Below are 136,826 nucleotides of genomic sequence, written 5' to 3' on the forward strand. Positions count from 1 at the left end.
TGCGTTGCGGCCTGGGGTGTTCCCTGGTCCGGGGTTCAGGTTCTGGCTCGTGTTCCAAGGATGCTGGCTGTGATGGGGCTGTTTGGTCTGGCGCAACCGGCTCGCTCAGTCGTGGTTCTGGTTCCGGTGTCCTTTCAGCCTCACGGGTCCTCTCTGTATTTACTGATTCTGCCTCTCCTGCTGGCCCCTGCTGCTCTATGGGCCTCACTGCCCCACTGTTCCCTTGGGACTCCTCTGACCTGTCCTCCTCCTCCTGGTTTTCTCCCGGGAATCGTCGGCGTATCTGGTCGCAGTGGCGGCGCCAGCATTGCCCCCCATCTGTTAGCACCTCGTACGACACGGGGCCAGTGACCCTGGTGACTGTGGCGGGTACCCATGCAGGGCCTGCCCCAAAATTCTTTGCGTACACTGGGTCCTGGGCCTCGAAGGTCCGGGGGTTCCTGCCTTCCCCCACCACTACCTCATCCTGAGCTCTATCGGGGTGAAGGCGGTCCAATCTGATTGCAAGGCGCCGACCCATTAGTAGTTCAGCGGGGCTCCTGCCAGTTGTTGAGCTGGGGGTGCTGTGCTGTGCTAGAAGGAATGTGGCAAGGCGGTACTCCCAATCCCCTTGCGTCATGCGGCGAAGGGTTTCCTTGGTGGTCCGCACCATGCGTTCTGCTTGGCCATTGGTGGCAGGGTGGAATGGCGCCGAACGGATGTGGCGGATGGCGTTCTGCGCTGTGAAGGTTTGGAATTCTCCTGACGTAAATGCAGTCCCGTTGTCTGAGACGAGAGTGTCAGGGAGCCCGTGGGTAGCAAACAGCCTGCGTAGTACCCGGATGGCTGCGGACGTAGAAGTGGACGGTACCAGTGCGACTTCCAGCCATTTGGTGTAGGAGTCCACCACTATGAAGAATGTTTTCCCCTGAAAGGGGCCAGCGAAGTCCACATGCAGTCGTGACCATGGTGCTCGGGCGGACTCCCAGGACTGGACTGGGGCCCTTGGGGGATCTGGGCGGGATTCTTGGCAGGCCTGGCAGTGTTTGACCCAGGCCTCTATCTCTCCGTCAATCCCCGGCCACCACACATAACTCCTGGCAAGGGCCTTCATTCTTACTACCCCAGGGTGTGTCTCGTGTAGGGCTGTGAGGACCCTTTTTCGGAGGGGCTGGGGAACAACGACCCTGCTTCCCCATAACAGGCACCCCTTGTGGGCCGACAGTTCATGTTTGCGGGTTGTGTAGCCGGCGAATTCTGGCCCGGGGCTGCTGCTGGGCCATCCCCTCCACACCCAGTCCAGGACCCGGGAGATGACCCTATCTTTCTTGGAATGGTGTGCAACTTCTTGTGCCTGAATGGGGCGGTCAGGAAGCAGCTCCAGGCTCATAACCTCTTGTGCAGGTGCTGGGTCAGGGCCTGTTTCCGGTAGTGGCAGCCTGCTGAGGGCGTCCGCATGGCCCATCGCCTTCCCAGGGCGGTGAATCAGTGCATACTGGTAGCTGGTAAGGAAAATTGACCACCTGAGGACGCGAGGAGACAGCACTTGGGGGGTCTGCTTTTCGGGGGCAAACAAGCCAAGCAACGGTTTGTGGTCAGTCACCACGGTGAAGGGCCGCCCGTACAAGAAATCATGGAATTTTTTAACTCCCTTCACGATTGCCAGACCCTCCTTGTCAATTTGTGAGTAGTTCCGCTCAGTTGCGTTGAGTGTCTGGGAAAAGTATGCCACCGGTACCTCTCTTCCATCTGGGAGTTGGTGTCCCAGGACAGCGCCAATGCCATAGGGTGAGGCGTCGCATGCTAGCACCACCGGCAGCCTCTCGTCGAAGTGTGCCAAGACCGAGTTTGAGACAAGCAAGTCCTTGACTGCCTGGAATGCGGCCTCCTGGCGCTGGCCCCACACCCAAGGGGCCCGCTTGTCCAGGAGTCTGTGTAGGGGCTCCGCTATCGCCGCCTTGTGGGGAAGGAAGGAATGGTAAAAGTTCAATAGTCCCAAGAAGGCCTGAAGTTCAGTCTTGTTCTTGGGCGCTGGGGCATCACAAATGGCCCGTACCTTGTCCCCAGTCGGGTGGACCCCTTCTGCGTCCACCATAAATCCCAGAAAGTCCACCTGGGGCACTCCTAGTAGACATTTTTCCCGCTTCACCTTGAGACCTGCTGTCTGGAAACGGTGCAGAACGGTGCGGAGGCGGTCCTCAAACTCCTCTGGTGTGGGCCCGGCAATCAACACATCATCGAAGAAGGGGGTGACGCCAGGAATCCCTTTAAGGAGAGAGTCCATTAGATTCTGGAATATGCCTGGTGCCACACTGACACCGAATTGCAGCCGCTTTACCCTGAATGCTCCTCTGTGCGTCACAATCGTCTGTGCCTCTGCTGTGGCCTCATCTACTGGCAGCTGTTGATATGCTTGGGCCAAGTCCAGCTTGCCAAAAATTTTCGACCCAGCCAGGGTGGCAAGGACATGGCTGACCACTGGCACTGGGTATGCATGGGCCGTGAGGGCCTTGTTTATAGTACATTTGTAGTCTGCGCAGATGCGGACTGAACCATTAGGCTTGACAGGTGTGACGATTGGGGTTTCCCAGGGGGCATTAGGCACCGGTTCCAGCACTCCTTGCTCCATGAGCCGGTCCAATTCCTCATCTATACGGGGTTTCAGGGCGAACGGGACCCGGCGGGCCTTGAGCCTGACCGGTCGTACTGCGGGGTCAAGCTGTAGAGCAATGGGGGGGCCCGTATACTGTCCCAATTTCCCATCGAAAACCCCCGGAAATTCCTTGCATATGGCGTCCACGTCCACTTGTAAGCTAGTGTGGTTCACCCCGGTGACAGCTAGCCCCAGTGGTCCAAACCATGACAATCCCAGTAGGCTAATGTAGGGGCCCTTGACCACAAGTAAGTCCAGTTGCCGCGTCCGCCCTCGGTATTGCACCCTGAAGGTCCCCACCCCCATTGTGGGGACCTTACGTTTCTGGAAGTCCCGGAGGGTGAATGGGGCCGGCCTGAGTTTGGGACCCCCAGTAGGACACAGTTTCCTTAAGGTCCTTGCCGAGATTATGGATAGAGTTGAACCCGTGTCAAGCTCCATGCGGCATGGGGCCCCCTCTATCTGTACCTCTACATAAATTTTTTCTACGTTGGGGTGGGGCAACTGGTATACCTGGAAGTCCGTGAGCTCCGTCGAGTTGCCTTGGTGCGTTGGGCCCCGGGACCTGGGGTTCTTGGATTGGTCATCTGATGCCTGGCATCGGGTGGGCCGAGCCCGACACACCCGGGCGATGTGTCCCACTTTTCTGCACTGCCTGCACTCTGCGTTGCGGAAACGGCAGGTCCTCCTCTCGTGACTTTCTCCACAGCTTGCGCAGTTCCCTCCTTCTCGTCGAGGCAGCTGTGGTATGTGGGCTGCTTGAGTGCGCTGCTGTACTCGGTGCACCTCCTCCCTGTCAGATCCTGAGTCGTCGGTGAGGTCTTCGTGGTGGACCCTCGGTTGGGATGGCTGGCTCGGCCGTGCCTCTTGCGTCGACCTCTCGGCAGCTTCCGTTGCCAGGGCCTCCTCCAGAGCGACCTGGAACGTTAGGTTCTTCTTAGCGTAGAGGCGTCGTTGCAGCTTCTCATCCCTCAGGCCACCGACGAGGCGGTCACGAAGCATGTTCTCCAGCTCTGAGAAGTTGCAGAACCGGGCGGCTTGGCGGAGAGAGGTCACAAACCCAGTTATGGTTTCCCCAGGGGCTTGCCGCTTTGCATAGAAGGCATTTCGACGAGCTACCACTGAGGGCTGTGGCGAAAAGTGCCCCTTCAGCTGTTCCATTATTGTTTTGTATGGAACAGTAGCAACGTCTTCAGGCGCAAGGAGAGCCCGGGCGATTTCAAATGTCTCCTCTCCGCAAACGCTGAAGAATATTGCCCTCTTCTTGGCGTCTTCTTCATCGGTGACCCCTTTGGCTTCTAGGAGGAAGGTGAAACGGGAGGCGTACGCTTCCCAGTCTCCGGATGCTGGGTTGAACGGCGAGAAGCTGTTGTCGGTTGCCATTCTGAGTTCCTTGTGTCCCGGAGCTGAAGCCTGGATACACGGTGCGAGGCAGCGGTGCGGCAGGTGGCGGTGCTGCGGTGCTGTGTGTGGCAGTCAGCTCAGCGGGATCCCATCCTCGTCGCCAGTGAAATATACTCAGAGTCGCAAAGTGATTTCATGCTCTTTATTCAGCTCATAGTGGTGAGGAGGAATGAATGTCCCCTCAAAGTATCTGCTTTATATACATTATTTACACAATGGGCTGCACATGATTGGCTAATTCCGGAATTCTACTGTAAGCCAATCAGGTTGTGGATTCACTTCAATCTGGAGCATGACTGGGTGGTTCCTGCCAACCAATCATACTGCTGCATTGTTCTAGGACCAATCAGACTGCTGCATTCTGAATCCTATTGTTCTAGGACCAATCAGACTGCTGCCTTTTGGATCCTATTGTTCTAGGACCAATCAGACTGCTGCAGTTTGGATCCTATTTGACTCAGTACATAACAGGTACCTTTACCTTTTTACCTGCCCCCCTACCCTCCTTTGGCTACACCATGTACCTTTTGGGGGCTAGCCAGGGTTTCCCAAACTTGGGTCCCCAGCTGTTGTTGGACTACAAGTCCCACCATCCCTGATCGCTGGTCCTGTTAGCTAGGGAAGATGGGAGTTGTAGTCCATCAACAGCTGGAGACCCAGGTTTGGGAAACCCTGGCTAGGCTATCTATGCCTTGGCCCGCTGCATTCCCGCCGCAGCAGACAGGTGCGGATTCAGGCAGCAACACCATCCCGTCTTCGCAGCGGCGCAACTTCAAAGCTCTGCTCCCCCCTCCCTTCCTCGGAGAGGGCGGGGCGCCAGATGCGCCGCCGCTCCTCGCCTTCCCCGCTATCTGCGGAAGGAAGCGCGAGCCCTTCGCCTCGTCCGGCGGCTCGTCCTCCTGAGCCCGCGCGGAGACTCACCGGCCCCGATCCCGCCTCGCGCTCCACGCGGCCTTCCCCTCCTCCCCCGGCGGCGGCGGCGGCGAGCGGCGCGTCCTTCGGCAGGAGTTCGTTATTCTCGTCGTCTCCAGGGCGACGGCTGCGTCGAGGAAGCGTGGGCTGCACTGCAACACACACACACAGACAGAGAGAGAGAGAGCCTGAGGGTCTTTGGCCCTTTCCTGTGCTTGCATCTTGCCAAACACTGATGCCTTTCCCTCTATTAACATATAAACACTAGATTCTGTTATTTTGATGGAATAGTTCCCCCCCCCACGGTTAACCCCCCTTCTAGTTGCTTCTTCCGACAGAAAGTGTGTGCATGCAGACGCGCTTGCACACGCAAACTGCACACATGCCATGCACATTATTTGCTCTTCCGTGAGAGCTGAGTGAAAGCCAGACCCAGTAGGATGGGAACGGATCCTCCTGAATTTGCATGCCTTAATAACCGTGCTGTTAGAAGCCACGAGGAAGAAAGTGGAGTAGATATAATTGTCACTGCTATTAGACAGCATTCAGATATTGTTAGGGCATGTCGCATTATCTGCATTTGCAGTTTAGAGGCTGCAAGGGTAATTTAGCTCTTAACACTTCTTGTTATCGCTTATCTGTGCGACGCTCCAGAAAGGAGAAAGCATTGCCTTTTGCGTTGCTGTGTTTTGGAGCGCACGGCAAGGTTGCCGACGTGTAGACAGAAATATACTTTGACAGAAACAGTGCCTTGAAGGCTAAATGGCACTGTGGGTTAGTGCATAAGCTTTTCATGTTGAGAAACCTATAGCAGGCATCCACACAATTATTTTTGGGGTCACAAACAACCTGTTTAAATGTATGTCGAAACCAACACGTTTTGAAGATTTTAGATAGCCCCCTAGCCTGCCCACCCCAATCAAATTTAAGTCCTATGTTGGTTTAGTAAGACTACATAGCAAATACCACAGAGCCACAATTTCCAAGTATCAGAAAAACATAAATCCAAGGCAAGGAATCTTCATAATTTTTGCATAGGATGAGTACAAATTGATCAATAAATCACAAGGCACTTCTGTGGATGTAGAGGTGACCTATGATTTGATGGTGGTTTTAAGGGAATGCCTTGTAAAAATTGTGAGACACCATAAAGATTGGGTGGCCTCAGAGTCTGGTTTTTGCATCATGGCAGAACTGAGAAACACTGGGTCCCTAATGTTTGTGGTTTAGTCAATGGAGACAAACATACTCTGTGATTTGATACTGGCTGAGGACCTGTGAAAAAATTATTCCATTTCAAAAGGATCCAACTTACTGACTCTTTTGTGTACATGTGCTTCCTCGCTCTTACACCCCATTTCTGTGGCACCCCACTTTCTCTCCCTGCCTTCCCAAATGGGCCCTCTTTCCTTCTTCCCCATCCATAACTCTGCTCCAGATGGGCCCACACCTTCTACAATGCAAATTGGTAAAACTACAGAGCTCCAGGGCTAGATGTGTAGCTTTTTGTTCAACTAACCCAGACGACCAGAAGCCTAGCACTCCAACACAATTGCCCTATTGCACTGTGGGCTGACTGTAGAAGCTGTTCATCTAGACCAGCGGTTCTCAACCTGTGGGTCCCCAGACGTTGTTGGACTACAACTCCCATCATCCCTGAGCTCTGGCCTTGCTAGCTAGGGATGATGGGAGTTGTAGTCCAACAACATCTGGGGACCTACAGGTTGAGAAAGGCTGATGTAGACCCAAACCACTGCAAGAAGGGATTACTTGAACCTCTCATCCACCATGCAGTATGGGAGAGTTTGGGGTGGTGGCTACTGGGATGAGACTTACCTGCCCTTAAACTGTTAGGGGCTCTCCCCAATCTGCACCTTAAAAGTCCTTGGGAAGGCAGGAATTCATTTGGATCACTGATTTTCTTCCAGTACTAATTAATCTCTCCCACCACAGATTCTTCTGGATTTAGCAGTCAGAGATTTGGAGTGGGTGAGGAATTAGGGTCCCACTGACATATATACTCCCTAATCTCCATCAGATTTGGTAAACTGCTGTCAGAGGCTCAAGCAAACCAATTTCCTCCCATACCTTTTCTGCTTTTCCTCTCTTTCAACAAAAATGATGTTGGGCTGCCTTCAGTATTCTAGGTCTCCTTCAGGCCACTGGGGATACTTAGTTGAACATCCTTGTTGAGCTGAGCTTCACATCCCCTTTTATTTTTAGATCAGAGACTAATATTTTTCTGCATACCAGCAGAGTCCCCCGAGTACCCAGAATCTACTAAATTGTCTGAAAGTGGGCCTAGTTTCACTGCTGTACTGATAGGCCTGGGAACACCAAGTTCATTGTAGACATAATTAACTATAATAACCGAAGCAAGGATGTTAAAGAATATACCTGTCTATGTGTTCTTTTGCAATTTTTACCTGCCATCATATCTGGTTTTTCTTTGGTTTTTAAATATTCTAATTTCCACTCCTATTTTTTTACTATGTCTAAAGAGAAGAAAATGTCCGCTGCATATCTGTGATATTGTATGCAGTCCTAAGAAATTGATGTCAAGGGCAGTTGCAGAGACAAGAAAGCAGGAAATAAGAAACATTGCTTAATGTAACGCTAACTTTTACTTTTTTCTTTAAAAGGGGGGGGGGTAGGTTTGAGAACTCTTTGACTGTGACACTCCTCCCTGAAAAAAGTCAACTCAAGAAACAGAAGCAAACTTAATGTTTTAATAAGTAAAAAAGAAAAGAAAAAAAGACTATATAATTTTCAGTGCCACCTGAGCACTCTAATTACTTTGGCCATCTCATTATAATAAAGGGGTCTATCATTAAGATTTTTCTGAAAGCATTGTGTGGTTGGAGTTGTGGGCTAGACAAAGGAACCTTGCATGTCTTCTCACAAGTTCTATTGAGTTCAATGCGGCTTACTCCCATGTAAGTGGGTATATGTCAGATCACGCTCATACCTAGTTGTTGCATGGACAAAGGACTTTAGTTGTAAAGAACTCTCTTGATGGTTCTGTGGTATCTTGATATCCATCTTTTTGCAATGATTCCAGGGTTGATAACTTTTTTTCCAGGAAGAAGCACTGTGCTTTTATACAGTTTTATAATGTTATACAAATAAGTATACAGTACCAAGTTTTCTCATGCCATTTGTATATCACAAAAATAGCATAATAAATGTGGGGAAATATCTACAACACATGTTTCATCATTAGTGGACAATGCATAAATTCTTGGTTTATGAATTGGTTTAAGCAATTAGAAAGAAGAAGAAAAAAAGAAAAAAGGATGGGAATGGGGGACTGGTGAGTGGGTTGGGGTCAGGTGGTTATGCTTCTATTATTCTACTTAGTGTGTGAGAGGGGTTGTGTGAGTGTTACTTCTATGGGTTCTCTTACTATTCACTTGTTGTTTTTCCTTGGTGGTGAGAGGGGTTAGGTGTGGCTTAGGGTGCAGTTGGTTGTCTTTGGTTGTCTTTGTTTTTGTGTGTGAGTGTGTATTTTTGAATCAGGTTAGCCAGATTGATTCATATGCTGTTGGGGGATTCTTGTTGTTGTCTTGTTGGGCTGAACCAAACCGGGGAACCAAACCGGGAACCAAAGGGGAACCAAACCAGGGTGAAGGCGTCTTCTTCTATTTGTCCCCATGTCAGTGTGTTTTTGAGTTGTGTGGGGGGCAGAATTCAACAGGTACTGTTTGAAGATTGCTACACCCCCATGCAGCTCCTCAAGCTACAGAGAGACTCTGTTGGGGGAAAGATGGCAATTCTGTGTAATTTCCATTAATAACAAGCAAACAATATAGGATATGGGTTCCCAAGCTGTGGTCTGTGGATGATCAGTGCTTCATCTGGGTGATCCAAGGTGTGTTTGTAAAAATACCATAATCATGAAGCAATTGGCTCCGTATATCACAATTGCTACAAAGGCAGTAAACTCATTATGTGATCTGCAAAGACCCTCAAAAGTTTTCAAGTGGTCTGTGGGGGGAAAGTTCAGGAACTACTGACATAGAATAAGATATAAGCAAAATACTGTGATGTAACAACCATTTTCATTAGTGTAGTCATCATTCATCAAAGCCAATAGGGCTGCCCTCATGTAGTGATCACTGAAGCAGTATTTAAAATTACTTGAAGGTTCCTGCTTCACTAAAGTTTTTCATAAGAATTCACAGATAGACAGCATGATTTTTTGTCTTGAGACCTAAGCAATAAAATTCAACTATCAGCACAATAATTCTGTAAACCTGTAATGGCCAATTTGTAGAGTCTTAAAAGGAATGTAATAAATGACTAAGTACAATAAGCCTTATGGTTTCTAAAAAGAATGCTTGTGCTGCTGTACAAAAATGATAAGGAGCAATTTTAATCAGAAAGCAGCTATGATATTCGCATTTAACACAGCAAACTGTGGTTCATAGGTACACACTCATGATGCTTCTTACTGTTATGCTTCCAACTCCCAGCTTCATTACATGTAGTTATAAAAGCATAATATACATGAGGCAAATACCATGTTTTCTGCTATATGCATGTTACAGGAACATACCAAAGCTGGGGTTGGTCACAACACCTTGCTGTATCCACAAGCAGTGGATATCCACAAGCAGTGAACATACATTTGCCATCACATAGCATGTCTTCAGATATGATGAAATCTGCTCTTATATAAACTTCTTTCTCTCAAAAGAAAGAATGTTGATGTCTCAGATTGTGAAATACAGATGTCTAACTGAGGCAGGCCTAGACAGGAAACCTACATACCGTATTTTCCCGTGTATATTTTTTCCTAAATTTTTGAAGTTTAAAATAAGGGATCATCTTATACATGGAGGTGTCTTATACATGGAAAAATATGGTAAATCCTCTCTCCAGCAGTGCTTGCCCATAACAGCTACTCTATCGTACTCCACAGCATTTCTGGTCAATATCTCTTAATTATTATTAATGTAAGAGAATAAACTGTCAATAAAGAATAATGAGCCTTACAAACAAGATTTATGCTAAACTGCAGAGGGAAATGACCTTTTTGTTCTTCCTAATACTTAATAATAATATACACTTATCTTCAAAGGTTATTATATTTTCCATAGTATGATTCAAGAAATTAAACAAATATATATAGATAGAATTCTATTATATGTATAGAATTCTATTGCATTTTGTGCTTCACAGCCCTCCCCTACTCTACAAATATATAGCAAATATCAAAAAAGAAATGAAACTAATTTAGCTTTGGAACTCCCCAGAGTGCCTTATGGGTAGGGATGGGGGATGCATCAGCTCAGGTGGAGAGGACAAGGTAATTTGGAGCGAGGAAACAGCTGGTGGAGGAAAAGTTAATAATATAATCACTCTGCACTGTTTCTTTGCTATAAAATGTCCCATCCACACTCCCCCAGAAGGAGCTGTATGCAGTTTGGGGATACGTCTGGATCCATTGCCATCATTTGAGATGCAGGCGGCCTTGGTGGCATGGAGTGTCTTCCAACAGCTATGTCTGGTGCCACATGGTTCTGTGTTGGGTGTTCAACGTCTTTATAAATGACTTGAATAAAGGAATTGATATGAAGCTCATCAGATTTGTAGACAGGTAGCTAATGCTGCAAAAGACAGGATTTAAGATGGTCTTAACAGATTGGAGAACTAACAAAATGAATTTCAATGGGGCAAATGTAAAGCACTTAGGCAGGGAGAAGATGGGGGGCACCTGGATTGCCAGTAATACATGTGAAAAGGATCTAGGGGGTCTTAGAAAACCACAAGCTTAACATGGGTCAACAGTGTGATGCATCACATAAGGCTAATGCTATCCTAGGCTGCATCAAAGCAAATTACAGTGTTAACAATATTATTATTGAATTTGATATTCTGGAACTACATATGAAGTTAGGATAGACATATTGGACAAGCATCTAATGTGACCTTTCAAACTTTTTAAGAGTTCTTTTTCAGACAGAGATTGCTATAATGGTGCATAATAAGCACCCAATGAGAATGGTACATGACCCTTCTCAAAAATGGTGGTGGGGTCAATTCTTCTCAGGGAATCTTTTCAGAAGGTCCTTATTCTAGCAGTTCAAGCCCTACTGCTTGTTAATAGGGCTTCTTGTGTTTGGCAGAGAACAAGTGAGGGATTGTAAAGCAATTTGGAGGTTAGTAGGGGCAAATCTCTGAAGAACAAATGTCTAGAACACACACACACACCCAGAGGCAAAATTACATAAAGTGGTATCATTTAATCATAAACAGAGTGAGATAGAAAGGGATCAGGGCTGGGTGCTTTTGTGATGGGGAACTTGTTGACCACCAGACCTTGTTGGATTCCAACACCCATCATTTCTGACCATTGCGTATGATGTCTGTGGCTGATAGGAATAGTAGTTCAGCAACATCTGGAGGGTCAAAGGTTCCCCATCCCTCTTTTAGACAAAATACGTTTGTCACTTCTCTGATTTTAATCTTGTAGATTATGTCATTTCTTTAGAAATGTCAAATCAGCACATGGAACTTGCAATTCTGTTAGGCAGATACAGATCAAAAGGTAGAATGCTAAAGAAAAGAAACGTCAGCTATAATTAATACATAAATTACTCTGTGACAGTGTCACCTTTTATTTCGGAGCAACAAGAATATATTAGACGATATTAATAATGTCTTCAGAAGAATAGCATGTCAGCTGCACCCCCACATTCCCAAATCAGGAGACTGTTTGGCTTTGAAATGAAATACATGCTTCTCTGAAAAAGAGCTTTTCACAGTTTGAGCCAACAGATTCTGAAACATACTGAAGCAATTAAAGAGGGAGAAAATATACTGTGAGAATAAGATTCCGGAAAGCTATTAAAATCTAGCCTTTGGTTAAAAAAGAAAGAAAGGGCAAAGTCTTTATTTTCTATATGAAATATTAATCTGAGAATGGGAAATCGCCAGTGTAACAAATTGAGTAATGTTTGCAGTGCTAAAAGTAAACTGAGATTCTGAATTTTAAACATAAAAGTGCCAAAATTTTATTGTGTATATGATTGTGGATCACATTTCATCTATTGTGTTTTAGTACAAATTACAAAATAAAGGGGGGAAATTCATGTGAAAATGAATTGTTGCATTGCTTCCACACGAGCCTAACTTGCAGCTCAGCCCAACTGTGCTGCATTGACTTCAGCAGCTTTGTAGTGCCATGGTAAGTATAGGTGGAGCTGCGCAACATGTGTCAAAAGTTGTGCGAATTCCATCACTCATTCACAACAGTTTGGCCATGCAAAGTAGCTCTTACTTCCATCTAATGTTTTAGGGATTAGCATTTGAAAGAATAAAGGTAAAGGTAAAGGTACCCCTGCCCGTACGGGCCAGTCTTGACAGACTCTGGGGTTGTGCGCCCATCTCACTTAAGAGGCCAGGGGCCAGCGGTGTCCGGAGACACTTCCGGGTCACGTGGCCAGCGTGACATCGCTGCTCTGGCCAGAGCCAGAGCCAGAGCCAGAGCCGCACACGGAAACGCCGTTTACCTTCCCGCTGGTAAGCGGTCCCTATTTATCTACTTGCACCCGGAGGTGCTTTCGAACTGCTAGGTTGGCAGGCGCTGGGACCGAGCAGCGGGAGCGCACCCCGCCGCAGGGATTCGAACCGCCGACCTTTCGATCGGCAAGCCCTAGGCGCTGAGGCTTTAACCCACAGCGCCACCTGCGTCCCTTTCATTTGAAAGAATACTGGTATGCAAAGGACCCTTGCACTCATTTTGTTTTACATGCAGTATGGCATGGCAATAATTTACTATCTTAAGTTGATAACATTATATTAATAATTTATAATCTTAAGATAGCACACTATAAATATCTTAGATATTTATAAATATCTAAGAGAGAGATTTTAGTTCTATTTTCTCCATAAGATACTCAATTTTGCATCCTCTTTCCTTGATACAGATAGACATTTGGTCTTAATGAATTCAGAGCAGACATGAACCATGAAGTAGATTATTTTTTACTGTCCATTTTTAATAATTATGTCTGATACACTTTACTTATCATAAAAGATAGCATAATTGAGGGATAACAAAATAATTTTAATAATTCCAACTTGCCCAATGAGTTGGCATAGCCTGGAGGCTATAAAAGCAATATTATCTTTTTAAATAGGCATTAAAATTCTTTTATTCCCCAAAACAGCCTTTCTAACAGGTTTTTATTCTAATTAGTGAGTCTAACCTAATAGCCAGTTGTTTGAATAATTGACCTATAAAGCCTACAGCCCACAAACCTTTATTACTTGTTATATACTCTCTTACAATATACCTTATAGTTTTGTCTTCCTGTCCTTGCTATAACCCCTAAGACCCTAGAAAAGGAACCATAGAATACAAAAACATATTTTTACTGGCTGATCTAAATTGTTACCATCAAAATTGTTTTAATAATGTAAGTTTAATTGTTCCAAGCGAAAGACTAACTTTATACAAATATACAATTAAATGTTTGTATTTATATTTTCTTTGTGAAGCAGGTAATACACTAAACATGTATCATTTGAAGTGTAATTAAACAATGGGGTTAACTGTACAAATATACAAAAATGATACTGTGTCTTCACAGGTACAAGAAGTATGCTTTCAAATGTAAGTCACATGAATTATATTGAGCAACTGTTGAGGACTAAGGCATTGGTTCCCAACCCTGCCCCCTCCCACTCACCAGTCCACTTGAAAATTGCTGAGTCTTGGTGGATCACATAGTGGTTTTTTTTGCTTGTTATAGCAATTGTAATGTGTAGTGCTAGGTCAGGGGTAGGCAACCTAAAGCCCATGGGCTGGATATGGCCTAATCGCCTTCTCAATCCGGCCCACGGATGGTCCGGGAATCAGCGTGTTTTTACATGAGCAGAATGTATGCTTTTACTTAAAATGCATCTCTGGGTTATTTGTGGGGCATAGGAATTCATTCATTTCCATGGTCTGAGGGACGGTGGAGCGGCCCACAGCTGAAAAAGGTTGCTGACCCCTGTGCTAGGTGCTGTATGGTTTTTAATTGTATTTTTATTGCTTCTTTTATTTCTTATATTGTATTTTACTGTACTGCAATTTGATTTCCTTAGACTTCGTTAAAATTCAAATTGTAGCTGTTTTTCACGAGACACATTGCGAACCACCTGGATGAAGCTTGCCATGAACCCTAGTTTGGAAACTCCTGGCCATACCAAGGAAGACTTGCAGAACGTTGGGGGTAATAGTCACATTTCTTATTTACATCAGCAGACATGCTGCTTCTGTTTTCTAACTTTCTGTCTGATATCTGAAGTAGCCCAGTGGGGGCCCATTAGCCAAACAGGCCAATAATAATAATAATAATAACATGCTTACACGACCAAATTAATAAAGATTTTTAGTTCATTAACTAGGTTGCCTTAATTAATATTTAGAAGACCAATTAAAGATTGAGTGCTATCAAACCTCATTATGGGTTCTTTTTAATAAATTTTGACCCCAGAGGTCTTGCTCTTGTCTGCTTCTTCATTCTTGAAGGACTGTATCCATATGGTACTAAAACTGTTTCACACTGGTGGGTGCCATATCCTCAACTCTCCCCATCTTTTCACATAAGAAAAGTCAAAGCAGGCACAAAATATACCGTATTTTTGCTCTATAAGACTCACCTTTTCCCTCCGAAAAAGTAAGGGGAAATGTGTGTGCATCTTATGGAGCGAATGCAGGCTGCACAGCTATCCCAGAAGCCAGAACAGCAAGAGGGATTGCTGCTTTCACTGCACAGCAATCCCTCTTGCTGTTCTGGCTTCTGAGATTCAGAATATTTTTTTTTCTTGTTTTCCTCCTCCAAAAACTAGGTGCGTCTTGTGGTCTGGTGAGTCTTATAGAGTGAAAAATACGGTAATTTCTTCTGCTAGCCTGTTGAAGGATGAAACAACTTCCAATAGGAGCACAAAATCAAAGGAACTTTGGTCAAGTGGTCGCAATGAAAAGGTACAGGGATATCCAATTGCCCACCCCTTATTAGAATAGGGTTGAAAGCATTGATCAGTTAATTGGTGAGATTAATGCTATGATTGGAATTTTAAATACAAACTCCAATCATAGCATTAATCTCACTGATTAACTGATCAATGCTTTCAGACCTAGCATAATCAACTTTTTCAAAAGCTAACAATCAGTCCTTGCGGTCCATTCCTTTGAAATTACTATGCCCCCACAGCATTTGGCTGTGATCCTAAAAGCATTTACTCATAATTACAGCACACTTCCTCAGCACCTTTGTCTGTCACAGATTTCATCAGAATTTACCTAATGCCACACAGCTCAATTTTCATATCTGCTTAATGTTTACCTACCTAGTCTTCAAGGCAATGTATAAAAACAAATTGCAAAATTATCTAGCATTAAAATGTTTATGTAAAAGTTGCTGCCATAAATATAGCTATATAGAAATAACATTTTTTGTGCAATTGTATAGGTTTGGATGTGCTGCAATTCCACTGTTTACCAATTACCCTTGCATTGGGCTGTTGACTAGGCACCTTTAGAAAAGACCTGGTTTCTAAGGAAAAGCAGTGGGAAGCAACCACTAAATGGTGACTGGAATGGCACTGGAACCGCCTCTGAAAAGTGAGTAACACAGCACTGCCTTGACACATGAGAATGCCCACTGAAATGTGTTCATCATAGGAGGGCACTGAGCTCTTTCAATGCAATACTGTACTGGGATGTATCAAGGCTTACTAAAAATAGGGGCAGGCAAGGGAGAGGAATAGAGATAAGCACAGTAAGGAAGAGTGAATGCCAAAAGAAAAAGGCTGGTTCCGTGCAAATGAGGTACATACAGTAACTGGCTTTTCCCTCCACTTTAGCTCCAAGGGAAATGGTTGTGAGCTTACTCCTCCCACAAACACACCAAGCGACTCTAGGGCCTTAGGGGGTGGAAGCTGTGGCAGAGCATCTGCTTTGCGTGCAGAAGGTTCGATCCCTGCCATTTCCAGGAGAAAGCCCAGAGAGCCACTGCCAGGCAATATTGAGCAGAATGGACCACTGGTCTGACTCAGTAGAAGGCAATAGCTTCCTATGTTCCTAGCGTAGCTGGGGGCGGGGTGGGGTAGGCACCGAGGCCTCTCCGGGTCTGCGTACGCGTGTCCCATGCCAATGTGGCCAGCAGCCCCTTGCAGCTGGAACCTGCTCCTTGCTCCATCCGTTTCTGCTCACCTGTCCCCGCCCTCTGGACGGGGTTCTCCGAGGGACCGCAGAATCGTGGCGGCTACAAGGGGGGGGGGGAAAGGACCCCCCCCCCGAGAGCTGCCCCAAGCGCCGCGCCACCACGAGAGAGCCAAGAGTGCCCAGGTGAGCAGGCAGAGGCAGCGGCCACTCCTCGCAACCGTTTCCCGGGCTACGACTTCCCGAGCCCCACTGCCTCCGCCTCCTTGCCTGCGCTCGCTTTGTGGGCGGCCCGCCGGCAGCTGGGACTGCCAGGCAGGGGGCGACGAGGACCGAGGGAAAACAACCCGATCCCGGCTGGGAGCCGGGAGAGCTCCGTTTCTTTCTGACTACAAATCCCGGGATGCAAGATGCTGCCTTTATGAACAAAAGGAAAGGAAAACGGAGCAAGAGCAGCCGCGTTGCACCTCGGGACATGTAGTCTTGTTGCCCACTCTATGTGCAAAGCGAAAGAGGGCGGGGGGGGGGAGAGCTTGAAAGGGAAAGCGGCGGAGGGGATTGGGAGTGGGTCGAAGCGAGGGTCTCCGGCAGCTCTCGCGAGATCTCGGACAGCCCTTTCTTCCCTGTGCGCGTCTCGTGCGCTTTGCTCGCGAGCGCGGCGGCCTCGGCTGGGATGTTTTGTGCAGTCGCCATTCCCTGGCGTGACGTCATAGTGCATTGTTGTGACTTGAGTAGCGGAGCATCCCTCAAGCTGTCAGCTGTGTCGCCGCCGCCGCCGCCGCTGCGGGAGCGCGAGCGCGAGCCCGAGCCTGCCCAGCCCCCCGCCCGCTCGCCGTCCCCGCGCCCCTCCCTCGGGGGTTCTCGGACTCCACGTCACCGCCTCGTTGTCTGTGCGGGACCCTCGGGCTCCCCCGCCCCCCCCCCGCACGTTCCGTCCCGCCCCCGCCCCCCCTAGAACCATCTCAATGAGATGCAAACATGAAAGACAAGAGGAAGAAGAAGGACCGCACCTGGGCCGAGGCTGCCCGCCTGGTAGGTGCGACCGGAGCTTTGTGCATGCGGGGCCGGCCCGTCCGGCTGCTGTTCCTGCGGGCGAGCCGGGGAGGCGCCTGGCGCAGCCAGCCAGCCAGCCAGCCGGCCCCCCCCTTCCCGCCCCGAGCGCCTGCACATTGTTGCCGTCGGCAGGGGATGCTGCGCTGCGCCGGGGCAGGCGAGCGAGCGAGAGGCAGCCCCTCCGGAGGCGCGGGACGAGACGGGAAGCGGAGGCTGCGTTCTCGTGGAACAATGTTCCGTGCAGAAGAAGTCTCTGCGGAGCGGCTGCGCTCGGGGAGCTACTTTGTTCGTGGACTGCCTGACTGCATGCCACGTCCCGTAGTGAGTTAGCCCGCCGCCAGCCTGGAGGGAAGACCCTCCTCCGTCCGGTGCAGGAAGGCCGTGCGGCGAAGGGCCACAGGCGGGCGGGCGGGCGGGGAAGGGGAGCTACGAAACACGCACATTGCCGGGCTCCGAGTTTCTGAATAGAGACGTCGAGCTTTCTCCGCCTGCCCCCTCCTCCCCACCTCACTTGGTCAAGCCATAAGCACTCCTGGTTATTGATGTAATGTAACCCCACACGGATCTGGGAAATGGGGGAAGGAGGAGAATTTCTTCCTCACCTGGACAGTAACTAGAGCGAGGGGCAGTGTCTCCCAGCCCGTTATAACTCCTCCATAGTGCTTTCATTCATTATCGTCGGGATTCGTCTCTCTCTGTGTGTGTGTCTGTGTGTAGTTGACAACCTGGAATAGATGTACTCTACTTCATTCTTAATAATGGGTACGAAAGCTGTTTTAGTGATCATTTAATTTGTATGTATGTGCAAACAAAAAACGATATTTTTCGTGGGGCAACTCCCTTTGTACAGCACGTGTGTAACAGAGTAGTGTTTGTGTGTGTGTATGATGGGCAGAATTTACTTCCATAGCATGTATATGTATAACAAGCAGTGTTTACTCCTGTGTGTGTGTGTGTGTGTGTGTGTGACTTTGGTTAGAGAAATTTCTCCATGTATAGGAAAGTGAGAGGAGAATTGAGAGTCCTGTATGCACTTTTTCACTCCATAGAAAGAGATAGTATGCTGCTGGCCAAAATGTTCCAAGAATCTGCCTCCTCACGTTGTGTATTAGTGAATTTAAATATCAAATTATTGTACCTACATTTTGGCATGCTTGTGTTAAATGTGAGGGGTTTGCTTGTGCACCGTATAGTTTCCCATCCACCCTTCTTAGAAAATACCTGATTATACTATTCCTCAAAAGCCTGCTGTGTTTCTAAGGACACCAGTATTCATTGGCAAAATAAATATTTCTATTCCTTCCCACCCATTTCTGTGTCCATTGTACTGTTTTAGTACACATTTTTAAAAAATTCCTTTTCAAGCTTTGAATTGTCTGTGTTTTGTAATCTTGCACATTAAGACTGCACTTACCTGGAAGTAAGTCTCATTGGACTTGAAAGAGCTTACCTCCGAGTTGACATGTATAGGATTGCATTGTAAATTGGCTCTGCAACATTGCTGCATGCAGTAAGATGTGTGTTGCTGTACAGTATTGTGTATGTATTTTGTGAAGTTTCACACTCTGTTCAGTGCAGCAATGTAAATGTATGTGTGTGGACTGCTTGAAGGACTGGCTGCTGGCTATATGGCTTGACTTTTGAATCTATTTTGCTGCCTTCTATTTGATACTTAATTGGTAAATGTGTCTGTGACTATGTTCATTTTTTGTTGCTGTTTCATGTCCGCTGCAAAGCACATTCTTTTCAAAAAGGTGGTTTTCTACTGTGTTTGGTGGGACTATAAGGCACTGCCACTGTAGTTTGATCTTCTGCACATAACTCATATAAAGACAACAAAGTCTTGTGACACCTTAAAAGCTAACAAATTTATTATAGGCTTTCATGGACTCAGGTCTGCTTTGTCAAATACACAAGCAGTTATCCTGAACTGCTGGTGTGCGTAGTATCGCTCTCAGTGTGAAAAAGCGAACAATGAGATCAGAAGGAAATTAAATTTAAAATTGTAACTTATGCTAAAATTACTTATGCTCTTGACAGTGACCATTCTACAAGGCAGTGTTGGTGATAACACAAACACCCTAGCATTGGTTAACTAATTAGCAGATGTAGCCTGATAGGAATCCCTGATCTTGATTTGAGCCAAAAGTGATACTATTGAACCTTTTGATAAATTAAGTCAATGGTTTCACACTGCAGCCTCAGTTTTGAAGTTTCTTTGTTTGGGAGTAGCCACTTGGAGGTCAGTGGCAGAGTATCCTTGGAGACTGAAAGGTTCCTTTATTGGCTTTTGAATATTACCATATCTGAGCTCAGATTTGTGTCCACTTATTCTTTTGTGCAGAATCTGTAAATGTAACACTTTAGCAACTAGTGTTAATTCAGTGTATACATCAGGATATAAACTTGAGTTTTTGTATCAATCACAGTAAGTGTGTAGAATAATTGTAGCACACCATTTGTTGTAACAGTGAAATACAGTAATATATGATGCCATAAAACATAGGAAAACAGGAAACACTATGCTCAACTCAAAATGGTTAGAGTGCAGTCATACGCTCACCTACCTGGGAGTTAGCCCTGTTGAACGCAGTGAGATTTGCTTCCAAGATGGATAGGGTGGATTGTACCATGTGTTTTCCCACTATGATACTATGGATCCTTTCTCCAATGAGTGAATATGCAGTGTTCGCTAACTGTCATCTTTAGACTAGGTGAAGCAGCCCCCAGATACGGACTTTTGAAACCCCATAACAGAGATGGGAAACATGTGGTCCTTCTCCAGAGTTTGCTGGTCTACAACCATTATTCCTGACTATTGGCTGTGGTGGCTGGGGCTGATGGGGGTTGTAGTTCAGCAGCCTCCTGAGGGCTGCAGGTTCCCCATCCCTGCACTATAACATTTTATCAGTATTTGGTATCTGAAGAAGTGTGCATGCACACGAAAGCTTATACCAAGAACAAACTTAGTTGGTCTCTAAGGTGCTACTGGACAATTTTTATTTATTTTTTATATATTCCGATCTTATCAGTAGAATTGATACCAATTTCATATCCTTTGCTTGCAAAATGCATGCAAAATTGTTTGTGTGCCACATTGCTTTCTGCTTCTGATACCCAATATTCTCCAGAGGGCTGCCTCCCAAAATGTTGCATTATGAGATCTCATCCAATCTATGAATTCCATGGAAGCCTGACTATTACTGGGTTCATCAGGGATTTTTATAGCTGAAAGGGAGTTGCATTGTAAGGCTAGAGGTGTTGCTATAACTTAGTGGTACAGCATGCCCTTGGCATGTATGAAGCTGTCTTTTAATTCCAACAAACTCTAGCTAGGGGATTGTGAGTAGAAGAAAGGGGATGAACTTATATCAGAAGTACAGGGGCAGCCTGGAACATTTTATGGCTTTAGGCACCTCATACAACACTGCTGCCCCCTGCCATGCTGCCCTGCCCCCTCCTCCTCCACAGGCTTGCCGTGCCACCACATCACCCCTGGCACTGCCTCCTCTGTGGGTGCCCCCTTGCCAGGGGCAGTGGTAGAGCCCACCCATGGCACAGGAGAAGGCAGAGCAGCAGCAAACAGTGCGCCCTTCCGGCCAGATCTGCTGCCTGAGTCCATCACCTCACCTTTCCTCTGGCCCTGCAGAAGTATATCTGCTAGTCAGGTTTGAAATTTGGGTCTAAATGCATTGCCTGCAACAAAATACCTAGTGATCTTCTATTCCCAGGTTAGTTTGAATGTACAGAACAACAAATAATGTGGTGTGGACTTCTAAACAGCAGTGTGTTACATGGAATTTAACAATCTGATCTCCTATTTGACTCAAAGGCAAGATCCTTAATATACAATGCTTTAGATAGAACACATATCGCTTCCATTGGCTCTGGTATAGTACAGTAATTGAATTAGAGTTTAATCTGAGATCTCTCAAAGCATGGTGACGCCACAAAGTGTTCACTGGTAAGTATTTCACCAGTTTGTTATTCTGCTCTCTTGGGATTCATCAATATTTTATTTCTTTTTTTTTAAAATAATATTTATTAAAATTTTTCCAGAATAAAAAGGAAAGATAGCAAGAAAGAAAGAAAAAACAAATATGATTTACACTTGGTTTCAGTGGCATCTTTCCCGGACTTCCCCCCCTCCCCCTCTTGTATTCCATTTCCCTTAAATTGATTCCACAGATTCTTACCCCAAATTTTAAAACCTTATTTGTAATTTTAAATAACCCATTTATTCCAAATTAATTTATCTTATTTATCTTAATGAACCATTTCTCCTTATATTTTATATAATTCCCTAAGATCGACCCCATTTCCCTTCCACGAATTCCCCTATTTTCAAACAACAAACATGAAAAAAGAAAAGAAAGAAATAATATATAATTTTACAGCCTTTGGATTCCAAATCTCCGCCCCCCCCCCCATTCCCCGGTTCCAATCCCCAAAGTTCATCCATTGTCTACTGCTAGCCTGGTGTATCCACGTCTATATCTCAACTCCACTTTGCCGTCTTTTGATAGCTTTTAATTTCAGAAAGTCCAATCTCGAAAAAACTCTCAGAAAAAGTCATTGTTCTTCCATCCAGACCTCTATGTTTAAGAGTCTAACTTAAATTCTATTTCTTGGTCCTTTTAAAGTCTGGATGTTCCAAATACTCCGGCTTCAAATTTGGTCCAGCTCTTATTCCTCAGGTTGCTTTTTCCTGTTCTGCTGCAGAAACCTTCTAATTCAGAAACTTCTTGTTCTCCACAGAGGCTTTTGTTATTCAGGAACATAACTTGCGTCAAGTCCCTTCCTTTCTTCAATAGATAAATCCATTGTCTCCTTTAGTATAGAAACCTCTGTAGACAAAATAATGCTTCGTTTTTGCAGCTTTCCCAAGAGATAACAGATCCTGCTCAAATTCATAGTATTTTTCCACTTGCTGCTACTGTTGCAATGTCCCAGCCTCCCTCTAGAGGGAATATGGTAACTTAATTTCTTTCAAAATCAGACCCAAAAGTCAAATAACTTGTTGCCTTTATTTCCAATAATTTATGTCCAAATTGTAACAAATCTAACCAGCAAAGCCATCGTAACAAAGTTCTCTTTTATTTTCCTGCTTTGACAGCTACTTTGACAGCTGTCAGAGTTTCTGTGTCTCTTCACCAGTCTCTCATAGCGGATCGTTCCCAGTTCCCGGGGGGGTTGCATTTTAGTTCCCACAAATCAGTCTTCTCCTCCAGCACAATTATTGTAATTTCCCTTCGTGAAGTTCTCTCGATCTTAGTTGTCAAATCCTTGCGTTGAGCCATCTACAACAGGGGGGGGGGCGGACTTCCTTTTTGCACTCCCCCCGCTCGCTCCAAATTCAAAGATCAAATTTCCCTTTTAAGTCCAATCAATTTACTCACGGGTTGTTCCTTTTAGTCCAAATCCGAAATTTTCAAAGAAGAAGTCGTTGCTCTTCGCCGAATGGCATGCGGCTTCGCTGGGCAGGGGAAGCATTGGACTCACAGCACCACACACCCCCCCGTCACCCGCTCCGCAGCCTTTAAAAAGGCTCCTTCGCGGGTCGGGGGGGGCGCAAACGGTGCCCGCCGAGTCACCAAGTCCATGGGCATCTCCGCCCATGGTTTTTGAGGGTCCCCGCGTCGCCGGCACGGCAGGACCCGATCCCTACCCAGCCGACTCCCTCCGGAGCTCGGAGGGAGTCCGCCATTTGGCGATGGCGCCGACCCGGAAGTCCTCATCAATATTTTATTTCTGGCCTTACTGAATCAATTTCAGTGACAAGCAAACAGTTGAGACCTAATATGTTCTCAAGCAATGACTCCTGTGATAGCTTGATCAATGTTCACACTACAGAATTCCATGAGTACTGAGTTACCAAATGCTTAATCTGTCATGGGCAGGGCAGAGTAACACAAATATTTAAACCATTCGTTGTAGCAATGTCATCCCGCAGTATAAAGCCACCGTATACTATTAGAGTGTAAAAGGATGTAGAGTACTCAGAAATGGTAGTTAAGGTTGTCAGTGCAGGTATAACTGCCTTTTGAAGTGTGGCTATGCATATACATTTTAATACATATTTTAATATGCAGGATTTTTCTGCAGGATCTCTTATGCAAATTGGACAACTGTTGAACATTAATTCTGTTTGTAGCCTGATGTCTTGTTTGCACTACACCACCCATTGACTAATAAATGTTTCCCTTTTATTCTCTTTCCCATTGTGCTATTTGAAATAGTATCAGTGCATTGCAGATAAAAATAGGTTTAGGTTTACAGCTTTATTTGAATTATTAGTTCCATTTTGTGTATACCAGAACTGAGGCTAAAATTATAGGCCTTGTACAAGAACACAAGCCAGTCCTTAGAAGACTTCTGTATCTTTAGGAGGCACTCATATATTTACTTGGGGTGGGGCTGTAGCTCAGTGGGCACAGCTCCTGCTTTGCATGCAGGAAACTTGGTTTAAACACTGGCAGTTCTAGGTAGGTTTAGGAAAGATGTCTGTCTGAAATCCTGGAGAGCCACTGTCAGTCCATAGACAATACTGACCCAGATTGGTGAATGTTCTGACTTGATATAAGGCAGGCAGGCATGTTCTTTCTACTTGTTCGACAAATGTGTTTGATTGCTGGCTAGAATAATAACACATAACCCTAATGTTTATTCTTATTAGCTTCACCTTTAACTCCTAAGGCATGAAAGAATCAGAGCTCAACAGGATGACAAAAGGGGGAGGAAATCCAACACGTAAACTAATATTTATGAAAGGTCCCAATGTGTTTCAAGCCTCAGTTCTTCTAGGGGACAAAAACCTTTTAATATATTCTGTAAATACATACACCAGATATGTATACTAAGTGCAGCAGGCCTTACTTTTTGTACAAAGACAGTTTTGCTCTCTGGTTGTACTCAAAAAGGAGAAGCAGAGGTGGTCTGTTTTTAAACAAAGTGTTCTTCCTTGGGTTTGGGGGTGTTAGTTTTTTGTTTTTTTGTACAATATGAATCTCTGGATCATGTAGAGAAACTTTTAAAATTATTTCCCTGAACATCTGAGGCTAAAGGTCCTTAGGATATTCTCATAACCTTTAGTTTGAAGTATTCTGTATGGCATTCTGATTCTCTATTGTCCCTTCCTCATATGTTAATTCATCAAGTGGTGCTCGGCTCCACTTTATTCTTTCAGGCAAACATCCTTCAATTTGTATTGTTGAATGCTTTGGAAACAGACTGTACATCCCAAACATATTATTGTACACCCTATATTTCTAAGGATTATGAAGCATCTGTCATTGGTGATCTAGTGTGTGACTCAGAATGCTCAGTTGCCAAAAGTACTAAACAGCTCAAAGTCCAATTTCTGTGAGGGAATGGAAGGTTGTGCATTTGACTGGCATTAAGAGTGAGACAATTGGCCTCTGCTGGTTGATTGTCTTACCTACTCATGTTCTTCTAACATACCACCAACTATGCTATTGAAAGAGACAGCTGAATGAGCGAACAGGCAGAGAGAATACTGGCACAGGTCATGTGCTCTAGTACGTATTATGCATGCACTACTCATCAACATGATGCATGCCAGTACTGCTTCTGTTCAATTGTACCATTTGTTTGAATAGTCAGAGAACAGGTGTCAGGTAGAGTGGTGAGTGAGATCAGTGGCAGCTGTAGGGGTTTTTTGTTTTGTTTGGAAAGGGGGTCTACCTAGTGAGTAACCCTTGTATAAGCTAGACATTCTGACGGGGGTAATGTTCATGTTAAGATAATCAGCTTTTAATAAAGCTGCTGAGCAAGCATACTAGTTTTCCATTCCATACAATATTTTATGGGCAATCTATAGTGTTTTAAAAGGTTAACCTGTATATGCTGACTCAGGCAATCAGTTTGAATACATAACTAAAACTTGACTATGTGCAATTTGCTGAACTGTGTCCATGAAATAGCATTTAAAATATAAAATAGATGGGTGCCTTAAGCTGTCTGTGTTTGCATAGGATGGTTAAGGGGGGAGAGGCCATATTGGTGCAAGGAGAATGTCAGCCACATGGCACTCATGCACAATCTATATTGATTGAACGATTCAGAGAATTATGGGTTGTGTGCTGACCAAATAGGCTGCTTGAAGGAAGGAGTAGCTCTACACATCATCATGTCTTTCCTTGTGGATTGCTTTATGCTCTTTTGGCATTTTGCTAAGGCACCAGACTAGAATTGTGTGGGCAAACATACTGTGTGGTTACACCCTAATTGGTTGACTTTCCCTAGGGCAGTAGATTTTAACAGATTTACAATCCATTGTTCTCTTTAATTCTCAGTGTGGCTTGCAGTTCTGAAAAGTGACAATAAGACCAAACACTGAGCAATAAAGAAAAGTTATACTAAAAGCAGCAGTAGGAGCAAAATATAAGTAAGCAGGTTTTAGCAAAGGCCCCATACAGCAAAAATGCTTCTAACCTGGTGCCAAACAATAAGAATGTAGGTGCCTGCAGTGGCAGACTTGCGGCTCTCAAATTTCAGTGGTGCCCTGTGCAGCTTTAAATCCCCCCCAACCCTACTCTTGTGATCTGTTTGACATCATTGTTGCGGTGCCCCCCTGTGGTGCCCAGTGCAGCTAAACTACCCTAAAACCACCTCTGGTGCCTGGTAAATAATCACTGGGAAGGGTGTTCCAAGGTCTGGCACCATTACATAAATGGTTTTGCTTTTAGCTGCTTTGTTGTTTAGCCGTGTCCGACTCTTCATGACCCCATGGACCAGAGCACACCAGGCACTCCTGTCTTCCACTGCCTCCCGCAGCTTGGTCAAACTCATGTTTGTAGCTTCAAGAACACTGTCCAACCATCTCGTCCTCTGTTGTCCCCTTCTCCTTGTGCCCTCAATTTTTCCCAACATCAGGGTCTTTTCCAGGGAGTCTTCTCTTCTCATGAGGTGGCCAAAGTATTGGACCCTCAGCTTCCAGTGAATACTCAGGGCTGATTTCCTTAAGAATGGATAGGTTTGATCTTCTTGCATTCCATGGGACTCTCAAGAGTCTCCTCCAGCACCATAATTCAAAAGCATCCATTCTTCGGCAATCAGCCTTCTTTATGGTCCAGCTCTCACTTCCATACATCACTACTGGGAAAACCATAGCTTTAACTTTTTCTTGCTTTTCTCCCAAGAAGCAGGCGTCTTTTAATTTCGTGACTGCTGTCACCATCTGCAGTGATCATGGAGCCCAAGAAAGTAAAATCTCTCACTGCCTCCATTTCTTCCCTTTCTATTTGCCAGGAGGTGATGGGACCTGTAGCCATGATCTTAGTTTTTTTGATGTTGAGCTTCAGACACTCATTAAAAGGTTCTTTAATTCCTCCTCACTTTCTGCCATCAAAGTTGTTTCATCAGCATATCTGAGGTTGTTGATATTTCTTCCGGTAATCTTAATTCCGGTTTGAGATTCATCCAGTCCAGCTTTTCACATGATGAATTCTCCATATAAGTTAAATAAGCAGGGAGGCAATATACAGCCTGGTTGTAATCCTTTCCCAATTTTGAACCAATCAGTTATTCTGTATTCAGTTCTAACTGTAGCTTCTTGTCCCACATAGAGATTTCTCAGGAGACAGATGAGGTGATCAGGCACTCCCATTTCTTTAAGAACTTGCCATAGTTTGCTGTGGTCGACACAGTCAAATTCTTTTGCATAGACAATGAAGCAGAAGTAGATGTTTTTCTGGAACTCTCTAGCTTTCTCCATAATCCAGCAATGTTTGCAATTTGGTCTCTGGTTCCTATGCCCCTTCGATATCCAGCTTGCACTTCTGGGAGTTCTCGGTCCACATACTGCTTAAGCCTGCCTTGTAGAATTTTAAGCATAACCTTGCTAGCGTGTGAAATGTGTGCAATAGTGCGGTAGTTGGAGCACTCTTTGGCGCTGCCATTCTTTGCGATTGGGATGTAGACTGATCTTCTCCAATCCTCTGGCCACTGCTGAGTTTTCCAAACTTGCTGGCATTTTGAGTGTAGCACCTTAACAGCACCATCTTTTAAAATTTTAAATAGTTCAGCTGGAATATCATCACTTCCACTGGCCTTGTTATTAGCAGTGCTTTCTAAGGCCCATTTGACTTCACTCTCCAGGATGTCTGGCTCAAGTTCGGCAACCACACTACCTGGGGTGTACGGGACATCCATATCTTTCTGGTATAATTCCTCTGTGTATTCTTGCCACCTCTTCGTGATATCTTCTGCTTCCGTTAGGTCCTTACCACTTTTGTCCTTTATTATGGTAATCTTTGTACGAAATGTTCCTTTCATATCTCCAATTTTCTTGAACAAATCTCTGGTTTTTCCCATTCTATTGTTTTCCTCTATTTCTTTGCATTGCTCATTTAAGAAGGCTGCAGAGATGGGTGGGGGGCATCAATATGAAGGTTTCCAGTAGTAGTGGAAGGGCATGTTTATGCAGGAGATGACAGTTCAGACACCGAGGACCCAGACTGTTAAACGCTCTATAGGTCAAAACCTGCACTACTAATATTCTCCAGTAAGTGAAAAAGAAACAATGCTTGCATGTAAACACCACACTAGTATGTATTTGAGCTCCTCAGCTTAGGATCAGTTTAGTACCTTCTGGAGTTGCTTATGTTGGTTTCTGAGTACATGGTGACAGCAGCAATTACTGTCAAGACATCAGCATTTGAAGTTATTGGTGTCCAAACATTTTGTTGTCTCATCTTCCCAAGTATCTTTCAGCATCTTTGATATTTGTTTGTTTCACAGATTTTTGTTCTGCCTCTTCAACACAGGGGTTCCCCAGGTGGTTAAAAATCAGGATTGCCATAAAAGATTAAAATGGTGAATAAAAATGGTTAAGAACAACGAAGGAACAAAAACAGCAGAATATGGTGACAACAAATCAATGTCATAGGAAGTAGAAAGCCTAAGGAAGTCATAGTGTTATTGACAGTGTATCCATCAAATGAAGAATATCAGTTATGGGAAATTCCATGTCGTATGTCTATGGGGTTTTTTTACCCTCCCCCCCAAAGCACTTTTTCAAAAAATAAAATAAAAGCTCATTGCAAATTAATTCCACATCACACTGTAATGCAGCCATTTTAAAACAGACATATGCAGTCCCAGCTGCTCAGTGACATGGGTCAGGGTATACCTAGATTGCAATAACTGCTTCTTTCCCGATTCACATGGGGCATGTGTGAAGAGGAAAAGGCATGGATAACCTAATCAAAGATCTGGAATGAATCTGGATTCAAAGTAGCATGTTGAAGATGATCATGAAGAATTACAGTTTGAGTTAAAATTAGGTTGAGGGTTGTATTTTTATTTGTTTTTGCTATGAGTGGATTAGCAATTTAGGAAGAAAAGAGGGGAAATGGGTTGGGGGACGTCCAGTGAACTTATCTATCCCTACAAGGTAGAGCAATAAAGATCTACAAAGCATGAATGGCTGTATGCATGCATGTGCTTCCACCTCTGCCTACCACACTTTATTTGTACACCTTGAGATCTATCCTTGCACTGTGCTCAGTTGTGGCAAATCTTGGTGCACATACTAACAGTAGTATCTCCTTCAGTAGACCATGAGCAACGTTCCGTGCAACACAGCAGAAAGCATGTGATTTTCATTCATGAATAAATTACAGTAACCTGTAACTTAAAGATACCCATTATGGTTGATAAGCAGTAAAAAAAAAAAAAAAGCACTAATTGCAAGACAGAGAGACAGAGACCAGCACAGTTAACATATCTAGCTTTTTAAAACCCAAATGCAATTTCCTCCCTTCTCTGTTTTGCTGAGATAGTACAGTTGAACTAAATCATATAGTAGTGAGGGAATATTTCACGCTGTGTCTTCATATTTGAAGGCCACAAACGACACCAAAAATCAGTATCATAACTTATGTATAGCTAGAGCTTTGACTTTAATCCCTTTGACTTTTATCTCAAGTGTTGACTCTTGCTACTATAAATAGAATTTAAACTATTGTAAAAGAGTTTCATGCTGTTATAAAATAGGGATTTGATTTGACTTTGTTTAACTACACTAAGGACTTCTTTGTGGCTGGCTTAACACAGACCTTCCATTATTTCCATATTTGTTCTAAGTTAATTCTCTTTTAGACATGTAGAAATGCTGCTGCTTTAGGAGGTTTTGATGGCCTTTCTCTTTGATCCGTAATCAAGGCAGCTTTGAAGAGCTGTACTCTATTTTATTATTGTATTTTTTGCCTCAGGGTTTCCTCAGATTTGTTTTGTAAGGCCATCTTTGTACTTGTTTGGCATGGTAGTATGTGTGTTATTTCTTTACAATGCATAGCTGAAGAAAGACAGAAATTCCTGTTTTATAATAATTGAGTTTGGTTTGTGATGCTTTGTAGATATTTAATCTGAAATGTGACATGTAAGTAGCAGGCCCATTGAATTTTGTCATCTGTATATGCGCTCTAGATCTTTGCTGGGTAAAACTCACCTTCCAGAAAATAATCAGATCATGTCCTATTTCTTCTGTATGGATTTGTGAGATGCTGCTGTAGGTATGACTCTTTTTGAAACAGTAGTCCTCAAACATTCTTGTAGTGAACCATTTTCAGTTAAATGGGGTGGGGACACCCTGTGGTATTTTAAGCTAAAGGAAGAGGTACCCTGGTAAGGAGGATAACTAGAGCAAAATAATGATGTCTCATTAGCTGGCTAAGTTCACATTTGTCCCATAGCTGGAGGCTGGCAACCTGAAAGCAAAGATAATGAGTTGGATCCTGTGGACTTTCCATATCATTAAAAGAACATGAATGAGGGATCACAGGAAACAGTCTGATCAACCCCCCCCCAAACCCCCAGGGGTAAGCCCCCATGGACTTCTGATTGGAAAGAGTGGGAAGGAATTTGAATCTGCCCTGCTTTATGCCCCAGTTCAGACAGGATTTGAATCTGCCCTGCTTTATGCCCCAGTTCAGACAGGAATCTTTCCCAGTCCTTTCTGCAGATGCCAGATATCGAACCTTCCTTTTGCATGCAGATCATGTGCTCTATCTACTACAGAGCTTTAGCCCTTCTCTAAAAAGCACGAGTTCCAGGGATGGTGCAAAGTATTATATGTAGTTTATTGCTCAAGATTTGTATTCCAATATTCATTCCATCCAAGCAGAAAAGTCAAAGTAGATTACACCCTTAGAAACCATCAACATAAAACATAATGAAACAGTGCATTAAAACAAAAAACAGAAAACAAACTTTATAATAGAAATGCTGCTTCCTTCTGCTCCTGGTCTTGGATACGTTAAATGTGTGATCAAATTTCCATATTGTTGGTTTTTTAAAAATAGGAGCAGGGACCATGATCTGAATTAGGGCTGTGGTACAGGGAAGGGGGAGTTAAGTTGCACCATGTCATTTCTGCTCCATTCTACTATTTGCTTCATAAGGAAATCTACTATTTGGGCCCATAGCAGTTCCAGTGTAAGGCAAATAACAGCTTTTTTGGGGGAAGGGGGGAATTAATTGAGAAAATGTGTACAAAAAGTCATATGGGTGGAAAAAGTAACACACACTTAGTGTTGTGATCTCAATCTGTGCCCTGGCCCCTCTACAGTTTTGAAATATTAAAAGATGGAAATGCAATTACACACTTAATGTACACACCAGATTAACCCTTTGAGATTTTTTGATTTTTTAAAAAAATCATATAGTGCCTTTTGAATTATCAATCCAATCCTAGAAAAATACTAGTTGTGTGGATGCATTGCATGCTAACTTCTCTTCTATCTTCATAAACATCTATATTCATCAACACATTTAGAATCTGGCTCTAGGTGGATTTCTTCCCAAAATGTGCAGCCCTTGCCCATGTTTTATGTGCCATGCCATTCTACACCAAGAGTGATGCATGTTTTGTTATTTAGGATCCTTAGAATGATACATTTTAATGGCCTTCATTTCTATGACAAAAAACAGATAAAAGGTTGGAAGAAGCATGAAGGGATGAAAGAGCTGAACTGCACAATCATGCAAAGCCAATATACATTGACTTTTTTAAAATGAAGATTCTACTTTTATTCCTGCTTGAGAACTAATTTGAGTAGTTCACAGCTGTGTGTTTGTGGATAATGCATTGGTTGCAAACATAGCTACTTAGAGGGTATGGCTATGCTTTGGGATGCTGTCTCTCATTTCATGTACTGTAGATGCTGATTTATCTCCTATGACATTAATCGTCTCATAGCAAGCGATGGAATAACTTGCAGATGCCCTTCCTCTCCTCATTTATGAAGATAAATGTCATAACATGATGGCTGATCTTTGTTATGACACTAACCATTATAACATTTAACAAACGTAGCAAAAAATATCACTGACAGCTAGCAAGAGCATCTGTGTATGTGGGGAGTGATCTTGCCGCTTGTGCCTCTAGCGCAGAACCCTGACTTGTCATATTTAGTTTCTGGAATACTTTTAAGGAATAGATTTGGTCTGAGTCAGCAAACAAATATAATTGACTGGTGATACAGTGTTACAATTATATTACTTAATGACCAATAGTTCAGTGGTGCTGTGGCTCGAGGGTATAGGAATTAGAGAAAAGACAGCCTAGGATACTGAAGAGAGGGGAGAACAGTGGGTCTGTGCTTTTGAGACATCAGAGGTAAGGCTTCCATAGTAAGCAAAATCATGGCGCAGCCTTAGCTCAACACATCTGGTTGGAGATGAAACCCAGATGTTTGTCTCACAAGATGAGACAAGCAGAAGTGTAACCATACGAAGAATCTGTGGGAAAACAGCAGCTATAGCCCTACATATTATACATGTGGAAGGGTCTCTAAATTTTTGTTTTGTGCTCAGATCCCTCCCACAAAATACTGGCACCTCTGTCTCATTTTGGATGCCCAGAGAATACTTGGACCAGGCAAAAGGAGGAAAGGGAGACCAGAGTGATTGTGAACCCTGCTCCTTTTATCTCGAGGGTCTGGGAACATCATAGCCTGAGCAGTTGCCAGGTCTGCATCTGGATCACTCCAACAACTGTCTAGCATTCATGTTGTATGTTATGAAGAGAGAAACCAAAAGTATTCCCTCCCGCTGGTATTCCAAAATAGAACAACATCCTTTTGGCAACGGATGTTTGGCAACTGAGGCAAAGATTTCATTTCTTTGTGAGCAGATCTGCCTATTTTCTTCTCATGGTCCCCAAATATACTGGCTAATGCCTGTGAAAATGAAAAATGAAACTTATTATTATTATTATTATTATTATTATTATTATTATCACCATCATTATCATTATCATCATTATTAATAACAGGAAGAAGCTTTCCTTCTCCTAGTTTCAATTTCTCTCCTCACTCTTTTCATATGTAAATGAGGCTTTTCATATAGACAGCAAACATGCCTTGGATATCAGTATTTTCTGAGGTGTTCAAATTAAGTCTTTCTTCACAGTTCACTAGCAATACTCCTGCTAGAATTGATCAAGACACAGAACATGTCATGTTTTATGAATTAAGTGAGTAACCCTAGTCCAGAATTGCTATTCTAACAAAAGAACTCACAAGCCCTATTTGGACGTTCATTTTGTACATGTGTAAACAAACACATGAAGGGGGAGTGGGGGCACACTGCCAAGACCCAGCCCTTTTGGTCCACCTTTCAACCCTTTGGTTCAGCCAAAGGTCTGAAGCAGGGAGCCGCATCCTGCTTGTCCCGGCTCCCCATGTGATTTAGAATTCTGTACAATCATGGTTTTTCTGTACAGCATAGGGAACTTCCATGGATGGAAGAGGCTTCCTGCTTCAGAGCTTCACCCTCAAATCTGTGGAATACTGAAAAGAGGGTGAAAGTCATGCATCTTAATGGGTGGTGCTTAGTAGCACTCCACTACACTCCTTCATCTGTTTGTTCACAAGTGAGTAAACAGAACACCAAAATAGGGCATATAGTAGGGCATTATTTGATACTGCAGGGGTGGAAACTCCCCCAATTGCTGTTTATTATTATTATTATTTAAATTTGTATATCGTCCTTCATCCATAGATCTCTGTAGACTATATTTTTTATTTTAAAAAAGATACAGTAAACTACGAATGTGTTAGCTTAACTTTAGGTGAATTTGTAGAAAGCCAAGAATGAATAGCATTTCTCCACTGAAAATGCAGAGGAAAATAGACAACAAAAGGACTGTGTCCCCAGCTAACATGTATGCAGAAGAGTAAAGGTGTGATATATACATGTGTACTTTTATAATGATTACAAACCTTAAGCTTTACATTAATGATGACCTCTACATTCTGTGATCTAGAGATATAATATATTCTGCAATTTCTGTCCATGATCAGCTAGCAGCCCCCACCCGCCACTCAGGTGAACATTGCTGTACAGTGGTACCTCGGGTTACAGACGCTTCAGGTTACAGATGCTTCAGGTTACAGACTCCGCTAACCGAGAAATAGTACCTCGGGTTAAGAACTTTGCTTCAGGATGAGAACAGAAATTGTGCTCCGGCAGCACGGCAGCAGCAAGAGGCCCCATTAGCTAAAGTGGTACCTCAGGTTAAGAACAGACCTCCAGAATGAATTAAGTTCTTAACCCAAGGTACCACTGTATACTCCTGATTCCATTGCTGTCCTTAACCTTCAGGAAGTAGTAGCATATGGATACAAAAAATAATTTTTGTAGGCATCCTCTGATTTAGTAGCCTGTGACCCTTTCTGTCGTATTCAGCACCATTATTAATGCATTTGATGCCTTCTGATTTGATGACTGCAAAGTTCTTAATGTGGGGAGGGCCCTTGAAGACTCTTCAGAAGCTTCAGATAATGTTGAACACATCTGCCCTAATTTGGCAGGAGCACATTGCACTGTTGCTTCAGAAACTGCACTGACTTCATATGGCATTTGGCCCACACTTCTAAATGCTAGTTTAAATTTCTGAAATCCTAAACAACTTGAACCCAATATACCTTTGAGACTGACCTCTTCCTTGTTTCCCATACTAAAGTGACATCTCAGTGGTAACTTCTGAATGGCAACAGTATGTTCTCAAATCCCCTCCCTACCCTCGCCCCAGATTCCTGTGGTCATACACTGAATGTCTTCTGGAATTAATATAAAATCTTTTCTTCTTCTATGTGAACATTTTTGTGGGGGTGATTGGGGAGTTGGCGGGGTTTTTCTTTTAGTATCTCTTCTGTTTCTTGTATGAGATGTTGTGTTTGGCTTTGGATAAACATGCTGCTAATTGTTTCCTGATATATGACTTTCAGGAGAGAATGGGCTAAACATCCAAGTAATAAAGTCTACTGAGGTTGAATATAAGAGTTTTGGTACAAGAACCAAACTCTTACAGTTCAGCAGCAATGCCATGGCAGTTCATTTGTGGCTGAAATATAAGGTGTCCGGCATTTGTAGTCATTGTTCTCCACTGTGGTTCCTCTAGTTCTTCAAGAAAGGTCTGAAGCCTAATGAGTCTTTTGGTAGGGACACCCTTGAAGTTTCAGTAATTACTTAATATAGTACACTGTACTGTAGACCACAGCAGAGGAAGAAGCTCAGGCACCTGGGGCGGCGCACCCAGGGCACTGCAGGGCCTCTAGAGTCTGCTTGCCTCCTCGCACTCAGCTGCCCTACAGCTGGGGGGCGGAGGGGAGTCAGCAGGTGGACTGTTTGGGCAGCATGGAGCCTGCGTACACCTGCGTACACCCAAGCCACCGCGTTTCTCCCAGGAGAGACGCATGGCTCAGGTGTGCTGCAGGCCCAGGCATTTCGTCACCCCCCTCAGTGGTGACACCTGGGGCGTCCCGCACCCACTGCTCCCCCTTTCTTCTACCCCTGACTAAAGAACATATGGGGCACAGATATGAGCACTGAAAACTGCCATCTCCTGTCCTTTGGGGGGAAATTATATTTACTGCTTGCCCTTTAATGCTAGTGACAAGATTTGAAGTTGTGAGGGTACTAATTTGTCTTGCTTTTTGAAACTTTTTATTTATTTATTTATAAAACTTATATTTCAGCCTTCAGTGGCTATTCAGCATTGCCATGATTATCATGATTTCATTTACATCCTCAATCTGACTGGGAAGTCTTCAGAATGGAAGTATGCTGGCAATTTTTAAAAAGTGGGGGATGCATATTTTTTCACTCTGTTTTACTAAATGTAGGGCAACATTTTCTTTATCTCACCAGTTTTTGTAGTCTAATGTGTTGCATCTTAGCTTGTCATTCCTCATTTTAGATTCAATAAAATTTAAGGGAAAGGGTTCTGGCAAGGGGGAGGTAGGAAGTGTTGTCACTTTTAGTAGATTATTTATCAGACATCTGACCAATATTGTCCTGGTCTATCATATCCACTTCAACACCATTTGAAATGTCACAAGCTTTTATTTTCTTTCATAAGCATCTTATTAAGCTACATAGATGTTTCAGTTCTCTTTAAAAAGCTGTCTCACTTAATGAATTATATGAGTTGGCTCATATTATACACAACACTGAGCAAACCATGGTTTTTTTGTGAACATGTGAGTATGCAGGTTTCCAGGAAGATTCCCAGAAGGGTTCCCAGTGGTTTACCTGCTGCCTAACTATATGAGACTAAGCCATGGTTTGTCTGAGTATGTCATCTTCTTCTGATAAAACAATGAGCTTCAAACCAAACAAAATTTGGTTATAACTTATGGTTTGTCTGGGCTTAGTGTGGAATAGCTTGGTAGCAAGAGGACTGGGAGAAGAAGGCAGTGTATGATCTCCTCTCCAAGAATCTGCACACTCCTATATTTGAGCTAAGCTTTGGCTTAGCATTATGTACAAACTGGGTAACGTTTGTTCTTTCCAAAGAAACTACATGACTCCAGGTTGTATTTTAAAATGTTCAGAATCAATAAATGGCTCTTGCTGTGGGAAAGCAATGCTTCCCCCTTTCTCTCTCTTTTTCTTTGGCATGGGTGTATGTGGAAACTTTTTTTTTTAAGGATTGGATGAATAAAATTCACAATTCAGCAAGATATTTGAAACTCCTGCCCACACTAGTGTATGCAATAACAAGTAATTGACGCAGCAAGCTATTAATTTGCTCTTTCATATTCAGCCCTTGTGCATCCTGGGATACTATTGAGTCCTGCCCTGTTTGTTTCCTACTGTAATGCTGCCTTGTGTGATCAAAATCTGTGTGCTGTGTGTGTTGCTTTGTCAGCTTGATTTTTGTTTTGTGCTGTGTCTTTTGTAATGATGCTATTCCGTTTCCATCCCTGTGTCTACCCACTGTTTCCTGCACCAGTTCAGTGCAGCTTCTACCCTACTTCTCCCTTTTTCATGGTCAAAGTGGACATGAGATTGCCTTTCCCTTTCCATCCAAATGTGCTGTAACACCTCACATTACAACTTCCTCTAGAGAATAGGCTGTGATGTCATAGAGAAGGGGACAGGGCTACCCAAATTCTCTCAATTTCAGGGAGGAGCTGCCCAGGTGTGCTGAGGGCCCATACGCGGGAAGAGAAACAGGGAGTCCTCCACAGTGAGTAACCCCACCTTCGAGTGTACCCAATATCCTTCATAGCCTTGTCCAGTACAGTATAGTTCCCTCCCCTTCATGACCATTTTGAAGTCTATTCAGTTTAAACTCTGGAATATTTCCAGTTCAGCTTGAGTTTCTTTCTTCTTGCCTTATCCTCCATTTCATCTTCCTTCTTCTTGTTTTTTTTTAAAGAAGCTTTATCTTTTTAAAATTTACTGAGGTCTTAAATCCACTTTATATGCCTCCTGCCCGATCTGCAACTAACCTTTTTTGTGTTTTGTTTTGTTTCATTTTATCTGAAATTTGTTTCTTTGGAAGTATGGTTTGGCTCCCAGAGCTTCTGTGTGGTTTTTAATCTCTGGATTTCACTCCTCTTATGGGTAAGGATCCAAACTGTGATGGGATACTATGATGGGCAGTGGACTGGTATGTGGTCTTGTGAGTTGAAAAGGGGAGAACAGGAAATTCTGAAAAATAAAAGAGTAGCTTTATATATCTGAATGGAATGAGACTGCTTGGGGGAGGGGACTTTTACTGCAGCCAATATTAAGGGTGAAGTATTGTTTTCATCTGCAATTTCTTTGGTCCCTGATCTTCAAGTTTTGGAGCACAGCTGTTGCTGGAGAATTGCATTCGCAGCCTTAGCAATTCATTGTATTGTAACATGACACATTTGCAAAAGCTCAGCATGATTGGCATGCATCTTTGTAAAATTGTTATACTAGGGCAACAGTGGAGGACCTGTGCATGCCAACTCCCATCAGCAATAGTCACTATGGCTAATGATCAGGAATGATGGGAGGAACACAGATTCTGCATCTCCTGCCATGCAGGGACAACCGACATGACATCTGGAATATGGTGATTGTGGTGGATCAGCAGCACTTCCTTGAGTAATTGGGAAGTCATAGTACTTGTTTAAATAAATCCCTGACCTCTTCTCCAGTTATTAATGTTCAGTAATTTTTGGTATGACACCATTTATTCCTGGTGGGCAGCTGTTCTAATGATTGTCATGACATTCCTGGGAGAGCAGCTTAGGAGTGATTGGGTATGGATGATGAGCTAATTGCCTATTTCTCATTGTAGAAAGGCAAGTTATAATAGTGCTAAGTTGGTAATATCCTTAGATGCAGTCTATGTGCTGTCACCATTTCCTGTACTTGGTTGATTGAATTCCTAGAAGTATGACTAAGAAGAAAAATATGGAGGAGGATACAAACTAGAAGGATAGTAAAAGAGGCAGAAGCCTTCATACCAGTTAGACAAAATGGAAGAATATTAATTGGGACTTCATAAAAGGCAAAGGAGTGGAAAACTTAGCTGAACTGGAAAGTATATTTCAGCGACCAATTATGATGGTTTCTGACGCTTCATTTTCCACCCATGTTAAGAATTTTTCATTCTTTAACATTCTGAAACCTATCATGTTCTTCTAAGATCTCTGCAAATGGAAGGGTTCCCTGAAAGTGCACTATTAGTGACAATAAACAGTCCAAACAGTAGCAAGATTTACCTCCCTTCTCTCCCCACCTTACAGGAAATTGTTTCTTGCATTTGTAATAATAAATAATAGGACTTGTTCTTCTAGTTCTCTGCCATGTAAGAGCCTTCCTGTGCATTTTGTGAGGTTTTCACCCATGATTATCAGTTTAAACCTGTTGTTAGCTAAGGTGCTTGTTCGACAGTTGATAAAAGACCCCAGTCTTGACACGACAACTTCCCACTTTTTACACAGCATTATGCAAAGTGCATGATCAATGACACAATCATTTAAATGTATGCAATAATGATTTTTTACCTTCTTACACATATATTTCTTTTTAGGCACTGGAAAAACATCCCAACTCACCAATGACTGCAAAGCAGATATTGGAAGTTATTCAGAAAGAAGGGCTGAAAGAAACAAGGTCAGTATTTATATGATATTTGCCTTTACAATATTTGCCTTTACAAAAACAAAATTTAAGGAAAATATCTAAATTGAGGTTGGTATGTTGTTCATAATACAGTAAATAGAATTCTGTGTTTGAGCCTATGATTACAGAGGAAACCTAAATATATAATAAATAGATATTAGGAGGGGAAATCAGAAAGGACAATATGGCTGCAATCTTATACATTGGGGTGGAGAAGCATTTATTTTGTCACCACACCAGATTCCAATATACTCAACACTTAGGCCATTTTTTAACATTCTGCCACTTTTGTACATTTAAACAAATTTTAAAATGGAATTTCTAGCCACCATAGCAAATCAATGACACAAACACTCTCCCAGACCACCATGCCCAGATTGCTTTGCTCTGAGAAAGGACCCCTGTTGCTCAGAGCAAGACTGAGAGGAATGTAGGAAGTGGACTAATAATGGCACATCTAGGTCAGCATTGTCTACACTGACTGAGAGAAGCTCTCCAGGGTTTCGGACAGGAGTCTCCCTTAGCCTTATGTGGAAATGCTAGAAATGTCTGCTTACAAGCAACTACTCTACCAATGAGCTGTGGCCCTTCTGCAGGACAGAGGTGGAAAGCCCTGCAAGAGTTTTGTGTGGCTGCAGCAGCCTCAGCAGTAGCCAGTGAGTGAGATTAGTGAGCAGGAGCCCATATAGTGCTAATCCTTTACATTCACTGCCTGATACATTTGCCCCAGTTTCTCTCATGGAACTACTGGCCCTACTTGTACATAGCCAGCAAAGCCAACTTCATATAAAAACTATGCGAGTGTTTGTCCTGTCCTTTCCTTGGCACAGGGCATGCTGAAGCAAGACAGGTCATTAGCTGCAGCACCAAGGATAGCTCCGAGTGAACAACTTGCTCCAAAGAAGTCAAGAATAAACTGAAAAACTTTTATGCTCACAGGGCCAGATTGCTTGGAGCCTAGAACTCCTCCTTTCTGACAAGTTTTTTTTTTTTTTTTTTTGGATATGTGTGCTGTCTGTGTTGATGTGGTGAATTGAGAATGTGAGCTTCAGATGTGGAGGCAGTCAGTTTCTCATGGAGTGCAGGCTCAGAGGTTACAGACTCCAGAGGGCCTGCCTCTTGTGGTCTCAGACTCCAGAGCCTTTGCACTGCTGGGCTTAGGCTGTGACTCAGCCTTTGGCATGATATGGGGGCCTGGATTACCCTTTGGTGCTGCTGGATTAATGTATCAGGTTGGCCCCTCTGAGTCGAGACCCAGGCTGCTGCTCCAGGTGCCAGCAAACCCAACCATTTCCCCATCATTTGAGTGTAGGCTGCTACTTTGAACAGGGGTTCCAACAGCTTTATAGACATATGGAAGAATATGGGATTCCTGCCAGATCCTGGTAAAGAAAGGACAGGAGGGTCTCCTGTCCATTTGTTGCTTGCAACCTGTATTTCAGACACAGCAGTTTGCAAAAGTCTTACTAGAGGCTTTGTACTACCTACAAGCCACAGTGGGTGATCCCTCAAGTGTATAGCAATTCATGTCTTCCAGAAATCATTATAGCTTTTAGCTGAAGCCAGCAGAGTTCAGTTTGTGTGTATGTGTTGCCCCATTCATGGGCCAGAGTAGTACATATGAAGCTGTCTTCTACTGAATCATTGGTCCATCCAACTCAGTAGTCTCTGCTCTGCAGCCTTCTACAGCTCAGATCTGGATCTTTCTCAGTCCTGTCTGGAGATGCCATTGGGTAAATAGTGATGGCCTACATGAAAAACCTATTCTGTAACGCTTCTGGGCAGTTCCTCTCAAGGCTTGAGTTCCCTCCCTCTTTAACCAGAAGAAATTAACAGAGAGGGGTAGAGAGGGAAAATGTATTGCGCTTACTTGGCATATAGCACCACTTTCTAAGAAAGAATGCAGATCATTTGCAGTTCTCCTTGTATGCAGTATAGGTGTGTGTAATAAAATACAATGGGTGAGTTCCTAGAAGGCAACTAAACACTAAGAAGTCACTGTTGTTATATATAGAAGTAAAGATAAAATTGTGCCAAGAGTCTTAAAATAGAGTCAGTATAGACAGATGCTTGGTGCCAGTGCCAAATAATTTGGGGAAGAAAAGTTCAGCAAAAAATAATAATAATTAAAATGTAGCTACTGAGTTATAATAAATAGACAATAAAATCAAATGTACTACAATCATTTCAATTGTTTTGAACTCTTCTCCGCTGCTGTTCCTTTCTTTCGTATGTCTTTTGAAGTAATTGAACTCTGACTTCTGATACTGTTGTTATTATTATTCATAATAAAAAACAGCCCCCTTCATCATATTTATTCCCACAGATTATTGTATTATTGTACCATTGGAGAGACTGGGTAGTGGGAAAATGGCAAAAAAAACCCCAAAGTAATTGGAATTAGAAATAAAGGAAACCTTCTTTAACTTTTTTTCCCCAAAGAAAAAGACTCTAGAAAAAAACACTGCAGCTAGCTTAAATGGCCCATTCTGTGCTGTAAAAAATGAAAGATAAAAATCAATGCAGTGGAAACGCATAAACTGCCAGTGACAAGTGTAAAAGGAAAAAATGTTTACTCTTGCATGAATTGTATTATAGTGCACTGTTGTGTTGTAAACTTGTATACAAATGTATCTGTAAAGTTCAGCACTTACTTTAAGAAATGGTGTTGCTAGATAACTCTGAAGGCGAGATAGAATGGAGAGATTTATGTTTGAACTGAAGAAGCAATGAGGTTGTTGCTATACTAGAGTGCTTTAGCACTGCTGAGGCAGTGCTTTTCTACAATGAGCTGGTTAAAATGGAGGTTTCACAGCACTTTAAATAGTGCTATATTATTCAAAAATCCCCTTGCCTATGGCCACTATCCTTCTATGATGTTTATTCATAAGTGTCCTGTTAAACAAAGACCCCTTCCAACATTAATTAGAAGTAACTGCTTGCATGTTCTGACAACTTAATTGTTTCATGTTGGGTGTGGCAGTGGAATTATGAAAGCATAACTTCTTAGTTGCTTCCTGTTTTCAGTTTCCATTCCTGTGGTTGCAGGAGGCTGTAATCACCTAGTTACTTTTTACTAGTTTTCATTTCTATAAAATAAAAGAGCAGTATTTTGCAATATAATAATGAAATGGAAAAATATTTACTAATATATAAGTAATAAAAGTTTGTCCCCTTGCCCTAATACAGATACCGATAATAAGGGACAACCAAGAGAGCTGTTTCAATAGGTACCGTAATTAACAGGCAATTCAGCAGTAATCTTACTCTGCACCTAACAAGAAGCAATAAAGCCAGCAGAACCTACCAACAGGAAACATTTAATTAAAGGTACAAAAGCCTTGAAAGATTTGTTCAATAGCCCTTTGTCTGTCTACAACGGATAGGCTGCTGCTACAATTGCATTTTAAAAAAATGGGAGGCCAGTGCAGGAAACAGTGGCACACAATTATTTGTCCAAATCTCTGTCTGGATTCGATATAAAAAGTGAGTGAATAAAGGATGACTATTGTATTATATTATTTAAGGCATTTATATTCTGCTTAATCAGTAGCATTCCTAAGTAGTGTGCATAAAAATTAACCATGCAGGGAATAAAAATTAAAAATAAATCATAAAGCCAAGCATAAATTTGAACTACATTAAAATGCCTGCTGGAATACACCTGAAGTTGACCAAAGAGGTCTCCTGTCTAATTTCAGTTGGGAGAGAGTTCCACAGGCTTGGCCCCACAACACTGAATACACAGCTTCTAGTAGTTTTGAGTTGTACACCTGACCCTTGGTGGACTACCAACAGAGACTCTCCCAAAGATCTCATTGATTGGGCAGGGATATAAGGGATCAGACAGTCCTTAAGATATCTTGGACCCAAGGCCCTTGTAAATTAATACAAGATCTTAGAATCTACCCCAGTAACAAAAGCCAGTACAAGCTCAGGTCAATCACTGGAGTCCATCTGGAGCAGCCAACAAGCAATACTGAGGATATCCTGGGCCATTCGCTCAGAAATGTGTCTGAAGAAAAGAGCTAAAATGAAACAAAGGGACTGGAATCAAAGAGACTGAAGTAGGTGCAAGTAGATGTCGATGTCTACTTGCACCCACTTCAGCTTCTTTGATTCCTGTCCCTTATCAGCAGGGAAGGAAAACAGTAATAGGGTTCCTTAAATGAGGCACATGAGCTTGAGAAGCTGGCCAGAAATCTACAGGTTGACATTTGTCTGTCTGAGGAGTACAGCCATGCAGCAAGACAACTATGTTGTATTAGAGATGCATGTCTACAGCTAAGGTCAAGCAGGGGAACCTACTTATCTTATCTGGAAGAGGATCCCTGATTCAAATCACAGCATCCCATTCAGTTTTCTTTGCACAGCAAAGCTGCCCGTTATAGTGGGTGACTGGGGCAGTCTTTGTGGGCACTGCGTAGTTCTCAGAAAGTAGCTCTCAGAGGAAAAATGCTACAGAAGAAAATGTTTTGCTTCTTCAAAAAGTGAATTGTAAGGAGGGAATCAAAAAGCTGATTGTAAGGAGGCATGGGTTTAGGCAGACTCTTGACTGGAATGTGCCTGGAAACAACTCTGCTGTGCAAGAAGGATAAAATCTATTTTTCAGTTTGCTCGGTGTTATGTGTATGAAATCTTCAAGAACTTCCTGCAGAATTTGCCTAGCACATACCCATCTGTTGGCCTATCTACAGTGGTACCTCGGGTTACATATGCTTCAGGTTACATACGCTTCAGTTTACAGACTCCGCTAACCCAGAAATAGTGCTTCAGGTTAAGAACTTTGCTTCAGGATGAGAACAGAAATCGTGCTCCGGCGGCACAGTGGCAGCTGGAGGCCCCATTAGCTAAAGTGGTGCTTCAGGTTAAGAACAGTTTCAGGTTAAGTACGGACCTCCAGAACAAATTAAGTACTTAACCCGAGGTACCACTGTATATCTGTGTGTTTACACACCCACACCCCAAATCCCCGACACATGTGTGTAGTGTGTGTGGGGGGGGCAGCAGGGTTCATAGCCCCAGGCGTAAATTCAGAAGGGCGCAACTAGGCCACAGCGGTCCCAAAGGTGCCATGCATCAACATCAGTCCCTTAAAATTTTAAACAGCAGATATGTAGCAGCCTGTGAGCTAATTAAGATATGTGAAAGCATTATGTGTGTAGATTTTTAGGAAATTAAAACTGCATTACACTTCCAAGAAATAAATGCAATGAAGGGAAGGGGGACAGGTTTTTTTTGTTTTGTTTTTTATTTGGCTTGTTTCTGCCCTACAGAAAGACTTTAAACAGGGATGCAAAGAAAGCTATGGTTTCCATAGTACAATTGGTTTATACAACACGGATATGAGATTCAGCTTCACGCTGAATGCAAGCTTAGAATTTGTCTATATAGGAATATTAAGTAATCCTGAGGCAATAGATTCCGTTTTTTGAGGGAGGAGAAATTAACGTTGAGAAACGATTGCTTCTACACCTCTGTTGTTGAATTTGCATTCTGCTCAAAGAGTAATGCCACTGGCTTACACACTAAAGTCAAAACTGAGGGAGGGAGCAATATGCAGGACCAGCCCTGCCATTATGCAGAGTTAAGCAGCTGCCTTTGGTGGTAAATACTAGGAGATGGGGGTGGTGTTACCCTCCAACAGTTTTCATCATCCTGAGCTGTGTACTGGCAGTGGTGATACTTGCTTTTTGTTGTCCTTGGCTGTCTGACTGTCCCATCTAGTCACATTTTCCCAATGAGTCATAGACAATACCAATGGAAAAGGCCTCTGACTGAGTGGACAGGCACAGGAGCAGCTATTCCAGATCATTCATTCCAGGAGGCACTGCACGTGCATGTACATTGGTCATAGGGGGATATGGGTGGCACTGTGGTCTAAACCACTGAGCCTCTTGGGCTTGGCGATCAGAAGGTCGGCAGTTAGGATACTTCAGACGGGGTGAGCTCCCATTGCCCTGTCCCAGCTTCTGCCAACCTAGCAGTTCAAAAGCATACCAGTGCAAGTAGATAAATAGGTACCGCTACAGTGGGCAGGTAAACGGCGTTTCTGTGAGCTCTGGCACTCGTCACCGTGCCAGTAGTGGTTTAAAAATGCTGGCCACATGACCTGGAAAGCTGTCTATAGACAAATGCCGGCTCCTTCGCCTGAAAGTGAGATGAGCGCCACAACCCCATAGTTGCCTTTGACTGGACTTAACAATCCAGGGGTCCTTTACCCTTTACCCTACCTTACACTGGTCATCTAATGTACTGGCATGATGGATGCTGAATGTGATAATGCCAGAAGGATAGTGTCATTATGCAACATTTCTAATATTGTGTACAGTTTTGGTCCCTGCACCTTAAAAAGGATATTGTAGAGCTAGAAAAAGTTCAGAAGAGCATGTACATTGGTCATAGGGGACGTGGGTGGCGCTGTGGGTTAAACTACAGAACCTAGGGCTTGCCGATCAGAAGGTCGGCAGTTCGAATCCTCGCCACGGGGTGAGCTCCCGTTGCTCGGTCTCTGCCCTTGCCAACCTAGCAGTTGGAAAGCACGAAGTGCAAGTAGATAAATAGGTACTGCTCCGGCGGGAGGGGTAAACGGTGTTTCCGTGCACTGCTCTGGTTCACCAGAAGTGGCTTAGTCATGCTGGCCACATGACCCAGAAGCTGTACGCCAGCTCCCTCGGCCAGTAAAGTGAGATGAGTGCCGCAACCCCAGAGTCATCTATGACTGGACCTAACGGTCAGGGGTCCCTTTACCTTTAGAGCTAGAAAAGGTTCAGAAGAGAGCAGTGAAAATAACCAACTATAACTCTCATAATTTATTTCCATTGGCCATGCTGGCTGATGGAGACTGGAATCCATCTCTGACTTTATATTTAGAAATGCAATTCAGTGTAAGCAAGTCCAAAGTGATGCACAATGGGGCAAAAAATTCTAACTCCACATGCAAATAGGGTCTGCATTTGTGGTAACTGACCAAGAAATGTGACCTTTGGATTGTAGTGGATAGCTCAATGGGGATTTCGATCCAGTGTGCAGCATCTGTGGAAAAGGCAAATTCTATGCTAGAGATCATCAGGAAAGGGATTGAAAACAAAACTACCAATATTATAAATATATTTTACAAATCTATGTTGAGATTGCTCTTGGAATACTGTGTATCGTTCCGGTGACCTTACCTGAGAAAGGATATTGTACAGTTGGAAAAGGTTCAGGAAAGGACAGCCAAAATGATCAAGGGGATGGAGCAACTCTTCTATGAGTAAAGATTACAAGATTTGGGGGTGTTTAGTTTAGAAAGCGTCTAAGCTAGAGACATCTCTTTTGCTGAATTTATATTGTTCTGTTCCATTTTGAATGGTTTTATAATTGTGATGGTTTTATCTACTTTTATAATTTATATTTTATTGTAACCCTGGAACCTTTTGCTGAAATCTTGTAAAAATAAAAACGTAACAGAGGTGCATAAAATTATACAGAGTGTGGTGAATATGGATAGAGAGGTTTGTTCCCTACACACAGGGCTATCCAGTGAAGCTGAATGCTGGGAGATTCAGAACAGACGTGATTCTTAGTTAAAACTATGGAATTTGCAGTTATTATGCTCTTAATATTTATTTCAGTGAGTGAGTAGTGATAAGGTGTTGGGAGACAGAACTACCTGTGCTATATAGCCTGCCTTGTGACTTCCTTAGGTCACATTCTGCCTTTGGATGAGATGGAGGATGCTGTCCCATCACCCGTGTTGAAGTACAATTCACATGTCAGTCCAGTTGGCTTATGTGTGTGGAACTGGTAGAAGGAAGCACCATGTTGTTCTTTGCCTCAGGAGGCAAAATATCTTAGACCTCCTCTTGCGGAACAGATAACTACTTGAATCTCTTGAAGGTCTTCATTTGCTGGCCTGGTTGTGAAGCGAAGGAGGAGAAACTGAGTTTAGGGATAAGACATGCAATGAACATGCCCTTGTTGCAGTAAGAAAATAACCACTAGATCTAAAGTAATGAAAATAGATCCTAGCACAATTCAAATTCTGTTTTTAAAAGGCTTCTTAATTTTTTGAAAAATAGTGGATTGGCAATCCCCAAAGCTCAATGTTTTGCCTGTTGTGCCTGTTTTCTGGGGCAGACCTCCCTCCGTTTAGTACTACAATTTTAATTGCAACCTCACCATTCTATAGTTAGTTAAGTAGCTGTAGTGAAAAATGCATAAAGGTTAAGACAGCATGCATTGAACCTATTTGGCTTGTTTGCACATAAACCATAGTGGAGGAGCCTCAGTGAGCTTGAGCGAAGCATCAGACTTGTGCACGCCTCCTCCCTTCTCCTCCTATGCAGCTAGGAAGAGGATTTCTGCCAAGATTGCATTCAGTTTCAGATAATCTTGATTTAGTATTATTTGCAAATAGGAATCCTAGTTAAAAAAACAAAAATTAGGTAAACAAGAGAACTTAAAGTTGGTTTGCTTAGCGACTCAACACTGTTTTATTAAACCAAGATTCCTGGTTTGTGTGTAAAGCTAAGCTGAGATTCTTTGAAAGTGAAATAATTTGATAGATGCCCTATTCTTTTCCACACAGGGGAAGGACAGGGGATGAGGACTATGAGAGTCCAACATTTTGCTTGGTCTCACTAAATATTATCTGCAAAGCACTAAACCATGGTTTTGAATTTTGTGAGAACCAGCCCAATTGTTGTCAGCAGCCGAAGGTGATCACCAACTTGTCATTGATCTTTGAAGAGCTTTTGGTTTGCATTGATTTGAAAAGCTTCATCTCTGAATACTAATAATAGGTTTTGGTACTTCGGTTCACTCATGCAATAATTTTAGGTGGGCTTATCATAGCAATCTCTGCCAAACCATACATTATCTTGGCTAAAGTTTATTCCCTGTAATTATTTTTAAGAAGCTAAAGGTCTCTTTCACTGTAATCTTAATTTAGAATAATTGGGCTTAGATATTAGAAATTACATTATTTTTGTTCAAAGACAAACCGTAGTATGAATCTGCCAGACTTTATGGTTCACAAGTTTGTTTCTCTCTCATATCATTAAAGCATTCAGATCCTCAATTGATTGATTCTTTCCCCATGCCTCAAATATGAAGTGCAGCAGAGAAAAAATTAAAAAAGAAAAAGACTATAAACCAAAATAAAACCCATACATTAACAATCAGTTGTAAAAAGATCCTCATCTTGCCAATCCTCTTCTCAGTATCTGGAAAGAAAAACAGCTTTTAAGGTAAACAGTTTTGGGAGTGTAAATGATTGGTGCTCTTTTTTAACTTTGCAAAAAATGTGCTTGGAATTTGAGAAGATGGTAAGAATGAAGAATGGTCTTTGTAGAACAATTATATATCAGATTCAGCTGTGGAAAGGAAATGCTGGTAGTTTACCTGGCACAAAGCATACAGTGACCCAATCCTGCTTAATTTAGCTGTCAGGCTATTCAGACAGCCTTACTTCCAAACAAATGTGTATCGTAAGTCCTGCTGAAACCAGCTGAAGAACTTACCGGTAGTTGTAACTGACTTGTTCCATTGCTTTCAATGGGAATTTGTCACAATTAACTAGCATGCTACAAACAGTGTGTTGCAGTGGTGGAAGACTGGCTGGTCTTCCTGTGTGCTTGAAAGCTCCTCTGCCCATATTCATTTGGATGTGACCACAGCAGGGTTACACTGACATCTGTGGCTCTGATAGGACCACTAGATACTACATAAATAAATTCCTAGGACCTCTGCTGCTGCTTTTGTGCCATTACTCTGTGACAACAAAAGTAGCAAGAGGCCCACCTAAGTGGCATGATTTATGGATATGAAGCAATCACATATTTCTATGTGTGGTGGAAAAGGCAGAAAGTTGTGGAGCTGTTCTTGTGCAAATATTAAAACTCACACCTCTGAAAGTGTGGACTATATTATATTATGGAGTATAAAGAATCTATATGTATCTATCTGTCTCAGGTGTGTGTGTGTGTGTGTGTGTGTGTGAAATTAAAAAGTGATATACAGTATAATCCTTTATATATGAGAGTGATTTGATTTCTGTTTCAGCTTTGTAAACTTACAGTGGTACCTTGGGTTACAGACGCTTCAGGTTACAGACTCCGCTAACCCAGAAATAGTACCTCGGGTTAAGAACTTTGGTTCAGGATGAGAACAGAAGTAGCGTGGTGGCAGCGTGGCAGCAGCAGGAGGCCCCATTAGCTAAAGTGGTACCTCAGGTTAAGAACAGACCTCCAGAACGAATTAAGTTCTTAACCCGAGGTACCACTGTATTACGCTACTTCAAATCCATGCTCTTCAAGTGACTTTTGCTTTTTTGGGGGTTGCATTTGGTTAATAATATTTATAGCAGCAAAAGAACAACCATGTGCTAAAAAAAGCTATATTGAATACTGGCATTTCATGAATCCTGTAATTGTCAGCAGCACAAATTGCTACCATTACTATTATTGCCGCTCCTTTCAAGGATGGGTTGTTTCACGATTTTTTAAAAAATATACTTCAGAAGGAGGGGAAGAGAACCTAATATCTGTATGGTGTTGATGGGCCAATGTCGGGTGGATATAGCACATGTGGTATATTATTTGGGCACAAAATCTCAGGTACTTAAGGCACAATATTTATTTTATTTACTTCCTAATTGATTACACATTTTTAATGTGAATTTCAAGGCAGCATATATGGGCTTCCACATACAGGCCAAACTCAGACCTGCTAAGGTTTAAGCAACTTGCTTCATCATGCACATTCGAGTTCTTTGGGAAAAGGATGGTAATTGATAGCTGCTATGGCAACTTTAGTAGTTGCATGGTTATGTACAAATGTCTATATTTTATTGTGACAATTACAAAATATTTCTGACAAATGTTAGCCAACGCCATCAAAATCAACATCTTCTTGGTTGCTATGGAGGGTTGAAGATATGAAGCTGGCATACCAGTTCATGTTGTCTACTCTGACCAGCACTCACTATCCAGGGTCTCAGGATAGCGTCTTTCTCAGCTCTTCTACCTAAGAACCATTTAACTGGAAATGTTGGGGACCATATGCATGCAGTACATGTATTGTACTGCTGAGCCAAGACCCCTCTGTGGAAGGTGAACGCAAAGACAAAAAGAGTAAGAGTTGTCACTATGTGAATTTCAGATGCTGGCAATATTTTCAGGCTTTTCTTCTTGCTGTCCATTTCCTCTTCATTATTAAAGCAGCAATCTGTTTTTACTTTTTCATGATTTTATAAAAAACTAATACGATCTCAGAAACCAAGAGGGAACACCCTACATATTTGGGGAGGCAGCCTGTTGTTTCTGTTTGGTTCCTTCCTCCTGGTTTGCTCTGTATGTGGAACAATGATGCAAGATAGTCTTGAATGCACACTCTTATGAATTATGCACTAGTGGCCAAAATTGTGGAAAGCTTTTGGGAAAAGTGTATTTCCGAGATGTGATGGCTCATAACACCTGATTGGCTCTCTAAACACTTATACTCATGAGCTACATTCAGATGAAGGAAAGCTACTGCATATCAACCTAAGCAAGTTGTGTTTCCTTTTTCTGGTTATTTGGCTATAACTTTTGATAGAATGCAGATAATTGAACAAACTTTGTTGCATTACATTCTTCATTAAATTATCTTTCCATTGATCTATAGTTTTATGGCATTACTCCAAAAAACAAACAAACTGGTGTTAGGATCCATCAGACCTCAGAAATACACTTTTCCAAAAAGGTTTCCACAATTTGGGCCACTAGCGTATAATCTTTTGAGTGGTCATAAGAGATAAGCAATGCCTAAGGATTATATATTCTCAGTCTGCGTTTGCAAAATATCAGGTGATAAGGTGACCTGGTTGGTTCAGTGAATCTTGGAACAAGTTGCCCTGATACGATGCAATAAATGAACCTCAGTGCTGTTCCATGTGGGAAGCTGCTTCACAGAAACACTTTCTCCATGGCGTTATCCTCCCACACAGTTTAATTTTGGGGGCATCAATGCACCACAAGCGAGCATATGAATTTGGGTTTCAGGTCTATTATTTTAACCAACCAAAGAGTTTATTGTATTAACCAAAGGCGACAACAATTTCATTACAATTTGCCAAACTGCAGACCATAACATGCAGCATACAGCAATTACATAATATAAGGCATCAATGATTTAAAGAAAGGGAGTCAGAATTCATAAGTATTGTCTGCTACGTCATACCTAGCTTAACTTCCATTAGACTTCTGAATCTCCAGCGCAACTTATTGCAATATCATCTTGCTCTCTCTTTCTAATCTTTCTTGCAGCCAGAGCATTAAGCACCACTTTATGTGTCATAAATCTGTTTGGGTCGCACAAAAGAAAGTGAAAGTGTTTCTGCCATAGTAAGCCTGCTTCCAGGAATTAGCAAAGGTTTCAGGAAACGATCTCTTGGATCCCCATTTAATGGGGAGATTAGCAAATAATGTACAGTGTCTTCCACTTGAGGTTGGCCACATATGCAGAGTCTGTCATCATATGGAACCTTATTATAGCAGCCATCCGAGATGCTGTGGGCATCATTTGGAATATGTGCTCCATAAAGGCATTTCTTAATGCAGCAGGCATGAGTCTGTTCAAATAACATGCTCTGAAATGCTCCATTTTCAGAAATGGGAGCCATGGTGGGAATCTATAATTCCCAATTAAATGCAAATCCCTTCTGGATTCTATCCAGAAGAGTCAATCCTGAAGTTGTCTCTTATTCATGATCAGAGCAGAATTCAAGTCTCAAAAGTAATAACTCTAAGGTTTTGACATATGGACTTCCAGTGTTGATTATTACTCCATTTCATATAAAGTAAAGGCAGGAAAATGTTCAGTTGGAAGAGTTGCAATTTGTTTGAGGTAGCTTAGCTGGGCACAGTCAGCTCTTGCCTTGATTGTTTGCCATCCAGATTCTGTACACGAGAGAACTCCGCAAATTGCTGAAGGGGGGGAATTGTTTCAGAAGCCATGTCTATTATTCAGACGAAGGTGTGTGTGTGTGTGTGTGTTAAACCTTGTAGTGATGTGGGCTCCTTGTGTCATGTGGAAGAATAATGATATGTGACAAGTTTGAGCAAGTTAAAGTGATTGTGTTTCAATATAATTGCATGAAAAAGAAAGTGCAAAGAAGCTTTAGGTTGACCCAAGAAAGCAGAGACTTTTATCTCATTACCAGTTCTGATACAGCTGCTGAATCTAAGGATGGCTGGGGACTCTGTGCCCCATCTGCTTAGTCATTGATTTATTTCTGAGCTTTTGTCTGTTTCAGATGTTTCTTGACATCCAGGGCAGCAGAAATTCTTCAAAATTGCTTCAGTTGAAGAAAACTTATCACATTTATGATTATTCAGTCTCTTGTGTAGAACTATTGAAGACAGCAGCGTAAATGATCCAGTTTACCTAGGACTAGGTCATGATTTGAGAAAGACTGTTTAGCTCAAACAAGAGGATTCCCGAACAGAAGATTACAGCTGTTGCAATCTTCTTCCAGTCGTGCTGCTGCTGCTGCACTGCCTTGAACTAAGCCATAATTTGACTTAGTATGTCATCTAAACCTGGGCTCATGTTTTATCTGCTCCAGACAAACCATGAGCTGTGGTTTGTCTGGAGTGAAACAAACCATGAGCCTGGGTTCTTTGTTTAGTCGTTTAGTCATGTCCAACTCTTTGTGACCCCATGGACCAGAGCACGCCAGGCACTCCTGTCTTCCACTGCCTCCCGCAGTTTGGTCAGACTCATGCTGGTAGCTTCGAGAACACTGTCCAACCATCTCGTCCTCTGTCGTCCCCTTCTCCTTGTGCCCTCAATCTTTCCCAACTCCTTTCCAGGGAGTCTTCTCTTCTCATTAGGTGGCCAAAGTATTGGAGCCTCAGCTTCATGATCTGTCCTTCCAGTGAGCACTCAGAGGAAGGAGCAAGAAGGGAAATATGACCAGTAACTGCCAGTACTGTATGGGGAAAACAGATGTTGAAAAGCAGTGAGGCGAGAGACCAGACCAGTCCCATAATGGTGGTATACATCCCTGCTCTTACACTGTTGTGGGACTACATGAATTGATGCTAGGCCCATGCAGAGTGAGAACAGCAAGGTACACTTGCCCCAGGCATTGGAGGACTAATTTGGCTGGGGGCGGGTGCTGTCAATGGGCCTGCTGGATTTATGCTGTCATGCTAAGAATGCCCCATGCTTCCCAGCTGACCAGGGACTTAATGGGTGATATGCCCATGCTTGTCTGTATGTATTGCAAGGCTTTGCTAGTAAAATCTGGACCTGCGTTATTGCATACTAGTGTGCAGAGTTTGATCAGATTAGGTGGTGGTGCTGCGGTGCTGCATCTCATGAACAAGACTCTCTCCACGCCTCAGACAAGCTTGGCATGGGCCTGTCTGATGCAGTAGGATCTTCTCATGTTCTTATGTTCTTTTAATTCCTTTTTTTAAAAATACACAAATCACTAATCCCAGAGCAGTTAACTTTCAACAATATTATGTACAAGATGGAAAGGCCTTGTTTTGATTTTAATGTGCTTTTCAAATCTACAAAGATATAGAGAAGTGGTGTAGTACAAAAACAAAACAAACCCCAGTTGTGGACTAATAAAACTGTGGGAATATTTGCAATGCTGCCCCAGCAGATTTCTTTTCTCCTCTTGACCAGATTTCAGGACAAGGAGTCCTAGACCTAATTTAATCATGGCCAATGATTTTGATAGGTCTACTCTGAGTAACACTAGCATTGAATACCACCCTAAGTAAATGTATAGGATACACACACACAAACACACATATGAATGATACTGCGTTGTGAAGTTGTGACCTTAAAAGTAGCCTAGTAATATAATAAATAGAATTTTAAAAGATACTAAAACCCTACCAAATCCTAACATTTAATGCAGTGAATGGAAATGTAGATAAACACTGGGTTGGATCTTGACTTCATTACCATTGAGATAGTTCCGAAGCAATGGGAGGGGGTGTTGTTGTGAGGTGCAGGATGGGGGGCAAGATATGAAATGGGAGGCAGTTCCAAATGTCAGGGGTCCCCACACAAAATGTTCCTAAATTGAATAGCAAAGGTCACCAGTCTTTTTTAGCCAGTGGGCACATGGGTACCAGTCACAAAATAAAACAAAATGGCTGCAACACCTAAAAGAACAGAAAGAAAGATGGGAGCACAAAATGGTGCAGGCATCCCCTGCCCTGAATTAGTGCTCCCAACAAATGGTAAATAAGGCAGCTACACCAGCCACTGCCACAATCAGAAAGAGAAGCTCTTTGCATCTCTCCTTGGTTCATAATATAAAGCAGGATGGGTGGCCAATTGTGGAATCCAGTGAAATGTGGACATACAGTATTTCAGAGGGTTGTGTAGGAGAGGCTAGGCCAGTGGAAACAGGAACTGAGCAGGGAGAGCAAACAGCAAGAAGAAACAGTGCATTGTAGATTTTTGAGAGGATATTTACAGAAGTTTTATGGGCAACGTAAGAGCCAGTGGGGGACACACTGTTGTCTGCAGGTGCCACATTGGTACCCCTGTTCTATGGAATGGTCCTCCTTATGAAATGCTGTCCTGCAGAGCACAGTGATCAGCTGGGTATATAAGAGGTGAGACAATCTTTTAAGCAAGGGCATTGCATCTCGTTTCACTGCTTGAGGTGAAATGGGAAGTACCGTCCTGCCCAGCCACTGCCACCACTGCACTCCCTTTGCCTCCTTTGGAGAAGCAGTGCTAGCATTAGCCCTGTTTTCCTTCCTGTGAGATCTCACTGATTTCCAGCAAGCTCTCACTGAAATATCATGATATCTCATGAGATCTTGCTGGAAACTGGCACCAATGACAGCGCTGCTTTTCACTGGCACCATTTCTCCACCAGCCCCGCTTCTCCTGTGGCAGGGCAGGTGGGCCTTCTCAAGGGCTTCTGCCACCTAAGGCGGTGCCTTCACCCTGCCTTATGGTTGGGCTGGGCCTGCTTTTAGGTATTATAACAATATTAATTAAAATAAACTTCAAATTGATTTTCTTAATCTGTAGATCAATCAACAGTAAAACTGATTAGTATGGATAAGCTGTGATATTTTAAATATATAAACACGATCCCCCAAAATTTTTACAGAAAATTAAGAACTAAAAGGAACAGAATTTAGCTCATTTTTAAGGTTTTAGAGGTTGAAAGCCTTCCTTTATAGAATTAACTTTTAAAATGGATGCAGAACTGCTCAGCAAAATGATATTGATATGGATCATATGCACCTCCAACTTTCAGCGTAAATGAGACACTTTAAATGCTTGTTATATTTAAAGCTTGCTACTGGGGATATTCATATTACTCCCTGAATTTTACAGCTGGTTTTCTTTCTTGCTGTGAGATCAAATTGCTTTAGCTTTAGCTTTGCTTATTCTGGAGCGGGAAAGCATTGCTGTAACTTGCTGAGAACAATTTTCCTTAATTCTGTGCAGGATATTATTGGAAGCAAGTAATTTTTAGATGAACTGTGTAGAACTCTCCATCTTGCATGTACAGTGAACAGTTTGACATACCTGTTGCATTATTTTAGTCTGAACTTTTAATTTTAAAAAGTACTTGGGAAACAAAGGGGTTAGTCCAATAGGCAAAAATTAAAACATCCTTCCTTGCTGGATGATACAAGTCCTTGATTCCACACTCATAGCTGCTTCAAACTTCATGTGCCTTAGAAACAATAATTCACTATATAGCTTATTATGCTTACTGCTTATTGGAGTGTTTGAGTGTTGGATGGGGAAGATATTATTAAGGTCATTGCATTAAGTTTAAAAGACACTGTAATATATCTGCTACTGATAAGTCAAACAAAACTTGTTGAACTGGAGTATGAATTAGGTATCTTACTTTCATATACATGCATACTATTCATCTGAGTTGAACTTAAGGGGCCTTGTTCATATAGGTATCCAAAAATATATGTTCCTGTATTATCATGTCATAACCTTGTATCAGCATGAGTCTTTAAGATGTATTGTTATATTTTACTCCTTGGGGCTGCTACTCCTGTTTGCTTTGCTTGCCCACACCACCCATCCAGCCCTCTTGCCAAAATTACTTCCCTCCCTTAGAGTTCACCCAAAGCCACTTATTATCCTCCTCCTCCTCCTTCTTCCCTTACCCATGGGGGAGTGTAAAGGAGAAGGGCAGGGAGGAGCCAGCCTGGGGATCTGGCTCCTGGAGGCAGGAGCCCCAGGGCTGGCAGCCTGAGAAGTCAGTGGAGGTGATGAGGCAGGCTGCAGCAGCCTGTTATGACTTTCCCTCTGGGACTCACCTGCCCTGCCCACCCACCATGTCTTGTCACTCTGTAGTTTGCAGTGCCACCTGTCTGTGGTCAAGCAAAGTGCAGCGCGGCAGCATTCTTGCACTTTTATGTGTGTAGAACGACAAAGGTTCTGCCTTGTAAATGGATCATTAAGGTGATAGTCAACTAACTCCTGCTCAGGTGAGACCCATTTAAGTTACTTAAGCCAGTGATTTCAACTCTTGAGTATGATGAACACTGGATACCCAGGGCTGCAGTCCTGTCAGCTTCATTTAACTCAATGAGACCCTGTGATGAGTAGCCACTGTATAGGGTTGCATTGTTCAGCTTTGTAGACAATAAGAAATATTACTCGCTCAAAGTTCGTTGCCTGCCTATCTGTGTATGTGTCTAAGGGAAGCCCAGCATGTTTTAAGTTGTTTTTTTTTGGGGGGGGGTTGCTTAAAATATCTTTCTGTAGTATTACAAGTTTGGGTTAATCTCAGGAAGTATTTGTGCTGCTTGAATATTTTTAGTTTCATGTAAAGAATGGCCAGCTGCTTTCAGTGTGAACTAATGAACGGGCTCACAAGTCAGTGAAGCACCCAGTGACATGAGCATAGCTGAGTAGGGTGTGGCAAGGTGTGTAGATTAAACTGGAAAGCATTGTGGATTATATGCCTGGGTGAACAGAAAATTTGGCTAAAAACTCTGAATCAACCCTCCTGAAATGAATCTAAGGCTTTCTGATCTTTGAAAGCCCTAAGACGTTTACATGGTGTTTAAAAAATGAAACAGTAGGGGCACAGCCACACAAGTCTCTCAACACAGCAACATAGGGATGTGCCCTGTACAAAGGCTGACCATTGGTCTCTCTAGTTGACCATTACTGCTGTGCTGACTGGCAAGCAGATCTCCAGAACTTCAAACAGGGGTCTTTGCCAGGCATTCCTAGAGATGTTAGGAATTAAACCTGGACCTTCTGCGTACAGAGCACGTCCTGTGCCACTGAGTCCTTCCCCATAGACTCCAAATGCTCCAGACAAAAGAAACGCTTTCTATTTCTCAAAGAGAGAGATTTTCCTGGGGTTTGGGGGAGGTTGAGCAAAAAAAATATGACATTTTTGTAAACCTAAGGTAGAACTGAACAGCTGTTTTCTCATGGGCTGCAAAGCTGAGCAGTGTAGCAAAAGGGGGTGGGGAATCAGCTTGATTTCATCTCCCGCATTTGGGCTTTCAAAACGTTTGGTTTTGAAATCGGTAGAGTAACCTTCTAGATCAAAATGCTGTTTCACCAGGTAAAGCACTTATCTTAACTAATAGGATTCAGAATGATGAAAGGTTGATGAAATTTATCTTGGCATGTTTTCTTCTGATGTTAGGAAAATGTTAAATGCCTTATCTGATTTTAATCCATACAGTACAGCATACTAATAACAGGCTAGGCTGTGCAAGCAGATTACAGGCAGATTCAATATATCAACACTTAAAAGGGAAAAAAAAGCCAATGTACAATATATCCCTTCTAGGTATATTTCTCTAAGGTACTTTCTCCATCATTATATGAGGGGCTACATACAGCTGAAATGACAGGAAGGAACAGCTGATCTTGCTTCTCACCATGCCATCAGCTGGTTCTGTTACAATATAGAAGAGATTCAGAGAGCAGTCTCAGCTTTGTCAGGGGACCAGAAGATTAGAGCTGAGATTGGAAGATGAGGGCAAAATGTGTCTGTGGGCCTGTGGCAAAGATCAAGAGGAGGCAGAAGTGATTACTATAAAGACAACGCAGGAAGCATCCCTAGTTTTGGTGACTATCTTCAGTTTATTTTTCTGCAGTTGGTGAGCATTGAAATTTTTTGGGAGACAGATTTGTATGTAATACTAAACCAAACCATGGCTTTGTGTGGATGGGCAAAGATATGGGTTCCTAGAGAGAAGATCACAGCTGTTTGCCTTCACATTACACAAGGATCCAGGCTCATGGTTTATCTTGCTCCAAACAAAGGTTTGTTCTATGGCTTACCTCCCATGGTTTGTCTGGGGGAGGTACCTGGGTTAGGACACAATGCTAAGCCAAACCATGGCTTGACTCACAGCAGTGTGGAAGCAACAGGACTGGAGGAGGAGCAAAGCAGCCATGATCTTATTTCCGAAAACCTGCATGTTTAAGCATGGTTTTGGCTTTGAGTTGTGTATGAAGTGAGCCAGAATTTGTTCTGTGGGGCTGACCCTGTCATACAGGAGGATGAGTCAACCTGATTTAGGCAGCACCATGAGGAGGGAGAGGTGATGTGGTGCCTGAATGGTGCAATGAGGCTTTCTAGACATCATTTGGCGAGGCATTTGGGCTCTGCTTTAGGTAGCAAAATGTTTTGCTGGGTTGGCAATGCTGGTGGGGCTTCCCTTAGCTCAGTCTAAGGTTTTCTGAGAAAAAGGAAAGAAGAGATAAAATAAGGGTGCATTTGCAGTTGGGTACATTTGCACAATCTTTTTGTGGTTTTATGTAAAAGATTAAATGCTCCCTATTACAGTTTACTCTACTGGTGCTTATTATGAAAAGTTGCTGATACAGACAAGTGCTGTTACCCATTTTCCACAGCTTTGCTGCTGCTGCTTTTTTAACCGGTAATGTGAACAAAAGCATTTCACAAAAATACCTCTGGTACAGTGGGATTGCAGTGCAGTAACTTTTGGTATTCTAAACGTTCTGTGCAGAAACTGGTTATGCAATTAAAAATGGAGCCTTTGAAATGATAGTAGCACGGATGATTTTTAAGCATTGCTTAGGAAAGTAATTTCTAATTTTGCTTATTATTAAAAAAGCAAGAAAAGATGCTTGGAAGCTACTTCAGCAGGACAAACAGTGCCTTTTACTGTTTTGCTAGCAAAGCGTTAGCCTTTGGGGACTTTTCAACTTTATCGTTCTATAAAACCTCATTTAATTTTCAAATGGCCACTGTAAAGCATTCTTTACTGGGGTTTTTTCATGCTATGTATAATAGCAACACTTTTGACTGCCAAGAGTTTATGTTGTCAAAGGGTTCTCTGTGCTCATCTCAACAATAGTCATTTATTTTCCCTTGTTCTGTTTTTACCTTCTGGCAAAAAAGGGCTGCCATATCTTTTATAGTGCTGTTTCTGGAAACCATGCCAAACGCAAATAGCATTTTGTGGAAATTATCACTTGGATCTTCCCAAAGCAGAGAATGAGAGAGGTGAATAGAATGGATGTTTTAAATATTTAAAAAATGGGCATTTCTCCAAAACCACATTTTTACTTACTTATTTTTTCTAAAGCATATACTCTGCCTCCCAGCGTAAGTTAGCAGGGCTGGACTTTGATCCTTCAAATTTCAGTGGCAATTTGTACAAGGCCAAAATTCAGTGCTGCTCTGCCTCTCACTTTCTGTTCTGCTCCCTTCACTATGTCATGGTTGCAAAGCCATGTGGTGCCCTCTAGGCTCGGCGCTCAGTGCTGCAGAACTGGTTGTGCTGCCCTAAATCCACCTCAATAAATTAGCATTATGTAAATTAGCTTACAACTGACCGTGTACTTGCTAATATTAAATCCAGAAGATTAAAGAGCATTGTTAGTGCAGTTTTCACAGTAGATATTGCACTGGTTCAGTTCAGATGATTTGGAGGTCCCATCACAACAAACAATAGTTTGCTGCAGTGGTGGCTGGTAACATTTTGGTTTGGTAGGCTGCAATTTTTCACTTTGCTGTTTTCATCGCAAGAGCACTCATTGTCTCCTCCTTTCTAACCCCCCCCCCCATGAATTATTCTCTGCCCTTCTATGGACAGGTAAAACGTTTTCATGAAAGAGGGCCCAAGTATGATTTTCAGACAAGCTTGATTCCATACCTCTTGTTTTGAAATTAAGCCACACCATATGACATAAGTTTTTTGAATCCATCTGTTGCCCAAAAAACTAAAGACTAAAAACTAAAGACACAAAACTTTTTAAAAGCGATGAAAACTTGCTTCCACTTGCATAGTTTCTCTCCCAAAAGCAATTTAACTATTCATTATTCAAAATACTTCTGTTTCTATTTTTTTTTTTAAGTATTCCACCCCATCCAAAAAAGATTGTTTAATTTGAGCCATGGCACATCAGAGCACATCAAAACATATTTGAAATGCATGGCTCAGTGAAGTTAATGATCTCTGTCCATGTGGAGAGTTAATATCCTCCAGGTGTGGATAAGGATGTGGAGTCACATTCAGATAGGCATGGAACCCAAACATTTCATTGTGGAACTTCCCTGAGAAACTCACAAAAGAGCAAGGTAGAAATAATTGTGACATCATTTCCTAACATTCAAGATATATTACCCACCAGAGGTAATAGCTCTCTGAAAAGCTAGTCATGGGTTCAACCAATAATTCCAGCTTGACTCCAAAAAAGGTAACCAACTAATCCCAGGCTGAAACTGAGGCAAGGGACAACGGCTGTCTGCGCAAAGCTCCAAATAGGCCGTGGGAGGCAGGCAGCCTGACCTTAAATAAAGAAGCGCTGCCACCCACCTAATGGACCAGAAAGCTCCATGTAACGGGGGGTGCTAATGTGTTCCCTGTCAAGCGGCCATTCTGACTTTAGAAGGGCCTTTGGTCTAGTCCAGCAGGTTTCTTCTTATGCCCTTGGCAAAATTCATCACCCCCTTCTGCCCTGATCATGAGGCAGCAGGAGTTTCAATAGTAGCACACCTGCCATGCCAGTCCCCCCAACTCCACTTACGATCGCTCTGTAGATAGAGGTTATTGTTGTATGGAGGTGCTGTATAGCCACAAATGCGAAAGCACTATTATTCAGAAAGCCAATTGGAATTATGCCTTGCTAGGGATTTTTTTAAAAAACCAGGTAGCTTATCCAGTCCCTGCTTTGTTTAAATATCATTTACTGTGATGATTTCTGACCCATACAAACTGTAAATAACCACACATATATATTAAAAATAATAATAAGGAATCCAAACACTGTATGGAGTACAGTGTCTTCCTGCTTACAGAATATTTGCTATGATGCAAACTACCTGCTCCTTCAGTTGTGAGCATAGATCAGCCCTGAAAGATTTTTAGTGACTGGCAGAACCATACCAGAGGACCCCCTTTTTAAACACTTTAATCATAATTGTAATACTAAAGTTAGCGTGTTTATGTGTATATTTAGCAAAGTCCACAATAAGCATACTTTTTTGTGTCTACACAGCCTTTCCTCCTGCTCCTATACGTAGTCCTTCCTGACCAAGTAGTAAAACTAATTCTCAGGAATTTTAAGGATTATAAAAATATTTTAGTTTCAATAGATTTTAACATTAATTTTATTTTAAAAGAACTTGAAAGCATCGTATGTACGTAGATGCCTTTGTTAGAAAATGATAAGCATTCAGTGATTTCGTGAACCACGAGCTGTTCTTAGAGAACAATCCTATGCATATTTACTTGGGAGTGAGTCCCACTGTGTTCTTTGTGTCATTAGCATGTGTTTAGGATTGTACTCTAAGCCCTGTAAGTGATCTCTTGTGTACAGAGAGCTGAGGAGCATTATTTGTATTGCACAGGACAGTGCCATTTCTGGAAAGCTGTGTATTCAGTGCAGTTGTAGAAGACTTTAATTTGCTGATAATTTTTAAAACAAGGTGTTGGGTACACTGCTAAGCGCCCATTAGGATAAAGAAGGATGCTGTAATTAAAAGTACTGCTGCACCTTTGAACAAAATTCTGTCCTGATTTCCTTACAGTGTTTTTCATTGTGTAACCCATATAAATAAGTTCTGTTTGTACTGATTTCCTTTCCTTCAGGTCTTTTATATTTTCTTTCTTTTTAAAAATGCAGTGTAATTGAATTCAGGAAGCCTGGTTCCCGCCCTGCTCTGTTTTGATTACCTTAATCAGCTCCTGCTGCACAGCCCAGCAGAGGGAGCTCAAAGGCACCAGATGCTAAAGGCTTTTTTCCCTGCAAGGGAGCATGAACAAAAGCTTGAAACGAATAGTGCATTTATTTGTAGGAAACCTGCATGCAGACCATTTAAAAGAAAGAGAGTTCAGAATTAAAATAGGTTTTGAGAAATACATGATTGCAGCAGATAAGTTGATGGCTTATTTAGAATTAGGAAGGAATTCTGAAATATTGTCTAACTAGATTTTTGTTTTTTGTTTTGTTTTCTTCCATGTTTTGCATCTGGTGGGGTTCTGGCAACTGTTCCTCATTATAGAAAGTAAGTTTGTATTAATAGCTTCTTGGATGCATTTTTGTTTTAATTTTTGTGTATGTGAACAACACATTTACACAGTTCTGGTAGAAGTCCTTAAAATATATTTGTGGGTCACCTGGCATTGGATAAGGATTTGATAAATGCAGTGAAGTGTGCTAAACAGTATTTTTCTGCAGAACTATGCAGTAGAAATATCTAAGCTCTCTCTCTCTCTGTGTGTGTGTGTGTGTGTGTGTGTGTGTGTCTGTGTGTGCGTGCATGCTGGGGGAGGGGGAAATTTGCCAAATATAGGCTGAGACATTGCTCATGGAATATGCCGTCATCTTATTCGGGCTGATCCCCCACTCCCTCAGCAGCTTCCACATCCCACATTCTTCAGGACAGTCATCCACACTTCAGAGAGGATCTTTGAGGAGCATAGTGGCTGCATTGAAAAGAGGGGGTGGTGATATTTTCTTATATGTATTTCATTCTTTCCTTATTTGTTTACATAATTCATATACCATGCTTTCACATATATTTCTTTTCCCAGGGAAGTTAACATAGGAGTAATAAACAAAATGTAGTAGTGGTGGTGGTGGTAGTAATTAATAGTAATAATAATACTAACACAGTGGTACCTCAGGTTACATACACTTCAGGTTACAGACTCCGCTAACCCAGAAATAGTACCTCGGGTTAAGAACTTTGCTTCAGGATGAGAACAGAAATCGTGCTCCGGTGGCGCGGCGGCAGTGGGAGTCCCCATTAGCTAAAGTGGTCCTTCAGGTTAAGAACAGTTAAGAATGGACATCCAGAATGAATTAAGTTCTTAACCCGAGGTACCACTGTACAGTCGTGCTTTGTAAGTCGAACAAAATCCATTCCAGAAGTCCATTTGACTTCCAAAACATTCGGAAACCAAACACGGCTTCTCATTGGCTGCAGGAAGCTCCTGCAGTCAATCGGAAGCTGCGCCGGACATTCGGCTTCTGAAAATTGTTTGAAAACCGAAACACTCCTGGTTTTAGATCATTCAGGAGTCAAAATGTATGAGTTCCAAAGTGTTTGGCAACCAAGGTACGACTGTACAAAGCTAACAACTAACATGGCAAATTAAAAACAATAAATTTAAAACAGCAACAGCCAATTTTAAATAGGTGATGAAATCAGACTGCTCTTAAAGAATGCTCACATGAGCAGATTCTAAAACCTGGGAAAACAGAAATGTTTTGCCTGGCATCTAAATGATACTACCAAGATCTATAGGTAGATTTCCTTGGGGAGGTCTTTCCAAAGACCAGGAGCCACCACAGGAAATGCTCTTTTTAGCTTTCAGCTTTGGCAGTTTCAGAATGGGTAGGCTGGTTGATATGAGAACAGATGGCCACACAAATATCCAGGTTCTAAGCCATGTAATTGAAATTGCACAAGTTAAAATTACATAAAATGCAACCAATTTCAATATCTAATTTATATAATCAGAGGGTTCAAGGTTGAAGTAGTAGCTCTTGGATATTAAAGAGGGTCTTACCATATATTTCTGTTTACCAAAGCTTTCTGTACCATACCTTGCTGCCCTGTAGGCAATGCTGTGATTATTTGATGTGCAGAGTAGCAGGAATTCATAATCAATGCCAACTTACAGGAGCTGAATAACCTGGTATTTTTTTTTTTTTTTGCCATTGGTGAGGCTTCTATTTCATGTTAACAAGCCTGAATCAACAGCTGCTCGTGAAAACAAGCACTTGGTTCACCCCTTTGGTTTTTAGGTAGTGTTGTTTGCCATGGCAGAGCATCATCAACTCTTTGGATTTGTGTTGCTCTTTACACTCTTAGATTTTGCTTTGCACATGCTCTGAAAGCTTTGTAATAGTTCCTACTTAGAGCCCTTCCTTCTGATGGTAATAAAACTTCTGCTTTTTTGCAAGATATCATTTATATGGAGAAGAAAATGCATAGTTCTTAAGTCATCATATCAAGTTAACAATTGTGAAAGATTGCAGACCTGTTTTCTGTTCATAATTTTATATTAATTTCTAATTTTTGATAGATGAGCATATTGGTACCAATGAGACATATCTTGCTATGTCCATTCACTTTGCTTTGTTTTATATTTGGAAAAATATATCTTTTAACTATTAATCTAGTAAGGGTGGTAATGCAGTCCAGACATCTTCCTGCAGCTGCTGTTCCAAACAGCTTATTAAACTCAAGTTGGGGTCTGTTTAATGATCACAATGAAAAAATGGGAAAGTAGTGCTAAAGCAATAGAAGATGAAGCAGGGAAATGGGTTCATATACTGTCCAAAGAGATTATGGCAACATGGAGCTTCTGGATAGAGCAGGGATGAGGAACCTGTGGCCCATGACTATGACTCTCACCATCCCCAAACATGGATGATGGTGGCTGTAGCTTATGGAGTTCAGTAACAAATTCTTCACCTTTGGGGTAAAGGTAAAGGTAAAGGGACCCCTGACCATTAGGTCCAGTCGTGGTCGACTCTGGGGTTGCGGCACTCATCTCGCTTTATTGGCCAAGGGTGCCGGCGTACAGCTTCCGGGTCATGTGGCCAGGATGACTAAGCCACTTCTGGCGAACAGAGCAGCGCACGGAAACACCGTTTACCTTCCCACCCGGGTGGTACCTATTTATCTACTTGCACTTTGACGTGCTTTCGAACTGCTAGGTTGGCAGGAGCAGGGACCGAGCAACGGGAGCTCACCCCATCGCGGGCATTCAAACCGCCGACCTTCTGATCGGCAAGCCCTAGGCTCTGTGGTTTAACCCACAGCGCCCCCTGCGTCCAAACATGGATGATGTTGGCTGTGGATTATGGAGTTCAGTAACAAATTCTTCACCCTTGGGATAGATCTGCATGAAAAGCCAAAATAACGAACCTTTCTGGATCAGAGCAAAGGCCCATCTAGTCAATCGTTCTGTTCTCACAATGAAGGATGGGAAGCAACACAGCACTTTATCCCAGTGTTCTCCCCAGCAAGTGGTATTTGCAGGCATATTGTCTCTGATTCTGGAGCCTTCATGACTAGTAGCCTTTGACAGCCTTCCCCTTCATGAAGGAAAAATGCAATCTTCAATGCTGTTGAGACAATCAAAACTATATATTTCATTCAATTTCACTTGTACTATGACAGCATTTGATTCATTTCCAAGAATCTGACTTCATGACTACCAGCTCCCTTTGAGATTATATATGTATGAGAGAGGGAACGGAGAGCAGGAGAGAGTATATATAGGGCTGCTAAATACTACATGTAATTGCATGTCAGATACTCACTCCATGAAGAACATTCTGAATGAAGTCATGTGTTATTCTGAGTTTTGCTACCCTTAAACAATGAACATGTTAGTGCATCTTTCTTATGGATTCTACATTAATAATCTGATTTGATAACTAGTGTTATAGGGCCTGCTCCCTTCCAGGGCCTTTTCCAACTGGCCCAGGGGGCGTGGCCCAGGCCCTCTCTCCCGGCTACAAAGGGACTCCTGCTGCAGTGAGGCCTCGGACCATCGGCTGGGTGAGGACTGCAGGGCCTGCTCCCTTCCAGGGCCTTTTCCAACTGGCCCAGGGGGCGTGGCCCAGGCACTTATTTGGAACAAACTTTTTGGGAAGGGTGGGAAGTGTTCTGCCATTCTTCCCTGTTCCAGGTGGTTAATGTGCTTTAAAATGTCCTCAAGCAGTCGGTGGCAATTTAAATTTAAATTTAAATTTTTATTTCCCCCCCCCCTTTTTTCCATTGTTGGGGGTGGGTGGGATGGATATTTAGTTGGGGATTAATTTTAGTATAATTGTTTTGTTTCTTTTTGTTGTTGTTTTATTGGTTCTGTATAGTTTGTGTTTTGTTTTTAAGGGGCGGGATCAGGGCTGCCTGGGAGTGGGGCCCCAGCCAACACGATGGCTGGGACAAATTCCACAGGGGGGGAAGCACTGGGACATCCGATCTCGGTGATCATGGGCAGGAGGCGGAGTTACGCTAAGACCAGACCATGTCATTACCGAGGAGGCAGGTTTAGTCGTTGTTTGAAGACTATCCCTGCCTCCGGGTCTGGCCTTGACCAGATGGATACTGGAATCAACAGGGGAAACCTACATGACCTGAAGGTGTTGCTGTGTAATGCCAGGTCAATGATGAATAAAACCACTGCCATCCACGACCTGATTGTGGATGGAGGATTTGACCTGGCATGTGTGACAGAGACCTGGTTGGAGGAAGCAGATGGGCCTGTCCTTGCCGCTGCTTGCCCACCAGGTTTCTCTTATGCACAGCAACCCAGGTCATGTGGGCGGGGAGGGGGGGTTGCAGTGATTTTTAGGAAGTCACTAGCTTGCACCAGGCGTCCTACTGGGAAGATCCAGCTTTCTGAGTGCATGTTCTGGAAGTTGGGCAATAGGGGCAGTACAGGATTCCTTTTGGTGTACCGACCTCCCCGCTGCACCAAGGACTCCCTGTCTGAGCTGCTTCAGGTCGTGGCGGATTTTCTCCTGGAGACACCTAGTTTGGTTGTCCTAGGAGATTTTAACACCCATGCCGACACGACCTTACAAGGGGCTGCTCAGGACTTCGTGGAAAGCATGGCCTCCATGGGGCTGTCCCTGAATAAGTTTGGCCCAACTCATAGTCATGGACATGCCTTAGACCTGGTGTTCACCTCTAGTGACGTGGGTGATCTGACACTAAGTAAAAGTGAAACAAAAGAAGTGCCATGGTCAGATCACTTCCTGGTGCAACTGGACTTCTCCGTGACCCTTCCCCTCTGCAGGGAGGTGGGACCAATTCGGATGGTCCGCCCCCGCCACTTAATGGATCCAAATGGTTCCCAGAGAGTGGTAGGGGATGCTTTATCCCATGTTGATGGCCTTTCAGCTGATTCCCTGGTGGCCCGCTGGAATGCGGAGTTAACCAGGGCTATCAACTGTCTGGCTCCGAAGCGCCCTCTCCGATTGCATGGAGCCCGGACAGCTCCGTGGTTTTCTTCGGAGCTGAGGGCGATGAAACAATCGCTGAGACGGCTAGAGCGTCGGTGGCAAAAAACTCACTCCGAATCTGACCGGACACAGGTTAGAGCTCAACGTCGAGCCTACCAAGTGGCGATAGCGACGGCGAAGAAGACTTTCTTCACCGCCTCTATTGCATCTGCAGAAAATAGTAGCAGGAGACTCTTTCAGGTGGTTCGTAATTTAACGGAACCACCTTTACCACCGGGGCCTTGTAAAGACCCCAAGATCTCCTGCAATGATTTTGCAAAGTTTTTTGCAGATAAAATCACTCATATTCGGAAGGAGCTAGACACCACCGTGGGAGCAGTGCCGGGGCGGGAGAGTGCTAGAGCTCTGTCTGGTCAAGTTGCATGGAATCAATTTCAATCCGTTACCCCCGAGGATGTGGACAGGCTGCTTGGACGCGTGAAACCAACCACCTGTCTCCTGGATCCTTGCCCATCCTGGCTAATAAAAGCAAGCCGGGAAGGGCTGAGCGATGGGCTCTGCGGGGTGGTGAATGCTTCCCTCTGTGAGGGAACATTCCCAGATCCGCTGAAAGAGGCGGTCATTAAACCGCTTCTTAAAAAACCATCTTTAGACCCGGCCAGTATGGCCAACTATCGCCCAGTCTCAAATCTTCCTTTCTTGGGCAAGGTGATTGAGCGCGTGGTTGCTGAACAACTCCAGGCACGCCTGGAGGATGTGGACCATTTGGATCCCTTCCAATCAGGATTCAGGCCTCATCATGGGACTGAAACTGCCTTGGTCGCGCTGGTTGATGATCTCTGGCGAGCTAGGGACAAAGGTGAGAGTTGTTTCCTGGTTCTGCTGGATCTCTCAGCGGCCTTTGATACAATCGACCATAACATCCTTCTGGACCGTCTAGAGGGGCTGGGAGCTGGGGGCACTGTTATACAGTGGTTTCGCTCCTTCCTCCTGGGTCGTGTTCAGAAAGTGGTGGTGGGGGATGAGTGTTCAGACCCCTGGGCCCTCACTTGTGGGGTGCCTCAAGGTTCCGTCCTCTCCCCCATGCTTTTTAACATCTATATGAAGCCGCTGGGAGAGATCATCAGGGGGTTTGGACTGGGTGTTCATCAATATGCAGATGATACCCAGCTCTACCTCTCTTTCAAATCAGAACCAGTGAAGGCGGTGAAGGTCCTGTGTGAGTGCCTGGAGGCGGTTGGAGGATGGATGGCGGCTAATGGACTGGGGTTGAATCCTGACAAAGACAGAAGTACTGTTTTTGGGGGACAGGGGGCGGGCTGGTGTGGAGGACTCCCTGGTCCTGAATAGGGTAACTGTGCCCCTGAAGGACCAGGTGCGCAGCCTGGGAGTCATTTTGGACTCACAGCTGTCCATGGAGGCGCAGGTCAATTCTGTATCCAGGGCAGCTGTCTACCAACTCCACCTGGTACGCAGGCTGAGACCCTACCTGCCTGCGGACTGTCTCGCCAGAGTGGTGCATGCTCTAGTTATCTCCCGCTTGGGCTACTGCAATGCGCTCTACGTGGGGCTACCTTTGAAGGTGACTCGGAAACTACAACTAATCCAGAATGCGGCAGCTAGACTGGTGACTGGGGGCGGCCGCCGAGACCACATAACACTGGTCTTGAAAGACCTACATTGGCTCCCAGTACGTTTCCGAGCACAATTCAAAGTGCTGGTGTTGACCTTTAAAGCCCTAAACGGCCTCGGCCCAGTATACCTGAAGGAGCGTCTCCACCTCCATCGTTCTGACCGGACGCTGAGGTCCAGTGCCGAGGGCCTTCTGGCGGTTCCCTCACTGCGAGAAGCAAAGCTACAGGGAACCAGGCAGAGGGCCTTCTCGGTCGTGGCGCCTGCCCTGTGGAACGCCCTCCCATCAGATGTCAAAGCAATAAATAACTACCTGACATTCAGAAGACATCTTAAGGCAGCCCTGTTCAGGGAAGTTTTTAATCTGTGATATTTTAGTGTATTTTTGGTTTTTATGGAAGCCGCCCAGAGTGGCTGGGGAGACCCAGCCAGATGGGCGGGGTACAAATAATAAATTATTATTATTATTATTATTATTATTATTATTTGAGTTCATAAATATTATTCAAGGGTTATTTGAGGTCAGATATGTTCTTCAAGTATTTTTCCCCTTGAAAAGCCAAATTTATTTGTTACAAATGAATTTTAAAGATGTTTCACATAATATCTTGCATGAGGAGTTCAGTGGTCTATAATGGAAATTGCTTGCCAAAAGAAATATATGTTCCACTGAGTTGCACACAATGAATGCTGTGAATCAATAAATAATCATAAATGCAAGGAATGTTGAACTTAGACTGGGGAGACCTAGGCTCTAATACCCACTTACCTTGAAACTCGTTGGGTAACCTTGGACCAGTCTCCATCTCTCAGGCTAACCGTCTCCCAGAATGGTTGCAAAGATGGAATTAGATAATAGTCTGTGTATGCTAAGCTAAGATTTTTTAAGGAAATGCAAGGTACAAATATGATAACTATAAAGCTGGGGATCACAGAAATTGCTTTGTAGTGATTCCTGATAAAATTATCTATCTTAACACTCGCTCATGCATGTTTGAATAAACAGTCTTTTATTTATTCATGTGTTTATTAAAAAGACTTATATCCTGCCTTTTGGATTGAAAAGGACATAGAAAGCAGCTCAGAAACCAAAATACCTATTAAAAACACATTATGCAAAACAACCAACCATTAGCTAATTTTATTAAATTAAGCAGCAGTAATTCTATTTTAACTCAATAGAAGAAGCAGTGTGTACAAGCCCGTTGAACAATATTGTCTAACAGCAATATTGAGTTCTGATTAACACTTTATCAGTACACAACAATGATTCAAAATGACAAAAAGACTTGTAATTGACATGTCTGTTTATTGAATGAAACTATTACCTTGATTTAACTGCATTCATTATATATTGGTATTTGCATTATTTAATTAGAACTTACATGAAGAAAAACAGTTGAAATCCTATGTTTAATTAAATGTGAATGACTACAGTCATAATGGATAGAAATGGAGTGCTGCAAATTAATTGTTCTCTTTCCACAAATATTTTCCCCAAATTATCTACATATTGGGGAGGCGAGTAGTTTTCCTGAAGTGTATACAGGGCATTATGCTTCCTTATATATTCTTGTCCAGATTTCATGACTGGAAATCTTTTGACTTTTCCTGCACTTACAAATGTCCTTAAGATTCATTTGTGTCTTATACTATGTGATCAGAGAAACATAGAATCATAGAACTGTAGAGCTTTGTCAGACTGGCCTGTCTCTTGAGCAGCAATTGATCCTCAACACTTAATCTAGAAGTAAATTCCCTTGAAATCAAAGGAACCTTATTGCCAGCAAGTGTACTTAGGAAAGTTGCCCATCACATGAAAAGCTTCAGATTACTGTAACGTTGTCTAAAGCATACAAGACATGCATGTTTGCATTGGCTGTGTTAAGGAAATGCTGTTCATACTTGTTCATAGCTCACACTTGCAATGCTAAATGTGTTCTTCCTGGGGTATTTGCTATTCTTTTGTTGCTTTTACATCCTATGGGATGCAGCTGCCCTTGAACTTGGTTCTGTTTTGATCATTCATGTGCAAAGCCACATTGTCTGTACCATTCTAAAAATGAGGCTTCATGGTGTTATTTGCAAAGTAATTTTGCATAAATATTTGGACTGTAGTTCTTTTTAAATGTAGAGCTGTTTACTGCGTGAAAATAGCATAATTATAATTTGCAGACTTTTTGCCTGAAGCTGAAGGGACAGATGCATATGATTAAGTTTCAACTGGCCTGTTATTGTAATGTAGATGTTTTCAGGGTTGGGAGGTTTTTTGGTTTTTTTAAGTGAAGCATGGGTTTAGAAAAAAATAAAAAGAGGCAAGAGTGTTACACGAAACAGTCCATTGCAGCCTGCTTTATTTTTCCCCATTTTTGTTTTTCAGTGGCACTTCTCCATTAGCTTGTCTGAATGCAATGCTTCATACTAACACTCGTGTAGGTGATGGGACATTCTTCAAAATTCCTGGCAAGGCAGGACTCTACGCACTCAAAGTAAGTTGCATTTTTAGCGATGAAAGTACCCAAAGCCATGAAGACCATTTTATGTAAATCTTAGTGAAATGCAAAAGTAAACCAGTTGAATTTGGGAAGGCTGTAAGAAGAAAAGATCTGAAAGTTCTTTCTAGCTCTGTTCAAATGTTATTTAAAGCTACTTACACTTCAGTTAAATGCTGGCTGTTCTGATAACAAAAGTATATGAGTTCCTGAATTTCTCTCTTCCTTATGTGCTTAGCTGGGTTAAAATACTACCTTCTCAAAGCTTAGAAAACTTACTTTGTTTTATATGCACTAACCTCAAAAGGATGATTGATGTTCTTAAGACATATTGGACTTGCGTTTAAAAGAAGAATATTTGCCAATGTTGTATTTAGGGAGCTTTCACATATTACATTTTACAATCCTGCACTTCCTAAGGAACTGAGATTGTAAAGCCATGGTTCAAATAATGACTTTATGCAGACTGAATAGAATTCCTTTCTAAGATCCTTAATCAAATTCATTTATTTGATAACTGGTGTGTGAAAGAGTAAAGAGGGGTGTGGGCAAAGGGGGGAAAGATAATGAGTTTTATGGAGCAGGTTTACTTTACAATTTTTAATTTAAATTTATAAATTCTGAAATTGATACAATAGGACATAGATGTGCAGCAATCAATATGGAATTCATCATGCTTTTTCTGTGAATTAAAAATATGTTCTTTTTTGATACAAGGTAACAGAATTCAAAGGTAGGTTGTTGTTGTTTTTTTAAAAAAATCCCATTCTTGCTATATTTAGATTTGTTTACAGTCTAGGCAAGGCTTTTCTTTCCTGTGACTTCCAAGTTGTTGTGGAATTCAGGCAATGGCCAATGGCAAAAGAGGAACTTAAGAAGGATATGAGGATTTTCTGTGGCTGGAATTTTTAAACAAGCTTGTTTCTGCTGCCTACACACAAAGATGTGAAGTAATCAGCATTTTTATGTATAAACTTTCCAGATGAATATACATTGTGACTTGGCAGAGCGGTTCTTTCTGATTTTCAGATTGTCAGCAATCATATTTTACTTATGTAAGAGAGATTTACAGAAATAAGATGCAGATTCATTTTTGAAATGTGTCAAACAACATCATCACATGTTTCTTAATATACAGAAGGAAGACTCTACATGCCAAGCAGATGGGACATTGGATTTAAGTTGTGAATCTGAGTTGGATGGTACTGAAATGGCTGAAACAAACAATAGCAATGGAGAAGAAAATGGAGGTAGGTATTTTGGTTGTTGTCTTACTGGAGTGCTTATGTGCTGGTTTAATTTTGTGTAATTGTTTGGGTTCATTTGCCATATTTTGCAATTGCAATAATTATTAAAGTAGGGGATAATGACCAAGATGTGTGTTTATGTGTGTGTTTTACAAATACGATTATCCTGATACAATTATTGGCAAGGATTTGGAAATCATGGCATATAAAAATAAGTTTCATGCTTCAGGCCCATCTTTTTGACAGCATGTTATTAAATTTCTCTTTGCAAATAAGATGTCAGTTTAGTTTTCTACCATTTCCAGGATACTAGCAAACGCCTACAGTTTTCAAAAGATGCTTGCCTATAAGATATTAAAGATGGGGAATTCAAACTAACACATTCATCATTCTGGATGGAACTCCATTGCTTTATTTGCATTTTAACCCTGATTTCTTAAAATGTAGAAGTTCGCAGCTCCCTATGCCTTCAGGGATCTGGAAACACTTCTAAATCGCTCAACATTGTATGCCTTTTAGAAACTTCAGTATATAGTTGTATATAAATAGCTCTAATAAATAATAATAATTTTAATTACTTAGCGCAATATTTATCAGAAATTTACTGAAACAATAATTTAAGCACTTTCCTTTCCTACTAGCATGCAGTTCATTAATTCTGTTTTATAGGAGAGACTGGGAAATATTTGGGTGCTTACATTATTCACTAGGTGTTGCATTTAATGAGGAAATTTTGCAGAGGAAGTAGTTTTGATAATATATAAACTGGAAATGAGAATCTACAGTAAGTGAAGCACCCATACGTGTGTGTGTGTGTGTGTGTAAACCAAGGCTAGCAAATCTTTGGCCCTTCAGAAGTTGTTTGTGAAGAAGCAAAACTGCTCCCCATTTTGTTTTCTGTCTGGTTGTACAGTGGTGCCTCACAAGACGAAAATAATCCATTCCGCGAGTCTCTTCGTCTAGCGGTTTTTTCGTCTTGCGAAGCATCCCTATTAGCGGCTTAGCGGATTAGCGCTATTAGCGGCTTAGCGGCTAAGCGGCTATTAGCGGCTTCGCGGATTAGAAAAAGGGGGGGAAAGGGAAAAAACTCACAAGACTCGCAAGACGTTTTCGTCTTGCGAAGCACGCCCATAGGGAAATTCGTCCTGCGAAGCGCCTCAAAAAACGGAAAACCCTTTCGTCTAGCGGGCTTTTCGTCTTGCGAGGCATTCGTCTTGCGGGGCACCACTGTATAGCTTTGGTTGTAAAATTATCGCCTTTTGCTTTAGGGGCTCTCATGCAGAAGAATCAGAAGTCCGTGGGTAGAAATTTGCACAGGAGGGTCAATGGTTCATTGAAGAAACTTGGCAATAAGGGGGAAAGTGCTGAAATGCTTTAAGAGAACTGGAAAATGTAGTTGTGGCAAGGACCTTGAGAAAACTACAAGGAGAATCCAGAAGCTAAACCAGGGGATGCAGATTTATAAGTATTGGTTTCATTAGGGAATCTGCATAGAAAGGTATAGTCGGATGGATTCATCTCTCCCCCCCCCCCTTCTTTGGATAGAAACTTGCACAGGTATCTGAAGAAGTGTGCATGCACACGAAAGCTTATACCAAGAACAAACTTAGTTGGTTTCTAAGGTGCTACTGGGCAATTTTTAAAAAATAAATATTTATAACAGGATTCAAAGAACTGTGCAGTGTAGTGGTTTCAATTGGTGGTCTGCAGACCCCATAGGGTCCACGTAACCCACTCAGGGGGTCTGTGGCACTATCCCCATAACAAAAACTACCATAGAGATATATCTATGAACTGCCCTAAGACCTCCAGGTATAAGGCGGTATATAAATTCAATCAGTCAGTCAGTCAGTCAGTCAGTCAATTCCTTCAGAAATGGTGGTCCATGGCTTGGCTTTTGAAAAATAGGGGATTCACAGTACTTAAGCTAATTGGGAACCACTGCTGTACACAAAATAATCCTTTTTTGAAATGTAGAGCACTTTCAAAAGCAGTGCTACTGTGATAATGGCATGGCTGGGTCTGATGTTTTAGGTGTGTGGGGAGCAAGTGGGAAAAAATCCCACTTAAGTATGCCCCTAACCTGTGGTTTGCCAGAAGTAGTTCTTTGGATTCCAATGGCAGCATGCAAGTCACTGTGAATGATGGTCTCTAATCCAGCCAGAAGTCCCCATTGATAAACACGTCGTGTTAGAGTGTAGTGCTCCCTCCAGATGTTGCTGGGCTCCAGCTCCTATCAGCCCCAACCAGTATGACCAGTGGTTGGGGATGGTGGGAACTGGAGTCCAACAATATCCTTGTGCTAGCAAATGTCAGGGAAGGATGACACCCCTACTTTCATGCCCAGCAGTGCCTCCCTTTCCAGTACAATTTTCTACCATTTATAATAAAGGTCCATCACTAAGATTCAAACTTGAAGTGAGTATGTAGGTTATCTGCTATCTTGCTCATTTTAAAATCCACTTTTTTTTTCATGCTACAGAAGTATTGTTATGCTGCATTGGTTTCTTTTAATGTAACCATGTCATCTTAAAGATATATCCATATTATTTTTCCCAAAGGGGCACTTGAATGTTGTTAATTAAGCTGTTAGTAGCTTCTACAGAACAGCTACATAGTTTGTTTAAAGCCTCTTGTTGGTCCCAGGTGCATACATCTGTTTGACTGTAGTACAGTTTAGCTCCCTGATTGCTTTCTCTTTCTCTTTTAAAAAGAGCCAAGCTAAGCGGCTGGAGAAAAAGTGTTCTGATTTTGCAGGTTAAGCTCTAGAGATCAGAGTGATTTAGATGATTATTTGGTGTATGTGTGTTGACAGTGCATGACCATTTATGTCATTGCGTATATAGATTTGTGTCACCCAAGGCAAAAGTATTGAGTTTATAAGATATTTTAAGAGGTTTATATTTGCATTCTGTTCCTATGGGTGCATTTTGTATCATCCAGGCTGCAGCCCTCAGCACGCTTATCTGGGAGTAAGCCCCATTCAACTCAGTGGGGCTTACTTCTGAGTAGATATGTGTAGGATTGCATTATTATTTTGTTGGGAATATTGGTATGTTTTTTCAGCTTTAGATAAGGCAGAAGAATAGGAAATAAATATTAATATCTGCTTGGTAACACAACCACTTGTGGGCAATTTCCCTCCTCTTACAACAATGAAGGAAAAAGCATCTTCCCATCTTATTCAAATCTACTTTGTTTGAAATTGAAAACAAGTGTACTGTTACATTTATTTTTAGAGGAGGGAAGAATGGAATGGTTCAAGCTTTCTTCTATACATCACCTGGAATTTGCATATTCATTTGAAGCTGGCACTTCCATGTTTTCTCTCAAGTTTTCGTCTTCTTTTTTATTATTGGCAGCCTTTTGTGAGCATATGAGAAAGAGCTTGGCTGAGACTATGTTGGAGGAAGATTAGAACATGTTTTGCTTTACTGCATCTCATATATTTTTAGTTGCAACCCTTTTGTCTGTCTTTATAAATCTTCCAGTAATGCTAGATGCTTCTGATGTTAGAATGGTTATTGATATAAATCGCATTTCAGACTACTTAAAAAAAATCAACCACTGTAAAACCTAGAAATATATATATTAGTTATTAATTTTTGTCTAGCATCATGTATATTACAAGTTCTGTTTTTTATTTTATTTTTTACATTTTGGTCACAGTTGACAAAAACTCAGTACAGACGACTCTCAAATTATGTGAAGGTTACATTCCGGAGATAGCACGTGAAGCCAAAATAATGTATTGGGTTCAATGGCGGGTGGGATTGCCAATGTCTTTATCCCTGGACACCTGCCCCTTTTCTGCCCCCTTTTAATTTTAAAAAAGTTTTTTTGCCAAGTGCATAAATCTGAATGAGCACAAGTTAAATGTGTGTAAGTTACCTACACATCTTTTGCTTTACCTCAGTGTAGGTATGGGAGGGTGCGAGTTTGATTAGGGAAGTGGCACCGAGGGAGCGGGCATTTAAACCCACCCCCCTTCAAGCTATTTCACTGATTCCCCTGCTGATGGGAAAATAAAAGTACCTAGAAGTAGCCTCTGTGGAATGTTTCAGATTGAGCAAATGGCAGAGTAGGGAAGGATTAAAACACACACTCTCCCAGTGACCCTTCCCTTATCCAAGGAGCTGCTTAATAAGAACATAAGAAGGACCTGATGGATTGGGCCCATGACCCATTTGGTAAAGCATCCTGTTCTCACATTGGCCTATGGGAAGCCCAAGAATTAAACAACCCTCTCCATGCACTGTGGTCCCAAAAGCAAACACCTGTCATTAACTTTTTTTAATCCCCTAACATTGTTATCCATTAAAGTAGCTTTGACTCTTAGTGACTCAATGCAAGTGTAGTGCTGCCTCTCAGCAGATAGATGGTTTTCAAACTGGAATCAACATTTCTGAATGAATACTTCTCCCCTCGCTTTCCTAGAACAATCCTCCTGTCCCACCATCACAACATCACCCATTACATCTGTCAGGGAACTGCCATCGGAGCTCCAAGTGGTGGAGGGGCTCCAGGATGCTAGGAGACCCTCGGATGCTGAGGAGGGAACCAGCAGGGGGAGAGGGAGAGTTTCAGCAGAAACAGAGTCAGAGGAACGGCTCCGAGACGCTTCCAGTGAGAACAGCGGGGAGAGCTCAGGACCTCCCCTTGGGACGCCCACTTTGCGCAGGAAGCTGTCACGTAGAGAATCAAAGCGTAGAGTTTCTGTCAAAGAACTCTTATGTTGGAAGAAATTCCAGAAACGCCCACTGACGGATTCTGCCAGCGATTAAGGCAGCCATGCACCGATGGCTGCGCGGAGAGGGACAGTTTTGAAACTGATTACAAAACTCTGAGAGTGCAAGCGCTTACACACAAGTAGCCCCATAGTTCATCACAACATCCATTGCACTACTAACTAGTTCCCCTCTAACATAAAACCCATTTGAAACCACATTTACAATCTCTAGTTACACTAAACGTTGTTTTTGACCATGTACATTGAATGTGAAACCATGGTTTACTGGTGGAGAGGAGAACGGTGAAAAGCACCTAGTCCTAAGGCTGACTGCCAAGTTGAAAATCATATTTTGCCCAGAGAGGGCTTGAATCGGACCAGTGACTTGTCTTATCTGTCAAATATTCACATAAATAAAGCTGCTTAAAGTAAATACTGTAATATTCATTGTTCGTGTATAATTAAGAGAGTGTCATCTTTTTCTCTGACATGCGATCCCCATCCACTGCAAATTAGTCCAATGGTTAAATAAAACAATACATGCATTGTATACAATATTTACATGGTAGACTCAGATGGCTCCTTAGAAACTATAATTGCCAGTTATGCAATTTAAAATCACTAATTGTTACAGATAGGGACGCAGGTGGCGCTGTGGGTTAAAGCCTCAGCGCCTAGGGCTTGCCGATCGAAAGGTCGGCGGTTCGAATCCCTGCGGCGGGGTGCGCTCCCGCTGCTCGGTCCCAGCGCCTGCCAACCTAACAGTTCGAAAGCACCTCCGGGTGCAAGTAGATAAATAGGGACCGCTTACCAGCGGGAAGGTAAACGGCGTTTCCGTGTGCGGCTCTGGCTCTGGCTCTGGCTCTGGCCAGAGCAGCGATGTCACGCTGGCCACGTGACCCGGAAGTGTCTCCGGACAGCGCTGGCCCCTGGCCTCTTAAGTGAGATGGGCGCACAACCCCAGAGTCTGTCAAGACTGGCCCGTACGGGCAGGGGTACCTTTACCTTTACCTTTAATTGTTACAGATATTGGGTAGTTAGTTCCTTTATGTATTTGAGCAAGTAAAAATCCTTTTGTCATGGGAGAAATTAACTACACTGGAGCTAATATATAAAAACCTCTGCAGAAACTATGAGCATTTTGTTTGCTAATTCATTTTTTACTGTCATACTGTGGGCTATGAAGCTACATGTTATGGAGTAAACTATGGTGGAATAAGTGTGATGATTCTCATAACAAAAACAAACAAACAAACAAAACTGAAATAAATTATCTCATAAAATGTGGGGCTTGAACAGGGGGAAAAATTGCTTTGGAATCTGCTTTGACTGGGGTGTGCTGTGCCCTGCACCACTTTGAAGAAGCCCATTTCACCTTGGGACTGAAGCTGAGGCTTTCTTTGGGAAATCTGAAGCTTTGTATGTCTCTGCATTGATGACTGGGGGGAAATCATGTCCTCCCTTAAAGAGGGCATGTGTTGCGGTGAGACCTGGAAACCAATCCCCAGTGTTGTGGGTGGGTAAGATTGGTCAGCCACAACACCCGATTGGTAGGTCCCTCAATGCTGGGTTTAATCTGGCCAGTGGGGCACAGTCCAAACGGATTGAGAGACCTATATATGCCTATGCACATGACCCAGAGCTTCCTCTTTCGGCGCGTGCATTCGGAACACCCGCCCACCTCTCCCTACTTTTAGGGCTTGTTGTGCTTGAGCTTGCTATGCCATCATCTGTCTTCTGTCGTTGGGACAGGGGCACGGCAGGAATTTTCCCCACTTGGCTTATTGGCTGTTGCCATTTGGGTTTCGCCTGCTGCGTAGCAAATCGTCACAACTTGTAAGGTTGCAGATAGGCTCTGGTTCAGGTGATAGGGATGGGAGAACTCTTTCGCCATTCCTATGTGAAGGGTATTCCGTTAAAGGAATCCAGGGACTCAAATGGTTTGGTCAACCCCTGAGAGGGGGTTGTGCCTGTGCCAGAGTCCAGGGGGACATCTGGGTGGTGGACATAGTCCGTTCCCGACTTTTCGCTTATCCAGGTGTTTACCCTTGGCTGACCTATGCTGGAATCCTGGGTCAGAGCTACCTGCATGGCAGGGAGCTAATTGAACCAGAGCCTATGCAACCAGTCACTTTATGTAATCAATAAAGTTGTGGCCTAAATTCTGCCAAAAACCAAAATCAAAACTTGAGTCAAGTGTGAATTTATTTAGGCGGGAGGTTTCTGGGTCTGAACACGCAAAAATAAAACATGTCTCTAAGTCCCCTCCACCATCTTGACAGAATTGATTGAAATCTGAGTGAGGTTGGTGTTGTCATACTTACTCTAATTTACTTGGTTCTTGTATTCCTCTCTTTGGTGCCTTTCTGCCTTGGAACTTAGCAGTAACTATCAGTCAATGGTAGCAGTTATATGCTGTTTTGTTACGCCTTGTGCCAGCTCTAAGGGAAGGCTGTAATGTTTACAAGTTGCTTACTTGAAATAGGTTCCAATCCTGCAGAGACTTTCTGTGTCAACAAACAAAAATGTGTGATAGTAATGTGAATACAAAATAAAATGATTCATGTGGCAAGGAACTTGTAAATGTTACAGGTCATGTATGCAGCCATCGTGTAGCATGCATTAACATTTTTAACAGCCAGACCTTTATGTGGAGATTGGTTGCAATATTTGAATCAGGTCACAGTTTTTGTGTGTGTGTTGGTTTGTTTTAAACAAACACCACCTTGTTACCTTCTCTTTTTTGCCACATATTTGTAGCCCTGGTGACTGTAGTACATCTTTGCAGCTACCATTTTTCCCCCAACTGGCAGAGGGTAGAATGAAAACACTGCATTTCCTCTGCCTGGCTTCAGAATGATACTGCAGGCCCTTCCAGTCTGGCATTTTATTCTGCCACGTGTTCTTGACACAATAATAGTGTGTGGATTTATTCTGCTCTATTAACTGTTCTGTGCTGCTTCCCAGATGATATCACATTACTGATGTTGGGGAGTGGGGCTATAGTGCAACTAAAGCAGGACAAAACAACCCCAAACATTTGTTTTATGAAAACACATAAGCCGTACCTGGCTTATGTGGTGCTTTTTGTGAAGCGGTGGCAGCGACTTCCAACAAGACCTCTTAATATCTTGCCAAAATCTCATAAGATTTAATGTGCTCCACAAGACCTTGCAAGTTATCAGTGAGATCTTGTGAAACCTCACTGGCCGCTGGCGCTGCTGCCAGCACTGCTGCTCCAGCAATAATGAAGCGGGGCATGGGGTTGCTCACAGGGGCACTGCCTCTATGGCATCCACCACCCAAGGCGGCTGCCTCACCCTGCCTTATGGGTGAGCCGGCCCCACATAACACAACATACATGAAGTATTGTTAACATTTTAAGGTTAACATTGCGTCCTGCTTAGTTTTGAACTTTGTTGCAGAGAACAGAGTGCATTTTCAAATTGCAGTGAAAGACAATTCACAGATGTTAATTTGTATGTATCAAGTCATTCACTGGATTTAGCATGTGTTGGCAGTACACAATTTAAAATTTACGTCTCGACAAAATGGAGCTTTGTGTGATTTCATTGCCAGTGGCCATGCAGATGCTGTTTGTAGATAGAGGCCCAGATTCGACTTGGAACAAGAAAAGATCAAAATGATTTCAGCAGGTCTTTAGTTCCCCTGAATTAACATTAGGCAAATCTGTGACTGTTTGAATGGCTGTTTCTGGTTGCCTCTTACTTCACAGTTGGTCACGTTCTTCCATAAACCACCCTGAAGATATTCCATGTTCTTTGCAATGCAACAGCTTTCACACATGGCAGATCAGCCCAGAGATTTTCTTTCCTAGGGTAGTTCTGTGATCTCTAAATTAAATTAAATTTGCAGACTGATTTTCCTCAGTTCTCAGTGCTTTGTTTTATTTCTATATTCTTAGTTTGTACTAAGCAAGCACCTGAAGAAATGTCTTCCGTTCGGGACTCAAGCCTTACGAATGCACCAATGCAAAGCAAGCTAGTGTCTTCCTTCCAACAGCACACCAAAAAGGCACTTAAACAGGTAAGCTAATATTGGCTTCGCTATCAGTCAGATTTCTTCTGATGGGCATTTAAGCTATCCTTTATTTATGTATGTATTGGGAATAAAGGTGGTGAGATTTTATGGTACCATAGCTAAGCTTATTGCCTACCTTGCTTACCTGGCATTGAGGTGCTGAATGAGTTCTGATCTGGTTTGGGTCTGGATACTGGGGTATCTCCAATTATGCTATTGTGTAGTAGAGTCACCCCTTTTTCCTCCAGCAGTGAAGAGCCAGATACTTAAACATTAATGGAAATATTGTTATAAAGAGAGGATCCCGGCCACCCCATGATTCACTATGGAAAAGGTGCAGGGAGGTGCTCTAGAAAGGATTCTGAACCTATGAATAATCTGAGATTGCCTTTCACTTTGAGGCTTGTGGTGTTAGGAGAGCAATAGTTGGAAACATTACAGAGGGATTTTAACGATGAGATGAAGCCACACAGCATAAATTGTTTGTGGAGGAAGTGCCAGGCAAGACAAAATGACAAAATCGGCTGCAGGAGAAATCCATAAATGCAATTACAGATACCTTGTTAACATAAAAATTCAGGAGGCAGCTGCAAATACTTGTATATAGGTAGGATAAGTGCACATGGTAAGGAAATCAATGAAAAGTTGTTCAATTTTAAAATGATTTTGGTTGTCTGAAATGATGATTATTACAGATCTCAGGAAATAATCCTTTCCCCGTACACACAAATATTGAATGCTTAAGTCAATGTGTTGTGTTTTGGCCTAAGGAGGTTCCCTCGTTCCCCACCCTTTTCCTCTTGTGCTACAGGTATTCATTACTACCAGATGCAGGCAGCTGGATTTGATTTAATGCAAAACTGTAAATCCTATCTGATAGGTGAATGAACTTTAAGCAGCAATTTTTGTTCAGAAAATTGCTGTTGGGAGTTGGTTCTCCTACTGTATATCCTCTCTCCAGACTTTCTATTGCTTTTATGGGGGTATAATGTGCTTCCATTCCACTACAAATAGCCTACAGTGCCTCTGAATACACAGAGATGTTAAGCAATTGTATGTGACACTCACCACCCAATATTAACTTACTGGATCTGTTCTGCAATAACAGGAGCTGAACCTTTAACATGTTCTGGGAATAAACTGCTTACATTGTAGAGTGCCAGAAGCAATGTGGAGCTGGCTGCATTTTCTTTTCTTCTTTTGACTTTAACATATGGATTCCTTGCAGTATAATAACTTTGAAGGAATCAGAAACCTTTTCCACTCTGTATGGTAAACAAAGGCAAACTATTCCAGGTGTTCACACTAGTGATATTTATGTTCGCTTTTTAAAAAGTGTTAGATTGGGGTGAAACTAACAGGAGACAAGGTGATTTAGACTTGATCCACCTCTTTACTGGTAGTTTCCTTCACAAGCTCCTGCTTTCTAGTAGTTATCTTCAAAGTAGTAATGTAGGAAAATTTTGCTTGGGCCATATTTTTGAGCAAGCTGATCTAATTTCCACCTGTCAGACGAATACACAGGTCAGAACATGTCTTTAGCATTTAGCGCTTGTCTGATATAGTTCTTGTCTCAAAATACATACAAAAATGCATATGTTAGGCAATATATATGTTTGTAGGTGTGTGTATTGATGTAAAAATATTCATTTAAATGCATATTTTGTGATAAAATATGTATTTGACTACATATTCAAATAAAAAAATCATATGGATTTAAAAAATAAGTAAATCACAGGTTACGGTAGTGTAGAAACAGGACAGAATGACATTATGAAAAAGCACTTGCAAAACTGAATCAGACCAGAAATAGACTTATCCATACTTCACACTGAAGTATGAAACAGTGCAGCTAGTACACAGAGAGTGGACTTTTGCCTTGGTTCAAGTCCCTTCCCATCCATGAAGCTGACTCGGTAGTTTGGAGTTGACCACTGTCTCTCAACCTAATCTACTTTGTAGATGTGTAGGAATGGGGAACTGGTGGCCCTCCAGCTGTTGTTGGACTCCAACTCCTATTATCCCTGACCATTAGGCATTCTGGCTGGGGCTGAAGGGAGTTTGGAGTCTAACAACACCTGGAGGGTTATAGGTGGGACTTAGGGAAGGTGGCAGTCCTGATTTGTGGAGTCGTCACAGACTTTTGTTTGTATTTCAGCTTTTGGTGGCATTTCATCAAGTAGACCAATGTTTGGTTGAAATGCATTTGGTATTTGTTGTACATTGTGGGTTTGTCATGTAGAAGTATTTTCTCTTTGCCTGTTGTTTGTGCATTGGGTATTTGATTTTAAAATACCTGTGGTTATAAAATTTGATGTATTTCAGTTGTGCCCTCATTTATACATGTGATTTTCTAACTTGTTTGTAGTTTGCTTGGTTTTTGTGGTTGGGTTATAGATATCTCTCCTTGCCTTTCATTTTGCTTTGGATTAGGGCTTAGGCTGATTCATTGAGTTCCTTCCTTGGACCCAGCTGCATTCTTTGAGGCCATTGACTCTCTTGGCTCAGAGGAGCCTTCTTCTACCCAGTTCTCTCACAGAATGAGAGTTTGACCATTAGTTCATCTAACTGACCATTAATTATATTGATTCAGACCATTGGTCCATCTAACCAACCCATTGTATATATTCAGTGGCAGGGTTTCAGAGACAGCCCACACACACCTTGAGGCATACCTTGAGATGCCATGGATTGTTACCCACCATTTTGGAAAAGCAGCTGCTCAGGCCATAGCAAAGCTCTGAGGCCTTTGAAAAAACATATCCAGGGCTTTAGCCCCCTTAGCTCCTGGCTAGGGATGCTTCTGCCCAACACAAAAGCTGTCAGTTATGACAACTAAAGGTTTGCACAAGTGTTTCTGCCCACCTCTTTGTTTGTGAAAAATGAAAACAACCCATGCAGGCCATGGATTATAAATTACTGCAATGAGATTTGTTCCAACAACAACAAAAATCTTGTTTTTTTTTACAGGAGCTTTTTATGTTACAAAACTTGCTTCTCTGTTAATATAACTTTTCACAGGAGCTTACTGTTATACAAAACTTGCTTCTTTGATAAATAATATGGATTTCCAGTATTTATCTGTTTCACATTATTCACTTTTTTAGTTATACATCTGCAAAAATATACCTAATAACTCCCAACAATTTTCCTCATTCATAAACCCAAAGACCCTAGCCTTGTTGCTGAACCAATGAGGTACATTAAATATGTAAAAGTATTGGAATAAATATTCAAGTATTCAAATAAAATTGATTGAAGTTGATACAAACCTTTCTATTCTCTTCTATACAAACAACGCTAAAATCCAAATTATATTACACAAAATACAGACAAACCTTTTTCTGTTGGTGACTCAACGAGGTATAGCTGTTTTTAGATTCACCATTATAGTAAATGGGGTCAGGGCAGAACATCATTTTTAATAAATCAAATTTGGTCCCAAATATTGAATCAAACTGGAAAGACACAGAGCTGCTCCATAACAGCTTCAGCCTCTTGCCAAATCTACAGATATGTTACATTTTGTGGCAGGTGAACACAAAATTAACTAGCCATAATCTCTGTAAGTTTGCTTTCTATTTTGAAAACTTACCATGGTATTGCATGTGGGAAGCCAATATTTGAAGTGAGTTTAAAAACCATGATTTTTGCCAAGTAGTGTTTTTGTATTACAAACCATAGTTGCTGTTGGTCAGCCTCTAGAGCAGGGGTCAGCAAACATTTTCAGCAGGGGGCTGGTTCACTGTCCCTCAGACCTTGTGGGGGGCTGGACTATATATTTTTTGTGGGGGGGATGAACGAATTCCTATGCCCCACAAATAACCCAGAGATGCATTTTAAATAAAAGGACACATTCTACTCATGTAAAAACACGCTGATTCCCGGACTGTCCGCAGGCCGGATTGAGAAGGCGATTGGGCCAGATCCGGGCCTCAGGCCATAGTTTGCCTACCCATGCTCTAGGCTGCTGCACCATAGAAATAGGAGTCTGGGCAGATAGAAAAATGAAAGCCCACAAGCCAATGTAAACAATGGGTTTTCTATATGTTTGGAAACATATTTGGTTCTCTGATTGGTTAATGTAAAACATCTGATTGGTGTAATGTCTGAATTGAGAATGTGTTCAATAGGCAAAAGGGATTTGTACAAAACTGCCATCCTAGCAATATGTCTAGGGTAAATATTGTTCACTCATTTCTCCTTACCAGAAAATGTGCTACCCAGCCTGTTTACTGAACTTTGGTTCAGCACACATGTTAAAGAGAAACTAGATGGTAGTTCTCTGGTGTTCTGCACTGCTTGCTTGATGGCGTTGGATTCAGAAAAATGCTGTTTTGATTCTAAACTTGTTTTACTGTTGAAATAACAAACAGCAGTGCCATTAAAAGCAGCAGGGTGCAATCTGCTTCCTAGTTAGTTAGTTTGCTTTTGTGCTGTGGTGGAAGAGATAATATTTCCCCACAGGACATTTTTCAATGGACCACATTAACAGCTTCATACTAACACCCCCCCCCCTAAAAAAATGAATGCTTGTTCTTTTAAAAGAAAAAAGAAAATATGAAGAAGTTGATATACTTTGCCTCCCTTGATGTGAAAGTTGGTATGACTACTTAAATTGCACATCCAAGCTTATGCTTGCATTTTCTTTGCACTGTTGGAAAGCTACCAATAAGTCATTTTTATTAAGATATGAGGGATTTTGTAGCTGTGAACATATGATCAGTTTTTTCTCTTGTAAAAAAAGAAATAAGAAAGAAAGAAAGAAAGTGCAGCTTAAACTTTTGGATATTTATATATTCCTTCACAATTGTGATTGTACATGTTTTACAGAGTAGCCAGTTATAGTTAATACAAATTGGTTAAAATGTAGGACTGGCAGTGTTTGTAAACTTTGGGTCACTTGTTGGTAGAGCCTTTGGGAACATGTTGAGATAAATCTATGCATTAAATCAGGGATTGCACTTCGGAGTTTTGAGAAAGTGCCATGGTGCCAGCCACAAAATGGCTGCCATGAGAGCATGGCCTAACATAAAATGACTGCCACATCAGAAAGAGCAGAGGGAGAGAGGACTAGGATATGGTGTGGAGAAGCCCCCTATCACTCCCTCCTCAATGGAAAAGGAAGGCACCAACCTCAGCCACCACTGCGCTTACTCACAGAAAGAAGCTCTTTGCACCTCTACTGTGCTCCAAATATATAGGATGATGGGTGTCAATCCTGGCATCTAGTGCCATGTAGGCCATGTGCAATGTAGAGAGGCTGAGTCTGTGCCACAAGGAACTGAGCAGGAAGAGTAAAGAGTTTGTTATGTACAGTGGTACCTCTGGATGCAAATGGGATTCATTCCGGAGCCCCGTTCGTATCCAGAGCAGAATGCAACCTGCGTCTGCGTGTGCGCGGGTCGCGATTCGCTGCTTCTATGCATGATGTCATTTTGAGCGTCTGCGCAAGTGGCGAAACCCGGAATTAGTGTGTTCCATTACTTCCGGGTCGCCGCGGAGCGCAACCTGAAAATGCTCAACCTGAAGCTACTTCAACCCAAGGTGTGACTGTGATGTGCATTTTGGAGGGAATAGTTGCTTAGATTATCAGCCTTCGTATGGTGGCTTGGTGCAAGGTAGATCACAACAGAAGCACTGCAACCATACAAACAGAAGGTAAAGAAAATAAAAGAAATGGGGGCCCAGACGCCTGTTTGGGTTAAATATGCATACCTGGTCTGAAATGGTTGAAGAGTACTGACCTAGACCTTTAAAGGCTAGGAGGTACTGGCACCCAGGGGCACCACATTTCCAATCCCGGCATTAAATAACTTAGAATCATTCTGTACATTACAAATAATTTAAAAAGAAGATAGAGATTATATAATTCTCAACTGTAATATTTGAAACTGCAACTGGAGGGGCATGTCACAATATAGCATGCTCCCAACATATATTAAACTAGCACATCAAGAGAGGCCGATACTAAACTCTTCCTTTTTAATTATGTTGTGCTTCTGCCTGCCTCTAGAGAATTTCTCCTAACCCCAGGAACTGCATTGGAAGTTTTAAAACGTCCTCTTTGTTAAAAGTGTGACGTCCCCCCCGACCCAACCTTCAGTCTGAAATGGTGCAGTCCAGAATTCTACCACAACAGTCTAGAATCCCACCACTCCAGTCTACAGTATGTGTAGAATGGTTCTTAGAATCCAGGGCATGAGACACCTATGGCCCAGGGAACATACCTGCTCTTTCCCATGTCATATTGGTACCATCAGAAGCCCTGGATCACATATGCTGGGCTAGGTTCATGTTGTGGCTCTTCCCTATGGCGTTGTTGTCTCAGTTTCTAGCAGGAATAATGCTGGTGCGTGGAGAAGTTATAGAATGGGTTCTTCCCATTTGGTCTATGGCCTTTGACATTATATGATACAAGAACACAAGAAGAGCCCTCCTGGATCTTTCCAAAAGTACACCTAGTTCAACATCCTGTTCTCACACTGTCCAGCCAGTTACTATGGAAAGCCCATAAGTAGGACCTGAGTGCAACAGCATTGCTTTTCTACTGCAACAACAAGCAGTGCTGAAGAAGTTCCTGTGCCACAACATTAATAGTAAAGAAAAAGGAAAGGACCCCTGGATTGTTAAGTCTAGTTAAATCATCTAGTCTGGGCATGTCCAACAGGTAGATCGTGATCACTGTGTAGATCACTGGAGGTCTGTGGTAGATCACCGGTAGATCAGTGGCTCCCTCCAAAGAAGCTAAAAAACTTTGGCTCCCTCAAAACAAACTCAGCATTTTGCCCTGCACCCGTAAAATGACCTGAACCAAAGGGGGTAGATCACTGCCAGCTTTTAACTCTGTGAGTGGATTGCAGTCTCTTGGAAGTTGGCCACTCCTGATTCTAGTCCAACCCCCCGGAATGCAGGAATATGCAGCTGTCCCATCGAACCTGCAACCCTGGCATTATCAGTACCAGTTCTCAAACTGTAGCTTCAACCATAGCAAGATTACTTGAGGAATGAAAGTTAGGGTATATAATGCCATGAGTAAACTGATTTTTAAAGGCTACATAGCAGATTTATGATAGAAATAACAACTTGAACCTGCAGCCCCTGAGTTGCTATTGAGCGTGTCTTGCCCAGAATGTGCATCACCCCTGAGATTTTCCGTTTTCCTATATCAGCCAATGGCTCCTGAATCTAATACAGGTTAATATAAACAAATTCATCTTATTTTCTTGGGATTTGAGCTTTGTGTGTGGGAGGATTTTATGAAATGTAGTCAAGGATACAGATGCTTTAGTAATTTTGTAGGTCAGCATGTTTTATTACTCTGTGTTAAATAAAATGGTTGTAGCCTTGCAGACATATTCAGCTTTTATGCTTAGCACTTTGATTCTTTGTTGCATGAAACATGTTACAGAAAGTTTTAAGGGAGGAGTGGGAATTAATGGTTTTCAGACTTGAATTGATGTTGCTAAGTCGACCTTCAGAATGTGGAATAAATTGGTGATGATGAATCAAGATACTAGTTTTAATTTGGGTTGTGTAGGAATGATAGTAGCTGTGTCCAGGCATTTAAAATCATTTGTGTGATGCAAGAGAGCGAGGGTGTGCATGCGCTAGCACCATCCTCCACAAGTTGGAAAGATAACTTCTGCAGCAAGGGGTCAATTTGAGTAGAGAGCAGGCTCCCTGTTTCAGACTTTACTTCTCAAGTCTGTGGAAGGTAATGGAGACAGCAATGAGTGGCAGATCTAACCCGCCTTTCCTTTCACTCCCTCATTGCATTAGGGCTTTTAGAACACTTGAATAGGGACTCGGGTGGCACTGTGGGTTAAACCACAGAGCCTGGGACTTGCTGATCAGAAGGTCGGCAGTTCGAACCCCCGTGATGGGGTGAGCTTCCGTTGCTCGGTTCCTGCTCCTGCCAACCTAGCAGTTCAAAAGCACACCAAAGTGCAAGTAGATAAATAGGTACATTTGTGTGATGCAAGAGATCGGGAAGGTAAAACGGCATTTCTGTGCGCTGCTCTGGTTCGCCAGAAGTGGCTTAGTCATGCTGGCCACATGACCCAGAAGCTGTACGCTGGCTCCCTCGGCCAATAAAGCGAGATGAGCGCCGCAACCCCAGAGTCGGCCACGACTGGACCTAATGGTCAGGGGTCCCTTACCTTTACCTTTTTACATTCTACATACATCTAGGGAATACTCAACTATAGGCTGCAGTGGGCATGGTTTTAGCCCCACCCCTGATGTCAGGTCTTCTTCTTTTAACTGCACATAGCACATGAATGTTTGTACAGAGAGGTCAGCACAGGAGCTCCTTGCAGGGACACCTGGTTTTATGGGTTTGCTGATTGTGCAGAACCGCCTACATGTGAAGAATCCACAAATTGGCTTTTGTATTCTGTTCAACACATGGTTGCTAAAAGACTTGATATGGAGGGGTTAAAAGTGCAGCTGTGCTTGAGTCTGTACTCAAGTATGCCCTGAATTTGAGTGAAGTGTGCATAGGGCCAAAGCCTCGTTTTCTGGTGGGACAGAGTTTCTATGGCAAATGGTAGTGGGTTTTCTTGGTGTGTGTGTGGGAGTGATCTATACTGCATAAAAAATTCTGCATGTAGACTTGATGTCTATGAATTACGGTCGGAGACCAGCTTGTGACTTGATGTCTATGGATCTTGTCCCAGCACATAAATAGCAAATGCAGGCTGCTATTGCTTAATATAATGAAGCGCTACATGAATTGAGATTTGGCTATTTTTATTCTGTCGTTTATGTCCCAAATGGAAGTGTATGCATTTTCATTTTATGTACATGCTGCTTTGATATAGTAAATACCAAGTAAAATGGAAGGACTGTCTTGTTTTTCAAATCCAGATGTCAGGACAGTATTTTCTACGGACATAATACTTGATATTTTACATGGTTGAAGTTAGGTTGGAAAGTATTTTCTGACACCCAGTAATCATCACCTTTATGTCCAGGAAACTGTTGTTTGTTTCTTCCATGATCTGAATCGTTAATAAGGACCTGGGATGGACCGGTATTGTTTGTGAGTGTAATCTGTTAGTGATAGTAGCACATGGAACTGCAGTATAAATAAGTTAAATAGCATCACTCCCATCACTAATCCCAGGAACTGTGGTTTGGTAAGGGGCCTGAGAGTTGTTAGGAGCCCCCGATTTCCTTCATGGAACTGCAGTTATTAGAGTTCCCTGTGAAGAGGAATTGATTGTTAATCCACTTTGGGAATTGTCACTTTGTGAAGGGAATAGAGGACACCTAAGAATTCTCAGAACCCTTAACAAACTACAGTTCCCAATATTTTTGTATTTGTGCAGTAGGGACCGGGGGCCGGGGAGCTCTGGTACAGCTTCAAATGCCTGGTGTGGATGTGGCCCTAACGAAGAAGAAAGTTAAAAATGGCCTTTCCTTTCAGTTTGTATCTAAAACTTGTAGATATTCTGCATTTCAGGGAGAAAACACTATGATTTTTCTTTTAGCAATAACAACCACAGGCAACTGGAGCTGACAGTGCTCAGCTGCAATCAATGTCAATATGTCTTTTAAATCAGGGTCTGCCACAATACTGATGGGATTTGAACATTCACATTTGATGCAGGGTTAGGTCAGTTTAAGAGGAATATAATATATTTCAGGCTTCTAAACTGATGAAAAATAAATATTAAATGTAGCCTTTCCTTTCACTAATTAGTGGTAGCTTCTATTCATTGAATGTTTACATTTCCTTGCAGTTAAGAGAAACCATACCATTCTTTGAATATAGTCAAAAAGGTTGACAGTGGCTTCTTTTTTAAAACAACTCTTCTTTATTGTACATTGCCCATGTGCCTCTAAATACCGTAACTGAAATATGCATAAAATAATCCCACCTGTTTTTTTCATTGTAACTGAGCTTGTGCTGCAGAGTATTTTTCAATGGAATAGGAAGTAATTGTTTTTAATTCTTTTGTCTTTTGAAGTGTTGTGTGCAAAGCATTATCGTCTAAGCAGACTACAGCTGTATTGCAATTACAAAATTAACCTCACAAGTCATTAGTGCTCATAAGGAAACAAAGGATATTAATTCATACTAGGCATGACCTCCGCTGGTGAAGCGTAGGGTTTTCTCTTAAACCCACACACAAATCAAAGATGAGAGTGTAAAATGAAGATTTTAAGCAGGTATTAGCAGCAAGCTGATCTGTTCTAACTTGCACGGCTCACATATCTGTGCTTGTAAATTCTTTAATGGGCGAATTCTTACATTAATATATTTCCTGACCTTCCTGTCTGGGCTCGTTTACTGTACAAAATATCCTGGCAGCTATTCTGTTTCTGCTCGTGTTTTGTATTGCATTATCATCCCCGTAGCTGATCCAGTTATAAAACACACAGGAAAAAACCCCTCCCATTTGTAGATATTTATTCTTGTATCATTTTCTCCCAGATTTGCCAGAACACCATCATGTTCGTGTTCTGAAGGTTAATGCCCAAAGTCAAGCAGACAGAAGCCAAGTGTTGCAAGGTTTTCCAAGATTAGGACCGATTCCCTTCGCAGAAATAAATGATTCCTGCCATGTGCAGTGATTTTGTGCAGCACTACTCACGGCTGAGTGAGTGCATCAATACTGTAGCCCTTACATGCTGTACATACTGATGACACTGTGTTAACTTGATTGACTGAGCAGTATACGGGAGAAGATGCACCTGCAAGAGATGTTCAGACACACATTTTAGCCTGGGTTTGAAATATTTATTTTACATTTATTTTAACTTGGAAGCCTTAAGTCTCATATTCCATGGGTTCTCATGTTTCTGCTGCTAAGGTAGAGCAAACAGTTTATGTATGCTTCTTTGTTGTCAAAATTGTTCTGGAAAACGATTTTAAGGTGCATCTTCCTTTATCTTTAAAGCCAAAAGCTTGTTTTCCATTTTTATTTCACAGTGTAGCATATGATACATAACAATATATAGCATTTTTGTATATAAAATATTGAAGAAAATGACATAAAGGGGAACTAGTATGAATCCTGGCAAACTTGCAGCTAGATAAATATATTATGGGTTTCATTTGAATAATTGGCAAATGTTTTGTGTAATTCACCTGTAAACAACATTTTGTGTTATATTTTTTCTGTTTTATTGTTTCCTTTGTAGGCATTGAGACAGCAGCAGAAAAGAAGAAATGGAGTGTCAATGATGGTAAACAAGACTGTTCCTCGTGTTGTTTTGACACCATTAAAGGTGTCTGATGAGCAGTCTGATTCACCCTCAGGTAAATAGCTAAAGGACTGTCTGCGACACCCGTTTCTAGTAAAAGAGCCCTCCCTGTGGGCGAGAGCTATAATGTGCAAAATTTAGGATGGGTGGAAATAATGATGTCATTCTCACACAGTGGATTTTTTATTCTTATCCTATGACCAATTTTATTAATTCAAGGGAGGAACTTAATTCCAGTCTATTAAGGGGGAGGGAGGGAGAAAAAGACGTAATAAAATAAAATCAGCCAGCATTACAAACAGCTTCTTTAAAGGAATGCAAAGAAGCATTTTTGGATGCTGATTCCTAATGAGAGAACTACATACTGGCATGCAGTGCCATCAGGGGGTAAAATAAATAACCATCACAGCTCCTGTGAGAGTATGAATTACTCTCTTAGTTCTGTCTTGCAATATCAGTTGTCCTTTTTTTTATAAGATTTTGTGTTCTGGCACCATCCTAATCACCACTGTGCAACCCTGACCTTTAGTTTTGGCTGCTACAGTCTTCGCTGTGAATAGATTGTACAGATATCTGTGTCACTTTTTGTTGTAGATTCCCTGGACATGGGAGAAAATTAACTTTACAATGGGAGGGGCTTCCCTTTCTTCCTTTTATTTCTTTGTCCCCCTATAATGGGAGTATGATTATTTCGAAAGACGTCCCTCAGCTATCAGAAGAGGGCTTATTTGTAATGGATTAGCAAACATCTTTATTGACTGCTACATTCAAGAAACTTGTTTTCACCACTTAATGGATTTATGAGCTTTTGCTTCATCGGTTCTGGTGACAGGGAATCAAATTGTCAAGCAGAAAACATTACCTTTAAATAGTGTAGCAGATGAAGATGTCATTCTTAGGGGTGTGTTGATTTTTTTTTCCCCAGGAAAGAAATTCTACCTTTGTTTTTGCTCTACATTGTAATGTCTTTCTTTCTTTTCTTTTTTTTAGGATCTGAATCTAAAAATGGTGAAGCAGACAGTTCTGATAAAGAAATGAAACATGGGCAAAAATCTCCAACTGGAAAACAAATGAGCCAGCACTTAAAGAGATTAAAAAAATCTGGTTTAGGTGAGTATGTCTCTAAAAGGTCCGGGGGGAGGGAAGGGGAGGAGTGTCACTTCATTGCATTATGTTATAGAAAATAATACACATTCTGTAAACTCACTAGAGGAAGTTTTATATTGTGTCTCTGATGTTTTGGATTTTCTCACTGTATGTGTGTCTTCCTCGTCTGTTCCTTCATCCCTCTGAACTCTGCAGGAGTTCCCTCTTATTGGGACCTTTCCCCCAGCATGCCTTTCTGCTGTTGACCTTTTCAATCTGACAGACCCAAGCTGTCCTAAATTGGCCATTTTGCAGCCAGCTGTTTCTTGCTTCATCTTCTTCTAACAGGGAAATATTATTACCCCCTGTTACGTTTCCCCCTTATTCCTGTACGGAATAATATATTATTATGTATTTCCCTTGGTGGACCACATTATTTATAAACTAGTATATTATTCATTGCCTGTTGTTGGACATCTAAACACCATGTTGGATAGTGTTTTTCCCCCTTTTTCCTTATTGCTCAGTTATATGCAGATATTTATCCTAGGTGACCACATGTCTCAATAAACCATTTGGAAAGGCAAGCAGTTTGCTCTGTTTGGGGGAATGATTCTGTTTCTCTTAAGAAATAGGTGTTTGGATTTATTCCTTTCTTTGTCTGTTTGTTTGCAAAACAAAAGCAGTTCAGTATCTAGTCTTCTGAAAAAGAGTAACTGAATAAACCTCACCTCTTAGAGTGATGGCTACATTTAGTACTCCACTGAATCCTTTGACTTGTAATGATTTAACCGAGTGGCCATCTTGGCTGAGTTAGAAATGGACATATAAAGAGGTTGTTTATCCTTTAAAAAAATCAATTTCCTATTTTTGCAAGTTCATTCTGAATTATATACCCAAGATAACACCTGTGTTCTGAAGCATACATGTTTTCCCTGATAAGAATTATCAAATGTTCTTAAAATACCATTTATTAAAGTACTTAATGTTCTCCCAATTCATTTGGGTCCCACAAAAAGGCCCTTATAACCCATAATCAATATTTGGAGCGCAGCTGATTCATTGTTTAGCTCAAGTGGGTTGCTTTGAACTGGAATCTTTAAGAAGGGATTGTAAATGGATGAAGAAATAGTCTTTTTGTTCCAGTAGTTGAGATGCATCATTGCATCAAATCTTTCCATCATTGTTTTTTTCTTCTGGATCAGTTGTTTAAAATGTGAAGCATTTCAGCATAAATTCCTTCAAAAGGCATGAACATCTTACAGAACTCTGTTTAGCTGTGGTTTTAATTCTGTCTTGATATTATTTTTATAATATTAATATATTACTGCTGGCTGAAATAGTAACAAGAAATGATGTTTGAGAAGCTCCGGTGCACTTTCTTATTCCTAACAGTAAATGCTTAAGTGAAGTTATTTATTGAATAGGCATTCTCTGCAAAATCAAGTATTCTTTTGTGTGTCCTCTTTGATTCTTAGGAACTTCATAAAGTCTAAGTTGGAAGGCAAGGATATTTGTGTGTGTGTGAAAATGTTATTTCAGACCTAGTTAGATGCATGTTTTAAAGACCAACTAAGCTGAGCATCTAAAATAGTTGAACTTAGAGATCTATCTCCATTATGAAAGCTCTGGATTGTATTTAGCAGTCAGGTAAGCAGGCCACTTGTGCAATCAATCTTTCTCCTCCCCTCATATATATATCCCTGTATACACCTAAGTACTTTTCCAGAGAGTATAAGATCCTCCATGGGGGAATACAGTGGAGGAGAGAATCACCCAAACTTGGGCAGAGGTGGCTGACATGAGCAACTTCCCACTCACACAAGCTACCTATGCCCAATTTTGCCCAATTCTATGCAGAATTTATCTTCAGCTTTCATTTTAAAATTAAAAAGGAGCAAAGTTCTAGCTCTTTATAAAGGATGGGGAACCTACAGCTTGCTAAATGTACAAGTCCCACCAACCCTGACTTTTGGCCATGCTAGTTGGGACTGATGGGAGTTGGAAGTGCAACTCTGGAGGGTCATAGGTTCCCCATTCATGCCAGAACAGCTGCAGAAAGAAGGTAGATTTGAAAATATGTGGGTAGTGTCTGTCATAATTTTTTTTAAAAGGGGTGGGAATGTGAGTAGGCTATTCAGTGGTTGAGTAAATCAATGTGTTCAGACTGTGCATAGTTCTCGGCCCTCTTACTATTACCCAAGAACATGGTCTGAGGGCATATGATGCAGGCATCTGACTGAAGCAGAGCATGTCTGAGTCTGGGTAGCATCTCTGTGGGAGATCTGGGAATCTCAAATAAGGCACCTTAAGTTCCATGATGAAAGCAAGGTTGGAGATTCACTCAAGCAATTTTTGTTTAAAGCTACATTTATTTTTGTTCATTTCTACGAAATTTTGCATAACAATTGAAGTTTTAGCAGAAGAGTTTGATGAAATAATGAGAATGGAAACTGGCTCATTCCCTTTAGTTAGTTCCTTCTTTGAAAGCATTACCTTTAAAATATGCAAGGAAGTATGGATGCTGTAGAAATGCAAGAGAGGAAATGAGATGTATAGGCAAAAGATTTTTGGGATAAGGTTGCACTCCTCTCCACCACATTGAAAACTACTGTATTATAACAAATATAAAAGAAGCTTTGATTTTTAAAAATGTTCTTGAATTTGTGGTAAAGGTAGATTTGATTTGTTTTGTGTGTTTAATCCAGGACACTTGAAATGGACCAAAGCCGAGGATATTGACATAGAAACTCCAGGATCTATACTTGTGAACACTAACCTGAGGGCTTTAATAAACAAACACACATTTCTTTCCTTACCTCAGCATTTTCAACAATACCTCTTGCTTTTGCTTCCAGAAGTAGATAGACAGGTAAGGGTTGTTTTTGTTTTTTTAAAGCATACAGTAATTGCTTTCATGGGCATTCTTTTGTAATTACTGCTTTTCTATAGCTTAACATGATGCATATTGTTCAGACTCACTGGCACAAGTAAATGCTTCTCAACACCATGCATAACTAACTTATGGAATTCACTGTCAGAGGAAGTCATGAAGTGGACTAGCAAAGGTGTTTTTAAAAAGGATTAGACACATTCCAGAAGAAAATGTGTAACGAAGGCTGTTAGCCATGACAGCAAACTATGAAATCTCAATCAGGCTGTGGTGCCTTATAGAAGTTATAGCAGCGGTGCAGGGACCACTTCCCTCCCATTGATTCATCCCCCAGCAGAGTTGTAGCATCTAAAGACTACTTAGCATATGAGTAGGGCTGAGAAAAATGTTTGTGTTTTTCAGCTTTCATGTCAACATTCACATGCTTAATAATATAGAACTTCTTGCTGAACAGCTAAGCAAATTTTACAAAAATCAAAATAATTTATTTGCTGTTTGGATATCTAACCAGTTACATGTCAGATGTGGGTGTGTAAAGCCCACAGAGTCTAATTCTTAAGGTGCAGGGAACTGTATAGCCCTTGAGCCAGCACACAGAGCACAGCTCAGAGAAGATCCTGAGCTTTGGAAACAAGGCAGTCAGAGCTTCCATGACCAAGCTGCTTCTTTCTTCTGTCTTTGGTGATCACTCATAGCCGAGTAAGATTGTCTTCCATAAACACGGTTTTAAAAGTGAGTCCGTAAGTGACTGCGGAGGCCATTTCTGGATCCACACATCCTTCCACAGTGGGGACATAGGTTTCCGGGCGGGAATTGATCATGGTGAGGGTTTGCCTAGCATGCCTTCCTCTTAGCACATTTCTCCCTTGTGTCCTGAGTTCGAGCGTCTTCAATGCCCATGACACCTTTGGTAAAGACTGTTCTCCAACTGGAACGCTCGCAGGCCAGTGTTTCCCACTTGTCGGTGTTTATACTGCATTTTTTGGGATTTGCCTTGAGAGAGTCTTTAAACATCTTTTGTTGACCATCAGAATTACGCTTTCCACTTTTATGTTCGGAATAGAGTAGTTGCTTTGGAAGACGATAATCAGGCATCTGTACAAAATGACCAGTCCAATGAAGTTGATGTTGAAGAATCATTGCTTCAATACTGGTGATCTTTGCTTCTTTCAGTACACTGGCATTACCTGTCTTCCCAAGTGATGTGTTCACCTGTCTTCCCAAGTGATGTGTAAAATTTTTTGGAGACACCAAGCTAGGGGATGCTTTGCAACCAGCTGAACAAAGTCTAGGCAGATTTCCTTTATATGCTTTCTGTGAGCCCTTCCCCAGAGCAATGTAATGGGGAGCAGCCCTGCCCTGGACCTGCCTTGCCTATAGTCACATGGGTTAAACTATGTTTCAGCTCAGGTCTAGTATGGACTTGTGTAGTTCGCCCCATCCACATGATGTAAGGCCTTCAAATGATACAGCAACACTATGAAAAGTGCCTCCTATGCTACTGCTATAACATCTAAAGGGAATAACTCCTGCTTACCAGTTCTTAGGAACCAGTAATTTTTGTTGTATTCAGCATGGCGCTAAGAGGATCATTCTGTCAGTGCAAGAATGAAGCAGCAACTCCTTACTCAAAACATTGCAGGATTTCACTTAGCTATGCAACACTTGTTTCAAATACAGGCAATCTGACTGGTATTCTACTATATTTGAGGGATATTTATGCCTTTTCTCTTCTGTTTCAAAGAAAAAAAATGGTGACACCTATTTCATACTTGTCCTTAAATGGATTGACTGCATTCTCCAAAACTTCAGGTCCTGTGATCTGTTTTAGGAATTGGAATTATCTGACGCTGATAGATCTGATGGAGCCTTACTTACACTTCCCATCGGACCAAGGACTACAGGCCCCCTCATTTCAGCTATGGGGAAGGACAACTACAATTCTGAGCCCTTTTGCTTGGGCTCGCCTCCACTTCCAGGATCTTTATTAAAATCCTGGTAGACCAAGTGGCTTTCCCCAGAAGCACAGGCATGAGGATCTATTCACATCTAGGCAATCTCCTAGTCTGATCATCATCTCCTAAGGGTAGCTCCAAGACACAGCTGTGACCTTATTGATGGGGTAACACCATGGGTTTTCATCAGCAGTACATTTCTTCCTATATACACCCTTTTCACATAGTTTTTCTGCCTCCTGGCCAACAAATCTATATAAAGGCTCCAGAAAAGCACCTGTGCAGTGAATTCAGATCTCATTTTCAGTCTCTAGCCAGTTTACTGTTAATGATGGAATCAAGTCTAGATTCCATCCATTGGGCAAAACTCTACCCCAGACTGCTACACATTCTTCTTCAAAACACCAACAGTCTCAACCCAGACATCCAGGTCCCACCCAGGTGCAGAACTTCTTCAGATTGTGGATCTCAGAGTCACACCTGTTTGGGGATATTCTCTTACAGGAAGCCAGTTGAGTCTTTCCGATAATAGAAGCTAACTGAGCAACAGGAGAAGTGAAAGTGTTTATCTTACAGCATTGTAAACAATGGAGAACGGGCGGGGGACTTTCCCCCTCCACATATTGAAGCCTTTGCCATCTCAGGTGGCAATGTTGAGCAAAAGGCACATCTGGATAAGCTCACCTGCTAAGCAAGCTCTACAGAGGGAGGATCAAGGAAACGCCTTGGGGTTGAATGGTTTGGCTTCCTTGCCCTTACATTTTGCTCAATAGAATCCACTTTCCCAAGCAGTGCAGCAGAGCTTTGGGTGGCTTATTTTTAGACCTCACTGTAATAGAAGGTACAAAGTCCAATCTTGTGAGCTTTTTAACTAAATTTGTCTTTTTCTACTGTACCATAAAATCAGTTCCCTTAATGTAATGGGCAAGTGGCAAGGTTTCCCAAAGCACTTAGGCTTCCACATGACTACAAATCAATATGAGTAACCAAGATACATTTTCCATCCCTATATTTTTTTAATTTTTTTTTACAAGAAGCAGTCAACCTTCCATTAAAAAGGGGCGGGTGGGAATGGAACAGTGACTTCTTAAGTGCTTTTATGCCTAGGTAATATTGAAAGGCCATTTTTATGTCTGATATTTTAATAAATCATCCCAATACCATCTATAATGACAAATTGTTTAAGGTGCTAGCTGCAATCCAGAATGTGCCAGAGGGGTTCTGCTCTTTTATTTTGGTGTTGCAGCTCCGTCCTCTCTGCCTGTTCTATACTGTAAACTTCGCTTTGACTAAGATGATGAATTTTTTGCCAACACTTTTCTGGATTGTGGTCATTATGTGACTGGCATAAGGTCATTATGTTCAAGAAACTGTTTTGTAAGCCAGTCTTCTTTTGTTCCTCATGGGAAGATGTATTTGTGATTACCTGCAAATATTCTTAGGCACATCTAGTTACTTACTCTCCATTTCCAAGTACCTTGGGAATGGCTTGCATTCTGTGCCTGCTGCTAAGGTTCAACTAAGTATGTGCTGCAGTGAGCTGTAGGGCGAGGGAATGACAACTCCATTGCTTTTCTAGGGATCACAGCTGAGGGGTAGAGCGCAATGCTTTGCATGCAGAAGAACTCAGGTTCAGTTACTGGTGATCTGAGTGAATGGGATCATGGGTGGGAAGAGCTGGGAAATAACCTACCTGAGAGTCAGCGCAGGTGGTGTGTGGCTAGATGGATCAGTGGTCTGACTCAGCATAAGGTTGTGCTTTCATTTCACCTAAGTTACTTTCTAATTTTCACTCACTTTTGTGCCTTGCAAGACAGCAGTGTTGCTGCAGTCAAACTACCCATTTTAGCAGGTGCCTAGTTTGGTGTACCTCCACTTGACCATCATGTTGGTGTGCACAGTGTGTGAATTGGCCCACAGTATTGATGAATTTTTAGCCTTTCTATATTTTCAAAGCCATGAATTATTATTATTATTATTATTGAAGTTGATTTAAAACACCATCTTTATTATTTACGTTCTCATTGTTGATGGTCCTGCACATTTTATAAGCTTGCTACCTATGGTTAACAACTGGCACACCAGCTCTTACCCTGCCTAAGATAGCATAAGATGGTTAGGTAAAGGTAAAGGGACCCCTGACCATTAGGTCCAGTCGTGACAGACTCTGGGGTTGCGGCGCTCATCTCGCTTTATTGGCCGAGGGAGCTGGTGTACAGCTTCTGGGTCATGTGGCCAGCATGACTAAGCCGCTTCTGGCAAACCAGAGCAGCGCATGGAAACGCTGTTTACCTTCCCGCCAGAGTGGTACCTATTTATCTACTTGCACTTTGATGTGCTTTTGAACTGCTAGGTTGGCAGGAGCAGGGACCGAGCAACGGGAGCTCACCGCATCATGGGGATTCGAACCACTGACCTTCTGATTGGCAAGTCCTAGGCTCTGTGGTTTAACCCACAGCGCCACCCGCGTCTCATAAGATGGTTACCAGGGTACAATTAGGTTCTATTGTTCAATTTCTTTCTGAAGCCAGTTTTAAATCTACAGCTCTTGATCCAAAAACTAGATGATCAGCACTATCTTCTGGCTTTGAGCTCAGTTGGTTAGAGTGTGGTTGCAGGTTTGATCCCTGTAAGGGACAGCTGCATATCCCTGCATTGCAGGGGGTTAGACTGGACAATCCTCAAGGTCCCTACCAACTCTATGATTCTATGAGATAACGCTTCTATGAGCAGCCAAATCTCAATATTTGATTGGTTGATTGGTAGTACATGCTTATACCTTGTACCATGTTTATTTTAGTAGTTATATTTGTATGCCTATAGGAAAATGTTCTTTTGTTGTACTTGACCTAGTTTCTGTACATTTACACTTGAGTTTGATCTACGGTAATTAGTCATGTTTTAGGCCTCGTTGAAATCAATGAGCAAGATAATCTTGTTGATTTCAGAGAGACTAATGCATTTCCTCTGGTTCCAACTTATTGTACTTGTATAGTCTAGCGTTCCTACTTTCCTCTTACCTTCTGTATCATAGTTATTATCCTTCTCTTTTTTCGCATTTCCATCCCTATTAAGTACTAGGGTTCCTATTGGCACACCAATGTACCGTGACCAATATAGGTGTCTCACAAAGCAAGATGAACATTAGATGTGGTGTGTTTAATGTACATGACATACGCTTGTACGTTTGCAATCTTGACTTGATATATATCCTCAGTTTAATACAGTGAAGAAAAACAGCTTTTGATTTTAATTTGACTTGGAAAATCATTTCTCATTTCCCATTCGGTATGTAAAACTAGCTTAAAGGTTCATCAGTACAACATTATGAATGCCATCAAACCTCCTTCTTAATGGCCCTGCACAGTCCTCCTTCAGGATTCAAGACAATTTATGAACCAGTCCAATGCATGATTTTGAAATGTGCCTGGGCATCAAGCAATTACAGAGCAGCTTGGACATTGATGCCCCCAAAGCTTACACTTACACCCCATTGAAAAACTTCATCTTTGTGGAAGTTGCTCAGTTGAACTGTTAGCATATTATAATAACCTTTTCTGGGTTTTCTAGATCACATGCTATATGGGACTGTTTTTTGATCTGGACACTTAAGAACACTTTTCTTTTAATTTGGTAATTTAATTTCTTGCCTGTTTGAATCCTCAAGATGAAACAATAGACAGGCAGAAAAGGGATGTAACGTGAAGCAAATAGTTTGTTTCGCAAAAATGTGGTAGAGCTATTTCATATATTTTCTTTTTTCTTTCTGATGCGGATACACTGAGTAAAATTTTGTAACGGCCACACTTTTGTATGACATGGAGAGCTCACATCTCACACATCTGATAAATTGGCTCCCAAGAGGTTTGTCCAAATTCTGAAGCCAAGGCACGATAATGGCTCAGCATTGTTTTACAAGCTATACCCTTATATCTTAATAGTACACATGCTTTTAATTTGTATGTACTATTATATGTATTGCAAACTGAAAATCTGTCAACCAATGTTTTGTCTATATTTCTGACATTAAATGTATTTAGTGACAACCCTCCCCTTTCAAATATCTTCAAGAAATTATCTAAATTTCTCTTTATGGCATACTCCTTTAAAAATGTAAAAATGAAACAGAAGTTTAATGCTTTCTATTAAAAATGAAGAATCCATATTAAATAATATATTGCTAACTTACTGAGGTAAGCTTTTAGTGTGCTGAAACTCAAGCTTTACCATTGTGAAACAGTATAATAAAACCATATATAATTTATTACAGCCTGTGTTAATACTAGAATCACTGCCTGTATTAGCAAAATCTTTTATTTGAGAAATATACCATCTAAATATTAATTATGTAGGATGCTTGAATAGTAGCTTTTATATAAGAGCAACAGCAATACTGGTCAGGGTGAAGGGGGAGAACAATAATGGATTTTGATGGTTTAGTTTTTCTTAATATATCAGCCATGTAGAAGAGCCCGAACACCTATAAAATGATGATACATCCTTTCTGAAGAGCATTAGGATTTTAGTAGAAATTATATAGAAGGTTGCCAAATTCTGTAACATGCTGGTGTTGCAGTGGTCTCTGGCAACAAGTGTTAATTTAGGCATCAGTAGGAAATTAACTGACCAGGTGCTGTTCTATTTACTAATGTTTGACATTTTCATGGCTTGTGAAAATAGCCACTGGGCTATGACAAATGTTTCCCCCCATTAAGTAGAATAGAAACAATAGCTAAAATGTTTCTGGTGTGAATTCTTTGTAAAATAATTGCTTAAGTTTGGGAATTAATATCTCCGTTGTGCTTAATCAGACAAAACCAGAATTCCAAGCCCAACAGAATAATAATAATAATAAAATGCATTTCAAAAACATTTGTTGTTCTGGCTCATTAAAGCATTGGCTTTGTTGGACAGCATTTCTTGAACGCCATAAAAATTAATAGTGTATTTTAAAAGTGCTTTATTAGCATGTTTCTCCAAATACTAATTTAGCTTTAGTGGTTAATTGTGCCATCTCTATGGCTGTGGACTGTTGAAGTAAAACACCTACTTTAACACTAAGAATTTAAGTTTTTCTCTTTTTCACACTATTTCATTCCAAGTAGAAATGCATCCTCTAGGGCAGGGTTTCCCCAACTTAGGTCTCCAGATGTTTTTGGACTATAATTCCTATCATCCCTGGCCACTGGTCCTGCTAGCTAGGGATGATGGGAGTTGTAGTCCAACAACAGCTGGAGACCTAAGTTGGGGAAACCCCCCTCTAAGGCATCTCTTTGATCTCACGGGTTTTTGATTCTTTGTAGGAATTTTGTAGAACAGATTTTAATTGGATGTAATTTGGCTTATCCTTCTACAATTCTTCTCTTAGAACAAATCTTGACAGACTAAGCATGGCTGGAAATGGAAAGTGAGAAACTTGATTTGGTATGCCTTTTAAAATGGGCATCTCCACATTGCAGATGTCCCTACTAAGGGATTCCCTCATTTGCTGGAGTCCATATTGTTCTTTTCAGTCCTTTTCAGACCAACTGAACAGTTGTTATCATGGTGGGATGGCTCTCAGTGCCCCCTCAGTATAAGAAGAGAGATTGGTGAATACCAAGGCTTGGCAACTAGGGGATAGATCTGCCATTTTCTTGATGACATTGTGGTTACTATTCCCAAGAAGTTCAAGCATGTATCCTGGGAATATGTGATTAATAAATACATCAAGAGTTTCCTTTCTTCTCATTAGTTCCAAGAGTAACTATTTTCTAAGTCCCATCAGTTTTTGCCTCCTTTCCATGACTCACTTTCTGAAAGTCGCATTACACTTAAGATCTCTCCTTGATTTCTCTGTGCATCTCAGGATCTTCATTAGAAAGTTGATCAAGCAGGGGCACAGAAAGCAGTAGTATGTTCCTAGTACTGTGTGGCTTTTCTGGCTTGGAATTTCTACCCTAAGCAATTCTGTGAATTAATTTTTCTTTTAAGGTTTCTTATACAGTGTAAGATTTCTAAAGTGTTGGTCTCACAATTGGTTGCTGTTTGTTAAAAAAAAAAACTTCACAGAAAATGCTACAATTAAGTAACAATTGCTGTTAGACATCATTTTATATACACACACACACACACACACACACACACAAACAAACAAACGGTTCACACCATGTTAACTTCTGATACTGCTAAAATTATTTTTCACCGCAGTTTTTGTTTCAGCCTACCTACTGTCATGAAAATATGTGCTAGATCAGAAACTGAGTTGGATTGTATGGAATACAATGCGTCTTCCTTCTGAATAAACATGCATCAGATTACGCTGTTAGAATCAGTAGTACTTGATCATCCTTAATGTAGGCACACAGATGCTGGGTTAGGCCACTTGCATTTAATATGATGACTATAATGAAAATGCTATTTAAATATTAGATTATCCCTCTTGTTATTCCCACTTTCTATCCTTCCCTGTTTCACGTAATTGGAGCTCTAATCTTATGTACTCTTAGTTGAAGCAATATCTGACAGTGTCTTCTGCTACCACCGGCTTATTTTCTAGATGGGAAGTGATGGAGTTTTGCGCCTCAGTAGTTCCGCTCTAAATAATGAATTCTTTGCATATGCAGCACAAGGGTGGAAACAACGATTGGCAGAAGGTAATTTTCTATTTGTTATTAGATTTAACAAAATAGTGATTTTCCCTCCCAGAAGAGATGCCTTCTTGTGTCATTGGCCAAGAATACACACACTCAAAATACATTTGTAAGATAAAATGTAAAGTGAGAGGACTTAAAAATGATACACTCTGGTTCATCTTCAAATTGATTTAAGCACATCTGTTTATTGCACCTGAGTAGGGGAGGTCACTTGGGCAGCCTTTTCAAAAATACGAACAAGCATTTTCATCAGTGTCAACTTTGGAAACCTAAATGCATGTGACTAAATCAGCCAATGATATTTCAGGAATGCCAAAGGTAGTGCTGCAAATAAAATATTATTGTTGGTTTCTCTCAGATTAATTTTGCTGAAATTTGAACAAATGAAGGTTTAATTCATTTCTGCTCCAGAGGCTAGGACCCGAACCAATGGATTCAAGTTACAAGAAAGGAGATTCAGACTAAGCATCAGGAAGAGCTTTCTGATAGTAAGAGCTGTTCGACAGTGGAACAGACTCCCACAAAAGGTGGTAGACACCCCTTCCTTGGAGGTTTTAAAGCAGAGCGTTGGATGGCCATCTCTTATGAGATTCCTGCATTGCAGGGGTTGGACTAGATGACCCTCAGGGTACCTTCCAACTCTATGATTCTATGAGACCTGGTGTTCCCCCCCCCCTTACTGCAGCCATCCATGCCACCTGAAAAGCTGCTCCCAAAGGTTGGGGGACCTTCTGGAGCAGCATCCAATACAGTACAATGAACTGCAGCTGGATGAGGATATTGAGAAAGCTGTGGTGCATGTGTGAAACTGCTTGGACATGTGCACTGGAATCTCTGGAGCTTGTCCCGTCTATGAAATCTTACAACACAAATGCCCAAGCAATGTTTGCACATCGTCTGTTCAATGGCGCTTCTGCAAAGACCCCCACTCAAATCCCAACTGCACCCTTGTAAAAATCCTTAGGAACTTGTATTCAAATATTTGGGGACCCATATTCAAAACCGCCCTCTTTATATCTTTTAGGAGAATTTACTCCTGAAATGCAGCTGCGCATCAGACAAGAGATTGAAAAGGAGAAGAAAACAGAGCACTGGAAAGAGAAGTTCTTTGAAAGATTTTATGGGGAAAAGTAAGTAGCAAAGTAAAAAAAAAAAAATCATTAAACAAAGAATTGGCCTGAGATTTACATTAATATATTAATATATACATTAACATGTATTTCTTTCACATAGATCAGTTATTTTGGTTTAAAAATAAACTGCCTAGTTAATTGTGGCAATGGTTTTAGCCTTGCATTATTATTAGATTGTGACATGTTTTTTGCCCATCTCCTGCCATTTCTTTCCCTCAAAACCCACTTATCTAGAAAAGTCTTGCATGGACCACTGCAACTTTTTCTGCCTATGCTTTTCACTATGCCAGCGATCCCCTCCGAACTTCTGTCCCCCACTAATCATTTATCAAACCATCTGCTTTATCTGAACTGTAAATTTATGAGCAGGGACAATGTCATTTCTATATTTCAAGGCAGGTTGTTGGAGATAAATGTGAAGAGAGAAGTGTAATTGTAGATAATTTATGGTACTGGCAGCAGCTCTGGTATTGCAAATAGTGGATAAAATTATTGCAGTATGTCAGCAGTTTCCTGAAATGCAGGTCTGCTCCAATTATATTTAAAGTTGGGATGAGCATGCAGTTTAAAGCATAGAGGGGGCAGGAGGCTGACCTACTGGCGTTCCCCATTAGTCTTTCTCCCCACAGTCTCTTTGCCCTCATTGCTATTCTGCCAGCTTTGCTCACTTCTGGTATCAGCAACTCCCACTTATGTACCCCTTTTGTACTTTAATTCACATACCATGCCCTGGTGTTTAACATTCATACCACAAGTTTAAACATTGCCATGCATAATTTTTTCAAAAGTTGTCATGAACTCAACAGTGTTCTGGTTTAGTTTTAAATTATTTTCTAATCCATAAGACTGTTGTCTCCCCTTTGTCGAGTCTCTCCAGGGCAGAAGCTCTGAGCAGTGAAGCTACCTTCCTTCATCTTTTCTTATCAAAACTGTCCAATGAGATGCTTCTCTAACCAACCAGAGTGAAAACAAAAAGTGGTCCATAGCCAACCAGGAGGTAGTGATAGTTGTGGTGGCATTCAGCAGCAGCAAGCAAGCCCCAGCATTTCCATAGCTGGATATCCAGCCATGCCCCACTTTCTTTATGTTCTGGTTGATCAGAGATGTAACAGAGCAGTGAGCCGCACTAGTGTCCAGTGGAAAGCCTGTTCCTGCACATCTCTAACCAACTAGAATGAAAAGGAGGCAGCCCGTTAATCGGATATCCACCAACGGAAATACTGGTGATTGCTTGCTAATGACCCGTCTTCTCCTCCTGGTTGGTGCAGTTCTGTAGTTTTATGAGTCAAATGTACTTGTTGTAGATAAGGATCTCAGGTTGTCATCTAGAGATTGTGCTTTTGTAGCATGGATTGAAATTAATGCTTTCTCTGAAATGTGATGATTGCATAATTAACTATGTGATTTCTGACTAGGCTGGGAATGTCAATAGAGGAATCTGTGAAGCTCACATCTGTACAAAGCAGTAATGAAGAGCCTTCCCTCTGTGGGTCTTCAGAGTTGCCTGGTCCTTCAGGAGAGTCAGCGTTTGATGATCATGAGGAGAAAAGAAACCAGCTGCCACTATTGCCAGAGAGAGATTTTTGCCATTCCCTTTGCAACATGGAACATGTTCCCTCCAAGGATCTAATAGCAGAAGCAGAAGGCATTTTGATACCTGAAGAATCTGTTATTCAAGAGGAGATTGCTGAGGAGGTTGAGACAAGTATCTGCGAGTGTCAAGAGGAGAGCCATAAAGCGGAACATGTGAATTCCGAGCAACTCGTCAGCCCACTTGGTACGAATGAAGAAACAGAAACTTTGCCACTTTCAGGGAACTCTGATGTAGTAAGTACATTGTGCCAAGTTGAAATTAAGGTGGAAGAGAGATTGGAACACCCCCAGGAAGAAATGTCAGTCATGACCGATCAGCTGGAAAACAGTTTATCACCTTCCCAGTCTGCTTCATCTGCAAACTCTCTCAGTAATATGGAAGAAAAGGATCTGGAATGTGCAAAAGAGCTAAGTCCTCATGGAAAATATTCCCCTGTCCTCAATGGTTCCTTATTCACTGGTGGAAGTGTTGCTGTACATATGGAGCTGCAAAGTGACCCTGATGAACAGTCTTCTGAAAATGCTTGTATTTCTGAAAATTCATTTTCCTCTGAAAGTCCAGAGGAACCATGTGTCAGTATTGCATCTCCTGGAGGTGACACACAGTCAACTTCAGAGGAACCTTGCACACCAGTATCTCTGGAAACAGCATGCTCATCTGACATTTCTTGCACTGAAAACACTGAAGCTGATAGTCAACAAAAACCTATTGATGATCATCTAAATACATCTTTAATATCTGAAGTATCTCCCATGCCTGCCTCACCTGTAACCTCAGAAGCATCTCTGATGTCAAATTTGCCTCTGACTTCAGAGCCATCACCAGTTTCCAATTTACCTTTACCATCAGAAACCTCACCAATGTCTGATGTGCCCTTAACATCTGAAACCTCCTCAGTGTCTTCTGTCCTTCTAGCTTCTGAAACATCTCATTCGAATAGTCTGTTGTTACCTTTGGAAACATCTCCGCTTTCAGATTCGCCAATGAGTGAAAGATTTAGTCAGCAGAGAAAATCACCATGTTCATCTGAAGAATCCCTGTCACCACTGAAAGAAGAAGTGTCTACCATTGCTAATAATTCTCAAGAAGACGACCTTGCTTCACAACAGAAACAGATCCAAGGTGTACCTGAAGCCATGAAAGCTGTCACACCTGAGGCTTCAACAGTGGAAGAGTCCCAGTCTAGAAACATTACTAACCAACCATGTAGATCACATACCGAAATAGAAAAATCTTTCATTTCTTCTGTGGCAGAACACTCTTCTCCAGAAGTGATAAAAATTAGAAATCATGGTGCTCTACAAAGAACTGAAAAGAAAAGTACTGTCTCTCAGCTAGAAGTTTCTGTTCTATCAGAAACAGCAGGATGCAAAAATACTGAATCTCTTCCATCTAAATCACATGATAAAATATATACCTCATCCTCATCAGAAAAGTTGTTCTCGGAAGTGGGTAGAAGTAAGTCTCACAAACTTCAAGGGACTGCACAGAGTCGGTTTGAAAGTTCTTATTCAACAAAGTCATCAGAGCCTACAAAGTCGCCTGAAGTAAGAGGTGAAAATAGGGACCTGGAGATTCCAAAGAGGAAGACTGCTGAACACCATGGTTTTGGGATCTGCAAAGAGAAGCGAGCGAGAATTGAAGATGACCAGGTACATCGTAATACATCAGCAAGTTCATCTGAGAGGGAAGCACCACCCAGAGAAGAGCCCAGAGTCCCACCTCTTAAGGTAAACTGAAAGGGCATCATTTAATGAAACAAAATTGACAGATAAAGGTTTCTGCAGAGTATACTGGGATTTTAGGTAGGGTTGCCATACATCCCTGGACATCCTCGGAGTACTGTGGTTGAAAGCAGTGTGCAGGTGAAAATTAGCAAGATGTCCTGGAAAATCCAGACATATGGCAAAAGCTCAACAACTTGCCCCCCCCCAAAAAAAAAATCTCAAAAAACTTTTGTGTCTGGATTTTCACTTTTTGAAATATGGCAACCCTAATTTTAGACAATTCAATAGAACAATTCCAGCTAGTGGATTCTTTCTTCTATAAGTTTATATTTAAAGCTGAAGATAAAAAAATAAGTAACCAGCACACAGAGGAACAGGGATTCCCACAACATTTTAATGGTCTGGTACTCTGTATGTGGATTGAGGTCCCTGCACCCACCTATACTTATACTATACTAACCTAACAAATCTGTGTCAGTTTTCTGCTCAGTTTCATAGGTGTGTTTGGTCCCATTTTTGGTGGCTTTTTTCAAAGCACTAAAAGTTTACATTTCCCCATAAATATGCGTTCTTGTATGCATTTTTCCTGCAAAACACAAATCTTAGTACCCATTTATTGGACCAAAACTTCATCAAAAAAATTGGAGAAGCAGATAGGTCCCAGTCATCTGGGATTTATACATCCAGGTCTGGCAAACTGGTCTGTTTTACTTTAAAATGCAGACAAAATTAATTTGTCCTACAGTATTGTATGTATGTATGTATGTATGTATGTATGTATGTATGACAGTTCTTTTTTTTATTATTCCCTTTTAGATCCAGCTTTCCAAAATAGGCCCCCCTTTTATCATCAAGAGCCAGCCTGCTTCCAAACCAGAACCAAGGGCTTCTACAAGTACATCAGCCAGCAGTGGGAGGAACACGGGGGCTCGAACCCTTGCAGACATCAAAGCAAGAGCCCAACAAGCTAGAGCTCAGAGGGAGGCAGCTGCTGCAGCTGCCGTTGCAGCAGCAGCAAGCATTGTCTCTGGAGGTTTAGGGAGCCCCTGTGAAGGGGGGAAGACCAGGACATTGGCCCACATCAAGGAACAGACCAAGGCCAAACTGTTTGCAAAGCACCAAGCGAGAGCCCACTTGCTTCAGAACAACAAAGAAGCCAAGTCTCAGCATGTCTCTAAGGAAGGTCCATCGGCCCTGGAGATCTCTGCTTCTTCTGAAACAAAGATTGAAGGTTCTACTGGTGTAATTATAGTTAATCCCAACTGCAGGTCTCCTAGCAACAAGTCTGTTCACCTTCGTGAAGCTACTGCTGTACTGCAGCAGTCGCTTAACGCCCCTACTTTACCAGAAACTAGTACTGACATCTCTGTTCACAATTCTGATGAAAATATATCTGTTTCTCATTTGTGTGAGAAAATGCTTTCATCTACCTCTACAGAAAGTAACAGTGTGTCAGTGCTATATAATAAAAATTCAGTTCCCATGTCTGTGTGTAGCACTACTATGTCGGGAGCAATTAAGGAACTTACCTTTGCAGGCTCTCTGGATAAGTCCTCTGTTTCCATGTCTGTTGAAAGCACGGATGCAAAACCTTGCAATGTCAACATGCTGAAATCCATCCAGGGAGCTGACACTCCATGCATTGCCATCATGCCAAAATGTATTGAGAACCCCACTGCACCAACCACAGCAGACAGCACCATCTTGTCCAATTCCATAGATGAGAAACGGTTGCCAAGCAACAGTGCAAACAGTGCCATTTCTAGCCAGTACACCAGTGTGCCAGCTTCCTCCATTGCAAGTAATTTGCCAAATCACCTGGTTGGCAGCTCTGTTCTGATTCCTCCTGTAGGATCTACAAATAGATACTCTGATAAGATAGCCATAACTGGATGTGGTGATCCTACTTCTTTGTCAAATAGTAGTTCCGTTAGGGCAGCTTTACATTGCAGCGAGACACTTCCAGTAGTGGATTCTGTTGGCAGGACTTCCATTTCAGTGTTTGCCAGTAATATGATGACAGTAAGTTCTTACGAGAACTCCAACAAAATGAGTGCTGATGCTATGGAGAGAAAGTCTGGAGTGAGAAGCCGATTAGATCTATCTGGTAAATCTTCAGTGGGTTATGCACAGGCACCCATGAATAGATCTATACCTTGCAAAGTCATTGTTGACCACACAACAACAACAATGAACTCAAACTTGTCACTGGGTATTTCTGTTGAAAACTCAGAAAACAGCACAGATATGCAGAGCAGGCCTCTTAGGACAGAAACTGCCTCACAAAATATAGCATGTCCTCAAGTGTCTGTAATAAGCAGGCCAGAGCTGCTTAGTAATGAAAATCTGGAGCACAGCACTGGCTTTAACACTGTTACAGGAAAGCAAGAGGGCAAACGTTTGCAAGCACCATGTACCAGTCTTCGAGAAGTGCCTCTCATGCCTCAAGATAAACGACTTGAAGCCGTTCCTCCCAGCCAAGGTTTTTCAGAACAGTTACGTGGTCCATTGGCTTTCAAAAGTGAATCAGACAATGTCTGTGCCAACCCATATAACCCTACTAGGAGAATCTGTTGGAATGATGATGAGGCAATGAGCACTGACCAGTCTCTGGTCAGTCATCATAATCCAAATAAGCATAAAGAATATACCGAGCAAAACTGTTTAAAAAATGTCAAAATGGAGCCTTTGGGTTTTGCACATCTAAATGAGATGCATTCAAGGAATATTGTGACAAGCATCACCATGCCTGTTAAGTCGGAAGTGAATGAATCTGACAAATGTTTTCGGATGGACACAGAAGATTTTGCAAGGCCCGAAATGCCTCTCCAGGGTGCAGAAATAGCCACAAGTGCACAGCCAACACAAAACTCCAAGACATCTGTTACAGATTCCATGGAAAACTCTTTGTCCTTGACAACAGAAACACTAAAAAGAGTGACAAGTGCTGGAAGCTCTAGCTGCCGTTTGTCTTCAGTGGAAGCCAACAATCCGCTGGTGACACAGTTATTGCAAGGCAACCTGCCACTGGAGAAAGTGTTGCCACAGCCCAGGTTAGGAGCCAAGCTAGAAATTAACAGGCTTCCCTTGCCTTTGCAAGCTACCTCAGTATGCAAATCAGTGACATCTGAGAGGAATGCAATTGAAAACACTTCCAGTTCTCCAAATACAGATGGCAGAGGATTTACAGCAGCCACCATAGCCCCACTGCAAATCAGGAAGCGTGAGAACCACCCCAAAAAGAGGATGGCTAGAACAGCGGGGGAGGTTAAGTGTGAGCCTGGGAAGCCATCAATGGATGCAGTGGGTCCCTGTATCATCAATTCCAGCATGGGCCAACTTGGGCACGGCCAGCTGTTTAAACAAGAGTGGTCCGGCAAGCATGCCATTCAAAGCAGAATTGCACATAGCCCAGAGATCAAGCAGCAGAAGAGGCCTCTGCCCTCGTGCAGTTTCCAGCAGAACTTATTTAACATTGACAAAAATGGCAGCTTCCATGCAGAAGCAGGTACCTCACACAGGCAGCATTTCTACCAAATGCCAATGGCTGCAAGAGGCCCTGTTCCTACCACCGCTTTGATGCAGGCGACACTGAAGGCCCCATCTGGCTGCAGCGCCTTTGCATTCAGCAGGCACCTAGAGCAGAAGGTTTTGGGAGAGGTCAGCATGTCTGCAGCACCTCACCAACTGAGGCTGGCGAGTGTTTTTTCCCCTAACGTTCAAATTAAGGAAGGTGATGACATTTCTAGTGCCTCACAGACTCTGCAGAGTAAAACATTAGTGCATCCTCCTCCCCCTCTGCCCCCACCTCCTCCCCCTCCACCACCCCCTCCTCTTCCCAGTGCAGAAGCTCCATCTGATCACAAACAACCGGCAGTTACCATGGAAACCACTAAAAGACTTAGTTGGCCTCAGCCGGCAAGCATCTGTAGCAATATAAAATCTGAACCCGTTTCTTTTGAGGAAGGTTTAAGCAGCAGCTGTGAGCTGGGCATGAAACAAGCATCTTATGATCAGAGCGAAGTAAAAGAACAGTTGAAAGCCTTTGCGTTGAAAAATGCCGACTTCCCTTCCTATTTACTTTCTGAGCCACAGAAGCCTTTTGCCCAATTAACTGCTCAGAAAATACAGACTCAGCAGCAGCAGCAGCAGCAGCTCTGCGGAAATTACCCTACGATACACTTTGGTAGCACAAGCTTCAAAAGGGCAGCATCTGCAATTGAAAAATCTATCGGAATTTTAGGAAGTAGTTCAAATACAGCCCCAAGCCTATCTATTCAGAACACTCAGATTTCGGTTCAGAAATTTGCTGACAGCAGTAGTGCAGATGAGCTGGAACTGAAATGCTCTTGCAGGCTGAAAGCCATGATAGTGTGCAAAGGCTGTGGAGCCTTCTGCCATGATGACTGCATAGGTCCTTCAAAATTGTGTGTAGCCTGTTTAGTGGTTCGGTAGGATCCAAAGTAGAGGTGCAGTATCCCTGGTTAGCAGTGGGGAAGGCAAAGGCAAGAAAAGGAGGAACTGGAATATTTTAGGCCATTTTGTATCTGGATACAAAATGTTTCTGGGGAAGCTTTGTTGAGAAATGAGTTATACCTGCTTGCATGGCTCATCCTAGTGAGAATGACCCCTTGGAGTAGCGTGCACAAAAAAAGTTAAAACATACCACACTTTCGTTAAAGTACTTTGATAAAGTAAAGCAAAAAAATAATAATATGCATTTTCATTTCTATTTATGTGCACAAAGTGCTGAACATTATTTTTTCCCATGTATAAATGTAACATATTATTCCAGTAAAAGAATTACGAGATCCATAATTCTCCAAATTTCTGTGCATGGAACAGTGCAAGAATACAGGAGAATACTAAGCGACGAAGAAGAGACAACGAGCAGGAGGAATAATATTCTGCTATCACTAGCAGGCCATTATAGCTACTGCAACTTAGCAGTTTTTGTAACAATTACATTCCTGAAGCCACAGTTGCCAACCATGGTTGACTTAATACGCAGCAAATAAAGGGGGGCGGGAATGAGACACTTTGGTAATTTTGGTCCCTTTAGGCTGCTGTACTGAAGGAAATTTTTAATTAAGTCAGGTGTTGAGGGTTACCTGTAACAAATTGGAGTTTGCATGATTTTAGAAGTTTGGAAGTGGAGGGTGGGGTGGGCAGGGCAGAGAGAGAATAACTACAATGATTATAATATATTAATCCATTTTTCTTCCCCAAACCTCATCTATCAATTTATCCTGAAGGGAGATACTCAACTTATATGCATATATGGACCATATTATGTAAGCATCAAGCATGTTCTGAGCAATATCATTTCAATAGCCTAAAACGAAATCTTCTTCGATTCTCTGTGTAGATCCAAAAAAATGCAGAAATAATAATGTGTGATTTACAGTCCTTTTAAATATGTTTACAGCTTGATATATTTTTAAATATTTTACTAAATTTACTTGTAATCACTTTTTTGTGTGTTAGAGAGTTCACACCACAAATATTTTGTAGGATGGCTAGAGGAATGAACAAGATTTAAAGGGATACTGCATCTTTTAGCTCTCAGTATTGTATTTAGTAGTGGTTTATGTTGATAGCTATATTTGAGACATATTGGCCACCAAACTAGGGGAGAAGAGCTGAGGCAAATTGCTTACTTCTCTTTATGAATAAGGAAAATATTTTAAAGGGATACAAATGTGGAGTTTGGCAAGAGGAGATTACTGGTTATCTTGAAAATGGTTTTTCTTTCTTACCATGGAGAAATATGTCATTCGTACCCACACAGTATAAACTTACTTGACCTAATGCCTGGCTGTCCATGCAAGAAAATTGACAATTCCTTTCTACTTCTCATGACATATTTATAATGGCAAGGTGCTACACTAAATTCTGCCCAGAACAAATATTTTAAAATTTGAAATAAATTGTGCTACATTTGTTTTATTCCAAAGTATTAACTTAGTAAGGGAAATAAAACTAATATAAAATTAAGACATACTTTTCTGTTTTGCATGAGTGAAACTTTTCAGGCATATCTGCATGTTAGTGAGGTTCAGCTGTTTAGAAATTGTATTTATTTTCTTATCGGACCACATTTAACATGAACATCTGCCATTCCCATTTTTATTTTTATTTTTATTAAATAAACTGGAATAGGCAGGGCTTAACATTCCTTAAACCAGAGGTTATATGGTTTGACTAGATTCCTGTTTTGTTTTCCTAGCAAGACCAACAGATTGTCTTGACAGTCATCAATATGAAAGGAATAGATAATCATAATTGCCTTACCAGAACTGGCAAAGTAACAGAATAGTGTAGATCAAAAGCACTCATTTGTGAGAGATAAATAATATGCAGATTTTCAGCACTTTCAGGTACCCTTGAAGAGATTTTGCCTCCAAAATGCCTATTTTAAAAGCATGTTTTTGTAATGTTCAAAATAGATGGCTAAATGGGGCCTTTGTTAAACATGCATGTGCTTGCATATTTAGTTAAAATTTAGAAGATTTTAACATTAGAATTGTGATATCCTAGTTAAATGCAGTGGATGAAATCCCAGTTCCAGTAAATTCCTAGGAGCAAAGGTGAAGTCTAGTTACTGTCTATCTTTTATCAAAATAACCATGGGCATCAGCTTTTAACTAGAATGTCTTCTACCTGTCCTAAGGATTGTCAACTCTAAAGAAAGAAACAAAATTTACTGTGAAAATATACCACAGGAAATCTGGACACCATTCAGTGAAAGTTAAGCACTTAAAGCTACAATCCTATGCATTCTAACATGAGAGTAAACCCAACGTGATTTATTGAGGATTACATCCAAGTAAACCTACACAGGTCTCTTAGACTTACATGGAATTTTGACTACATCTTTTGTTGATCTATGCTGTGGCTAGCCTAATATTGAAAGGAGTTGTATGTTAATTATAATGTTGAAATAAGGACCAGGATGGACAAGACTCCAGCAGATGTCTTCATTTAAAACCTAGATGCTCCTCAATTATACAGAGGTCTGCTTTGGGGGCAGGAAAAGTGGCACATGTGTAAGGAGCTCTAAACCCTCCCCTGGTTCTGCTTCTTACCTTCCCATGGCCTCTGCTTCCAGGCTTACTTAACCAGAAATGCCTAGCTAGGAGAAAGGTGCTTCAGTGCATGTGTGCTTGGGAGCTGGGCAGACAAAGGAAGTTTTCGCATTCCTCCCTACTGTGCCCCTTTGGCAGATAAAACACCTCTGCTTTCTACACAACTGCAGTAAATCTAGCTCTATACACACAGATTTGCTACTGTTGAATATAGTTTGGCACAAAAGATATGGCTAATGACAGAAAATTTACTCCTCTCTTTGGGTCTGCATGGATGCATGTGTGAGGGTAGGGTGGCTGTAGTTGGTTTACTTAGCATATGAGAAAGTGTTCTTTAAAAAAAAAAAAAAAGAGGCATGAGACAAAATGGTGCTAGACATTATTACATGTTTTTCAAAACTTCTCCCTAGTGGAGATTAAGCCACTATTCCCTGATGATCCACCTAGAACTCATTTGGCTTACTATTTAGAAACACCTGATGGTGGCAGTAGTGGTTTATAATATATATTTTATCTAGAAGAAAACAAATATTCTGTTAACTTTTTGTTATTCTGGCCTTCCTCCTCATTTTTGCCAAAATTTCAATAGCACTGGACTCTCCCGCTATCAGGCTGTTTGTGGCATGACGTTTGAAAGGTTTATGCATTGGATCTGAGATGGGACGAGACCCTCAAAAACTCACAACTCTCTGCATAAAGGCTCTGTTTGGGTATGCCTGCATGAGCACCTTTTGCCACATTTTATTTCAGATCGTCCCAGTATTAACCTTTGTTCATTTCTTTTATGTATGTCTTCCCCTCAGAATTATGGGCTCTTAAAACAAAATAAAAAGAATACATGCAGCAATTCACACACCTCATTCTAAAACAATGAACAAAAACAAATGAGGTGGGGGTGGGAATGGCAGGCTGTCCCTGAAATGCTGAGGTGGCATGAGACAAGGAATGGTATGTGAGAGTTGCCCAAGGTTAAGTAAATAAAAGAGTTCAGCTCATTTAATTAGATACTTAGAGCTGATCAGGATGTTGATGCAGCTAACTAGCTCCCCTCAAGTAACTGGCAGTGCTCACACTAGCCTCCTTCAGTATGCAATGTAACATCAGAGAAGAGACTCCTGGAAGACTGAACCTCCATCTTCATAATTAGAAGAGGGCGGAAATCAAGATGTATTTTCTCTCATTGCAGAGGAGGACTAGAGATCTTCCTTGAGTCCTCTCCCCCAGATGTAACACTGCTCAGCTGAGTTAGATGGTTTGCATGAGGTTAATCTGCTTCATTAACATCTCCATCAACTCTACAAGTCATTTAGCAATTCATACCAGTGCTGCACTGAATGTTAAGTTTGTTGTTTTTATGAAAAAGTTGCTGTTTTGAGGTGAGGGGAGAAAATATGTGGGGAAACCCTTATTGTCCAGTCTTCTGCATATATTTTAATTCCTGTTCAAAGCTATTGTTTCCCCATCTGCTGCTGCTGCTTTCATCCTTTTTTTTGTACTTGAAAGGACTTGGGTGATGCCAGCTAGTCAGAAATGTTACAGTGAATACTAGAATATCATGGTGCCATGTAGGCAATCAGATTTGGCTACTGGATGATGCCACTGGGGGCAAAGACATTGTCCTCCCATATCCAGGCCTCTAATCATTGCAGTTGAAAGAATCATAGGATTGTAGAGTTGGAATGAACCACACAAGTCACCTAGTCCAACCCCCTGAAATGCAGGATTTTTTTGCCTAAGGTGGGGCTCGAGTCCATGAGCCTGAGATTAAAAGTCTCATGCTCTACCGACTGAGCTATCCAATACTTTTACTCCTATCTAGCTCAAGTTATGCAAAGGGTGCATTTTGTGGGAGGAAATGATCACAAAATTTCCCATCCCATTCCAGGGTGGCACTAGTTTACAGGACAACACATATGAGCAACATGTCCACATCTTTAAATATCTGTGTAAGTGCACCTGCATACCCAATCCAGTTTGGGTTCTGAAGCACATGTCTATGGCCACTCAGGCACACATTTATGTCACTCATACTTTACAGTGGGTGAAAAGGCACTTGCCACATAAAATGTTGAGCTTTCACTTGAAGAACCCAGGAAGAGGAGCCCTACCCAAGAATAAACTGAGATTGCTGTTTTCCATGACTGCAAAAATGAGCTTAGTGCAAAAATATCATGTACTAACCATTATGGGGAATGAAGTTTATAAAGTTTTTTCGTAAATACCCACAAAGTTTTTTTCACCTTCATTTCAGCACTTTTTGAAGGAGAGAATCTTCCTCCTTGTGTTCCTCTCTGTACTCTCATGTATTTTACACATATCACAGAAATCTGTACGTAATGGTGGGGCATTTGCTGTGTGCATTTTGTGTTCCTACAAAGAGTTTTCTAAACTGAAATACCCTTGTCCTGTTATGGACATAATGTAAAGATTTGGTGAAGTAGGCAATCCCCAATTTTGCATTCCATTTACTTGATATGGTGTAGTGCATGAAATTAATCTGGGGGGAAGGTTGAGCCATAAAGCAAAGATGTATTTCATCTGTATTATAAATCTCCCTCCAAAAGTGGTATGTGTTGTCAGGGTGAGTTACTGAATTCTATTTCAGGACCATGGAATTTCTTGCTCAGTTTCTTCTAAACTGGTGCATATGGTGCTTTATAATGCAGTTTCTAAAGTGAAATTACCTTATGCTGCAGCCCTTATAAACACGCGCACAATTTCAGAGAAGTTGTTATAGTCTCTGGTTTTGCATAGTATGATGAAGGCCCAGGATCAACACTCAAAACAGCTAAAACAAATGGCACCTAATGGGATCATCTTAGCTCACGTATGTCAGGCCATGTTAGACACTGAATGACTCTGTGTGGCAGCTTCAGTTCTCTACAACACTGGGAGAAAGGCCAGCAACACTTTTTCCAGTGGATTATCATGGACCTGTGTAGCTAAATGTTTCTGAATCTAAGGGGGAAATCCTGTTGTCTTCAGTCATGCTTCGTCATTGTAAAACCAACAAAATAGTATTTTTTGTCTAATTTAAAGGAGCTGCTTCTTTTATAGCACATATTTCGCTTTGTACTATATTTGATAGTTAAAAGATAACTTAGCCTGTAGAATACTTTGTTGTATTTGTACTGTTCATGAATGTTACAAGAAAAGTGCTTTACTTTGTTGCCATAATTCTCTTGTACTGCTGTAAAATTTATTCTTTCCTGCTTTACAAAAACCTAAATCAATTGCCATTTTTGGTACCGGGTTTTGTATATGTTATTATTATTTTTTTAATTTTGTCAGTATTTGGAATGTTTACATCTCTTTGACACTAGCCATTCAATGCCTTTTTTAGGGTAGTATTTCTCCTGCCCATGATAACAGCAATGTGAAATCAACCCATATCTGTCTTGCATGAAGAACATACATTGTGTGTGTGATAGGAAATCCCTACCATGCATAGATATTTTTCATCTGCATAAAGAAAAATAAAACCTCCTTTCAGTCCTCTACCAAAGAAAAAGAAAACTATTCCTATAGGACAAGTTCTTCAAATTATCAGAAGGGGGAGCAGTTGATTTCAATGGCATTGCTATAGTTTACTTGTTATGCTTGCTTTATTACCTGACTAAATGTGACTGAGCGGGGGGGAAAGTTTTAACTTTTTCTTTTTGTTTTTAAGAGGCAGTGTTTGGTTTAGAATTCAGGGATCATGCTCTCTCATCAATGGTGCTGTTTGTCTTTCTTTTTTAAAAAGAAAACCATTTGTTGCATACAAAAGTAAGCAAATGAAAATATTTGTTTTGTCTACATGATTGCTCTTTACCCTCCCAGTCCCCTGAAAATAACAATTTGGGCTTCAATATTGAAATATTCTAAAGAAAATAAAAACAAAAATAAACATGGTTTGTTTGTTTGTTTCCCTTGCCTTTATATAGTGTGCTATATGAAAACAAGCTTGTATATGAGGAAGATAGAAACCATAAAAGGGGGAAAATATGCACATGGTAATCATCTGCATCTATGTTGTACAAACTGTTTTTCTCCTGTTCTCAAAATAGCCCCAAATTAACTTGTGCTGTAAAATGACGGCACACGAAATGGATCTACGTACTTATAATAAACTACAGAAATATACAAAATGAATTGAAATGTGAAGTCATCTCACATCCACACAGATTTAAGGTCAGCTAGATATATGCAGAGGAATATATTGGAGAACATCCAGTAAAATAACACCTGTGTTCTTTCTCTCTCTCTCTTACACACACACAGAGAGAGAGAGAGAGAGAGAGAGAGAGAGAGAGCTCTTCAATGTGTGACTTTGGCTGTTCAGCCAGTCATGCTGTGTGCCAGTAGAAATCCCATTCAAAATGTCACTAGGGATATCATCACACAATTGTGATGGAGATTGCAACAGTGGCCCCAGCCTGCTCTCGACACATCCCTTTCCCTCATGTTGTGCAACAGCTAGGCAACATCTCTACTGTACTTCAAAATCTGCTGCTGGTGGTGGCGGCGAAAACTCACCAGCCAGCACAGTAGTTCCTTTAATATTACCTATTAAAATAGAACTGGGGAGCAGAAGATGTTTTTGAGGAAGACATTGAAACTTGAAGGTTTCTCCCCAAAATTAATTCACATACCTTCACATATGTGCTACATACAATCATTAAAGCAAATGGTTTGCAGAAAGAGTCAAGCAACACTAAAACCAACTCCTAAAAGTTATTAATAAGACACAGCCAGTGTCAATTAAAGCATTGATTTAATTTCCAGAAGGCTATAGAAACAAACAATGAAGAACTTCTGAAAAGGCATTTCTAAGCCTTGGGGCTATCACGGAGAAGGCTCTTCTCTCAATCACTTTTAATTCTTCTAAACGAGCACATCTTAATATGCAGGGAAGCTCATATAAGAGGAGGAGTTGGATTTACTTACATGTCCCAGGCCACAATAAATATTACAGCCAGCACACTGAATTGTGCTTAGAAACTATAGTGGTACCTCTGGTTACGAACTTAATTCATTCCAGAGGTCCGTTCTTACATCTGAAACCGTAGGTACCACTTTAGCTAATGGGGCCTCCCGCTGCCGCCACGCACTTTCTGTTCTCATCCTGAGGTAAAGTTCTTAACCCAAGGTACTACTACTGGGTTAGCGGAATCTGTGATCCGAGGTGTTTGTAACCCGAGGTACCACTGTATTTGGCAGCCAGTGCACCTGTCACAATATAGGTTGGACATGCTGTCACCTTCCCCTCATGGCATCAGGAGAATTGCATCTGCTGAAGTATTCCAATTGTTTTGAAGATATTGGAAATACTTGATCCTGCTAGTTACAAATTTATAGATAATACCCTCCTCTCTCAAAATGGAACACATATTTCTTCTTTAGCTTACAGGTAGGATTGCCAAGGATTACCAGGCCCAAACCTCCATAGAAGTCAGGTGCCATTTTCCTCAGCTTTGCAATGTGATGATGGGAAAAGCCACACGTGAAATTCTCCCTTCTGTGCAATTATTAGATGCATGGAAGCTTTCAGAGGAATCCTAGAAAGCAACAATCACTCAGTGACTAGGAGAAGGGGCCACGTTTATTTGAATTGACCAACCAGCAAAGATCATCGGAGGAAGAGGAGCAAATTGTGGGCTACTCTGCTTAAGGCAGCCTCACTCAAATGAAGGAAACAAACTTGGAATGGTGGACTGCAGCAGTGGCTTTGAGATCTTCTTTAGTAGGAACTGGCTACCCCAAAGGCAAAACCCACTGCTACATGGGATAGGGCAACACTGACCTCTCAAATAGCAGCCTTAGGATTCATTATTTTTATTATTTTGCATATTTATAGATAATAGAAAAGCAAGCACATAAATTTGGGAGTGAGGAACTTATGGTCCTCCAGTTGTTGTTGGACACCCAAATTCCCTTTAGCCCTAGCCAATTATGCAACAGGGATAGAGGGAGCTGTAGTCCAATATCATCTGGCACAGATGAACACATAAAAACTAAGGTATCCAGAAAATCAGGGTAGAATCATATTCTCCTAAAATATCAACAAGCTCACAAAGCTGATAAGTCACATCCCAAGACATGATCAAGTTCCATTATTTTCCAGGACTTTTCATTTCTGCTCCAATAGCAAAATAACCTAAATACAATGAGAGGCTGAAAATCTTATCACTTCGGTCCTACTAAAAACACTGGGAGGGTTTAAGCATATGTTCAAGCAGCAATCATATGTAAGCCTCATTGAACATAATGGGACTCACTTCTGAGTAAACAAATATGGGGTTGAATAACTCTCCCATTTTAAAATCAATTCAACTTAAAAGTGCTTAACTGCTTGGCCTGTGTACATTGTTATCCATTGCTATAGCATGGTGGTCTCTGCTCCACTAACAAAAATGGATCAGCTTGTACGAAAATAATTTTGTTTGCCTACATGAAAGTTAATTAAAATTTGTCCATTTTATTATTATACTAACATTATTATTCAGCCAGTGTTCGTTTCTTTAAGACATTTATATACTGCTTAATCGTTCACATTTCTAAGCATTGTACAGCAAAACAGCAACAAAAATGACAGAATAAAAACTATTATAAAATGTAGCACTACCTTAAAATGTCTGCTGGAACGAGTCTTGGGCTTATCCATACACTTCCATGCTTTCAAGGCATGATCTGTGCTTTAAAGCTCTATATTTCCAAGTGCCTCCCCCTCTTTTCTCTCTCTCCAGAGCTTTCCCTGTGAAAATCTGCTCTTTAAAGCTGAATCTGAGCAAAGAGTAATCCACAGAAAACCTGAATTGATGTTTGTGCAGTTGAGTGCTAAAGAGCAGGTTTTCTTAGGGAGAACTCCAGAGCAAAAGAAAGAAGAAGAAGAAAAGCACCTTCAGACATGGAGCTTTAAAGCACAGACTTGTACCTGTAAAGAGTGGGGCAAAAGGAAAGTGTGGATACTCCTTTAGACATGCATCTGAAGTTCAGCAAGGAGGGCACCTGTTTACTCTCGAGAAGAAGTTGCACAGACCTGGGTCTACAACAGTGAATACCCAGCTCCCATTAGCTATGCATTGTGCATCTGATCCATGGGGGACCACCAACAGAGACTCCCGCAATTATCTCATTGATTGGGGAGGGATATAAGGGATCCGGCAGTCCTAAAAATATCCTGGACTCAAGTTGCTAAGGTAACTTATAGGCAGCCAATGCAAGCTTATGTGCTGAGGATAGTCTGTCCCCATCAGCTGTATAGCCACGGCATTTTGTACCAGACAGAGCATCCCAACCAGGAAGCGTTCTAAATTTACATTGGCAGGACTAAGGTAAAGTCAACAGTGTAATATATATTAATGAGGTAGAATAAAAGGAGAAATTGAATTAAATGGACATATAAGAATACGCAGGAATTATGGGAAAATTGAAAGAGGGAAGGGGAAGGAGGGAAGTGGTTGAATGTACAGTGGTAACTCAGGTTACAGGCGCTTCAGGTTACAGACGCTTCAGGTTACAGACTCCGCTAACCCAGGTTAAGAACTTTGCTTCAGGATGAGAACAGAAATTGTGCAGCAGTGGCGCGGTGGCAGCGGGAGGCCTGATTAGCTAAAGTGGGATCTCAGGTTAAGAACGGTTTCAGGTTAAGAACAGACCTCCAGAATTAATTAAGTTCTTAACCCAAGGTACCACTGTATTGCTATAATGAAAGATATGAATGTGGAAATATATATTTGAAAATTATAATACAAATTATTCAAAAAAAGAGGAAGTGTTCTAAATTTAAGTTTCTGTTTTTCCAGTGTTTACATTATGTTCAGCTATGCAGTTTAAGAATAGAGAATACTCCCCTACCCTTTTTTTAAATAGCAAGTGCAAGATTAATTGTTGTGGTTGTGTGGCAACAAGCTCAGGAAATGATTCCCTACTCCATCTACATGTTTGTACATGAAGGTGGGTGGAGCTTTGAAGAAGAATAGGGATGCAGTGGGATGGTTTTGAGGCCAAGAATGAAATAATAAAGTGAGACTAATGGCATTTGTTTAAGTCCAAAGAGACTGAGGTATAATCCTAGTTTTATTATTAACACTTTAGCTTCACACACAAATCTTGTATCTTACAAGTTCCCTAAACATAATGAGGCAATAGCTTATGTCTTTGTGGGCCATAGCTGAAGACATCTCACTGGCCCCTCTTACATGCTGCTTGCAATGTTTTCTGTAATCCCTGCTCTGGTAGGAAAGGTTAACTAGACCATTTTAGTAGTAGTAGTAGTAGTAGTAGTAGTAGTAGTATTTATACATACATACATACATACATACATACATACATACATAGTACATACATACATACATTGCCCATCTGGCTGGGTTTCCCCAGCCACTCTGGGTGGCTCCCAGTCGAATATTAAAAACACAATACAGCATTAAACATTAAAAACTGCCCTAAACAGGGCTGCCTTCAGATGTCTTTTAAAAGTAGGATAGTTGCTTATTTCCTTGACATCTGACGAGAGGGCGTTCCACAGAGTAGACACCACTACCAAGAATGCCCTTTGCCTGGTTCCCTGTAACCTCACTTCTTGCAGTGAGGGAACTGCCAGAAGGCCCTCAGCGCTGGATCTCAGTGTCCGGGCTGAATGATGGGGGTGGAGCCACTCCTTCAGGTATACTGGACCGAGGCCGTTCAGGGCGTTAAATAGCTGTTCTTTTGTCTACCTTGAAATATTCCCTGTTACCTAGAATGGATGTTAGGTTCTGAACCAGCTGTTTGCCAATATAAAAATACACTTTCTAAGGGCCAAATTATATGTGAGGAGGGTGTTTTTTGTTCCCATGGTTGTCTTGTTCATGTATAGAGAGAGAGGAGAGAGAATAGAAGATCACATTTTTACTTGAAAAGGATTTTGTGGATGGTGGGGAGCTTTCCATTTTACTTCCCTACACTCCATCACCCCCAGGGCATTTTTCCAGCAACCCAGCTCTGAGGGAAATGTCTGAAATAACAAACTGGGGAGATAAGGAGTATGTGTGGAATTTGTTCTGTTCACCCATGATGTAAAAATTAATCACTCCATATACGAATGAAGTAGGCATGTGAATAAACAAACATGGCTGCCCTCATCACATTCAATCTGGCTCTCAGTTAAGTAGGCTAATATTGAATTAGAATAGCATTTTATATCTTGAATAATGTATATACACTGACAGAAAAGCTTGGTGACTTTGAAATCACTGTATAATTTCCATCTTGAAATAAAGATCAGACACTAATCTTCTGGGGAACCACTTTTATGTGTCAAGTTAGCCAATAATTAATGAATAATTTAAAATTCATACCAGGCTTAGAAGATTGAAGCTGCCTAAGATGGAAATTAAGGGGAAAATTGAATTGGGTGTATTAGGGCATCCTGCTCCCACCCCACAATTTCTGCTGTTTCTGGCAGGAATTCCCAAGGCAATATGCTGACTTTGTCTTTGCAAGCTGTAAAAGGCATCTGAGTTAGCCCTAACTAGAGGAATCTTGGCCCATTTTAGCTCTTTCAAGACTACTGCCTCAATCTTTAATCCTCCTTTGAGAAAATATGTAGATTTAAAACACCAAAGAATGAATTCTGTATTATAATTGCAAACACATCTGATTTTACCATTATCCAAGCAATAAAATTAACGGAGTTGGAGGAATGGAAGGGGAAATAGCCTAAGAATGGCAGGGTATCCTGTCAAATAGCCTGGAAAACGAAATGTTACATTAGGGGTTCTTTTTTTAGCATAACAAGTTGTAGCTAAATATTCTTTCTGACCCACTGCCCAGTCTGAATGTTATTGCATGTGAAAGTTCATTATATTGTAACAGGAACAGATAATCCATGCTATTATAGGAAAAGAGAGCAGAGTAGTTTGCTGCGCTTAAAACGTTTATACTCTGCACCAGTTTTGATCATAAGTGCACATTTAAAACTTTTATTGATTAATCTCATCTAATGTATCAACTTTGTTCTGCTTTTTATCCACTGGGAATGCCCTGTGTGGCACTAATAATAGCATGTGTGCTGTCTCAAACACATTAATTTAAATTATCTTTATGCCTGTTTGAATGTTAATCAATTGAGGCTTGACATTCGTATTTTGCCATAGAAAGAACTAATCAATATGGCCTGGTATTATTGACTGGATTGTTTCTAGTGTTGAGAGCATGAATATCAATATAAAAGGATCTATTCAAATATCTAGCTGCAAGCATGAAGATTTCAACTCGGTGTGCTAAGTGATGAGGAGGATATTAAAAAAGAAAATCCAGAAGGAATTTCAGGTGGTTTGATTCTCTCTTTGAAGCAAAAATGGGAATATTGCTCTGTTGGCTGTCTTCTGGATAATGTAACTTTTAATTCTTTATTTTTTAAAAAGCAACTAGATTTAAATGCATTCACAATTGCCAGTGTACAGATCTCAAGTATGGCTTTCCTCCAGCTGTAAAACTATGCCCAGTGGCAGAGCTTCATGCTCCAGCATGGGGGGGGGGGCGGAGAGCAGGCGGGGCGGGGCTGGCACGCATCCTGGGGGCGTGGTGCACTGCCTGCAGGGGCGGGGCACCCAGTGCGGGCAGGGGGGCAGCCGCGATGGCACCCTGCTGGGAGCTATGCGCTCCCCCCCACACCTCTTCCTCCGCCAATGACTATGCCCTGTCTTCAGCAAAGGAACCCATCCAATTTGTAAGGACAGGATATCACACAACAGGCCTTGTGTTGAGGCTAATGCGGCTATGTGGCTAAAGAGGATTCAATCTTCTAGAAAAGCACAACAGCCTGCATGGCTTCTCAATACTGTTCCTTCTACTTGAGTGATTCAGCTGAACTGGAGAATCCCATTGAAGTTTGGAAGGTTAGGCACACCAGACAGTCACAATACAAATCTCAATTGGATAACTGCAGGGCTCCACTTCCATTTCTCCTGTCTAGAACTTCTGCATGGATCCATATTCATTAAAGTTTATTATGATTCACAGACTGAAACAAATGGTCTGCAATAAGGCCCTATAGGGAGGTCTTTTGAGTCATAGGTTAGATAGCAAGGAAGCTTCACATCTTTACTGGAGAGGAAAATTATGTGAGCAGTGACATGCAAAAAGTTGTATAATTTTACTGTCTTTCTTCATATCTCTTACAATTATCATTTAATTTTCCTTGGCTGTCTTGAAACAGGCCTTTTAAATTTCACTTTATCGCTTTTTTTCCTTCTCTTTTCTGAATTGGTGATCCATTTTATACTTCTATAATGATTTTCTGGCTGATATTACTACTACTACTGATTTCCTGCTGCAATTCTATTCCCTTTCCCAACAGTTAAAAAAAGGTTTTTCAGTTCTGCTTTTCTTGTTTCTATTATTATGCTTTGTGGGGGGATGGGGTGGTAGGCTGTATGCCTGAGCTCCCTTCTAATTCCTGAATCCAGCACAGATTCAAATCTTGGAATAGCCAGGCTAGCTTCCTGGTGAAGTAATGGTCTAAGTATGGGTTGCTAAAGTACCAAAATAAGTGACTCAGTGCCAGAGGGCTAATGGGCAGCACCCCCTCTCTCAACCTGTTGGTAGTTATAAAGACAAAGGCCAGAGTTGAGGTGTGTAAGCTAGAAGTTAGAAGAAACTGGGAAACTGGGAAGCCAGAAAGGTAATCATGCCTGATTTCTGTTTGGGTGTTAATGCTGTGAGCCCTTCCATTGTAGCCTCAGGTGGTGTGCAACACTATAATAATACTACTAATAATTATACTATTATAATACTAAGTTGCTTACTATGTTGACATTGATAATTATACCAATGCGCATGTTCCAAGAGCACAGGTTCCTTTTGTACGTAAGAAACAACAGGACTCACCAGATTCATTATTTATTTGCTATCCAACCTTTCCCTAAGTGTAGGACCCAAGGCGTATCACATCATAAATGAAAACAGATGCAAACTAGAGCTATCTTTGACTTCTAAGAGCAGCACAAATAACTTGACTGAAACAATGTCCTGATTACTGGTTCTCTGAATGAGAATCACTTGGGCTTTTTTGCAGAGTAGCATAGCTAACCTCCCACTCAGGCTTTGCATCCCAAAGTGAAATCATTTTCTTCTGTTCTTCTCATGTGGCCTGCTAGCCCAGAGGACTTGTGGGCTTGCTACTTAGAGGGGAAGTACTCAACAGTTTGCATCTTAAACAGGTTGCAATTGAAAATTCAACATGGTAACTTAACCTGTTGGAAAAATTCCTGGAAGTGAAGATCCAGGTTTTACTCTTTACTCCAGGTTTTTCGCTCTTTAGTGAGAGAATCCTAGCGGAGATTTAACATAGCAAAACATGCAACAAAGAAAGGCATGGAAAAATTGGCTTTAAAAAATGCCTTTTCCAGTAAATTCCAAAGTATCCCACTTTAGAATCTCCTTCCAAAGTTTCCAACTGGGGGGCACACAGATAGGCCACAGGTGTGGTAAGTTATAAAAATGGCTTACTTACAAACGCTTCAGAGGTCAGGTTCGGGTGCTCTTCCCTACAGCAGTCAGAAAAGATGCGCAGACAGTAAAATGTTGTGTGGTTGCAGAATGTTAAAAGTTCCTAAACGATTGGTATAGGAAAATGCTAGTTTCAGACTCCATTCTTGTCTGAAACAAAAGAGGCTGGTTAAGGGTATGTGGCTGGAGGGAGAAGCTCAGGAATCTTCACACCTGTGGACTGAGGGAACAGCTGCTTGATTGCCCATTTTCTCCCAAGGTGAAGGGAAGTGACATAGGCTAAGCCTAGTAGAACAGCTTACTCTATGGCATTAACCCCTTCATGCATTAATAAGATTCAAGCATGCTGGTTATGTGAGGATGGTTTAGCCTACAGAAACAACAGAAGGGGAGGAAAGGGATAGCAGGAGTGAGTTGGAGAAGAATGTACTGTTATTTCAGTTATACACAGGGGGAACTCACAGGAACTCAGTCCCGGCACCTCTCAGGTGAGCACCAAGAGAGCAAGGTAGGTGTTGAGTTCTAGCACCTTTTTTAAAAAAGAAAAATAGCACTGCTCATGACAATAAGGCAAGTTTAAAACCCTGCACCCACCAACATTCTAATGAAACGCTCCCTGAGAATGAACTAGAAACACTGAAAGCTCTTTTAACAAGGAATAAAACTTCTGTGAAATTGCAAGACAAATTTTCTAACTTGCTTCTAACCATATATTGCCACTAGCTAAATCACTCTCCCACTTGTTTAACATACTCCATGATAAAGAACAAATAATATCCACCAGAGTATTGAATTCTGTTTTTATAGGTATGCCTTACTCAGAATATTTAACACTTGTCTCCTGTTACATATAGAGTTGCTAAGGATTAAACAAACTATAAGAAGGAATAGGGCGGTGCATTAGTAAAGCAATAATGTTTCAAATAATATAGCTCCTACGTTTTCTGTAATGCTTAATGTTACAAGATTGTTTTATATATCATTCAACCAGGAGCTAGCAAGTAGGGATTAGCATGTATCTGTCTAGCAGATAACCTTTTTCTTATTGCATCTACTGCAGATTTTTGCACCCTTTGAAGGATCAGTTTTCAGGCACTGGGCAAGGTGGGCTTAATCTGACATTTCTAATATTCTGAAGGAATCACAGTTTTATTGTCAGCAAAGCTCAGATGCCTTTATGTGGCTCTGAAATTTCACAGGGTGGTTCTCAATGCAATGCTGAAGCAGCAGGTTTTTTGGGAGCAGATCTTAATCTGATGCAAGTGAGTGTTTCTTGTTTTGTTGACTTCAGTGCCGAATTAATTTATGTTGTCTAAAATCCAAGGCTTTCGCTTGCTTTGCTTTTATGTAATACAGTGGTACCTCGGGTTAAGTACTTAATTCATTCCGGAGGTCTGTTCTTAACCTGAAACTGTACTTAACCTGAAGCACCACTTTAGCTAATGGGGCCTCCTGCTGCTGCCGTGCCGCTGGAGCATGATTTCTGTTCTCATCCTGAAGCAAAGTTCTTAACCCAAGGTAATATTTCTGGGTTAGCGGAGTCTGTAACCTGAAGCATATGTAACTGTTATGTAGTGAAGTTTCACCCTGGGCCAGCAGGGGGATACTGTAGATAGTTTTCACTCAGGTCCACGTCAGTTATTTTAGGCGGGAAACTCTGGGTTGTTGTTGCTACAATGTTGACAGCCGGCTGCCTATAAAAGCAGGCCGGCTGAGCTGTTTGCTAGTCAGTTCTATTCCAGTTTACAAAATAAAGAGCTGCTTTGGAGAAATCGCTGTGTCGTCTGCTATGTCAACCCACAACTTAACAGTAACCTGAAGCGTATGCAACCCGAGGTACTACTGTAATACCTTTCTGGCAACATTTCTAATTTCTACACTGTGAGCCTGTGTGGTGTAATGGCCCAGACTAGGAGCTGAGAGACCAGGGTTTGAATCTCCATTCAGCCATTAACCTCCCTGGGTGACCAGTCACTGCCTCTTAGCCCAGCCTACCTCACAAGGTTGTCGTGGGGATTAAATGGGGGGACAGACAACGTATGCCACTTTGAGCTCCTTGAAGAAACAGGGGGGGGGGATATAAATGATAATAGTGATAACTAAAAATAAGCAAGGATCCTCATGAAGATTTGCAGCTAAATATTGTTTCTGTCCTTATTACCATTTCAGCCTTCGTGTGTGTGTGTGTGTGTGTGTGTGTGTGTGTGTGTGTGTGTGTGTAATAGCAGGTGGAATTGGCCATAATGCAGAATTCTAATTAGTGGTGTTTTCACTTCTCTTGCCTGAATAGGCTTCTCTCAAGAGAGAGGCAAGGAAAATCATAGCAGAGAAAGGACAAATCAATGCTGATAGACTCCTACTAATCCCTGAGGCCATTGTGTGCTAGGGCAGGGAAGCAGAGTTACCTGGCTGTCACCTGTTTGGTAGAGAGTGAGGTCAGGGTTTGTTCAAGCAGGTGCAGAAGCTGTTGTTTACTTAGCAAGGTTAGCAGCTGCTGGCTCAGAGCAATTAAATAATATGTTCAGGAGGAGGTTGCCAGGTGCCGGCTGTCCTGTATGTTATGACAAGCAGGCCAAAATTTCATGTAAACACCTGCCAGCATCCCAGACAAACCTCAGTTAACGGACTGTTATGTACCTGCCATTAAACCATTTGTGGGTTTAGCTGACAGCTTTGTGAGTTCACTGGCTGTCATGTCAAAAGTTTCAAAAGATAAGATATGCAGTGAAGGGTTTCCTTATTTTTCAACAGGTGTGAGAGGAGAATGTTTTTGAAATCCCATGGTAATTGTAGACTTTGCCATTTCACTGTGATGAAGACAGATGTTCAGCTAGTTTGAGCCAGCCAAACACCATTAACTGGGGTGGAACGACACCAGTTTACACCATCTCTAAGTCTGGCAGCAGCTAGACTTAAGGCTCTCAGCCATTTTCTTAATTTTTGTTCTACTAAGATAAATTTCTTCGCCCCCCCCCCCTTCCAAAAAAAAAAAAAAAACATTTGCGACCAGATATTGTTTCTTACTTCATAGTTCTCCAAATGCTCACATTCTAAGACATAGTCTCTTAGCCCCAGCTGCTCATCTGCATTATGAGGTAAATTGTGGCACTGAGTTGTAGCACTTATTTCTGAAATGATGTAAGTAAAGAGCTTTGAACATTAAAAAAGTAATTAATAACACTCATCTAGCCTTAAAAAGGATAACAACAATAAGACTACCCCTCCACTTGTGAACCTTTTGCTTTGCATTTCACTTTTTAAAAGATTGCGTAAATAGCAATACAGCTATTTATTTATTACAATTATTCTCTCCACTGAAAGGCTTAATTAATTAAATATGAAAGTAGTAGGAATCCATGAGTTGGGGTGGATCTGTGGAGCTACTCTCCCCACACTGATGTGGCTGCAGCATACCTGGATGGGGAAGTGGGGTGTCAGTGTCGTGTCTGTGTGGGTGCACCAGCAGAGCCACTACAGTGCACCCACACATCCTTGACCTTACCTCTATCCTGCCTGCCACCTCAGCTCCATCTGAGGAAAGCTGAGGTGGCACCAGTGTCAGGAGAGTGCCTTCGCAGCTCTGCCTCACACAGCCTATGCCCACTTTGGTTTCTCATTGGGGATTATTGGGACTATTTTGCAAAGGCTGTTAGTATAGTTGGAGTAGGCATTCACTGATCATCCAGATCAACCCTGATAAATCCAGTTTAAGGTTATACACCCATGAAAGCAAATCAAAGCTGTGTGCATGATTCCTCGGCCTAAATCAGAGAAAGATCACTTACATTCCAGCAAATGAGCTGGACTTCTGCTGATCAGATCTTCAGGGATTTGTGATTTCATGCATTTCATTTTACACATCCTTACCAAATAGCTGCTTTGTAGCTTCTTTGATCAGACTAGAAAACCTGATTAAAAACTTCAGATAGGCACACAGATTATGCAATTCCCCCCACTCCCAGATACAGATGTCACCAAAAGCTCAAAAGAATTGGAGCTAACACTATTCACACAGGCCTTTGGTCACCACATTGCTGAATGCATATTCTGACTTTATTTATGCTGATATGTTTTACAGTGGTACCTCGGGTTACATAAGCTTCAGGTTACAGACGCTTCAGGTTACAGACTCCGCTAACCCAGAAATAGTACCTCGGGTTAAGAACTTTGCTTCAGGATGAGAACAGAAATCGTGCAGCGGTGGCGCAGCGGCAGCAGGAGGCCCCATTAGCTAAAGTGGTGCTTCAGGTTAAGAATGTTTTCAGGTTAAGAACGGACCTCCAGAACGAATTACTTAACCCAAGGTTGTTGTTGTTTAGTCGTTTAGTCGTATCCGACTCTTCGTGACCCCATGGACCAGAGCACGCCAGGCACTTCTGTCTTCCACTGCCTCCCGCAGTTTGGTCAGACTCATGTTTGTAGCTTCGAAGACACTATCCAACCAAGGTACCACTGTATTAATAATGTGATTGTATTTTAGTGACACAGTATCTCACTTTGGTAGTGAAAAGTGGGTAATAAATTTCATAATCAAACAAATATGAACTGTGTTAAGATTGAGGTCATTAGCCTCATTGTGTTTTGTCTCCTGGCAGTCTGGGGGCTTGCCCAACAAATTCAGAGACAAAGCACTTTCTATTATGGAGGGAAAGCCTGACAAAGAGAATGTACCGTAGTTGCTCTGAAAACCTTGATTTATTCCTGTGGGCAACACCAAGGGAAACTTTGACTCCTATTCATTATCACTCCACATCACCCACAGTAGGAACTCAAACCACCACTTGTAAATTACTGCTATAAAATATACAAAGCTTACTATGAGTCAGAAATCTATGTGTGTCACTGAAAAACTTCATTAAATACAAACCCAAATTATATGCTGATATAATTCGCAACAGCATTGGAACAGTTAGAGTGCCATACCTGGCTCTTTACTGTATCCATAAATGTTTATAACAGCCTAAAGGCTGCTCTGCACTCTGCCAGATAATTGTTCTCAAGAGGGACACCCATCAGCTTAGAAGAAATGGAGCACAATAAAGTGTATTTGGCTACAGCTCCTCAATCCCAGCCCAGCTCCTATGCTGGATGACTTGCATGGCTCGTTGGTCTAGGGGTATGATTCTCGCTTAGGGTACGAGAGGTCTCAGGTTCAAATCCCGGATGAGCCCTACCTTTGGGAGACGTGGGTGGTGCTGTGGTCTGAACCACTGAGCTTCTTGGGCTTGCTGATCAGAAGGTTTGTGGTTCGAATCCCCGCGACTGGGTGAGCTCCCGTTCTCTGTCCCAGCTCCTGCCAACCTACCAGTTCAAAAGCAGTGCAATTAGATAAATAGGTACCGCTGTGCTGGGAAGGTAAACAGCGTTTCCATGCACTCTGGTTTCCGTCACCGTGTCCCGTTGCGCCGGAAGTGGCTTAGTCATGCTGGCCACATAATCTGGAAAGCTATCTGCAGACAAACACCGGCTCCCTTGGCCTGAAAAGAGAGATGAACATCGCAACCCCATAGTTGCCTTTGACTGGACTTAACCATCCAGGGGTCCTTTACCTTTAACATTGGAGAAGTAGCTGATAAGAGTAGAAGATAATTTTGTGACATATGCTACTTAAACATACCAGACTGTTTTTACTACACCAATTATAGAAAATGTCTTTGGTTGCCATTCATTCCAGCAAGACACATTTGATTTCAACATTTGATGCAGATATTCATAATGTATACTGTTGCTGTTTGCACAATCTTTGGATGTACTAATGTGACACAACTGTTGTCTCCTGAATATATTCAGCCACTGCTATTTGGGTGGCCTGTTTTAGCTCAGTGTAGTGATAGTTATTCACCAGAATCTGAAATCCAGCAAAGACTATGAATCTAGCACCACAAATTTAAAGCCAGATGCCCCCAAAGCAATTTGCAGTCCATCAACAGATGTCATGGACTGGTTGTTTGCAGAGGAAATGGTGGGAGGAACCAGCTGGGGAACCCCCAAGGGAAGAAGGCTCAGAGCCTGGGGATTGGTGGTGGGACGATGATGAGTTGTCAGAGGAAGAAGCCTGGGAGGAGGAGGTGTTGGAAGCTGAAGAGGTAACAAGGTTTGGTGGGAAAGGAGAATCTGTGGCAGAGAAAAGTCCAGAAGCAGAAGCAAGAGAGTGGCGTGAGGGTGGCCAAGAAGTAGATATGAGTTAGGCTTGCGAGGAAGCACGGGTGTCTCCCCCTCCTGCTGCAACAAGCTCCTCTCCTCCCTGGTCTCCAAGGACCTAGAGAGGCATGAAGCTGTAGGAGCAGAGACAGGCACACAGGCGCAGTCTCAGATTGCTTGAGAAAACCCTGGGAGAGGAGGGCACTTATGCAGTTGTGGGAAGGTGGGGACCTTCAGGCTCCATAACTGCCTATAAGGGCAATACTTCATTAGGTCTGGCACTCCTTTGCAGATCCTGTTTTTTCTAATAAAGAGTTAACTTTACCTACTCCGTGTGATTTACTGCTGGCTCGCTCCTGACAACATTGTGGAGGTCCAGATTTTTGGTATTTGGCATTGGGAGATTTCAAATCCATGACCTTAGTTACAAAACAAGTATGCGCATGCAAATTGGAACAATCTTTTTCTGTCTCCTTTAATGAAAGACCACTTTTAAAACCCGAAATCACATAAAGAGATGGTGAGTGTGTATAAAGAAACCCAATGACCTATGGATTTTCCAAGAGGGGAATTGATTTATTATTTCGTATTAAAAGCACTTTTATACCACTCTGAATTTTCCAGAAAATACCAAAGAGGTTCCCACACAGCATATTTCAACAGATCTTAGCAATAATATCACAGTAACCAAAGACAATAGGAACCAGCTCTAGCAGAATTTAGAAAGCTCAGGTAAACGGATACATTTTAATTTTATGGTGGAAACACTTCACCTGGGGTGCCAGCCTAATCTCAGTACAGAGAGCATTCCACCTGATGGGCACTGGAATGGAAAAGGCCCATTTCTGGAAGATCCCCACAAAATTGTGAGGCAGCAGGAGTATTCAAACATGCAAAATATAAAGTCTGGAGAGTTATATTTTAGGAATGGTTTTCATTTGCAATGAGTTGTCTAAGAGCAGGTTAAACAAGCATTTAATCCATGAATTCAGTCCTTGATGTAGGAAACTTCAATTCTGGGTGTATGTACAATGCCGCCTATCACTGGAGATGAGCTTGGTTATCCTCTGACAATGATTCCTGGTTCCAGGGGTTGGGGAGTTAGGTATGATGACCCATGAGATCCTTTTGGCTTCCTGCTTTTTCTAGTTCTGTGACATTAATTATACACTACTGAGGATTTAGTCTTCTTACAGTCACACCACTTGACCTTGTTGTTGGCATCTGTCTGTCTCAAGAGACAATGGAGTGTGCCTCAAGGGGCTAAGCTGAAATGCTGTGTTAGCAGCTCCAAAGTGGCCTCCCCGGGATGCAAGCTTGGGCAATGTGTATGCATGCCCTGGGCTGCCCAGGCAACAAACGTGACCTGTTCTACAGATAAAAAGGTGTCTCTCTGAGTTCTGCATAGAGCAGCAAGCGGTCCAATATATATTTACCATCAAAGTTCATATGATCCAGTGCAAATTATGTTTTGCAGAGCTCTAAGGAAAAAATGCAAAAGGGTTCCTTTTGAAATATCTAGGGAAGAAAACGTGAGGTAAAGAGGCAGTGCTTCCAATGCACAATTTACACAGCTCAAATGATCTTTGGCACTGTGACCAAAATCACCTTTCTATGTAAATGTTGCATACCCTGCTTCTGCCACCCTAGCTACAAAAGAGATGTACAACTGTCAGCTTCAGGAATGGCATGAAACGCGTCCACTCTCTGTTGAGCGACTTGGCAAACGTAG

At 41.8% G+C, this 136,826-nt stretch overlaps 2 protein-coding genes and 1 long non-coding RNA gene across 12 annotated transcripts in view; 1 reads left to right on the top strand and 2 right to left on the bottom strand.

The window, feature by feature from the left end:
- The window catches only part of CCDC178 (coiled-coil domain containing 178), a 136,758-nt gene extending 131,659 nt beyond the window's left edge, over positions 1-5,099 (bottom strand). For 2 of the 5 annotated variants that reach the window (XM_079982680.1, XM_079982679.1), the window contains exon 1: positions 4,958-5,096. The gene's annotated coding sequence lies outside the window, so the exon portion shown is untranslated. Of the gene's footprint in view, positions 1-4,957 lie in introns of all 5 variants that reach the window. The other 3 variants (XR_013840416.1, XM_079982685.1, XM_079982683.1) reach the window with 3 other exon arrangements.
- A 4,206-nt stretch (positions 5,100-9,305) lies between these two features.
- LOC307219511 lies at positions 9,306-17,247 on the bottom strand. Of its 2 annotated transcripts, none has more exons than XR_013840457.1 (3): positions 17,120-17,247; positions 11,273-11,377; positions 9,306-10,560 (listed from the first exon to the last, which is right to left on the bottom strand). It is a non-coding gene; the product is annotated as an uncharacterized lncRNA (long non-coding RNA). The 2 variants fall into 2 exon arrangements; XR_013840458.1 differs by lacking the exon at positions 17,120-17,247 and adding an exon at positions 16,161-16,326.
- Positions 17,039-120,384, top strand: ASXL3 (ASXL transcriptional regulator 3). 5 transcript variants are annotated; one of them, XM_079982600.1, is made up of 13 exons: positions 17,051-17,141; positions 36,601-36,663; positions 38,491-38,573; positions 71,020-71,128; positions 72,270-72,381; positions 81,033-81,154; positions 92,303-92,420; positions 93,356-93,475; positions 96,160-96,323; positions 104,838-104,934; positions 105,959-106,064; positions 107,483-109,391; positions 110,205-120,384. In XM_079982600.1, exons 3-13 carry the CDS (start codon positions 38,518-38,520, stop codon positions 113,841-113,843), a joined length of 6,552 nt encoding a protein of 2,183 aa, XP_079838726.1. In that variant the 5' UTR covers positions 17,051-17,141; positions 36,601-36,663; positions 38,491-38,517; the 3' UTR covers positions 113,844-120,384. The 5 variants fall into 5 exon arrangements, with proteins under 5 accessions (XP_079838725.1, XP_079838726.1, XP_079838727.1 ...); XM_079982601.1 differs by lacking the exon at positions 17,051-17,141 and adding an exon at positions 17,347-17,483; XM_079982599.1 differs by lacking the exon at positions 36,601-36,663 and having other exon boundaries at positions 17,039-17,141.
- The last annotated feature ends 16,442 nt before the right edge of the window (positions 120,385-136,826 follow it).

This window comes from Podarcis cretensis, assembly GCF_951804945.1.
Source record: "Podarcis cretensis genome assembly, chromosome: 7".
NCBI lineage: Eukaryota > Metazoa > Chordata > Lepidosauria > Squamata > Lacertidae > Podarcis > Podarcis cretensis.

Coding starts and splice junctions, on each gene's coding strand:
- ASXL3 (XM_079982599.1), top strand. CDS start 17,088: ATGAAAGACAAGAGGAAGAAGAAGGACCGCACCTGGGCCGAGGCTGCC. Junction 92,421..93,355: donor GCAGTCTGATTCACCCTCAG/GTAAATAGCTAA, acceptor TCTTTTTTTTAG/GATCTGAATCTAAAAATGGT. Junction 93,476..96,159: donor ATTAAAAAAATCTGGTTTAG/GTGAGTATGTCT, acceptor TGTTTAATCCAG/GACACTTGAAATGGACCAAA.